The sequence below is a fragment of the Euleptes europaea genome, chromosome 12 (assembly GCF_029931775.1).
Source record: "Euleptes europaea isolate rEulEur1 chromosome 12, rEulEur1.hap1, whole genome shotgun sequence".
Taxonomy (NCBI): domain Eukaryota; kingdom Metazoa; phylum Chordata; class Lepidosauria; order Squamata; family Sphaerodactylidae; genus Euleptes; species Euleptes europaea.
The window spans coordinates 7795892-7929806 of record NC_079323.1 but is presented as its reverse complement, the minus strand read 5'-3'; the positions used below and the strand labels follow the sequence as shown (position 1 = coordinate 7929806).

Genomic DNA, 133915 nt, shown 5'->3' with positions numbered 1-133915 from the left:
TGAGCAAAAAGGCTGCGCAGGAAGCCCTGGTTTCCTATTGGTCGGATTCGTGGCTCCCCTGTTGCTATGGCAACGCGGGCCCCTTGGAGGCCGGCCTCAAAAATCGAGTTCCGCATTTTTTTTACTTTCCCAAATATAAGGAAGTAACAGCTGGAATCAGTCTTTTAAAAAGCTGGGGGTTGGCAGCAACTGGGGTCTGCTGAAGCTTTGCAGAGCAGCTCTTCAACATGCAAACAAGTGCAAGTTTGACATGTACAATATTAGCCAGTGACTAATATTTTGGCTTAAAAAAACAACACATAAGAACATGAGGACATAAACAGGGAGAATAAGCAATTCCAAACTGGTCTCAAGCAGAATGTCCATAAACTGTTAATTCGTTTTCATGACCCCCGCTGGGAATTTGGACTCTAGAAAAATAAGAAATCATCTCAGTATGCATCCTTAAATAGTTTACTTACTTTTCTATTATTACTATTAACAGTTTTCAAAACTGTTTAGACACTTCTGCGGAAGTCAGGTGAAGGGTCCCTTTTTAAGGTGGGTGGAGGGTCAAAAGGGTATTTTTGCTTTGTTGAATTTTATAACCTTGTATAATTATAATTGATACTTTTACAATTGATACTCTTTTGTATTTTCTTTTTATTTTTTGTTATTATTGTATTTGTTTATTTTGTTTTATATTATGAAAATAATTTTTTTTAAAAAAAATATGCATCCTTAAATGAGGTCCAACTTTGCAGTCCTCTCAGGTTCTTGTGACGTCCGTGCCTTTTGGTAATCCGACGCGCCCTGGGAAAATCCAAATAATGCTTATTTTCCCAGAAGGGGGAAAGAGTCCGCCTCTGTGGCCTGTCGTGGGTCGCTCCTCCGGGAACAGCGCTCACCAGATGCACCAACCTTTATTTGAAATCAAACCAAAACAAGCTCTAATGACCTTTCCGAGACACGCTGAGAAGCCACTGGGGAGCCATTTTGAAGTTGTAGACACAACCCTGGTTGTTTGCATGCTGGTGAAGGGTGGGTTTCTTCCACTCTTCCTATGTGTGTTTATTGGCTACTTACTGTTCTGGATCCAGGGTGGCCAGGAGCTCCGACCACATGAAAATGCAGCCTCGGCAAGTGGGGTGGGATTTGGGAACTGGCAGGACCGGCATCCACAGTCTCAATTCTCACTCCACTCACTGCTTGCTACAGAAGTGTAGTGTACACTTTTACCTTGCCTACTGAATTATACAACATGGTTCGGCAGGGTAATGGGGTTGGGTGGGGGGAAACCCTGAAAGTTGCAAACCCCACTTTCTTTTATGCCATGCTAGGTCTATATTTTACCTGCCCATCCAAATGTACATGAGCCAGCCCTCAGTGCTAACTGAAAGGGCCTTTGTTTACTAGAAACAACTATTATTTTCCTATTAAAAAGAAGGATTTCTCCCTTTTGGGAGTTCTCCTGGAATTAAAACTGATCTCTGGACTACAGAGGATCTGTTCCCCTGGAGAAAATGGCAGCTTCAGAGGGTAGACGCTATGGCATTGCATCCCGGCTGAAGTCTCTCCCTTCCCCAAACTCTGCCCTCCGCAGGCTATGCCCCAAATTTCCAGGAATTCCCAGCCCAGAGTTGGCAACCCTATGTTGGTTGCATCTTAGTGTTGCCCCAGCATAAGCCACGCAGGAGCGCCACCCCACCACCACCACTGGAATCCTGTACCTCTGATATATCAGATGGGAAAACAGCAACCAGTGTTCCCTCCCAATTCTGGAAAGCATATTTTCTACCATTGAAGTGTCTAATTGCCCGTAGAGTCCAATAAACAGACAATGAGGAGGAGGTTAGGATTAAAGCAGACAGTTCTTTATTTAGCTAAATAATAGAGCCGGGTGGGGAAACCGCTAATGCAGAAGCGGAGAGTCACCACGAGAGAACAAAGGAAGGGAAGGATCCTTTATGCCTTAGGATGGGGGCAGGTACATTGCCTTAGAAGGAAACAGTTTGAATAACAAAGAGACAAAAGCATCAATACACAAGTGAATACATAACAGCCATAGATAAGCATAGCCTATAATGTAGCCCTAAGGCGTTCCTAGATTGCATTTGTTCTTCCAAGTGGGAAACAGAAACTACATTCCTAACTACAGATAAGAGAATCCATTTGTCAGCCCAAGAACTGCTATAGTGAACATGCAAGGGGCCCTACCAGACAGGATATATGTTGTGGCTTATAGTCTTCTGATGCCAACTTCCCCAAACATCCATGGCGTATGTGTGTGCGTGCTGTATTAGCCCTTATGTATGGGCACAACACCGTTAAAGAGAATGTTAAAACTACCCATACATGTGAGTGTTAAGGCAAGTCGTCTCTGACATATGGCGACTCTATGAATTGAAGACCTCCCAAACGTCCTATTGTTAACAGACTTGTTCTGGGGAATTACGAGAGAATTACACAACTCTAAGGTAGGCCAGGAAAAAGTTGAAATTGTTCAAGACTGTCTGTTCCTTGGCTCCATCATCAACCAAAAGGAAGACTTCAACCAAGAAATCAGAAGGAGACTGAGACTGGGAAGGGCAGCCAAGTGTAAAAATGTGTCACTGGCGACCAAGATCAAGTTAATGCATGCCATAGTTACTATGTATGGGTATGAAAGCTGGACAATGAAGAAAGCTGACAGGAAGAAAGTTGTTTCCTTTGTAATGTGTTGGAGGAGAATTTTATGAATACCTTGGACCCACCAAAAAGACAAATCAGTGGGTTCTTGATCAAATCAAGCCTGAACTCTACTTAGAAGCTGAAATGACTAAACTGGTCCCATTATGAGAAGACAAGAACCACTGGAAAAGACAATCATTGCTCAGGTCTTGCAAATTGAGGGCCGTGGCTTCCTTGATTGAGTCAATCCATCTCTTGTTGGGTCTTCCTCTTTTCCTGCTGCCCTCAATTTTTCCTAGCATGATTGTCTTTTCCAGTGACTCTTGTCTTCTCATAATATGACCAAAATACGATAGCCTCAGTTTGGTCATTTTAGCTTCTAGGGTCAGTTCAGGCTTGATTTGATCTAGAACCCACTGGTTTTTGTTTTTTTGGCAGTCCATGGTATCCGTAACACTCTCCTCCAACACCACATTTCAAAGGAATCTACTTTCTTCCTATCAGCTTTCTTCATTGTCCAGCTTTCCCACCCATACATAGTAAGAGGGAATGCAATGGCATGAATTAACCTGATCTTGGTTGGCAGTGACACATCTAGTCCCCTGTAAAGATACTCGGGGAGGGGGGTTGTTATGGTAGCCTGAATGGGGAATAAAGGGGAGAAGGTAAAATATACTTTGCCTGTACGACAAGAAGCGAAAGGGTGTGTGTGTCAGTGGTCTAGGGTTACTTGAAGATTGTGGGGGGAAGATGGTCCTGGGGCGAGACCCTGCCAGGTTCCAAAATTAGTTGTAATTCCAGGAGATCTCCAGGCCCCAGCTGGAGGTTGGCAACTCTAACCCGCTCCCCTTCTTCCTGGCAAATGTCTCTGATATCAATATGACTTACTATCAGGGTCAAGCAGCACTTCCATTCCTTAACAGATCCTGGCCTGGGAACTCTTAGAAAGCACCGCATTAAATGCCGGGGGTTATGGAAAGATGTACACATCTCTTCAACATTAGACTTTTAAAAGTAACTCTTCACTGTTTGTTTCAAACGTTATTGAGATTGGCAATGCAGACGACACTTGGCTTTCGTGGATCAGCTGGCGATTCGTCTAACGACAGATGACAGGTCTTCGGCTCCGAACCAATCAGTCAGTGGTCTTCTGTCGTTAGTTCAAATCCATTTCCACAACACACCCGTAGCTATATATAGTGGCATCGTCTAGCAGTGTGAGGATCTTGTTCTTGGTGCCAGTATCTATCCCTTTAAACGCTTTTACAAGGCAGCCACGTGGCTACGACGCACAGTTTTCTTTGTCCGAGCTATGTATTGAGAGTCTTTTTCTGGCGCAATCACAGATCTTTTTGTGTGTGGGCTGGTGATGACCTCATTGCTTATTAAACCATCAACCAGTCAATCACACCAATTAATCAATTACAGTTGGAAGCCCTCAAATGGTCTAACATTGGAAACAACACAAATCACAATATATGCATATGGCACGGCGCTGTTCCATCTTCCAACAATCTCTTCAAGCCTTAATCTAATGCAACCTCTGAAAAAGGCTTTATACATTGGCTTCTGTGCTAGGGAACCACAAAGCGTCTGCCATGGACTTCCTGTATATTGCAGGAGATTCTGTGATCTCTGTGAACCAGGCTGGATACTCTGTCCAGCCTGGTTCTGAGGAACTAAGTGGCAGAGAATTAGGGATGCCTGAAAAAATGGGGGACGGAGCCTAGGGAGGGAGCTCAGCAGAGAATCTGCCCTCCAAAGTAGCCATTTTCTCCAGGGGAACTGAGATCTCTTGTCTTGCGATCAGCTGAAATTCTGGGAGATCTCTAGGTGCCACCTGGATGTTGGCAACCCTACCTGAGGGGGCAGAATTGATGGTACTTCAGACTGCAAGCGGAGGATCACATCTAGGCAATGCAAAATATCCCTGCTGAGCTCTCTCCCCATCTCCAAACTAGGCTTATTAACCTCCAGGTGGGGCCTGGATTTTTCCTGCCATTACAACTGATCTCCAAACTAGAGAGATAACAGAAAAGAATAGAATCATAGAATCATAGAGTTGGAAGAGGCCATACAGGCCAACCAGTCCAACCTCCTGCTTAATGTAGGATCAGCCTAGAGCATCCCTGGCAAGTGTTTGTCCAGCCTCTGGTTAAAGACTGCCAGTGTGGGGGAGCTCACCACCTCCCTAGGTAGCCGAGTCCACTGCTGAACTACTCTTACTGTAAAAAATAAATTCTAATAGCCAGACGGTACCTTTCCACCCTCAATTTAAACCCATTATTGCGAGTCCTATCCTCTGCTGCCAACAGGAACAGCTCCCTGCCCTCGTCTAAGTGACAGCCCTTCAGATACTTCAAGAGAGCAATCATGTCCCCCCTCAACCTCCTCTTCTCCAGATTAAACATCCCCAAGTCCCTCAGTTCTCCTGGAGGAAATGCCATCTTTGGACAATGGACTCTATGGTATTTCATGGAGTCTAAGAGAAACAGAATTCCTAGAGTGACATCACCTTCCTTCTGAGCTCCCTCCCATCCCCAAACTGCTTTCCCCAGGCACTGCTCCAAAATCTCCAGGAACTTCCCCAAGCCGGAATTGCCAACCTAACATCCTCACTAATTCTTCCTCATGCCTGTAGCTATTCCTCGCAGCTGTGTTTTAGCTCTGACTGGCTGGGTGACCTCTTTTGCTGGGCGAGGTTCTAGGGTGTTACAGAAACTGTCTCTATAAATCCAATCACTCAGGAGCTAACGACATCACTACGCTTTCAGCAGGGACCTGGCTATCAATAATTCACTCGTTCTCAGCCCCGTAATCTTCCAACAGAGGTTAAAATCCTAAAGGAAAACAAGGGTGATTAGATTAGCCACCATAAAAAGTGACATACCATGTTCTCAAGTCTAAGTTGCAAGAAAGGACAGTTTGGGGTTTAAAAACAAGTTTTAAGGCCAAGGATCCTTTAAAGCGTTCTTTTATTATATTATTTGCTTTTTTGCTGCATGTATACTTGTTCGTGCATCTGAAGTGAACAAATGCGTCTTTTTAAAAGTCTAATCCATCTGGAGTCCCTGCTAAAGATAGACAGACAGACAGACAGACAGACAATCGAAGGTGAGCTATTGGTCCACTTGTAAATTAGAACATTTTATAACTGGAATGCTCCCTTATGAACTTTGGGTATTTCTCCCCTGCATGGTTTCCCATCCAAATATTTGCCAGGGTTGAGGCCGAGCATGTGTGACTGGCCCAAGGACACCCAGCAAGTTTCCATGGCAGAGTAGGGATTCGAACCTGGGTTTCCCAGATCCTGGACCGACACCTTAACCATTACACCATGCTGACTTCCCTCCCTAGTACAGTTCTAATCCCTTTATAAAAATCCCATCCTGAACATTTCCATACTGGAGACTGCATCCTATATAGTCCGTTTACAGGGGAAATGAATTTTTGGAGTCCTTGTTTCAAGATTTGTTTGTTTTTAACATGGACTGGACTGCCACTTTGAGGTTTACAAAAAATAATCTATATAAACTATGGGGGGACCCTTCTCTTCCCTCCCCCCATAACCTAGATACTAGGGTTGCCAGATCCCGGGAGGTTTTTGGGGCAGAGCCTGAGGAGGGCAGGGTGAAGTGATCTCTATTGGCTGGAGATCAGTTGTAATAGCAGGAGATTGCCAGCTACTACCTGGAGGTTGGCAACCCTAGGAGTTGCAATGGGGGAAAATGCTTGAATTTTTATCAAATTTATCAAATATATATATATAAAAAAACAAGAGACCATGTATCTGTAAGATCTTAAATTCACGGGGGAAAGAAAGGTTCAGCTGTAGTTATGCCCCAAATTACCTTTATATGGAGAGTCTTAATTTTGAATAAATACAAGTTGAGCAACTGTGGGGAAGAACTACTGGGATTTTCCCTCCAGAATGCAATAATGCAAAACTTTTTAGTCTGAATAATTGCCCAACCAATGCAATTCAGGGCTATCAAGAGCTGCCACAGACAACTCCCCTGACAAAGACCGCCTCTGGACCCCCTAATGTAGGGTTGCCAACCTACAGGTGGTACCTGGAGATCTCCCACTATTACAATCGATCTCCAGATGACAGAGATCAGTTCACCTGGGGAAATGGCTGCTGTAGAGGGTGGACTGTATGGTATTACACCACGCTGAAGTCCCTCCTATCCCAAAACTCTGCCCTCCTCAGGCTCCACCCCCCAAATCTCCAGGTATTTCCCAACCCAGAGCTGGAAACCCTACTCTAATACCACCCAGACCCAAACTCCAAAGTAATGAAAGTCATATTGGGGAGGGGCCATACTTCAGCAGTAGATAGGGTTGCCAGCTCCAGGTTGGAAAATACCTGGAGATTTGGGGGGGAGATGGAATAGAGCTAGGGTTGCCAACCTCCAGGTACTAGCTGGAGATCTCCTGCTATTACAACTGATCCCCAGCCGATAGACATCAGTTCCCCTGGAGAAAACTGCTTTGGCAATTGGATTCTGTGGCATTGAAATCCCTCCCCTTTCCAAACCCCGACCTCCTCAGGCTCCACCCTCAAAATCTCCAGGCATTTCCTAACCTGGAGTTGGCAACCCTTGGTGTTCTCCAGAACTGCTTCCCTCCAGGCACTCAGTGACAGAATGCTTTGGTTCCTGTTAACGTTACAAATGACCTATGAATGCTCATGGGCCTGACCTGGCTCTTGTCTGCCCAGCTCCCTGATTTTAGCCTTCCCTGTCTGTACGGGCACCTTCAAATTATGGCACACCCCAGTGGCATCATCTGTTCTTCCATCTTGCCATGTCCCTGTGACTGTTTCCCTACCCTGCCTGGCAGTTTTGCAAGCTCTGCCCATTTCTGTTCTTTCCCCGCTCCAGTCTCATGCTATTTCAGCTTGTACTCATATCTCCGTGGGCTCCTGGCTGCCCCGCACCCTCGGCGCCGACAGCCAGAGATTGTCTGGCAGCTCTTCACCCACTCATTTAAAAAAAAAAAAAAACAGGTTCTGCTGGTTGGCCAAGACTGGAGATTCATTTCAGGTCTGACAGATCTTCCACATTGTTCAACATGTGGTCACCGTGCGCAGGTTTATACGCTGGCATAAGGACCTCTTCCCGGTTTCAAATACCGGCAATGGAATCTCTTATCAAATTTGCTTCGAGAGTTACACAAGGAGGAGAAACCAGGGAAGGGTGCTTCCCCGTTTCTCCCCCTTCAAATGTTCCCCATCGAAGCCATTTTCAGTCGAGCTTATCGCCCTGACCTAGATGGCCCAAGCTAGCCCAATCTCATCAGATCTCGGCTGCTAAACAGGGTTGGCCCGGGTTGGTACTTGGATGGGTAGGGTTGCCAACCTCCAGGTGGTGGCTGGAGATCTCCCATGATTACAACGGATCTCCAGGCGACAAAGATCAGTTCCCCTGGAGAAAATGGCTGCTTTGTAGGGTTAATCAAAATACAAACATAGGTGGCCAAAACTTGAATGCCATGTATGTATAATGTTTGGCTGCACATATAAAGAAGTCCATCAGAGTTATGTATAGAATACAAATTCTGATGAAGTCTGAAGAATGGTCACAAAGCAGTTTTGAAAGTCAAACAACACAGCGAAGTCAGTCTTCTAGAAGTAATCTGTTTTGTCCTCAGACTGTTTCAGTTCCGTCTGAATTCTGCCATGCACTCACTTAGTAATAACACATATCACAGTAGTATACAGCTTTCATATGAAGTTCCAGGTAGCGTGTAGCTTACAAGTAGCTTACAACATGTGTTCCAATATAGGATACCAGCATTTGCTCTGGGTGAACTGCTCGCTATCGGCTGGAGATCATTTGTAATAGCAGGAGATCTCCAGCTGGTAACTGGAGGTTGGCAAACCTAGCTATGCAGAGGCAGGCAATGGCAAAACCACCTCTGAACACCTCTTGCCTTGAAAACCCTACGGGGTCACCATAGGCCAGCAATGACTTGACGGCATTTTCCACCTCCGTATTTATTTTAATCATTCATAACATGTAGACCGTTCTCCCTTCCGCAATGAACACAACAGCTAAGGTGGAAAGCAATCGTAAAACGCATGCCAAATACATCATAATAAAACAACAAACAAGCAAACAACTTACATTTTTAAAACCCCTAAAAACAACATATGATTCAATTGGTGGGGGGAAGGTAAAGGTAGTCCCCTATGCAAGCACTGCCTCATTCCTGACCCATGGGGTGACATCACGTCCCGACGTTTACTAGGCAGACTTTGTTTTTATGGGGTGGTTTGCCATTGCCTTCCCCAGTTGTCTACACTTTACCCCCAGCAAGCTGGGCGCTCATTTTACTGACCTTGGAAGGATGGAAGGCTGAGTCAACCTTGAGCTGGCTACCTGAACCCGACTTCCGTTGGGATCGAACTCAGGTCGTGAGCAGAGCTTGGACTGCAGGACTGCAGCTTACCACTCTGCGCCCCGGGGCTCTTAATTGGGGTGTGTGTGATTTTCAAGTCCAGTGTGGGGGGGGAAACTATTAAATTCGCTGCAGGCGGGAGTAATGGGAACAAAGCTCAGTGGAAAAGCACATGCCGTGCGTGCGGAAGATATCAGGTTCAATCTCCGCCTAAAGGATCTCAGGCAGAAGGCGGCACCTGGGAAAAAAAACCCACAACTCCTCACTTTCTCTAGCAAATAGTCCGTAACCACAGCAAGCAGCAGAGCCTTGTGGCTCGGTACACCAACTCTGGATGCCGTTTTCAAATTACTGGAAAGTTTTTTACGTGCCTTAGAGCCTTGGACACGTCCATCAATCCATTTACGGCGACCTAGTAGACAATCCCCTTCCCCAGCCAGGATTCCACCTTGACCAAGAATTGTCTCACCCTGGAGGAGACAAATCTTACAGAGGAGGAGGAGGAGGAAGGGGAAGAAGAAGAGTTGGTTTTTATAGGCCGACTTTCTCTACCACTTAAGGAAGAATCAAACTGGCTTACAATCACCTTCCCTCCCCCTCCCCACAACAGACACCCTGTGAGGTAGGTGGGGCTGAGAGAGTGTGACTAGCCCAAAGTCACCCAGCTGGCTTCATGTGGCTGACCTTTGTGGGGAGTGGAAGGGAAGGTGATTGCAAGGTGGTTTGATTCTCCTTAAAACGTAGAGAAAATTAGCATATAAAAACCAACTCTTCTTCTTCCTCACTGGGGGTATAATGCCGTACAGGCCACTCTTCAAAAGCAGACATTTTCTGCAGGGGGGATTGATCTTGGTTTTCAGAAGATCAATTTCAGTCAGTCAGTCAAGTTTATTTACAGCAGGGGTGGGGAACCTTTTTTCTGCCAAGGGCCATTTAGATATTTACAATATCATTTGCGGGCCATACGAAATTATCAACTTAAAATTAGCCTGCTATATTCTTGGGCAGTCCTAGCAGCTCCATAGCTAACGACTCTTCTTCAAGGGGGAAAAAAGGTCCCTTTTTTTCGGCAAAACAAACTCACATCCGCCTTGAATAGAGGCTATTCCTGTCCGCGGGGGGGGGGGGGGCGCGGATCGCCAGTCTTAGATCCTTCCGAGCTAGAGATCTGCCAGGACCCACGAAGGGCCAGGCCAAATGATTTCGCGGGCCTTAAACGGCCCCCGGGCCTGACGTTCCCCATCCCTGATTTACAGTCAAAGACCAGCAGCAGTTGACACAGAAGACCAATTGTAATTCCGAAAGTTCTCCAGACCCCTCCTGGAGCTCGCCACCCTACCTTAAAAGAGAGGAGAAACAGATGTCCTAGGGTGATGTCAAGTCCCTGTTGAATCTCCCCCCTCCCGGGCAGGCATCACCCCCAATTCTACAGGTATTTCCGAAGCCAGCGTTGGCCACCCTAGCCAGATTTCACATCTGAAGTCCCATTTATGGAACTCAATGTCTTGTACAATCGGGGCCAAAGAGTCCTTCATGAAACATATTCCGTTTCTGTGATGATCCGGTGCATGATCCTCGCACAGCTATCCATATTAAACCTTTGCAATATTATTCATTTTATTATGTTTATTTTAAAATGATACTAGAGTTAATAGTAATACACAGTAATATAGATAGTAAGTCATAACTTAAACTATATCGTAAATATTTACTTGCAATTTTACATCGATAGGCATGTTTTAGGTTTACATAGATAGGCATGTTTAATTGTGTTATTATTGTCTCTTACAATCCAATTGGGGTTATAACTAAGTTTGTGCATCAAGAAAATAAGAAGTTAAGATGAGAAAGAAAGAAGGCAGGACAAGAAATGTTGAAAACATCTGATATTATTTTTAGTTGGTAGTTTTTAATGTATTAGTGAGTTTATCTCAACATATTCTGGGTGCCAAGGAAGAAAGGAGAAAAGAGTGTATTGAATGTAATTCTTTATTATCTTTTCCTGACTTTTCCCCTCCTCCCTTTCTATCTTTTTTAAAATAAATTAAAAAAAACCTTTGCGAGGAATCCAACGGTCCCCGAAGGAACTCAGAAATATTTACACGCGCATAATGTGCACGAAGGAACCCCGCCCACCAAGCAATCTGTCAAAAGATGTCCCCCTACGGCTGCATAAAGCGAATGCCCCCAAATCACCAGACGCCGATAGCCAGGCATGAAACGAGTTCTGAATCTTGTAGTCCATTAAAATTCTCATGGCTGGCGCAGAGAAAAGAAGCCCCAGGAACGTGACGCAAAGAGCATTGTCCTTCGGCCAACGGGAGGGTTAGATTCCAAGTGGTCGGCTCTGCCAAACAGACTCTTGAAGGATTTATCAAGGATATTCTGAGCTGCCAGACACTGGAGGAATTGTTCTGCTCCGCAGCTCTTTTCTTCATGGCTGCTGAAACAAAAGCGTTCTTGATTTCTTTGGAAATCCAGGAAAGCGAGCGACTGCATTTTGAGTTTTTGTTTTTTTCGTTTGCAGAGACATTCGTCAAAGATGCATTTAGCAGCATTTAGGGTCTCCTGCCCCCACACAAAAAAATTCTGCCTTTTGTTTGTTACTAGAGCAAATGTTTTAGGGGCAAAGTCTGCATTTCTTCCCAAGAAGCCCTCCAAAACAATGTGGACTTAAATCTGCAAACTGGCATTTAATCCCTAAACGACGACAACGAACAGACTTCTCAGCATTGTGTTTTGGCCTATTTTCAATAATGCCCTTGCTGGTTCTGTCAGGACCATTGCCAAAAGGGGTCAGAATTCTTGCCAATAAAAACACTCTGTGTTACAAACCAAGGATTCATCTCTCTTTTCTCATGGGCATGCACAAAATATCAAAACACAATGCATTGGATCCTATGGATCCTTTGCAACCAGGAGTACTAGTAACTTGCTTGTTTTTAAAAAGAAAATTGAGACGAGAATCTCAGGAGCGTCACGTTCTTGTAGCTTGCAGAATTGCAGCATGCACAGAGTCTATATGCTCATGCACTTTCCTTCCTGAAGATCATCTCACCACACCAAGACAATTCGGAAAACCAGGTTGACATCTGCCGAGGCAGTTATCTCAAGGAGAGATTTGCTCCTCTGTGTCAGGGCTGATTGCTTAAGGACCGGGAGACCCTAGAAGGGAGCTTCACACAGTTTCGGTGCGTATTTGTGAGTTCAGGTTGTATCTCTTCGACTGACTGCCGTTGTCTAGCCCTACTTGGTGTGAAACGGAGAGCCAACTCATTGACTGTGGCCCCTGTGAGCCTTCAGCTGCCATCCGAAGTATTTGTGGTGGACCAAGAGATACACAATGTAAACCATGTGACTATTTTTGTGCACTGTGAAGGTGCGGGGATGCAGCTTGGTGACGTGCAACCAATCTTTACAACTTTTACAATACGGCCTGAAGGCTGGCAACACTGTTCTAGTTCATCAGTTCTTGCAGGTTATCCGGGCTGTGTGACCGTGGTCTTGGTATTTTCTTTCCTGACGTTTTGCCAGCAGCTGTGGCAGGCATCTTCAGAGGAGTAACACTGAAGGACAGTGTCTCTCAGTGTCAAAGTGTGTAGGAAGAGTAATATATATAGTCGGAAGGGGGTTGGGTTTGAGCTGAGTCATTGTCCTGCAAAAGAATCAGAGGTAATGTGCTAATCATTGTCCTGTAAGTATCAAGGTAATGTGCTAATGAGGGTGTGGTATGTTAATGTGGAGCCATTGTATCCTGAATTGATCTGTTAACATGTGGAATCCAAAGCTAATCAGCATGGTTATTGTGGACTGTAGTCTTTGTTAGTCTGGAGTTTTTCAGGACAGGAAGCCAAGCCTTATTCATTCTTAAACTCTCTTCTTTTCTAGTTGCCAAGCAACGACCATTGATAGCATTAATTGCTTAAAGCTACAGGTGCTGCTTCTGTCATTTTGGAGGGTTTTAACCCTCAATGTATTTTTCTTAATTTCAAATTTTTCTGCTAACCTGACGCTTTTCTCGAGTTTGTAGAAAGAGCTGTCTTGTCTGTCCATGGCTCCAATCTCTAGATTTAGCTGTCCACAGATGGGACCATATTGAGAATTCAATATATTGATGATGAAACCCCGCTGGACTTATTTGCCTATTCTTTTTGTACAATGCCCTTAGGATTAATTTGCACGATCGGGAATTTATCACAATGCTGTATTTCAACTGTGGACTTGGCAGACATTTTGCTGGACAGACTGTACTCTGCTGGGTCGGCTGCTTGCTGAGTTTGTGGAAACTGGTAGCTTTGTCTTGGCAGCATCTTATATAGCGGGACCGTGGCTCAGTGGAGCACCATCTGCTCTGCATGCAGAAGAAGAAGAGTTGGTTTTTATATGCTGATTTTCTCTACCACTTAAGGAAGAATCAAACTGGCTTACAATCACCTCCCCTTCCTCTCCCCACAACAGACACCCTGTGAGGTAGGAGGGGCTGAGAGAGCTCCAAGAGAGCTGTGACTAGCCCAAGGTCACCTAACAGGCTTCATGTGTAGGAGTGGGGAAACCAACCTGGTTCTCCAGATTAGAGTCTGCCGCTCATGTGGAGGAATGGGGGAATCAAACCCGGTTCTCCAGATCAGAGTCCACCACTCCAAGTCCAAACCACCGCTCTTAACCACTACACCATGCTGTTCCCAAGTTCCATCCTTGGACTCTCCATTTAAAAGAATCAGGGAGCAGCAGATGTGAAAGAGCTCTGCCAAGATCAAAAGTCTGAATCAGTAGAAGGCAGCTTCATGAGTTCACATATGCAGGTGATGTACCTCTGATGACGTGGTGCTGTCACGTGGCACAAAGCATGAGTGGAAGTCACAGTCATCCACTTAGACAATCTGGGTTTTTTAAATGAGTGGTTTTGTGGGTGAGTTGTATGGCCCTTCCCAGTTCCTCCCTGGTGTTTGTGTGCGATTGACTCAGGAGCCAAAGTGACGGATGCCACCAGCAAAGCTGAAGTGCTGAGAGAGCCTCCATCCCTTCCTATTGGCTGATGGAACCCACGTGTCACAGAAGGTTTCATCACCTGAAAGCACGACTAAGCGAATAGAGTGAAGGCAGCTTCATGTGTTCATGTGATAAGGGTTGCCAACCTCCAGGTGGCACCTGGAGATCTCCCACTATTACAACAGATCCCCAGGCAACAGAGATTAGTTCCCCTGGAGAAAAGGGCCGCTTTGGCAATTGGATGCTATGGCATTGAAGTCCCTCCCCTCTTCAAATCCCGCCCTCCTCAGGCTCCATCCCCAAAATCTCCCAGTATTTCCCAACTCGGAGCTGGCATCCCAGTCAAGACTTGGGAAAACAAATGAGGGGTTCGGGAAAGACCCTTGTGGTGGCAGGGAGATGTGGACTGAGCCCCTAGACCGGAAGTAGAAAGAAGCAGTCGTGTTCTTCGGAGACACACCCGTCCCACAGGAATCTCTTCTTTTTATGCCCAGGCTGCCAAACTGGGGAAAAACACATCATAATGGTTAGCAGCATGCGAAGAAAGACCCATTCAAACATCTCTTCAGCCACAACCCTAAGGAGATGGCCCTAAGCAATTAAGGCTGCAATCCTGAAGGAGGGGAAAGCTCTTTAGGAGATGGTGTGACCCCCCCGCGTCGGTGTAAGTGCCCATTTAACCCAGGATAATGGGCATTTACGCTGTCCCAGGGGGCAAACATGCCGGTGCCGAAGACATGCGCTGGCCCCCGCTACCAATTCAGCCATGGCGGCAGGGAATTCTTGGAACTCCATGCTGGCATGGAGGAAGTCCCTGGGGGCACAGCCATCTTTAGCCAGCTTCCTAACCCCTTTCGCCCTGGGAAGGGCTCCTCATGCCGCTGCGTGGCTGCTCCTTTTTTAATGGCGTAGCCTCGCTTCGTTCTATGGAGGCATTTTCCTCTTTTAGAAGAAGAAGAGTTGGTTTTTATATGCCGACTTTCTCTACCACTTAAGGGAGACTCAAACCGGCTTACAATCACCTTCCCTTCCCCTCCCCACAACAGACACCCAGTGAGGTAGATGGGGCTGAGAGAGCTCTAAGAGAACTGTGACTAGCCCAAGGTAACCCAGCCCAAGGTAACCCAGCTGGCTTCGTGTGTAGGAGCGGGGAAACAAATGACAGTTCACCAGATTAGCCTCCGCCGCTCATGCGGAGGAGCAGGGAATCAAACCCGGTTCTCCAGATCAGAGTCCACCGCTCCAAACCACAGCTCTTAACCACTACACCACGCTGGCTTTACTTTCTAAAATGCCTTTATTTTCCTGTTTGCCGGCCTGGAAGCCTCTGTGGAGGCAGCGTGGGTGCACCACTCCCGGCTGCCACGCATCTATTTCCCCTTCCTTCAGGAATGGGCTGCCAGTCACCATCTCTTCCATGCGCAAAAGCATCTCAGCATATCTGTGGGACAGATCTTGCGTGTGCATATGTGTTGAGTGCCGTCAAGTCACTTCTGATGCATGGCGATCCTGTGAATCGATGACCTCCAAAATGTCCTATCACTGACAGCCTTGCTCAGGTCTTGCAAACTGGGGGCCGCGCCTTCCTTTATAGAGTTGATCTATCTCATGCTGGGCCTTCCTCTTTTCCTGCGGCCTTCAGTTTTTCCTAAAATTGTTGTCTTTCTCGGTGACCCTTGCCTTCTCATAATGTGACCAAAGTACAACAGCCTCAGTTTGGTCATTTTAGCTTCTAGGGACAGTTCAGATTTGAACTTATTTAGGGTACTTTATTTTTACTTATTTGTTGGTCTTTTATGCTGCCCATCCCTGGTCAGGCTTATAGAAACACTTCAAAGAGATATCCAATGCAGCACCTGTGGGTACCCGACACCTGTTCTGGCACTTGCCGAGTGCTTTTAGAAAGTGGGTGGGGCCAGTTGGGGCTTCTGCCCATCAGGGCTTCGCATTGGCTGTGCAGATTCCCCCAAAAACCCCGTTGCTTTGGCAGCAGCTGCCTCCCACATCACAAGGATCTTCACAGTGCGACTGATGATAACCTGTGTGTGCCTGCAAGAAAATATTTTAAAATAATATCATTTTTATAAGAGCTTCTACCCGAAATGTTGGAAGATTTCCTCATAATATGTCCCACCTTGGCCAATTGACTTGGTAGATTCCCCTTTTGTATGTGTGTTTTTAAAAATAAATTATGAGGGGGGGGGGAGAGATTGACTCATAACCTGACTCAGACATTCTGTGGTTGGCTCTGCCTCCTGCGTAGGGTTGCCAACCTCCAGGTACTAGCTGGAGATCTCCTATTACAACTGATCTCCAGCCGATAGAGATCAGCTCACCTGGAGAAAAGGGCTGCTTTGGCAATTGGACTCTATGGCATTGAAGTCCCTCCCTTCCCCAAACCCCGCCCTCCTCAGGCCCCGCCCCCAAAACCTCCTGCCCGTGGCAAAGAGGGACCTGGCAACCCTACTCCTGGTGCAGCCATTTTGTGGTCCCCCTCTCTGCCTGTCTGGGCTGGAATGCCAGAGGTGCCCAAAGGCTCAAAAAGGTTATGGAGCCTGGCATTATTATATGAACCAGTTGTCCTCAACCTTGTTGAGCCGGCAGGTGCTTCCGGAAGGTGGAGAAAGGCGTAAGAAGTGCCTCAAAATGGCGGCCAGGGCTACATCAATCAGTGGTAGATGGCAGGGCTGTCGCAAAATAGGTGCCGTTATTTGCAGGCTTGGGAGACGACACCGCCGGCTTGGCTTCCGTTTCTGAAGAAAGGGGAGAATTCGCTCCCTGCACAGCCACGATGAGAGGCTGCCAAGGTCAGAGATTAAAGTCTGTGCCTACGGCCATGCTGCCGGCACATGGCTGTGATGCTCTGCGCCTTACTACTGAGGACCGACCCATTGGTCCCTTTCTCCGTTTAATTCAGCCAGCATGGTGTAGTGGTTAAGAGCGGTGGACTCTAATCTGGAGAACTGGGTTTAGTTCCCCATTCCTCCACGTGAGCAGCAGAGGCGAATCTGGGGAACAGGATTTCTTTCCCCTCTCCTCCACATGAAGCCAGCTGGGTGACCTTGGGCTAGTCACAGCTCTCTTAGCCCCACCAACCTCACAGGGTGTCTGTTGTGGGGAGGGGAAGGTGATTGTAAGGCAGTTTGATTCTTCCTTGAGTGGTAGAGAAAGTCGGCATAGAAAAACCAACTCTTCCTCTTCGAGACCCTTTGGATTCACCCCCCTCTTCTGGCTCAAGAAGTGAACGGGTGGGCCTCATGGCATCCTTGGGTGATTGCCTACTTTGGGTTGAGAAGTTCCTGGAGATTTTTGGGTGGACTTCAGCCAGGACACGAAGGCACACATTTGACTCTCCAAAGTTGCCATTTTCTCCAGGGGGGACTCTGTTTCCTGGTGACCAGCTGCAATTCCAGAACTCCAGGTCCTGCAGGCAGGCAGCCCTATTTGCCGGTCTACAAGTGGCAGATTGAATCAGATTAAGCTACGAGCCTAAAACTTACATGGAAAGGCTTGGACTGTTTTCCCCCTTTTTGTGCTCACCTCATGTTACCATCTCAGCTAATTTGTTTTAACCTTTGCGGCACCAGAGGAAACCCAACCGTTGCGCCTTGCAAGGGACATCCACCTAACTGGGTTAGGTGCCAAAGGAGCTATAGAGTCCAATTCCTCACCTAGCAGATAAACCGAGGCTGCAACTGTGCTTTCCCCAACAACACCCAGTTCTCCCTGGCATTCCTTCCACAATGCCCACCCCCCAGTAGGGAAACCCACAGCGGATTGGGTCAGGAGGAAGAAAACTGGTTTGTAAAGATTGGCCCTAGCTCAAAGTCCACTTCCTGCCATCTGCCTATCAGCACCTTAACAGCTGAACTATGTTATCTTATAATCTTCATAGCACCCCTGTAAAGTAGGCCAGTTATTACTGGCCTAGTAAGAATGGGGAAAGGGTGTTGAGGCTGAGCACAGACATCCTTTCTGAGGCCATGGCCAGCTTTATGGGAAAGACAACAGTCAACCCACGGACTTCTTGGTTCGTGGCCCGGTCTCTTAACCGCAACACTGTGGCTCCCAGGCCTACAGGACAAAGGTACCATGAAAATAGAGAACTGGTCTGGCTCTAACGAAGATCAATTGGTAAATAAACACCAAAGGCTGCCATTTGACCTTGGGGCAGCCACACATTTTCAGCCTAGACTACCTCACAGGGTTGTTGTGATGACAAAATGGAAGAGAATGTGGTAAGCTGCTTCAGATCCCCCCCCCCCCGAGGAAAATGGCAGGGTAATGTCAGGTTCTTCACTGAACGCAAGATCCAGTCAGGCTCTTGACATAAGTTCAGGCCGAGTCTGGCCACAAGTCAAGTTCTTGGTTCCCAGGGTTGGAAGCTCCTGTGTATCCTTCATTTGTGCCAGCTCTCACAGCTGCAGCGTGTTTTGTCTACATTCACGGGAGCTGCTTATCTCGCTGTTGCCCAGCAATGTTTATCTTATTCTCCTGTCCTAATGTATTTAAGCAGGTAACCTGTACTGGGTCTCCATTGCTAACCTTTCCTGCCTGCATGCAGTCAGTTCTTTTATTTGCCTTTTAGTTCCTAATAAAGTATTACTGCTTCAGATCTACCTGTCTGGATGAGTCAAAAAGGGCAAGAGTCCAGTAGCACCTTAAAGACTAACAAAAATATTTTCTGGTAGGGTATGAGCTTTCTGTCTGGATGAGTTTGCTTGAGGGATGCTAGGGGCAGACGCCTGAAACTGCCAGGTATAAGTGAAGCAAATAAATATGCGGTTTCTGTGCTCCCCCAAAGGGGAGTTCATAGGCCGCACTGAAGACCCCCACTTATTATCTCCCTTTATGTTTGACATCTCTACTTTGCAGAAATCATCTCTTTTGCAGGACTCGTTAGCAACGCCGCCCTTTGCCTCCATGTGCAAAGGTCTCCATTCGCTGGTCGACCTCGTGAGCGCGTCCGCATCTGTTACTGCTGGAGTTGAGTTTCCTCGCAGGCCCCTACCGTGCAAGGGGGAATTGACTGGCATTGATGCTCCGTTCTCCCCCTGCAGGACAAAGCCGCTTATCCAACCACACATCGAATAAGCCCTCGCACTATTAAAGAATCTCGCGACTCAATTTCTGCAGTCTCTTGCGCTCTACAGCCCAGCGAATGGTTTTCCGGGCCATGGGATAAAACACTGGCAGCTCCGATCACCTTATGGAGGGTGTCTTGCTTCCCACTCTCGATATGCCCTTTGCATCACAAGGCAGTTTTCTGGGGCCTGGCGAAGGAACACATGATCCCAGGAGGCTGAAAAGACACATTAGCATTAGCTCAATCTGCAGAAAAACTGAAGCGACACAGAGCTTTCTCTTAAGGCTAATTTTCCCTCCCAACTGAATCACGGATTTCACATCCAATAGACAAGCTATTGTCTATTGGATCAAATCAAGCCTGCACTGACCCTAGCAGCTAAAATGACTAAACTGAGGCTATCGCATTTTGGTCACATTATGAGAAGGCAAGAGTCTCTGGAAAAGTCAATCATGCTAGGAAAAGTTGATGGCAGCAGGAAAAGAGGAAGACCCAACAAGAGATGGATTGACTCAATAAAGGAAGCCACAGCCCTCAGTTCACAAGATCTGAGAAAGGCTGTCAAAGATAGGACATTGATTCATAGGGTTGCCATGAGTCGGAAGCGACTTGACAGCACTTAACACACACAGTCAAGCTATTAATACCATAAATATGTTTGAACTGACTGTTCAGATTCAACATGTCAGCAAACACCTTACATTTGCTTTTGTGGCTGGCTCGTGCACCACCGATACAAACCTGTCAGACATCCCTGGTTTTCTTTGTCTATAAGGAAACATGCCCTCGAAAATTTCATGGCTGACAGAAACAAGCCCCTTTCCTCTACCACCCAAAAGTAGAATCATAGAGTTGGGACCAGGTCATCTAGTCCAACCCCCTGCACAATGCAGGAAATTCACAACTACCTCCCCCCCCCACACCCCCAGTGACCCCTACTCCATGCCCAGAAGATGGCCAAGGTCCCCTCCCTCTCATGATCTGCTTAAGGTCATAGAATCAGCATTGCTGACAGATGGCCATCCAACCTCTTCTTAAAAACCTCCAGGGAAGGAGAGCTCACCACCTCCTGAGGAAGCCTGTGCCACCGAGGAACCCCTTTGTTAGAGAATTCTTCCTAATGTCTAGACAGAAACTCTTAATTTCAAGAGAGTTTCCATCTGACATTAGGAAGTAGGGAGAGACCTGTAAAAACGTCTATGCTCATATCCTCTGCGGGACAGGACTCCCTTAAAATGCTAAATTCCTACCCTGCCCAAAGTTATTAGGGCATCTTTGGGATCCTCCCACACAATATAGGAGTCACTTAAAAACCTGCTTATGTGACTAAGCATCGTGCATCGAGTGCCAAACCTCCTCTAGCCAGATTCCTTCCCTCCTTGGGAATCAAACTACGCGATGATCCAACCTCCCCAAGTGTAATGGCAGGGGGCCAGAACAAGTTACACAGAAACACATGGTGAAAAGTTACACAGAAAATGGTGAAAAGTGTTTTTTTTTTAGCTGCCTTGTAAAGACCAGTTTGTTGTGGAGAGGGGTATCCGCAATAGTCACCCAGCTCTTCACAGTTTCCGCCCAAGGAAACACACTCAAAAGAGCGCAACATGCAGGCAAGAGAAAGGTTAACAGCACAGCTCAGGGCCATTCTCCCTACACACACCCCATGCACAGCAAAACCGCCAGATCATATGCAGACAATGTGCAATTACTTCCAAGTCCTCACCCACTCTTGAAATCTCCAACCAGGTTTTTTGTGTGTCTTGTGACTCAGACAGCTAGCTTGGCCTGCAGCCTTTCTATCAGGGTCAGGAAGGGGCCTTGGAGGCCATCTAGTCCAACCCCCTGCTCAATGCAGGATCAGCCTAGAGCATCCTTGAAAAGCTTGTCCAACCGCTGCTTGAAGACTGCCAGTGAAGAGGCGCTTACCCCCCCACAGCTGATTCCACTGCTGAACTACAGCATGGTGTAGTGGTTAAGAGCGGCGGTTTGGAGCAGCAGACTCTGATCTGGTGAACCGCGTTGGCTTTCGCACTCCTCCTCATGAAACCTGCTGGGCAACTTTGAGCTAGTCACAGTTATCCCTGAACTCTCTCAGCCCCACCTACCTCACAGGGTGTCTGTTGTGGGGAGAAGGCGATTGTAAGCCGGTTTGATTCTTCCTTAAGAGGTAGAAAAAGTTGGCATATAAAAAACCGACTTTTACTGTAAAAAATATTTCCCCCTAATATCCAGCTAGTAGCTTTCCGCCCCTAATTTAAACCCATTACTTCCCTATCCCTTTACATAGTGGACAAACCTGAGAATCTCAAGGTTCATGTGCTTCCTATGCCTCAACCTGTTCCTCCACCACATACTATGCATTGACAGCAGCATCCGGCTTGCTGGTGACAAAGGGCAGATTCTTAGAAGATGACCAAGTACAGTGTTGCCAACACTCTTGGAGGATGGCAGTACGGATTACCCAGGGCCTGGCACCTGCCTACATAGCTTAAGAGTGACATTGGAAACCATTAACCTTGTTACAAGGAAGGTTGTAATTAAAAGAAAGATGACTGTGGTAGTCATCCTTGTTTGCTCTGCATGGAAATCCGGTCCCATCCAGACAGCGCCGACTCCAGAACTCAGCTCATCAAGCTCCAAGAACACCAAATAACTGGATGCCCCAGATGCAGTGACCTGTCAGGGTAATTTCCTCCGTGCTTTCAGGTTACTCTTTCGAGTAAATAGGTAGGGAAGGAACGTTAAAGCAGCGAAACACACAGAAGCAACATTGCTGTTAAAATCTCCTTCCGGAAAGTATAAAGGCAGGGCTCTAAAGAAGAGGCATTATTAGGAACTTAGGCTTACTGCCTGTGCCAACAATGGCTGAATATACTTGTAAAGTAGATTCAATGGCAGAGAACCAGAGTTGCAAGGCGAAGGTCCTGGGGCAATCGTAGAAAATCCAGTCAGAAGACTCTCAGGTAGCAGGTGCTGAGCAAAGCCCTAGAGCAAGTGTCCCCAGTGTGGTGCCTGTGGCTGTTATGATGCCGGCCAACACCTTCAAGGTCTCCTGCCAAGTGTTTTTAGAAAGTGGGCAGGGCTTTTTTGGCCAACAAGGCTCGAGGATTGGAGATTTGATCAGCCCTGTGGATTTTTAAATATTTTGCCAGCACCTGCCACCACAGTATAAAGACCTGTGGTGGTCATTTTGTGGCTGCCCCCCCCCCCCCAACCACACTTGAATCAGAATCCCACAGGCGCCCGCTGGCTCAAAAGGACTGGGGACCCCAACCCTACAGTGCTGGGGCCAGGCAGAGTACCTGACTCAGTAAGGAAGCAAACATCACATTTCAGTGAACGGGTCTGCATATGCTACGAACAGACTTCTGGAAGACCATCTCAGCAACATCGATGCGCTTTACATTCAAGTAAGGATGTCGAAGACTGCATTCCCTATAACCTGATCCTCAAAATGCTTCCTTAAATGTCAGCACAGCTGAAATAACGCATCCAAATAAAGATTACTAGGATGAACCACACTGATTATAGGGTGTTAGATAATTAAAAGGCTATTGTTAGTTTATAGAGAATGCAACAAGAGGGATAGTATAAAGCAGATGTCTGTAAGCAGCAGTTTGGTTAATTTTAAATGGAGCTTAAACATTGATAAAACAACAATCAATAGTATATAGGCAGTAATGATAAAGGGCAGTAATGTCAATCTGATATTTGAAGCATTATGAATGGCTCTAAATATATGTTCCCTTTGGAAGATATATTTTGTGTTTCATTAACTTTAATTTAAAAAAATTGGGGGGGGGGAAATACTACTAGGATGATTGGAATAAAAGAATTCGGGGTGCATTTGAATACCTCAAAAAGCCACCACCACCCGCTCTGCCGTCACTCCGGAGTATTTGTTGGTGAGATCTTTGGAGCTACAGACTTGTGTAGATACGATGCTGTACTGGTTATTGCACTTTGACAGAAATGGGCTTGGAAACACACACTGCTCGCTGCGGGCTGTTTTCTGTCGGCAGCGTAATCAGACCCACGGAACAGCTTGTCCTAGTCAGACAGGACTAAGCAGCACGCGGCTGCATCAGCCGATCGCTCCTGCCACTGGAAAACCATCTCAGCTATTTAGGTCTTGGGCAATCGAGAACTTTTAGCTGCGTGTGTGTTTCAAGTGCTCCAACGAATGACACAGCTGCAGGACGGCCGCTTTGAGGAATGACCAGGACTGTGGCGTTGCTTCCAAGGTGGCAATTCTCAAGCGGCTGGGGTCCCCGACCTTTCCGAGCCTGCTGGCAGCTCTGCAATCTGGACACGGGGTGGAGGTGGGGTTGGTGTGCACAGGATGGCTGCCGCAGGGGGCAGTGCCAGCCACAAAATGGCTGCCCCGGCTCACCTTCAGTCATGGCAAAGACTTTTGGGCTGCGGCAGCAGCTGATGCCAAAGCAACATTGCTTTAAAAAATCTGCACTGCAAACCAGATTGCTGGTGCTGGGAAAAGCCTCCTTTGGCACTGCGCACCTTCTAAAAAAAGCACTTGATGGGCACCAGGGTGGCCAGAGGCACCACATCGGGAACCCCTGCTCTAGACCTTCTAACCAGTGTGGTATAGCGGTTAAGAGTACTGGACTAGGACCCAAGTTCAATCCCTACTCCGCCATGGAAGCTTGATAGGTGATACTGGGGTCAGTCACACGTTCTCAACTGAACCTACTTTGCTTGGTGAGGATGAAGTGGAGGAGGGGGAAGAACGTTGTAAGTCGTTTTGGGTTTCTGCTGGAATGAAGCAAATTTTTCCTTGTGTTCACTTACCTCTTGGCATTCCCCATCTTCTTATCCCTTCTGCCCAAAGCTGAAACTTAGAACTTCTCAGGGGAGGGATATAGTTTATGGTACTCTGATATGCTGTGTATGTCAATGGCATCGTATAGAGTAACAGTTGCCGCAGCCTTCAGTAGAGGAGCGAGATTTGAATCCAGTAGCATCTTAAGAGGCCAAAAAGATTTCTGGGGTATAAGCTCTCTAGACTCAAAGCTCCATTTGTCAGATACGTGACGAAGGAAGCGTTGACTCCAGAGCAGGGGTGTCAAACTCATTTGTTGCAAGGGCTGGATATGACAAAACGCCACTTGCTCGGACCGGGCCAAGTGTACCATAAAATTAAATGCCCAGACTGGGAGTGTAGGGGTGACTGCCTCGCGGGCCGGATTAGAGCTCTGAAGGGGCGGATCCAGCCCGTGGGCCATGTGTTTGACACCCCTGCTCTGGAGAGCTTATACTCCAAAATCTTGTTGGTCTCTAAAGGTGGCCCCAGACTCAAAACTCGCTTATCTACTGGAGATCAACATGGCAATCCTCTGAAAAATAGCTCTGGGGTGGATCACTCTTTGTGCCGAGAAGTGTAAAATCGCTGCTGACTCCAATTAATAGCTTTTTATGTTCATACGCAAAAAAAAAAAGGGATTTTATAATTCTCCTGCAACAATGCTTTTGTCAAGATGTGATTTCAGGAAGACCACAAAACATTCACTGCTTTGAAAACACTTACCTTTACAGTCTGAACTTTAGACGTAAGAGTCAGAGATCTGATTTTATTAGTGGAGGACCCGCCCAATCTTGCAGAGACCCCCCTTCCCCTCACTTTTCCCTTCTTGTTTGCAACCAATAGGCACCACCGGGGGTTGGTTGTAACAGGTTTTCATACAGGCTTCACTCTGAATGTTTTGGGAGACTTTTCACACTGCCATTTTCTCCTTTAAGCATATTGTTTTCTCCGGGAGTTCTTGTGTATTCGTAAAACTTCCGGTTATAAGCGTGACTGGCTCTGGCTGTGTGACCTTTAAACCATAATGGGGATGACCCTTAGCTATTACATTACAGGACCACAAGAGTCTTAAAACTACTAAAATTACCCTATTTGATTTTAACACATCAACAACCATTCCTCCCCAGCCCCCTGGATATCATGGAAGGAAAAGGGACGGCTTAAGAATAGCCTGGTTGGAGTGATGTGGATTCAGGAGACGATTTAAAGAAACCAACATCCTGGGTGATGAAAGATAAGCCGCACATTCACTCCCCGCCAAGCCCGTAGTTAGGGGGGGAAATGATTTCATAGAATCACATGAACACATGAAGCTACCTTATCCTGAATCAGACCCTTTGGTCCATCAAGTCAGTATTGTCTAATCAGACCGGCAGCGACTCTCCAGGGTCTCAGGCAGGGGTCTGTCACATCACCTACCTGCCTAGTCCCTTTAACTGGAGATGCCGGGGATTGAACCTGGGACCTTCTGCATGCCAAGAGATGCTCTACCACTGAGCCACAGCCCCTCAGTTGGAAGGGGCCATACAGGCCAACTAATCCAACCCCCTGCTCAATGCAGGATCAGCCTAGAGCATCCCTGACAAACGTTTGTCCAGCAGCTGCTTGAAGACTGCCACCGAAGGGGAGCTCACCCGCCCCCCGGCAACTGATTTCAGAAACGTCTAGCGTGATATCATCAGAGAGCTGGAGAAGCCATGTTTCCCATCCTCTTTTCTGGCAGTTCCTGAAAAAGAAAAGAACATTCAAATTTAAGCACTGGACCCCTGTGCCTCCCTCTGCACCGGCCATCTACCTGGAGAGAGGATTTTGTAAACCAGAAGAGCTGTGTTGAGCATTCACGGCCACAGTCGTGTCTAGACAGGACGGCTGAAACCTGAGTGGATTTATACGCAAGCATGCTTTTGGAACCACAGAAGGCCTCTTTCCTGTCTGGACCATAAGAAAAAAACAAACCCTTGCATGGCTAATCATCTGTTAACTTGATCAACATACGCACTCCATCATCTTATAGGCAGAGATGAGGTTTACTGATGGCTTCCTTCCCATACTCGCAAGCATACCTGGGGTTAAAATTGGATTACACTAATCCTAGTCTTATCATGTCACTTATTAGATGTCTTGAACATATGAAGCTGCCTTATACTGAATAAGACCCTTGGTCCATCAAGGTCAGTATAGTCTACTCAGACTGGCAGCGGCTCTCCAGGATCTCAATTAGGGCTTTCACGTCACCCACTAACGCATGGGTTCTCAACAAGGGGGGAATTCCCCCCAAGTGGGGGAACTGGGAACACTATTTAGCAAAGTGTGATGTCCTGTAGATTATGTACAATCTGTAAAATTGTAGTTTGTTTTTAATTTTGAGTTAGAATGGGAAGGGCGGAATTATACTCTGAACAATGGTGAAAGGGGGAATGGAGCAAAAAAGGTTGAGATGTACTGCACAGATCCTTCTTAACTGGAGATCTTGGGGATTGAATTTGGGACCTTCTGTATGAAAAACAAATGCTCTCCCACTGAGCCACCGCCCCTCCCAGTGAACACAAAACAGACCTTCTATCAGCTTAGCGAGAACTAAGCCTTGTAATATTGAAAGCATCCTTTTGTAAAATCTTTTGCGACTCATACAACATCCCTGTGAATAGGCCAATACTTTTGCATTACAGAGCAGGTGGAAGTTGAATTTTTTTTTTTTTTTGCTTGAATGTGTATGTTTGGGATAGGGGAGGAGATGCTACGGCTTCCCCATCTAAAACTGCATTGATTTATACTGTGTAATCTGCCACCAGATTCCTACCCACTCCCACAGGCTCTGATATTTGGGGTGCAGAGGACAAATGTCAAAGTGTGGAATCTGAAGCACTGTTTTCACCTTAATTTTACATAGGCTTGTAGCCTCAGGTTGTCTCTGGCTCCATTTCTAATCAACAGAGAACTGGTGCACTCCTGCAGCTCTAGGAACCAACAGGTCCCCAATTCAAATCTTGCTTCTTGCCATTAACTCTTTAGCTGCAGAACTGGCAGTTACCATATCCCAATATCAACACTACCCACCCACCCCTGCAATGCCCATTTTTACCCAGGCAATGGAATTCTTCCCACCTCACCCAAGCTAGGTATCCCAAGTAGCAGAGCATAAATGTAAAGCATTTGCAAGCCAATTTAGAACCCTCAATGGAAACCCGTCCCCTGACCCCCCCCCCGGATCAGCACCCAGGCAGGCAAGATGGGTGCGCTAAGCACCCCGCCACAAAGTACGAAATCAAGCCTGCAGCAGTTTTTCTAGGTGGGTTGCACAGATGGGGGGTAAAAAGTTCCCATGCTGCAACTGAAGAACACAGATGCAATCCAATGCAGAACACTGGATGAAAAAGATATTGAAGATTCAAGGATTTTGCCCATAATTTGCAATCCCATCACAATTGGAGCCACACCCATCACTAGGTCGGCTGAGATGAGCCCCCCCCCATCAATACCCATAATACTCACCCACTTGACAGTGTTATTGTGAGGATTACAAAGCAATGCAGGATGAGGAGCTTTGGAAGCGGTATATAAATGCTAAATGATTAAACCCTGCTTATGACTAAAAACAGTTTCTTTTTAGGGAGGTCATATTGTTGTGGACGGGGAAGTAGGGGGCTGAAAACAAACCATGAAAGGGGGGGAGGCGAATCTGAAAACTTCCCCCTCCCAATTAAAAACAAAAAACCAGCTCCCACCGAACTTTCAGATCTACATATCTTTACTGCATGCTTTTTTCCCAAAGGGTGCATGAATGTCTACAAAGCACTCCCCCTGCATTTTACTCTCAGAACAACCCAACAAGGTGCTAAAATTACCCTGCAAATCAATCCCCATGGCTGACCCAGGATTTGAACCCAGAAGCCCATTATACTGGCCACTGACCCAACATTTGAACCCAGAGGCAACTATACAGGCCACTGACCCAGGCCCCGCTATATGGGCCACTGTCCCAGGATCTGAACCAAGGCCACTGACCCAGGCTTTGAGCCCAGGGCCCACTACGCGGGCTACTAACCCAGGCTTTGAACCCAGAGCCCACTACTATGCGGGCCACTAACCCAGGATTTGGACCCAGAGTCCACTACACGGGCCACTGACCCATGATCTGAACCCAGAGCCCTCTATACAAGGCACTGAACCAGAATTTGAACCCAGAGCCCACTACTATGTGGGCCACTGACTCAGGATTTGAACCAGGGGCCCACTATATAGGCCATGACCTTTTCATGCCCCATGATCTGAACCCAGAGCCCACTATACAAGACACTGAACCAGAATTTGAACCCAGAGCCCACTATACAAGACACTGAACCAGAATTTGAACCCAGAGCCCACTATACAGGCCATGACCTTTTCATGCCCCATGATCCGAACCCAGAGCCCACTACTCTGCGGGCCACTGACCCAGGATTTGAACCCAGAGCCCACCACTATGCGGGCCACTGACCCAGGATTTGAACCCAGAGCCCACTACTATGCGGGCCACTGACCCAGGATTTGAACCCAGAGCCCACTATTCTGCGGGCCACTGACCCAGGATTTGAACCCAGAGCCCACTATACAGGCCATGACCTTTTCATGCCCCATCTACTTTCAACGTTCCTGCCTCCTTTGAGCAAGCTCAGGCTTCCTTTGGGGTTTTTTTTAAGGGGGGGGGGAATCTACCCTCCATGCCTGTCGGGCGAGTCCCCACGACTAAAAGCCGCACCCGGGAGTCGAACGCGGGGCCTCGGGTACACGCGCCGCGAGCGCCCTACCTCTCTAAGCCACCGCCCACCAACGCAACCCCCACTGGCCGAAAAGGTTCTAAGCGCCAGCGGTTTCTATAGCAACCCCACGGATCCCATCCCAGCTCGCGCCCATCCCCACAAATTACCAAACGCCATCGAGGAGTTTTGGCCCTTCTTTCCGCCACCCGCCGTCGCTAAACATCACCCCTCCCCCCCCCCAAAAAAAGGGGGAGGGAGAAGAAGCGGCCGTGGTTCTCAGGTCAAGCTCGCATCCTCCATTTCCCCCCCCTTTCCCCCCCCTTTCCCCCCCCTTTCCCCCCCCTTTCCCCCCCCTTTAATCCCGCTTCATTTTAGCCCAGCTCCCAAACCCGTTTCTTCTCCTCAAGGGTCCGGGACGGCGGCGGAGGAAGCCACGACCGACTCGAGCGTCGCCGTCAACATGGCCGCCCTCAGAAAGCGGCTTCTCCCTTAAAGCTGCAAGGCCCTCCCACCCCACCTTTACCGTCCCTCCGTTCGAGGCTGCGCCGCGCAGGGGTGCCTGGGCGACGTAGTTCTCGCGGCACCCTCTGGGCCTCGATGAACCTCCTGGAGGACTACAATTCCCAGAAGGCGCCAGGAGGAGCCGCGAAAGGCCCAATCAAGGGAGGGCCACGCCTCCCGCGTCCCCGCCCGCCTCCCGCCCCGCCCCCGAGTGGAGAAGGAGATGATGTCATTGCAAAGCGGGCGAAGGGCGGAGCGCTTTTCTTTGCTGCGCCGCAGTTCATTGTGCCAAATCCCGCTTGCTGCGCCGCCTCCTTCCAGCAACCAGGGTAGCGGTGCAGCGGTGACTGAATCCCGGGCAAAAGGGGGCGGGAGTGGGTGGGGAGGCGGGGAGGGGAAAGGAAGGGGGGGGAAGAAAAAAAGGAAAAGGGGGGGAAAAAGCCCAGTTTGCATCCCGGGGGGGGGGGGATCTGCAGCGAGCATTGCCCCATGACGGAGTGACTGGATTTCGCAACCTGGCCTCTCTCTGGGGTTGATGTTCTTTGTAACGGGGAGAGGGAGCGACCATCCCAAACCAGGTGAGTTCCGCCAGCGTGATTTTGCGCGGTGCATTTTTTGTCTGTTTGTTTCTCTTTAAAAAAAAAACCCCGTTGCTTGCTCCAAATCGGAAACGTGCTAAGGATGTGCGGGTCGGGTGGGTTGCGGGGAGCTTTGTCTCCCGTTTCTTCCGCTCTCCAGGTGGTGTGCGATCGCCCCCAACAAAATAATGCATTTATTTAAGATTGAGTCTTATTGAATGCATGTAGGATTTCTGCCTCTCTATTTCTAAATTCCTAAGTTGTGCAAACCCAGCTTTTTCTCCCCCCAATCTTTTCTTTTCGGGAAGGGAGGGAGGGATTCCATGTGCGCAATCCCTCCCAAGACGGACTTGCCTGCAGAATGCATAGCAGAGTCTCTTTCTCCCTTCCCACCCCTCCTCTTTCCCCTCTCTTCCCTTTCCAGATGTTGGGATGCCCGTCTGGGCGGATGAAGTAATTAATGCAACTATTGATTAAGCGTGGATGGGAATGGGAGGCTGTTTGATAGAATACCACCCGTCGTTTGGTTTTTCTGGGGGAAAGCAGCGTGACTTAACAGTGAGATTTGAACACTTGAGTCAGCACCCGGCCCTGTGCTCTGCCCTCATCCCTCTGTTTGGAAGATCATCTAGAGGGTATGCTTTCTAGATGTCAGGAATGAACACATGAAGCTGCCTTCTACTGAATCAGACCCGTGGTCCATCAAAGTCAGTATTGTCTACTCAGACCGGCAGCGGCTCTCCAGGGTCTCAGGCAGAGGTCTTTCTCATCACCTACTTGCCTAGTCCCTTTAACCGGGAGATGCGGGGATTGAACCTGGGACCTTCTGCATGCCAAGCAGACGTTCTACCACTGAGCCACAGTCCCTCCCCCTCATCCCTCTGTTTGGAAGATCATCTAGAGGGGATGCTTTCCAGATGTCAGGAATGTTTCCCCGTAGCTGGTGGCCTCCCTGCCTACTCCTCATCCATCTTTTCCCCAAAGATGACATAAGTAACCGTGCTGCCTCTTTGCAACTGGAGCGGCATTAAAGCATGCCACCCGAGTCAACCTCCGACGGCCCTGCATTGTAGGTATCCTTACTCCCAAGTAAGCCCTGCTGACTTTAACAAGGCCGAAGGATTCCTGGGCGCGCTTGCTTTGAAGGGAGCCCCATGGAGTAAAGATACCTCTGAACGTGCTTGTCTGGTAGCAATCCTAAACAGGCTTGCTAGGGAGCAAGTACTTCTGAGTAGTCCCTCCTAGGATCCTGTAGGAGCCTTTGTAATAAGAGTATCATTTGCATCCCTTTCCCTTTTTCCCCCCTGGTGGGTTGTTAATGCGCTTGAAATCTACACAAACTTTGGTCACGTGTCGGTGACAGATCCCAAATGCCACTTCGCAAGTCATATGTTGTCATGGGGTAGCTTTTCCTGGTATCTTTTTTTCTCTCCTTGATGAAAATACCCCCTAAATGCTGTCAAGGGGCTAAGGGCAATAGAGTTTTCCTGCGAACGTGACAAGAGATCCCTGATTGGCAAGGGAAAGGCAAACATTGACATAGCAAAGGCCTCACTGTCTCATTCTTTCTCTGGGGGTTGTGGGCCTCCTTCGCACAGAGCAGATGGTTTGCCTCAACCCTCTTCTGTCGCAGAATTGCCCTGAAGATGGACTTTGTAGCCTGAGCTGATGTGTGTTGACCTGGGAGCGTTCCATGGCATTCCCGCATGCACACACGTAGGATTGTAGCCTTTGTTTCTGGGTGCGTTTTGGATTCGCATGGGATAAATTGCAGTACTTTGAACAGTTGGCCGGTTGCGTAACCTCTGTGTTATTAGGGCTGCATTTTACCGGAGAAGAAGAGGAAGAGTTAGTTTTTATATGCCGACTCTCTACCACTTAAGGGAGACTCAAACCGGCTTACAATCACTTTCCCTTCCCCTCCCCACAACAGACACCCTGTGAGGTAGGTGGGGCTGAGAGAGTTCTAACAGAGCTGTAATTTGCCCAAGGTCACACAGCTGGCTTCATGCGGAGGACTGGGGAAACAAATCCAGTTCACCAGATTAGTCTCCGCCGCTCATGTGGAGGAGTGGGGAATCAAACCTGGTTCTCCAGATCAGAGTCCACTGTTCCAAACCACTGCTCTGAACCATTACACCATGCTGGCTCTCAGTGGTTATGAGCGGTGGTTATGAGCGATGGACACTAACCTGGAGAACCGGGTTTGATTCCCCACTCCTCCACATGAGCGGCCGACGCTAATCTGGTGAACTGGATTAGTTTCCCCACTCCTACACTTGAAGCTAGCTGGGTGACCTTGGGCTAGTCACAGCTCTCTCAGCCCCACCTACCTCACAGGGTGTCTGTTGTGGGGAAGGGAAGGTGATTGTAAGCCGGTTTGATTCTTCCTTAAGTGGTAGAGAAAGTCGGCATATAAAACCCAACTCTCCCGCTTCTTCTTAATAAAGGCTTTGCCATATCACGTGCATGGTGTCAGCAATGTCTCAACTGGCTCTCAGCCACCTGTGTTTCCCTCGACATCAATGGGGGTTGCTTTCAAATCGGCGTGCTTAAGGCCATTCACGGTCAGAGGCTGTGACAGGATTGGTGCCCTGATCGCACTGACCTGGAAATAGATCCCTTGGTCTCTATTGGAGGGACCGTAGCATCATGACAGAAGACACATTTTACATGTGTGAAGTCCCAGGTTCCATTCCTGGCTTCTCTGGGTTGAAGGATCTCTCGTAACAGGGCTAAGAGACAGACTTGGGACCTTGCAGAAGTTAGGAGTGAGCGGGTTGGATCAAGACACCATGGTATATAAAAGTGCAGTCCAATACCCATGCAAGCAAATCTTTAGGGCTGACTGCCAAGCAAATGCATTTATTTGGGGCAATCCTATATCCCAGGCTAGCCTGATCTTGGACGTTATGCAGGGTTGGCCCTGGTTAATACTTGGATGATGAAGAAAAGTTGGTTTTTACATGCCGACTTTCTCTACCTTTTAAGGTTTACAGTCTCCTTCCCCTCCCCACAACAGACACCATGTGAAGTAGGTGGGGCTGACAGAGCTCTAAGAGAACTGTGACTGGCCCAGTGTCACCCAGCAGGCTTCATGAGGAGGAGTGGGGAAACCAACCCAGTTCTCCAGATTAGAGTCTGCCGCTCCTGTGGCAGAGCGGGGAATCAAACCCGTTTCTCCAGATCAGAGTCTGCAGCAAGGAAGTCCAGGGTCACTGGCATAACTCAACTGCAACCTGATGGCCAAAATAAGAAAGAGAAAATATCGTGCAAGGTCACTTCAATCTAAACCCACGGATTTCAGTGAGTGCAGACTGGAACAACAGTGCCGTGGATTCCGCTGTCAGTTTTTTGCTCAGTCCTACGCATCTGATGAAGTGAGCTCTGGGTCACAAAAGCTTATGCTGGGATAAATGTTGTCAGTCTTCAACATGCCTCTGAACTCCTTTCTTGTTTTCCTAAGCCTTTAAAGCCCAATCTTGTGGTTATTTGTGCAGAATGAATGCCTGTAATGGTTCTCCACCCCCCTTTGATTTTCTCCACAGATTCCTGATCCTTATCGTCACTATTGTACCCAGATCTGTCCCGCCCTGCCTTTCTCTCCCTACCTCCCTTCATGCCCCAGGCTGTGGTCTTTCCTCCAGCTGTGCCAACCTCAGCCAATTCTTCTTCTTCTTTGCTTCATCGGCCCCAAACTTATCTTGCTCCCAGAGACTTGAGCCTGGATTTTTTTTAGGCTCTGAGCTGTTCTCCCAGTCTTTTCTCGGCTGCTGCACAGATGTGTTCCTGCGCTTGAGCGACCGACAAGGTATTGTCCTCTGGCAAACTTTCCTTGGAGTCCGCTTTGCTGAGGGGCTACGTGACATGAACAGTGATCCCCCCCCCCAGTCCTTTAGATGTGCACATTTGTAAACACTGACATGTTGCAATGTGTCCCATCTGATAGCCTTTTTATCTTGCCCATGCAGTCCTTGGAGGAATAAACATCCTTCATTTGGCTCAACCTCCTGGCCTTTATATTTTATCGGATCTCTCCTTTTTCCCCTCTCATTGTTGGTAAAGGCCAATAGCAGCCAAGTAACACCTAGGTCCTTTCTGTATTCCTTGCATTTAAAACAAGAAATCTTTTGTGCTTGTAACTGCATTTTTATACTCCCCCTTTCCCCTTACTCTTTTGATGGTTTGTGTGTGTGTGAGCATTGTAATAATGTTTCCTGTTGGCTGTAAAACTGGAGGTTTTTATAGGCTCAATTTTGTTGGCTCCGTCGCACAAGTGTTGGAACCACCGCCTGAGAAGTATGCACTGGGGGCTTCCTTGGCGGATTGGCGATATGTGAGTTATGAGAAAACTATGCAAGGACTTCAGGAAAACCGGGTGTGTTGTAGGGTCAGGGCCAAATATAGCGCTCCTGGCCACATATGTTCTCCATACACTTTTAGTAAGTTATTTTGCATTATTGCAGCCATGTTTGTTTTGCGTGAATATCTCTTGTTGTTGGGAATCTGGGGAGGGCTGCAGCAGTGTTTTTGGGAAAAAAGGAAAATTCATCGCTAGGGCTGCAGTGCTGTGCAGAGGTCTATAAAATTGTGCATGGTGTGGAGAGAGTGGTCAGGGAGAAGCTTTTCTCCCTCTCTTATACTGCTAGAATGCAGGGTCATCTGCTGAAGCTGGAGGGTGAGAGATTCAAAACAGACAAAAGAAATGATTTCTTCTCACAATGCATAGTTAAATTAGGGCACTCCCTGCCCCAGGATGTGGTGATGGCTGCCAACTTGGAAGGCTTTAAGAGGGGAGTGGACATGTTCATGGAAGAGAGGAGTATTCATGGCTACCAGTAAAAATGGATACTAGTCATGATGGATACCTATTCTCTCTATGATCAGAGGAACATGCCTATTATATGAGGTGCTTTGGAACACAGGCAGGATAATGCTGCTGCAGTCGTCTTGTTTGTGGGCTTCCTAGAGGCACCTGGTTGGCCACTGTGTGAACAGACTGCTGGACTTGATGGGCCTTGGTCTGGTCCAGCATGGCCTTTCTTATGTTTTTATGTGAAAGACCTCTGTCTAAGCTTCTGGAGAATTTGAGTAGCCCATACTGACCTTGATGGACCAAGGGTGTGATCCAATATAGGGCAGTTTCACGTGTGCTCAAGTGTAAGCTTCTCCATGTGTATTGAGATGCACATCTGCGCTCCCATTGAACTAGCCAGATGTGTTGGATGCAAGTGCGCATCCCTAGCTGGGCCCAGCTTTTGTAGCAATTCTACCAGCTCTGGATTAGAGCTGAACTGTGACTACTGGCAGTTTGCTTTCTGCTGGATGTTCTGAGTGATGGCATCTGGACAGACTTTGCCGTCCCCGAATGGGTCATTTCCAGCCTCATTCACGAGCCAGTTAAGCAGGGCCTCTGGGCTTGAAGCCAGGTTGCTCGACTGATTTCTGGAAGTCCAAGTGTGCTAGCAAAAAACAACAATGGCCAGTTCAGCCTATAAATAGCCGATATGTCAAAATTCCAGTTAGGGGCCTTCAAAATATTTGCTGAACATGCAAAAAAACAAACAAACAAAAAAACACAACAACGAACATTGAACCGGGAGGGCCCCATGTAACCCGGTGACCTTTTAAAAATAATTGAGTCTGTGTATAATAAATTCTTTAAAATGTGGTTGGTAGTTGCACACCAACCCTTCATTTCATAGGACTAGCACCTTGCCAAGGAATTTAAAACCCTTTCCCAGTCAATTCTAGTTCTTCCTGCCTGATAAAGTTGTAGGAGCTGTTAAGCTGTGTTTGTGAGTAGCAGCCCGATTAGCCCAGGTTTGATCTGAACTTGTCAGGCCTTGGGAGCTAAGTAGGATTGGCTATGGTCAGTACTTGGGTGGGAGACCACCAAGGAAGATTGGGGTTGCTACGTGGGGAAAGGCAATAACATACCGCCACTGCTCATCTTATGCCTGGAACGCCCCACGAAAGGGGTCGTCATGAGGCGGTTGCCACTTGACGGCATGTTCTTCTTCTGTTTGTGAAGGGGCCAGTTTGTTCTAGATTGGGCTGAGAAGAGTTGCACGGAGCTGACTCAGGTGCTCTTCATATGATGCCTACTTAATTGTTGGGAAATTTCTTACTTGGATTTCTGGGATGACCTTGGGAAGGGTGGACATCTTTCATACAGAGCCAGGAGGTCCAGAATGTAGCCCTTTGAGTTTCTGTATAAGACAAGAAGAAGAAGAAGAGTTGGTTTTTATATGCCTCTGCCCACTGCATGTATATAATTCCATCATATCTGAAGAAGAAAGAGAGTTGGTTTTTATATGCCAACTTTCTCTACCCCTTAAGGGAGAATCAAACCGGTTTACAATCACCTTCCCTTCCCCTCCCCACAACAGACACCCTGTGAGGTAGGTGAGGCTGAGAGAGCTGTGACTAGCCCAAGGTCACTCAGCTGGCTTCATGTGTAGGAGTGGGGAAACCAACCCAGTTCACCAGATTAGCCTCTGCCGCTCATGTGGAGGAATGGGGAATCAAACCTGGTTCTCCATATCATAGTCCCACCACTCCAAACCACCGCTCTTAACCACTACACCACGCTGGCTCCAAACAAGCATATCAGCTGGTCCTCTCCCGGTGAACAAACAAGTAACCTTCTGTTGTGCTCCCTCCTTTTAAAGTGACTGGTTCGCTGGTGGAATAATCCCTTTGCAGTAACTGTATGGGTTATTGCCTGTCCTATGTAATCTTAAACTCCAACAGGGTTATGATTTGTCTGTTTAGTTAAACAGCACAATGTCGAATTAAGCTATGTGTAATGTTTAATTTTGTCAGCGCTGGGTCATGGGCAGTGATTGCTAGAGCAGTTTTCCTGCTGATGTGTTTGCTGGTAAAGGTAGTCAGTCCCCTGGGCAAGCACCGGGTCATTATTGACCCATGGGGTGACATCACATCCCGACGTTTACTAGGCAGACTTTGTTTACGGGGTGGTTTGATTCCCAACTCCTCCACTTGAGTGGCAGACTCTAACCAGGGGAACCGGGTTCGTTTCCCCACTCATCCACACGAAGCCTGCTGGGTGACCTTGGGCTAGTCACAGTGCTTGCTGAACTGTCTCAGCCCCACTCACCTCACAAGGTGTCTGTTGTGGGGAGAGGAAGGGAAGGAGATTGTAACCTAGTTTGATTCTCCTTAAAAAGGTAGAGAAAGTCGGCATATAAAAACCAACTTTTCTTCTTCTGTTCCCTCCTCTCTGGCTTCCCATCTGGCTACCAGTGTAACGCCAGATCTAGCTCTTTATTTATTAAACATTTATATCCCTCCCTGAGGCAGGAGCTGGTCCTCTTAGTCTCATACATGAACACATGAAGCTGCCTTCTACTGAATCAGACCCTTGGTCCATCAGAGTCAGTATTGTCTACTTAGACTGGCAGCGGCTCTCCAGGGTCTCAGGCGGAGATCTTTCACATCACCTACTTGCCTAGTCCCTTGAACTGGCAATGCCGGGGATTGAACCTGGGACCTTCTGCATGCCAAGCAGATGTTCTGCCCCTCTCTTCCTTACGTGCCGCGTTCCACCCCGTTTGTTCCCAGACTTTTCCTCTCACTGCTCCCGCATTACGGAACGGATTACCAGCCGCCTGTGGCCTGTCACAAGACCTTTCCGTTTCAGCAGGCTGTCTCTTAAGGGGCAGAATTTCAGGAGGAATAATATTCACCCATTGGACGTAGCTTTCTTTGAAAGCAGTGCGGTTTTTATTGTATGGATTTAAACTATATATATGTAGTTTTTTTTAGCTTCTAGGGAGAATTCAGGTTCAATTTGATTTAGAGCCCACTTATTCAAACCGATTTTCTTCTGGACTCCTCTGGTATGCTCTGGTAACCAAAAAGCATAAAAACTACCAGCTGATAACGGTTACAATCTCTAGGAGTCCATAAAATAGCTCTGCTGTGGGCGTTGATTTCAGTGGACATAGACGGGACACTTAAAATTGAGAGTCAATCAGCATAGATTTGGTACATCAGCTGCAAAATGTAAGCAATGTTAATTTTTGTCACTAAATCAGATCTTGTGAATTAATAACTTAGACTCGGAGAGTTTATATGAAATGTTCTGGTGTACTATTAATATACCAATCAGGAGTATGACTATTTCCTTCTGATTGTAGAATAGTACGTACGTACAATCAGTAATTGGGTAGACTTTACAGTAGTTGTTACAGTAGTTTGACATAATCCAGGTATTAATTATGAAGCATGATATGGTCAATTTTGTATGAGGGGGGATATAATACTATCGAATGTAGTACTATTAGTTACAGGGACGTATTGTAGATCTTGCTTTAGATATTTTTTAGATGCGTAGCCACACATAAGAATACGGAGTGTATGTTGTAATGTTGTGTTTGTTGTTGTTATGTATGTTATGTTTGAAATAATACAAATTTAATTTTTAAAAAAGGAGTATGGCTATTTGGTGGATTTATTTAGGAAACCCTAACCATCCAGTAAGAAGAAACCATGAGCGTCTGTTTGTAGCTCCAAATCAAGATGGCATATTCATGGGAAGGGCCGTGGCTCAGTGGTAGAGCATCTGCTTGGCATGCAGAAGGTCCCAGGTTCAATCCCCTGCATCTCCAGTTAAAAGGACTAGGCAGGTAGGTGATGTGAAAGACCTCTGCCTGAGACCCTGGAGAGCTGCTGCCAGTCTGAGTAGGCAATACTGACTTTGATGGACCAAGGGTCTGATTCAGTATAAGGCAGCTTCATGTGTTCATGTGTTCATTTTAGATAGTAAATTCTGTAGTGGTAGAGACGTTATTTCATACTTCCACTTTCAATGTATTATTGTTGATGTTGTAATATTTTCATCATTGTTATTACTATTAAATATATATTTTTTAAAGAAGGGGGGAAAGCGGCATAGATATGATCGAACTGCCTTTCGAAAAGCTGCCAGGAAAGGTGTCAAAGAGCTGTCCCGGGAAAGAAATTCACGGTCTTGTGTTGTAACAACCTGCCCTTGTTAAGCATTTCAGCAAATTCCTCCTTTGCGAGCCAAGACACACTTAACAGAGCCTTTGGCAGAGCTCTCCATTCATTATGTTTTTTGGCTACCCGCTCCAAGATGCGGGTAAAGGGCGTTCAGACCCCTTCCTTCCCCTTGCCCACGCTGTGGAGAGCAACAAGGGTGGCTGTCCGAGGAGCAGAGTGGAGAACTAGTAGGCAAGTTGCTGGATGCTGGAAGGATGCTGGAACATTTGCAGAGGAGGGCAAGAAAGATGGTGAGGGGTCTAGAGATCAAGTCTTTTGTGGAAAGGTTGAAGGAGCTGGGTATGTTTACCCTGGAGAAAAGAAGATTGGGAGGTGATATGATAACCATCTTCAAGTACTTGAAGGGCTGTCATATAGAGCAAAGCTTCTTAAACTCACAGCCCTGTGAGGCTGGCTGAGCGTGTGTGTGAGAGAGAGACTCTTACCCAAACCCACCCAGTCGAGCAGGGATGTGAACTTATCACAGTCTATCCTCTCAGCGTTGGTTTTTTTTTTTTTAATATGCCGACTTTATCTACCACTCAAGGAAGACTCAAACCAGCTTACATTCACCTTCCCCTCCCCATAACAGACACCCTGTGAGGTTGGTGGGGCCGAGAGAGCTCTAAGAGAGCTATGACTAGCCCAAAGTCACCAAGCTGGCCTGAACACATGAAGCTGCCTTCTACTGAGTCAGACCCTTGGTCCATCAAAGTCAGTATTGTCTACTCAGACGGGCAGCGGCTCTCCAGGATCTCAAGCAGAGGTCTTTCACATCACCTACTCGCCTAGTCCCTTTAACTGGAGAAGCTGGGAATTGAACTGGGGCCTTCTGCATGCCAAGCAGATGCTCTACCACTGAGCCACAGCCCCTCATTTCTGGATGTATGCATAAAGGAAGCATTCTGTGAACATCCCTCTGGTGTGGAAAACTACACGAAATCTTCTGGATCGGCTAGTAGCAGCGAACTTATGACTGAGCGTGCCAGACACATCCCTTTCCCAGAAACTCAGAAATGGTAAAAACCAATACATTTATACTTAAACCTAGTCAAAAAGGGCAAGGGTCCAGTAGCACCTTAAAGACTAACAAAAATATTTTCTGGTAGGGAAAGCTCATACCCTACCAGAAAATATTTTTGTTAGTCTTTTTTTTTTAATAATTTTTTTATTAATTTTTATAATGAATCCAAAAAAGAAAAGAAAAAGAAAAATGTATACATAATAATAAAAGAAGAAAAATAAAAAATAATAATACATTTTGTTAGTCTTTAAGGTGCTACTGGACTCTTGCCCTTTTGGACTACTGCAAACAGACTAATACGGCTACCCACTGTGAATTATACTTAAACCTGTTATACTTAAACGCCAAGCCGAAAAAGCACGAAAAGCTTCAAGTGGAGGAGTGGGGAAACCAGCCTGGTTCACCAGATTAGAGTCCGCCACTCATTTGGAGGAGTGGGGAATCAAACTCAGTTTTCCAGATTAGAGTCCACTGCTCCAAACCACCACTCTTAACCACTACACCACGCTGGCTCTCTTTGTGAGAGTTAGCGTCCAAACTACTGCTCAGAAGGAAAAGACACCCCCCCCCCAAAAAAATGCAGCAATTTCTCAGTCCAGAGACCCATTTTTAATCTTGGCAGACGAGAAAGCAAAAAGCTGCAGTTTCTTGCAGAGAATGCCTCATAGGGGGTGATCGGCAGAAGAACAGCATGCCATACACCGACGTGAACAGAAGTTAAATAGCCCTCCGGGAACTCTGTGTCCTTCTGGAGAAACAGAGCTGGGGAACAGAGCTTTCTGTGGCATTGAAGCCCCTCCCCTCTCCAAACCCCGCCCTACTCAGGCTCCACCCCCCAAATCCCTGGGTATTTCCCAAGCCGGAGCTGGCAACCCTATTTTTAAAGCATTCAAAACTTTAGTCATGGCAGCAGGCAACAGTGGCCCTGAGCACGCTACAGCAGAGCAGGTCGGGGATGGAAGTTTGAATTTTTAAAATTTTTTATTGGAGAACAACAATAACAATATACAATTACAGCAACTAAAAGAAGCAGAAAAGAAAGACAATCTTCATGATTTAAAATACAACATATCTATATACACAATAAAATAACAACAGGATTCCTATGCTCCAGCTTATTTCTTTGACTTCATATTCATCATTCGGTCCTGACTGAGCACAACGCATTCCCCTTTCTCGCCCTTTATAAATAAAATAGAGAATTTTATAAATGTTTGTGACTATAACTCATCTAAACTTTTTGGGAAGGTTGCATTGTTCATCCACGGTTGCTCTCGCTTTGCGTTTTCTTCTTCATAGAAGGGGTGGTGGGTCACATTAAAATGGAGGGCTTGAATGCCACCGTGAAACTTTGATTGGTCTATCATATCTCCCCTTAACCTCCTTCTTTCCAAGCTAAACAGCCCAGAACGTTTTAACTGCTCCTCATAGGGCAGTTGCTCTAGCCCCCTGATCATTTTGGTTGCTCTTTTCTTTAGGGTTTGGTTACGCTGAAACAGGTCTGCGGTCATTCTCACAGGAGGGGATTTTAGCAAGAATTCACGAGACCCTCGCGTTGCTCCCTGACCCTGTCAAAGCTTCTGGGATAGCCTTGCCAACTGGTTCAAGCAGCTGTTTTTTGGGGGCAGTCTTGAACATGGGAAGCTGCCTTATACAGAATCAGACCCTCGGTCCATCAAAATCAATATTGTCTACTCAGACCGGCAGCGGCTCTCCAGGGTCTCAGGCAGAGGTCTTTCACACCACCTACTTGCCTAGTAAGAGCCCCGTGGCACAGAGTGGGAAGTTGCAGTACTGCAGTCCAAGCTCTGCTCATGACCTGAGTTCGATCCCGACAGAAGTCGGTTTCAGGTAGCCGGCTCAAGGTTGACTCGGCCTTCCATCCTTCTGAGGTCGGTAAAATGAATACCCAGCTTGCTGGGGGTAAAGGGAAGATGACTGGGGAAGGCACTGGCAAACCACCCCGCAAACAAAGTCTGCCTAGGAAACGTCACGATGTGACATCACCCCATGGGTCAGGAATGACTCCGTGCGTTCACAGGGGACTTTACCTTTTTTACTTGCCTAGTCCCTTTAACTGGAGCTGCCGGGGATTGAACCTGGGACCTTCTGCATGCCAAGCAGATGCTCTACCACTGAGCCACAGCCCCTCCCTAAGTCTTTGTCTGTAAGCAAAGCTTTTATCCATGATCCTGAGGGTGCCGGTTTGACCTGGAGCTAACTTTTTCCCTTTCAGACCTGAATTGCGGGATCTTATAGATGTCGTACATGTCGCCAGGAATGCCGTGTTGTATAATCTGCCGCACGATCACAGCCCTGCGGTAAATCACCCTCCCAGCTTCCAAAATCCATGATGTTAATTTTCCATGGAGACACCAGCCTGGCCAAGCAAGACTTGGAGGAACCGGGAACGATTATTGGTGGTGGAGAGGGAGGGAGTGGTAAAATCATTGGGATTCCAGATGCGTCCCACCCTTAAGCTGCACATTTCTTTGAGGGTTCCCTCCCCCTTTCAGGCATTCAGCACAAGTCTAAAGGCGGATGCATCCTGCCAGGGAAAGCTGAGAGATCTCTGTTTTGACCCAAAAGGCAGCCAGCCTCGAATTGCTGGAAGTGTGCGGGGCGGCATAGTCCTGGCAGCAACTCTCTGCTCAACACTACGATTTTTCTGCTCACGGGGGCTGCGGCCGAGCTGCTGCAGAACCGTCACATGGTCCAGCTCAGCAGGTCGGCCTCCCAGCTTCTGAGCGGTGTGGAGGGCTGAAGCGAGGCTGGGGAGCAGAAAAATTGCCGTTCAGGCCGGGCTGTTGTGAAAGTTTGGGGGAGAGGCTCGGGGTTCGACTAATGAAAGCACCTTTCTGAGGGTGTCCGAGTGGAGGCTGGATGGCCATCTGTCAGCAAGGCTGATTCTGTGAACTGAGGCAGATCATGAGAGGGAGGACAGGAAGGTTTGTGTCAGTGTTTGGCTCTTGTGGCCCTTTCTTACATGCCCAGGGTAATGCCGATTGCCACTTTGGGGTTAGGAAGCAATTTTCCTCCAGGCCAGATTGGCCAGGGATCTTGGAGGGTATTTTTTTTTTTTTGGGCCATCTTCTGGGGTCACTGGGGGTATAGGGAGGAGGTAGTTGTGAATTTCCTGCATTGTGCAGGGGGTTAGACTAGATGATCCTCATGGTCCCTTCCAACTCTGACTCTGTGTCCAGAAAAGCTACCCTTTCTCTAGATTCAAGACCAAGAAAAATACTTCTTCATTCAACTAATAATGACTTTATGGAACTCAGGGCCACAAGCTATTTTCCCCCAGGCCAGATTGGGCAGGGATCCCGGAGGATTTTTTGGGGAGGGCATCTTCTGGGCATGGAGTAGGGGGTCACTGGAGGGGTGTGAGTGTGGGGAAGGCAGTTGTGAACTTCCTGCATTGTGCACGGGGTTGGACTAGATGACCCTAGTGATCGTTTCCAACTCTTTGTATTGTATGTATGCCCCACTTCATGTACATTATTATTTTGCTAATCCTTACTTCAGGCCAAGCCAGGTTAGTATTGGTCATAGAGTTGGAAGGGTCAGCTTTGCGCCAGTGTGGTGTAGTGGTCAAGAGTGTCAGACTAGTGTCTGGGAGACACAGGTTCAAATCCCCCCTCTTGCCACAGAAGTTCGCTGGGTGACCTTGGGCCAGTTGCGCTCTCTCAGCCCAACCTACCTCACAGGGTTGTTACGAGGATAAAATGGAGGGGAGGAGAACGATGTAAGCCGCTTTGGGGAGGGGCCGTGTCTCAGTGGTAGAGCATCTGCTTGGCATGAGAACGTCCCAGATTCAATCCCCGGCATGTCCAGCTAAAAAGATTGGGCAATAGGCGATGTGAAAGACCTCAACCCGAGACCCCAGAGAGCCACTGCCAGTCTGAGTAGACAGTCCTGACCTTGATGGACCAAGGGTCTAATTTGGAATAAGGCAAGGGGAAGGGGCCATAGCACAGAGATAGAGCATCTGCTTGGCATGTGGAAGGTCCCAGGTTCAGTCCCCAACATCTCCAACTGAAAGGAGCAACTCCACATGAGCAGCAGAGGCTAATCTGGTGAACTGGATTTGTTTGCCCACTCCTCCACATATGAAGCCAGCTGGGTGACCTTGGGCTAGTCACACTCTCTCAGCCCCACCTACCTCACAGGGTGTCTGTTGTGGGGAAGGGAAGGTGATTGTAAGCTGGTTTGAGTCTCCCTTAAGTGGTAGAGAAAGTCGGCATATAAAAAGCCAGTTCTTCTTATTGAGCCGGCAACCTGAAACCAACTTCCGTCGGGATCGAACTTAGGTCATGAGAAGAGTTTTGACTGCAGTACTGCAGCTTACCAATCTGCGCCATGGGGCTCCTGACGTGGGTCACAACCTGTGAATCGTGCAGAGGGTTGGACTAGATGACCCTCAGAGCCCCCTTCCAGCTTTGTTTCTTCGGTACAAGGCTGTGCTTTCTTCTTCCCAAGAGCAGCCGCCACGAAGCGCAGAATGTTTCCTCTGTGCCAGAACACTGTCGCCTGAACACCTGCGTGTTAACAGAGCCTTGCAGAGGCATTTTCCCGAGGGGGCTGTCTTCCTCAAGGAGGTTTGCACTGGGCTGCGGCATCCAATAAGCCACATGAGGCTCCTAATTAAAGGGTCTGATTCTGTTCCCTTTGAAGCCGGTGACATAATCAGACCAAGGCCTTCCAGCAGGCAGGGCCCCCCACCTCATCCCTCCCCTAAGAGTGCAGTTCTCATCCTTAAAGTATTGGATGTTTTGGATATCTGGCTTTTTATTGTTACTTTTTCCTCTCTTTTTTGCTGTCAAGTTGCAGCCGACTCATGCCAAACCTGTAGGGTTTTCAAGGCGACAGATGTTCAGAGGCGGTTTGCCATTGTCTGCATCTGTGTAGCAACCCTCGACTTCCTTGGTGGCCTCCCATCCAAATGCTAATCAGAGCAGACCCATGAACATATGAAGCTGCCTTATACTGAATCAGACCCTTGGTCCATCGAAGTCAGCATTGTCTACTCAGACCATCGAAGTCAGTATTGTCTACTCAGACCGGCAGCGGCTCTCCAGGATCTCAGGCAGAGGTCTTTCATGTCACCTATTTGCCTGGTCCCTTTAACTGGAGAGGCAGGGGATTGAACCTGGGACCTTCTGCATGCCAAACAGATGCTCTGCCACTGAGCCACAGCCCCCATCCCCCAGACCCTGCTTAGCTTACGAGATAGGGGCTAGCCTGGGCTATCCAGGTCAGGGATTATTGTTACGCTTTACAGGAAATGGAATTATTGTATTTATTTCCTAGCTCTTACCCCCCCACCCCCACTTTTCACCTGTTTGTAATTTTTAGAACCGAAGCCTCTTGCGATTTTTATTTATTGCGATTTATTTTTACTTGCTTCATTTTACACCTTACCTTTCTTCCTAGTGGGGGCCCCAATCAGCTTTTACATCATTCTTCCCTTCTCCATCTTATCACAGCAACCCTGTGAAGTAGGTTAGGCTGAGAGCGGGTGACTGGCCCAAGGTCACCCAGCAAGCTTCCTTGGCAGTGTGGGGATTCAAACCCAGGTCTTCCAGATCCTAGAGCCACTATACATCACCTAGTTTTTAAATCACGATGGGTAGCCGTGTCTGTCTCTAGCAGTAGAAAAGAGCAAGAGTCCAGCAGCACCTTAAAGAGTAACAAAATTTCTGGCAGGATCTGAGCTTTCATGAGCCACAGCTCACTTCTTCAGTTTCAGCTTTAGTCTTTAAGATGCTACTGGACTATTGCTCTTGTCTAATTTTAAAAACTAGCAGTAGAAACCTAGCAGTTCAAGCAGTCAGGGTCTAGGCACGGTCTTGCTGTGCTTGTTTTCTTCTAGCAGGGAGATTTATTTAATGGTTGGGACAATTAACCCCCCCCACACACTCACTACACGTTTGTTGTCTGAATTGGTGCAGTTCAGAATTCAAATGCCTCATTCAGTGTATTGCAAATCAATAAATGCTCAGACCATTATGCAAATGCTAATTACTGATTGTTATTATTGGATAGAAAGGATGGGCATGGCGTTTATAAATTTATTTTCCTGTTTTGCTCGACATAGGCCAGATCAAACTGGGCTGGGTGTCTGTGGTGGGATTGCAGATGGCTGGTAGGCAGCCTCTGTTATGGCAAGCCATCAATCTTGCAGGACTTATTTAGCCCCCAAAGAGGTGAATTCTTGCAGCAGCAGCTTCAGCTCTGGGTTTTTCCAAAAAAGATTTGGGGTGGGAGGAGGAGGAGGAAGACCTATAGGTTCCAATGGCTTCCATGTTGCAAACTGGATTTGAAAGGCAGCAGTCCTTCCTGGAGGTAAACTCCACTGAAAACAACAGGAGTTACTTTGGAGTCAGCCTGATTGCAAGATTGCTTGCAAAGTGAGACTATCAGCGACCTGTCTCTGCATGCATTCCTCGTCTTTCAAAGCAGAACCTTAGGTTTTACATTGCAAGAAGCGGTAGAAAAGAGCAAGAGTCCAGCAGCACCTTAAAGATGAACAAAATATCTGGCAGGGTATGAGCTTTCGTGAGCCGCTGCTCACTTCTTCAGGTGTCGTAGCTGAAGAAATGAGCTGGGACTCACGAAAGAAGAAAGGTTGGTTTTTATATGCCGACTTTCTCTACCACTTAAGGGAGACTCAAACGGGCTTACAATCACCTTCCCTTCTCCTCCCCACAACAGATATCCTGTTAGGTAGGTGGGGCTGAGAAAGCTGTGACTAGCCCAAGGTCACCCAGCTGGCTTTGTGTGTAGGAATGGGGAAACAAATCCAGTTCACCAGATTAGCCTCCTCCACTCATGTGGAGGAGTGGGGAATCGAACTTGTTCTCCAGATCAGACTCCACCGCTCCAAACTACCGCTCTTAACCACTACACCACGCTGCCAGAATTTTTGCCAGAAATACCCTGCCAGAAATTTTGTTAATCTTTAAGGTGCTACTGGACACTTGCTCTTTCCTACTGCAACAGATAAACTAACGTGGCTACCCATTGTGATCTGTTGCGAGAATCTGTTGATCTCATTCCCGCAGAGTGCCAGAGACAGCCAAAGAGCATTTTGTATCTACGGAGGAGATACTGCCGCCGCCGAGGGAGTCTCCATCGGGATGTTTTAAGTTAATGGCTAGACCGTTTAATGGGGGATTCCAGACATCTCATCTCTGATGTCCTTGGCTAGGAGGAGAGATGTCTAGGCTGCATCTGTAAGCGCGGCCTTTTTCTTGCCCCGACGAGGCTCTCTCTTCCAGATAAAACAGTATCTGCATTTTGACAAGGTGAATGCATTGTCTGGGAACGGCGTATCTGGATCGTGAGAGTAAATCCGCTGAGTCTTTACTGGTCTGGGGCCGTACGGGAGACTGGCGGGCGGAGATCGGCAAATGCTGGACTGGTGGCTGGGTAGGGGGGACTCGGGCCAGGAAAGGAAATTAATTTCAGGGGAGGAGATAAGTAGGTTGTCAGAACAAAATTATGTATTTGAATTACTAATAATATTTTGATAACATTGTATTGAAAATGTGTTAAAAGAGGGGGGAAGCATTGAAATATATTTTGGAGAGATGGTAATAACAGATGGACTCAATTTTCAATATTTGGGAGGTACCTTTTAGAAATGTATAAATAGCGATGGCCACTGCAAGTTATTGTTTTATCTATTCTATTTCATTACAATTCATATTATAATAATGTCTAACATTATCCGGTTTATCAAGTATTGTATAGGGTATCGTATGATTTATGGAAAGATTATTATGATAATATATGTATAAAAGGTAAAGGTCCCCTGTGCAAGCACTGGGTCATTCCTGACCCATGGGGTGATGTCACATCCCGATGTTTTCAAGGCAGACTTTGTTTACGGGGTGGTTTTCTAGTGCCTTCCCCAGTCATTTTACCCACCTCGGAAGGATGGAAGGCTGAGTCAACCTTGAGCTGGCTACCTGAAACCAACTTCAGTTGGAATCGAACTCAGGTTGTGAGCAGAGCTTGGACTGCAATACTGCAGCTTACCACTCTGTGCCACGGGGCTCTTAATTTTATTTATTTATATATATATATACACACACACACACACACACATATTTACTATACTCATTATTATATCACTATTTACTGTTCATAATTGCTATTATCATTTATATTGTATCATTGTCTATTATATATATATATAAAAGAAAGAGTATATATATATATACTCTTTCTTTTCTTTGTCTTTTGATATAATTGTAATTATTGTTTTGATATGGTTTTAAATTTTTCTTTCTTTTGTTGATATCTATAAAAATCCACAAAGATCATTTATATTCCACTTCCCTCACTATTGGGGACCCAAAGTGGCTTACAGCATTCTCCTAGTCTCAGCTTTATCTTCACAACAACTCTGTGAGGTAGGCTAGGCCGAGAGTCTATGCGTGGCCCAAGGTCACCCAGCAAGTGGGGATTCAAACATGCGTCTCCCAAATCCTAGGACACTTTACACTGCACCATGATGGCTCTTGTAGACTCTCTCCATACCAGGAGCAGAGCTTTGATTTTGGCATTTGAAAGTGTTGCGAGTGCTTTGAATTAACAATATATATATAAACTTCAGTGCCCAGAAAAGCTCTATTCTTCTGTCTCTCTAAATTATGCAAATCAGGCAAAGCCTAATTTATTGCATTTTGCATAATTTATGCAGCAGTGTAAACTAGTTTGCATAATTTATGCCACATAATTTAGTCACGTGGAGAGGGAAAGGAGCTACCCTGGGGCAATGAAGCACCAGGCCCGACCCCTGAGCATCCTTATGGCTTCCAGATGTTCAGCCAGCATTGCTGTAGACTTTTAGAATCATAGAGTTGGAAGGGGACACCAGGGTCATCTAGTCCAACCCCCTGTATTTTTAGCTTCATAGTCTCTGGGTTCGGGGCACAATGAGTTTTAGCTTTCACCTGGCGCCCTCTCCCTCTCCCTCCCTCTTCCTCTCTCCCTCTCCCTCTCTGTACCAAGCCCGATTCCACTCCCCCCACCATTAAAAAGGATGTTTTCCCTGCGGTCTCATTCCCTTAGCGGAAATGGCTCTTGTGAGGCGACCGCGATCTGGCAAAAGTGAGAACGGCTGGCTGAAAAGGGGATGGGGAGGAGCAACATCTCTGCGAGGGGTTTGCAAAGACAGTCCGCCCAGGGAGAACCAGCGGCTCTTGCAACTGCATAGTGCAGAGAAGCCGGCTGGAGGAACGTAGAAAGAGGGACTGGGAGCAATTGCCTTAGCGGTTCTGGGTGCCTAGGGAGGAAAGAGCCAGCGTGGTGTAGTGATTAAAAGCAGTTGACTCTAATCTGGAGAACCGGGTTCGATTCCCCACTCCTCCACATGAGCGGTGGACTCAAATCTGGAGAACCGGGTTCGATTCCCCACTCGTCCGCATGAAGCCAGTAGTTGTGGCTTGGCTATGGGGAGTGGGGCTGTAGCCGATTGTGGGGATCCCTTGAATAGCACCGCCTGCTTTCAAAAATTGTTTTAATAGGGCATTGCTGGGCATAGCCGAGCTGGGGAAGATTGGCCCAGTGTCCCCGACAGCTGCAGCGTGTCTGTTTTGCATTTCTAGCAAAGTCGTGGCAGAACGACAGGAAAAAATACAGCTCTCAGATGAGGGGAATGTTATCCATCACCGGATAGAGCCGTGCGCCCAAGGGCGGCTGGCTTTCTTTCCCCGCACGATGGATTCCAATTTATGTTGAAGTTACAGACCTTTGGAAACTTTCCCCGTGTTTCCCTCCCCACCCCTCTCTTTCCCCTTGTCCTTTTAGGAAGGAGAAAATGGCCTTGGGGGGCCAAAACCCAGACCACGCTGGCGCTGCTCCACACAGCATGTTTTCACTGACCAGCTGGCGGGTTGCACGCTTAACTCGCCTTCCTTTGCTGGATGTTGCTGTGTGAATATCCTGGCAGGAGTGTAGCGTTGATTTATTTCCTGTACATGCCTAGGATGCAGAAAAGGAATCTGGTGCAGAAAAGAGCAACCACAGTGATCAGGAGACTAGAGCAACTGCCCTATGAGGAGCGGTGAAAACGCTTAGGGCTGTTTAGCTGGGAAAGAAGGTGGCTGAGGGGAGACATGATAGAGGTCTATAAAATGATGCATGGTTTGCAGAGAGTGGACAGGGAGAAGCTTTTCTCCCTCTCATAATACAAGAAACGCGGGGTCATCTGCTGAAGCTGGAGGGTGAGAGATTCAAAACTGATAAAAGGAAGTATTTCTTCACACAAGACATACCGTAGTTAAATTGTGGAACTCCCTGCCCCAGGTTATGGTGATGGCTGCCAACTTGGAAGGCTTTAAGAGGGGAGTGGACATGTTCATGGAGGAGAGGGCTATCCATGGCTACTAGTAAAAATGGATACTAGCCGTGATGCATACCTATTCTCTCCAGGATGAGAGGAGCAGGCCCATTATATTAGGCGCTGTGGAACACAGGCAGGATGGTACTGCTGCGGTCACCTTGTTTGTGGGCTTCCTAGAGGCACCTGGTTGGCCACTGGGTGAACAGACTGCTGGACTTGATGGACCTTGGTCTGATCCAGCTTGGCCTTTCTTATGTTCTTATGTTTCCTTGTCTACACGGGTCCTGAGGAAAGTTTCTGCCCAAATTACAGGCGAAGCGTATGTTTTTTATTATACCCAGAGACCCGAGAATTCAGGGGGAGGCTGGCATGGGAATGTCTAGTTCTGGTCCAGTTAATAACCTGTAGGGTTGCTGACCTCCATGTGGGGCCTGGAGATCTCCTGGAATTGCACATGAGCTCCAGACTACAGAAGTCATCCTCCCCTGGAGAAAACGGCTGCTTTGGAGGGTGGACTATGTGGCATTATACCCTCCCCAGGTTTCACCCCCAAATTTTCCTGGCATTTCCCAAACCACAGTTGGCAGCCCTAATAACCAGGCTTGCTAAATAGCGAGTTTTCCTGAGCGCAGCTTAGTGCCAGATTAGTTGGAAGTAATATTGGCAGAAAATAGTGAAGATTTGAAACGACTACTGCTGAAAGTTAAGAGAAAGTGCCAAAGCAGGACTACAGCTGAACATCAAGAAGACAAAAGTAATGACTACAGGAGAATTATACAACTTTAAGGCTGACAATGAGGAAATTGAAATTGTTCAAGAATTTCTATTCCTTGGCTCCATCAACCAAAAGGAAGGCTGCAGCCAAGAAATCAGGAGGAGGTTGAAACTGTCAAGGGCAGCCATGAAGGAGCTAGAAAAGATTCTGAAGTGTAAGGATGTGTCACTGGCCACCAAGGTCAGGTTAATTCATGCCATCGTATTCCCTATTACTATGCATGGGTGTGAAAGCTGGACAATGGAGAAAGCTGATCGGAAGAAAGATTCCTTGGAAATATGGTGTTGGAGGAGAGGGTTACGGATACCGTGGACGGCCAAAAAAACCCCAAATCAGTGGGTTCTAGATCAAATCAAGCCTGAACTGACACTATAAGCTAAAATGACTAAACTGAGGCTATCGTATTTTGGTCACATCATGAGACAACAAGAGTCACTGGAAAAGTCTAGGAAAAGTTGAGGGCAGCAGGAAAAGAGGAAGACCCAACAAGAGATGGATGGACTCAATAAAGGAAGTCACAGCCCTCAATTTGCAAGATCTGAACAAGGCTGTCAAAGATAGGACACTTCCATGAGTCGGAAGTGACTTGATGGCACAACACACACACAATAAGGCGAGTAATAGCAGAGGAATGAGACTAGGGTTGCCAGGCCCCTCTTTGCCAACAATCGCGGGAGGTTTTTGGGTGGAGCCTGAGGAGAGTGGGGTTACGGGAGGGGAGGGTCTCCAATGCCATGGAGTCCAGTTGCCAAAGCGGCCATTTTCTCCAGGGGAACTGATCTCTATCTGCTGGAGACCAGTTGTAATAGCAGGAGATCTCCAGCCACCACCTGGAGGCTGGCAACCCTAGTAATGACCATCCCAGGTATCATATAGATAAGGACAATGCACATTCTGCACTTCTGCATGCACAGACTTGGATATCTGATAAACTGTTTGTCTCTTGTCTTGAAAACCCTGTGGGGTTGCCATAAGTCGGCTGCAACCGCCTTTGGAAAGGTCCGCTCGGTCCTGGTTTAGGGGCGGTGAGCGTATCCGTGGCACGAAAAGGCCTAATGTAAGGTTCACATCGCATTAATGCCCCTGAAGTTGTGGAAGTTGCAGCCCTGAAGAGGCCAGGTGTGAGCCAAGAAGCCCCCTGTGGCGTTGCTGGCACCGCTGGGACTCGGCTCTGTCCAACAGCCTTCAAGGGCAGCGGTCTGCTGGGAACATTCCCGGGGAGTTAAAGGGCTGGTCGTCCCCCCACCCCGGTTTGTGCACCCTGCCCTAATTTTCTGAAGCGATACAGATGGTTGCGTTTATGTTACTTAACTCCGGCCGCGTTGTGCAGTGCGCCACGAACGCTGCGCCCAGTCAGAGGCCTTTGGTTTAGTTTTTGCTCTGGGTGGGCCCGATGGCTCTGGCCCACCCCGAACCCTCGAGCCGCCCTGCCGCCGCCGCCGCGTTCCAGAGGCGAGAAACGAATCTGCCACAACCGAAAGGATTCCAATAAACATTGAGGCTCCCCGGAGCATAATTCCTGTCTTAATCTCCCTCTCTGCTTCCTGACCCTTTCGCTTCCAGTACACAATGGAAGAGGTCGTTCTGCTCCCTGCTCCTCCCTTTCGTAGTATTGTTCCCCCCTCGCTGCAGCTTTCTCCTGTGTCTGCGGTGGACGGAAAACGGAGGGTCCTCCTTATCACCGGTTCCGGGCACATTGCGGCAGCCGAAGCTGTCGAGTCACGTATTGGGGCTGGGAGTGAGGGGACAAGAACCTGAAGGTGCTGGAGGGAGTGGCTGATGGCAGATTCTCACTTGGCAGGGGAGAGGAGTTTGCCATGACAGTCGTGATGCTTGCTGTGGGTGAACGGTGCACAATGCGAAGCATGCATGGGGTGGGGGGGACACACATGTGCCAGGGGCCTCAGAAAGCCAGCTACCCGGCACGTGCCCTAGTGTATTTATGCACACACAAACTATGAATTTAGGCAGAACATGAGAGGGAGAGCAGGAAGGGATGAGTCAGTGCTCGGCTCTTGTGGCCCTTTCATGCATGCCCATTGATCGCCACTTCGGGGTCAGGAAGGAATTTTCCTTCAGATTGGCCATGGATCTTGGAGGTTTTTTGCCTTCTTCTGGGCGTAGAGCAGGAGTCACTGGGGGAGTGGGCGAGGTAGTTGTGAATTTCTTGCATTGTGCAGGGGGTTGGACTCCCTGTGGAACTCACCTGCCCCAGGATGTGGTGATGGCTGCCAACACTTGGAAGGCTTTAAGAGCAGAGTGGACATGTTCATGGAAGAGAGGGCTATTCATGGCTACTAATCAAAATGGGTACCAGTCATGATGCATATCTATTATCTCCAGTATCAGAGGAGCATGCTTATTATATTAGGTGCCATAGAACACAGGCAGGATAATGAACACATGAAGCTGCCTTATACTGAATCAGACGGTTGGTCAATCAAAGTCAGTATTGTCTTGCAAGATGCAGTATTGTCTCACATCTTGGGACTGCCGCCATCCAAGTATCAGGTTCCCTTTATGCGTTTAGAAGGGGCAAACCAGAGGCTTTCTTCCAAACCATCCTGTGGCTTGGGTGCAATTCAGAATGAAACCTTGAACGAGATCCAGGAGCCGTCATCTACGGCTTTGTAAAGGTTTATACCCTGGCTGTGGTATGACTGGCGGAAGGGCAGCTTTATGTCTTTCCCTGTTTTCCGAATGCTGTTTCACATGCCCAAGGAGCATGTGCTGTTTCTGTGGCGACCTTTATCCTGAATATCTGGAAGAGCAAAGGGCATGGACTTTCTGGAATATCACCAGGTCTTCCGATTTGTCGGTTTCAACATACGCTTTCTGATCCTCGATCCCTGAGAGCAGAGCGGCAGGTTTTGGCACTCCTTTGACCGGCTGGCTGAAGTTCTGCTGCCCGCCACGCCTTGGCTTTGTTCATTTATTTTTTCCCCCTCTCTTTCCCTTGCAGCTGTGTAAATGAGTATGGAAGATTATGACTTTCTCTTCAAGATAGTTTTAATTGGGAACGCCGGCGTGGGGAAGACCTGCTTGGTGCGGCGGTTCACTCAGGTAAGGGGCGCCTTCGCGGCGAGGTGGGTGTTAGGTGGGTTCAGCAGAGAGCTGGCAGCTGGCTGAAGGGAAGCCAGCCATTTACCGTGGCAGAGTAGGGAATTCGAGCCCGATCCTGGGCCAACGCTCTAGCCGTAGATGTCGGACGGGAGGAGCTGTGGCTCAGTGGAAGGGCCTCTGCTTGGTCCCAGGTTCAATCCCCGGCATCTCCAATTAAAAGTAGCAGGGAGTAGGTTATGTGAAAGACCCCTCTGCCTGAGACCCCGGAGAGCCAGTCTCAGTAGACAAAACTGACCTTGATGGACCAAGGCTCTAATACAGTATAAGGCATGTCTTATATTGTATGTTCATGTCTCTTCACGATACCGTGCTGGCTGCTTCTATAGCGTGGCACAGTGGTTAGGAGCGGCAGACTGCAATCTGGGGAACCGGGTTTGATTCCCCACTCCGCCACATGAGCGACGGAAGCTAATCTGGGGAACCGGGTTGGTTTCCCCACTCCTACACATGAAGCCAGCTGGCCGACCTTGGGCCAGTCACAGTTCTTTCCAAACTCTTTAAGCCCCACCTACCTCACAAGGTGTCTGTGGTGGGGAGAGGAAGGGAAGGAGATCGTCAGCCGGTTTGATTCTCCTTAAAAGGCAGAGAAAACCAGGGCATAAAAACCAACTTCTTCTTCTTCTGGTGCTTGAGTCACTCTGGATAAGCATCAAGGATATTTACCACTTTGGGTCCCTTTTTGGAGCACAGGAGGAATTCTGGACAGAAGAGTTTTAAATATTCATCTTGATAGACGTGCTTTCAATGCCTCATGGTTAAAAATACAACAATTCTCAGCAACAGGGCTATAACACACACACACACACGCACCTTTTCCTGGCCATCCTGCTTCTGTGAAATCTACCCGGCACCATATGAATATTTTCCTTTGTTATCCCTGACCTGGATGGGCTGGGCTAGCCTGAGCTTGTCAGATCAGCCTTGGTTCGTATGTGGATGGGACACCACCAAGGAAGCCAGCTTGGTACAGTGGTTAAGAGCGGTGGACTCTAATCTGGAGAATCAGGTTTGATTCCCGGCTCCTCCACATAAGCAGCGGGCTCTAAATCTGGTGAACCAGGTTGGTTTCCCCATTCTTCCCCATGAAGCCGGCTGGGTGACCTTGGGCTAATCACAGCTCTCTCCGAACTCTCTCAGCCCCACCTACCTCACAAGGTGTCTGTTCTGGGGAGAGAATGGGAAGGAGATTGTAAGCCAGTTCGATTCTTCTTAAAAGGTAGAGAAAGTTGGCATATAGAAACCAACTCTTCTTCGTCCAGGGTCACTGTGAGACAGTTCAGGGGAACTGATCTCTGTTGCCTGGAGATCAGTTGTAATTCTGGGAGATCTCCAGGCCCTACCTGGAGGGTGGCAACCCCACTCTTGGATTCTGTCCCCAGGACTAGAGCCAGCCCTTTTCAACCCTTGGGAAATCTCTCAGGGCTTAGGAGGTGGTGAGGCCCACAGAGCCAAAACACAACCACAAGAAACAACCCTTCCTCCCTGAAAAAAAAACACACCACACTAGGCTTTTTTTTCCTAATGTGTTTTTTAAAAAAAGTAAAGAAAAGAAAGCAGTCCAGAGGGTAAAGGCAGCGTTGAATTGACTTCACGCCTGGCTTGGAAAGGAAGCTCGCCTTAAGAGATTGTGTAACACTCCTAGGGTTCCTTGGCAATTTGAAATTGTCAGCACTCTTTAACCCACAGGGAACTTAAAAAAAAATCAGCCTTTGGAAATGTTAAATCCTTCCCCCCCTTCCTCCTCCCCCCCCCATGCACTTTCCCTGGCTGCAGGCGCATAGCCACGGGCGCCTGAGTTGAGCAGACCCCTCCAGGGACCGCATAAAAATGCACAGCTAGTCATGTTGCGCTCCAGCTAACCCAGTGAGCGAGAGAAGGGGCTGCCGCTTACTCCGTTCGAACTGCGCCAGAGGAAGATCCCAGCGAGAAATCTCCGAGGCGGCCCCGTTCCCTCTGCCCGCCAGAAACCCCCCCTCCATTGACAGCTCCAGAAAACCCATTGCCTGTTACAAAGATCACCCAGAAAGACAAAGGTCCGTTTACGCCTGGGAGCAGGGCCAGATTTAGGTTTGATGAGGCCCTAAGCTATTGAAGGTAATGGGGCCCTTTATATGTCCCGCTGTCCTTTGTCAACAACAAATTGTCGCTGTTTTTTGTGTTGAATAGATGCTATATGGTAATTTATGGACCTAATAGGTATCTAAAGCCATTTCCACGTAACAAAATATGTATTTTATCAAAGTAATTGATGAACTGAAATGTACATCCAGTTTTTTTGGAAATGTACATCGTGTTTTTTTCCTTTAAATTTTTTTGGGGGGGCCCAAGAGAGTGGGGCCCTAAGCTATAGCTTGTTTAGCTTATATGTAAATCCGGCACTGCCTGGGAGTTTTACATGAGGTTCGTTGCTGGCTGGACCCATACTTTCCAGTTGGGAATCTCTGCACCAGCAGTCTCCAAGCTCAGATCAAGTCCGCGCCCTGTTAAATGAAGCCTTGTAATTGGCTTACTTTGTAGTGCTTACTGTGAGAGAAAAGCCTTCCCCCTCCCCAAAACCCAATGGCAACATTAAAAAAACATTTTAAGAACAACAACAAAAACTCAGAGCAATCTGAAAGGGGGGGGGGAATCCAAGCCTCAGTTTTAAAAGCCTTTCTTTTGCTCAGAAAGAGCTCCCAGGAAACAGGAAGCATTTGAACCCCCACCTCTTTACATGCTGTTTTGTAATTGACTGTGAGAGAAAGCAAACTTCCGTGTCCCACACTTTGCCGAATGCACGGGGATTTCACTGGGGCTGAGCTCAGGGGAGAGGGAAGCATCGGGTTAACAGAGGAAGGAGAAGTCCCAGGATTTGTGAGGGCTGTCAACGAGGTCATCTATAAAGGAGGGAAAACTCTTGCATAACTCCAAGGAACAACCAAGACAGACCAGGGGCGAACATGAGTGAAAGTACCCATGCATAAATGACCAAAGATTGGGGAAAAAATTACCCCTCTTTCCCCTTTTGTGGGAGGCAAAACACCAATTTAAAAGGCATTGGAAAGGTTTGGCCTTGTTCTGCTATGGTCAGCTTCCAGAGGCGATCTTTGCTGGTTCACTTGGACACATCCTTGGTGCCTGATACCCCACGCAGGCACGGAACAATTGGTTGTGGTTCTCATTGGGGAGGAGCCAGATTCGAGTCCAGAAGCATGTTAAAAGACCAAAAAAGATTTCCAGGGTATAATTATCACCTTCCCTTCCCCTCCCCGAAACAGACACCTTGTGTGGTAGGTGAGGCTGAGAGAGTTCTGAGAGAACTGTGACTAGCCTAAGGTAACCCAGCTGGCTTCATGTGGAGGAGTGGGGAAACCAGCCCAGTTCTCCAGATCAGTCTGCTGCTCATGTAGAGGAGTGGGGAATCAAACCCGGTTCTCCAGATCAGAGTCCGCTGCTCATGTGGAGGAGTGGGGAATCAAACTGGTTCACCAGATCAGAGTCCGCTGCTCATGTGGAGGAGTGGGGGATCAAACCTGGTCTGCCGCTCATGTGGGGCAGCGGGGAAACAAACCCGGTTCACTAGATTAGAATCTCTTAACCACGACACCACACTGAAACCCAAGCAAATTCATGGTCACGCTGGTATGTCTTGTGAATGTACGTCTTGCAGGGCTTCCACTCAGCTTAACGTGTCAGGCTCCCAGAGCTAGAGGATGGAGCGGTGACCCTAAGCCCGAAACATGCAAGCCGTCTTGCTAACGCTCTGTTCTTCCTTTGAAGGGGCTTTTCCCACCAGGCCAAGGAGCCACCATTGGGGTCGACTTTATGATTAAGACGGTGGAGATCAATGGTGAAAAAGTAAAGGTAAGCCCCAACTGGAATTTCCTGATTGTGTCTACCCCCACTCCCGCTGGTGTTCATTCTGTTGGAAAAGGCAATGTCTGGTGTACAAAGAAGAAAATAAGACCCAGCCAGGGGCAGCGACAGGAAGAAGAGTTGGTTTTTATACCCTGCTTTTCTCTACTTTTACGGAGTCTCAAAGCGGCTTGCAATCACATTCCTTGCCTCTCCCTACCACAGGCACCTTGTGAGGTAGGTGGGGCTGAGAGAGTTCGGAGAGAACTGTGACTGGCCCCAGGTTACCCAGCAGGCTTCATGTGGAGGAGTAGGGTATCGATGGCCATCTGTCAGCAATGCTGATTCTATGACCTTAGGCAGATCAGGAGAGGGAGGACATCTTGGCCTTCTTCTGGGCATGGAGTATGGGTCACTGGTGGTGTGGGGGGGAGGTAGTTGTGAATTTCCTGCATTGTGCAGGGGGTTGGGCTAGATGACCCTGGTGGTACCTTCCAACTCTATGATCCTATGAATTTGGTTCTCCAAATTAAGAGTCTGTCGCTCAGGTATAGGAGTGGGGAAATCAACCCGGTTCACCAGATTAGCCTCCGCCGCTCATGTGGAGGAGTGGGGAGTCAAACCCGGTTCTCCAGATTATAGCCCACCTCTCTTAACCACTATGCCACACTGTCGCAGTGTAATGGCCATTCTGCATCTTCTGTGTTTGGGGGAAGTACACATTACCGTGTCTTGTGATCTATGCCAGCAGTTTACCCTCCCCCAGGCGAGACACGAGAGGGACGATGCGCCTGGAAGAACATACGTGCTGCTTCTCCACTTTGAGATTTATTCTTGCATGGGCGGCTCACAGATCTGAGATGCACTACTGGTTAAGGATCATGTTCTAATGCAACCATTCCTTCTCTTTTTTTCCCCACCCCTCTCATTACACTGGGTAAAAAAAGTTGCAGATCTGGGACACAGCTGGCCAAGAGAGATTCCGGTCCATTACACAGAGTTACTACCGCAGTGCCAACGCTTTGATCCTGACCTATGACATAACCTGCGAAGAGTCGTTCCGATGCCTCCCGGAATGGCTGAGGGAGATCGAGCAATATGCCAGCAATAAGGTCATCACTGTCCTAGTGGGTAAGTAACGCCTGTCCTTTCTTGGCAAAGAGCAGCGAATCCAGGAGGAAAAAGTACCAAGGGAAGATGGAGGGAAGCATTTGTAGATGGGAGAGATGCCTGGTGTTTCTCCTTTAAAGTTACGCCTTTCTGTGGGCCAGAACTAAGGGCCAAGCAAACCAGTTTGGTTGGGGGAGATCCAGATGCATTTATACATGGCTCTACCTGTTCCTTTCTGAGCAAGGGGGGAATCTGTCACTTTAGCAGTGGCTTAAATTTGTAGAAATGGGCAGATGAAGCCTTTTCACAGCGGGGAGGTCAATAAAATAATCTGGTCAATAACATCCCATTAAGCCTCTATTAAAGGGACAGGATCTCCTGGCAACCATGAATATCACCCATAAATAGTGTGTTAACAAAACATAAGGAGAAGCCAGGGAACAGCAGATATTACAAGACACGTGGAATTTTGGGACTGTGATCCAAAACTGCGTAGACAGAGATCTGAGGAAATCCTATAATTCAGACAAAGAAACAGGGCCACTGACTAAAGGGGTGGGGGGAGACAGATGATGAAGAAGAAGAGTTGGTTTTTATATGCCAACTTTCTCTACCTCTTAAGGGAGAATCAAACCAGCTTACAGTCCCCTTCCCCTCTCCACAACAGACACCCTGGGAGGTAGGTGGGGCTGAGAGAGTGTGACTGGCTCAAGGTCACCCAGCTCGCTTCGTGTGGAGGAGTGGGGAAACCAACCCGGTTCTCCAGATTAGAGTCCACTGCTCCAAACCACCGCTTTTAACCACTACACGACGCTAGCTCCACAATATTGTAATAGAGAAGAATAAAATAATCTCTCAGGAATTCTCACCTTGTTTTCCTAAGAGAATATTTAATCATTGGATTCTGTTTGCCTTTCTGCTCAGATTTGCTTTGAAGTTGATGTGGAGGAGTACTAAAATCCCCCCCCCCCCCCCGCAATTTTTTAACTTCCTTGTCCCCATTTGTCCCCATTTGAAACATTGCTTCTCTGGCCATTGATCACTGTTCGGTCAAACCCCGCAGCAACAGGGCCCATTAACGTTTGGTGCTCTGGCTCTTGGCTGCATTTGCTTTGCGAATCCAATACCCCTGCCTTGCTTTCGTGGGCCTCCATCCAGAAACTCTGGAGGCGTTTTGAAGAAGCCATCTGGGGAAAAGGGTGAAGTGGCTGAACGGTCAGCTTCTGACTCTTTTCCTGGCTCCCCTAAGTGGTTCAATGCATGAATTGCAGGCTGGGGAAAAAAATCCTGCAGCCTCTTGTGTAGGTGGGCCAAACAACACATTCAAGTTTTTATTGAGCTCTAGGCCCAACTTGGGTTCCCTAAAGCCGTTTAGGGAATTTCTTCTTTTTATTTAAAGGAGAGCTGAAACAGGGTCAGAAGAGACGTTCAGAGGTGGTTTGCCATCGTCTGCTTCCTTTGGTCTGAGAGAGTTCGGAGAGAGCTGTGACTGGCCCAAAGTCACCCAGCAGGCTTCATGGGCTGTGATAGAGAGAATGGTGCGGAGTTGTTTTTTGTTGCCCCAGAAGGTTGGACCAGAACCAACAGGTTGAAATTAAAAGAGTTTCTGGCTAAACCTTAGGAAGGACTTCCTGACAGAGCGGTTCCTCAGTGGAACAGGCTTCCTCGGGAGGTGGGGGGCTCTCCTTCCCTGGAGGTTTTTAAGCAGAGGGTAGATTGGCCATCTGTCAGCAATGCTGATTCTATGACCTTAGGCAGTTTGTGAGAGGGAGGGCAGGAAGGGTTGCGTCAACATTTGGGTCTTGTGGCCCTTTCTTACATGCCCAGGGAAATGCCGATCGCCACTTTGGGGTCAGGAAGCAATTTTCCTTCAGGCTAGATTGTTCAGGGATCCTTGAGGATTTTTTTTTGGCCATCTTCTGAGCATGGAGTAGGGGTCACGGGGTGTAGGAGGGAAGGTAGTTGTAAATTTCCTGCATTGTGCAGGGGGTTGGACTAGATTACTTTGGTAGTCCCTTCCAGCTCTATGATTCATGGTGACCCTATGAATTAAAGTCCTCCAAAACATCATATCACTAACAGCCTTGCTCAAGTCTTGCGAACTGAGGGCCGTGGCTTCCTTTATAGAATCGATCCCACCAAGAAATCTCACCTAGTCTTTTTCTGAGACTTCCATCGAGAGAAATGTGATTTGCTTGTTACAGGAGTGCCTATTTATGGAAAAATACCAATCTTATGTTTCTCTCAATCTTTTCTCTCATAATCATGTGGTTATCTAGATAACTGATTGTCTCATATTTAGTTATGAATCATTCGACATAATTATCAGCATAGAGAGCCATAAGAGCGGTGGACTCTAATCTGGAGAACCGGGTCTGATTCTCCACTCCACATGAAACCTGCTGGGTGACCTTGGGCCAGGCACAGTCTCTCTGAACTCTCTCAGCCCCACCTACCTCACAAGATGCCTATTGTGGGGTAGAGGAAGGGGAGGCTATTGTAAGCCGCTTTGAGACTCCTTAAGGTAGAGAAAACGGGGTATGAAAACCAACGCTTCTTAAGTGCAAATAAGTCAATCATGTGCATATGAGTTACATCTAATGTAGCAAGATAAAGCCAATCTCAACTCTTAGGCTCTAATAAAAAGCAATTAATCTAACTTTTCTGTAACCGTTTCAATGAACTGTCCAAGATGAAAGTAACTCTAAGCAAACAAAGTTCATTGTAGTGGTTAAGAGTGGTGGACTCTAATCTGGAGAACCAGGTTTGATTCCCCACTCCTTCACATGAGCGGCAGACTCTAATCTGGGGAACCCAGTTGGTTTCCCCACTCCTCCACATGAAGCCTTCTGGGTGACCTTGGGCTAGTCACAGTTCTCTTCGAACTCTCAGCCCCACCTACCTCTCAAGGTGTCTGTTTGGGGGGGGGAGGGAAGGCAATTGTAAGCTGCTCTGAGACTCCTTAAAGGTAAAGAAAAGTGGGGTACAAAAACCAACTTCTCTTCTAAAACTTCAACTGGAGATGCCGGGGATTGAACCTGGGACCTTCTGGATGCCAAGTAGATGCTGTACCACTGAGCCCTCGCTCCAAGGAATTTAAGGGGTCACACACGCTTCTCCGTTCCTCTATTCTATTCATGCAAGCCCCCATGCATGAGTAGAAGCAACCCTGTACTCTCTAGAAACAAGCCAATAAATGCAATAATAATAATTTGACGACGCTATAGTAATTGGCATCGTATGTATCTCCTGAAAGGCGGGGGTGGGGGGAGTAGTGTTATGAAAATGCAACGGGAAAGCCCTCGTATGTTGTCTGTTGAGATGAAAAGCACGCATTATGGCTCAATTAAGGCAAAACGGCAGTTTATGGAGGCTATTACTATAATGAATGGTCTAGGAAATACATTGCGGAATCCGTAATGGGGGAGGGGGCTGTGGAGGAAAAGAAGATAAATGGGTGTATGGGTATACACACTGTTCTTATAACAGTCATATTTTAAGCTCCTACACTGCATGCAGTCTGGATCGGGGTTCAAAATATTTATTTATTTATTTAATTGCACTTTTACCCCGCCCTCCCCAGCCTGAAGGCCGGCCTCAGGGCGGCTCACAAACAGAATTACACTAAAAACAATAAAATATTAAAATACGATTCAAAATACTTCAAAACCATTTCAATTAGAGTCTGCTGCTATTATATTAGGTGCTGTGAAACACAGGCAGTATAATGCTGCTGCAGTCGTCTTGCTTGTGGGCTTCCTAGAGAGAGCCAGCATGGTGTAGTGGTTAAGAGCAGCGGACTCTAATCTGGAGAACCGGGTTGATTTCCCCACTCCTACACATGAAACCTGCTGGGTGATCTTGGGCTAGCCACAGTTCTCTCTGAACTCTCTCAGCCTCACCTACCTCACAAGGTGCTTGTTGGGAGGAAAGGAAGGTGATTGTAAGCCAGTTTGAGACTCCTTAAAGGTAGAGAAAATCGGGGTATACAACTCTTCTTCTAGAAGCACCTGGTTGGCCACTGTGTGAACAGACTGCTGGACTTGATGTGCCTTGGTCTGATCCAGCAGTGCTTTTCTTATGCCCTTAACCTTGTTCTCTGCTCTTGTTCACACAGGGAACAAGATAGACTTAGCAGACAAAAGAGAAGTCTCCCAACAAAGAGCAGAAGAATTTTCCGAAGCCCAAGACATGTACTATCTGGAGACCTCCGCTAAAGAATCGGATAATGTGGAAAAACTCTTTCTGGACTTAGCTTGCCGGCTGATCAGCGAAGCCAGGCAGAACACGCTTGTGAACAATGTGGAATCCCCCTTACCCGGCGAAGGCAAAAGCATCAGCTATTTGACTTGCTGTAATTTCAACTGATGGCCTGAAGCGCCACGTTTTCCTCCTTTTTGCCGAGGTCCGGCTCGACGGAGGGGATTCCGGACGTTGTCTCACCCCTTATCCGACCGGTGGACGTAGCTGAGCTCTCGACCTCGGAGCATGGCAGGCTGGCTGCTTTGCCTGCGGTGTCAGCGTGGCGGAATGCAACCCGAATATAAACTGGTCCTTCCCCCCCCCTCCAACTCCCCCTTCTTCCTGTAATGCGGAGTCGGTCAGGATTCAGAAATGGTGGGCATCCGATGGCAAACAGAAGCCGGGCAGTTTCTTCACTTCCTGGAAGTGACTAAGAAAGCTCCTCTTGGAAGGCGGTGATTGATGCAGGAAACCTCTCTTGCACAACACGTTTTGGATCTTTTTCAGTAAAGAAATGCACATTAACCATTTGGCAGCAGTCCTGGGCTGCCAGCTAAGCAAAATCCTGTATATAGGCCCCAAGTGTTGGATTTTTTTAAAAAAGACACAACTCAGTGAAGTCTGTGCGTGTGTGCGTTTCATTCCCCCCCCCCCCCCAAAAAAAGTGTTATCTTCCCGAGTTCAGGCACTTTTCATTGATGTGGAATTTTTTAAAAAATAAGAAAATGCCAGTACTTTTGGAACCAACGAGAATGGAAATTGGCGCCGTCTCGCTTTTTATTTTCCAGGCTAGATTTTAGATTGAGTCCAGTCCTGCCTGCCACTGTTATCTGTACAGAAGCTAGAAATTTTCTCACTAATACAGACTGATTAATTTTTCCTTTCTCTGATTTCAAACAAATGCTCCATATCCCTCTTCTGACAGGAGGCATTTTAGCTGGATAAATTGTGGCCATGGGAAGGAAGCGTTTGAGATGACCCAAGGCAGGGTTAGGAATCAGTAAACTGGGCCTGCTTCAAGGAAACAGTCTAAATTTGGCAGTTCGACTCAATATTTCTGCACTCTTCTGCCATATATAGCAGGGGTTCCATTCCTATCCTCTTTCTAGGAAGAGGCCTAATAAAGGTGTTTTTTAATACGATTAATTATTTCAGTAGCTAGCAAGAAATATCCCTGCACCCAGCTGTTCAGAATGCAGAGAACCTGGAAATGTAGACGGCAGCGGCCAGAGGAATATAACGTTGAAGGGGTATAAAATTTGGAGATTAGCCCAAGGTAGTCACACGTCTGCTTTAAGCACAGACTTCACATTGGGATGTGCAGCTAGAGACCCATTTAAGGTCCCTTGAGATTAAAGCTTTAGAGGATGATCTTACAGGAGTTTAAAACGAAAGGACAACGGGTTCAGATAAGAGCTGCCCAAAATAACCGCAGCGTCACCGAGCGGTGTTAAAAGGTTTGATACAGGGCATGCTTTTAAATAGCAGCTCGCCCAGCGTTTGAAGAGCCACCGGCCGCGGAAATATCGGGAAGTGAGCGCACAACTTCATAGGGTTTTTCTAAGCTTAGGAGCAACACGGCAGCGCATGTTCGGAATTTATTATGGCTCTTTATGCTGGCTGTGATGATCTCGCAAAAGTCAGAGCTTTTTGAGCTCTCTGAAGTTGCCTTTTTCGATAACTGCCTCTCCTGTAATTTAGTCGCTTGCAGGCTCCCGCAGTTGTACTCCCTCTGATTTCCCCGCTGCTCTCTCGGGCTCGCGTGTAAAATTGTTGGTTTGGGCAGTCCCTTTAATCTGAAAACCTCAGAGCTGCAAGCAGTGTGAGTTGCGTCCTGACCTGTCGTTTACACCTCAAGCACCATGCGCATACAAGACTTTGGGGTTTTTATGCTCTTGATGGCGAAAGGGGAATTGAAGAAGCAGAGAAGACCCGGTTCATTTTTTCAGACGCTGGTGTTGATTTGCTCATCCCAAGAGGAAGGGGGTTAACTTGTCCGATCACGGTGGAATTGCAACGGACTGTACTTTTAGTATTAATTTGCTGGTAATTCTGTATTTAGTATTAATTAGCTGGACATGTACAGGAGATGAGTGCAGGTCACTGGCAGATGAATGGGTGGGGGCGCTAGAGCGCATTGGAACTAGCTCCTACCTGAGGAGCGGGGGAATATGCAAAAGCATAGATGTGGGGCACCCCCCACAGAGAGGCTCTTGTGTACCTGCCTTTCATTTTTCATAGGGTTTGCACTGGGAAGGTGTCTGGCGGGTGATGCCCAGATTACTGGCACGCGGATCCCTTTTGCATTGGTGGGGTGGGGGGGAAGCTGCTAAAAGTTTTAGCCTTTTTGAAAATAAAGCTGATGTTTTAAAGAAAACTCATGTGAATGGGTCTTTTTCCCTCCCGCTAACAGTTTTCTGGATTTCAGATCTGCCCTACGCATCTATCAGGTGCCAAAAAAAACAAGAACAAATCAGTGGGTTATAGTTCAAATCAAGCCTGAACTGACCCTAGAAACTAAAATGCCTACAAGTGAGGCTATTGTATTTTGGTCACATTATGAGAAGACAAGAGTTACTTGAAAAGGCAATCATGCTGGGAAAAGTGGAAAGCAGCAGGAAAAGAGGAAGACCCAACAAAAGATGGATTGACTCTACCAAGGAAGCCATGGCCCTCAGTTTGCAAGACCTGAACAAGGCTGTTAAAGATAGGACGTTTTGGAGGACATTGATTCATAGGGTCGCCATGGGTGGGAAGCGACTTGACGGCACTTAACACACACATATCTATCAGGTGGGAGCCCGCGAGCATCCCTGAATCATGGCCACAGCATGGGAAAGAGTCCAGCTGGGTGTCCTTGGGCTAGTCACAGTTCTATTAAGAGCTCTCTCAGCCCCAGGATGTCTGTTGTGGGAGGGGAAGGTGGTTGTAAGACGGTTTGAGTCTCCCTTAAGTGGTAGAGAAAGTCGGCATATAAAAACCAACTCTTCTTCTGATTCTAGGACCTTAGGCAGTTCATGAGAGGGAGGGTACCTAGGCCATCTTCTGGGCATGGAGTATGGGTCACTGGGGGTGTGGGGGGGAGGTATTTTGGAATATCCTGCATTGTGCAGGGGGTTGGACTAGATAACCCTGGTGGTCCCTTCCAACTCTATTATTCTTCTGACGCTCCTGGTTCAGGTCATGTCTATCAAGCACCATTTGGGATTGCTAACCATCCTACCCCAAAATCAGTGGCCCTCCTCCAGTTTCTGTGCATATGCAGGCTTTACTTCGTTTTCAGACTTTGCATACTTTCAAACATGGGTTATTCAAGGTTTGCAGGAAGACATTCCCCAGTCCTGGGTGGCCCTCCCATTGTAGATTTTTTCATCCGCACAGTGCAGCCACTCACTGCTGTTACTACAATTCTTAGAATTTGAGGTCATCCGATGGAATGGATGAGCAGCAGAACTGGGACAGCTGAAAGTACTCTTTCCCACGACACACAGTTTATGGAATTTATTGCCACATAATGTGTCAACTGGGGGGGGGGGTTGAACGACAAGATGAATTAATGAAGGGTTATTTGGTTTAGGGTTGGACACAGTGGCTAAATGGAGCCTCCATATTTAGAGGCAGCGGACTTTTGAATGCTCCATTGCTGAAAGAAAGGGCAAGGACCAGATCGATGCCTTCATGCTTGCTTGCGGGTCTACTTGGGAGCACGTGGGATAGCCGCTGTGGAAAGCCGAACGCAGGACAAGGTGCCCTGGGACTCTTCTTCACGAATGCTGTAAGGTAGGCTGAATATACCACTTAGGGAATAGACTGGCGCTTAAAATCTTCCTCCTCTGTCATAAGAACACAAGAAAGGCCCTGCTGGATCAGACCAAGGCCCATCAAGTCCAGCAGTCTGTTCACCCAGTGGCCAACCAGATGCCTCTAGGAAGCCACAAACAAGACGACTGCAGCAGCACCATCCTGCCTGTGTTCCACCGCACCCAAAATAATAGGCATGCTCCTCTGATACTAGAGAGAATAGGTATGCAGCATGACTAGTATCCATTCTAATAGCCATGAATATGTCCACTCCCCTCTTAAAGCCCTCCAGGCTGGCAGCCATCACTACATCCTGGGGCAGGGAGTTCCACAATTTAACTATGCGTTGTGTGAAAAAATACTTCCTTTTCTCTGTTTTGAATCTCTCACCCTCTAGCTTGAGCAGATGACCCCATGTTCTAGTATTATGAGAGAGGGAGAAAAACGCCTCCCTGTCCACTCTCCCCAAACCATGCATAATTTTATAGACCTCTATCATGTCTCCCCTCAGCCGCCTTCTTTCCAAGCTAAACAGCCCTAAGCGTCCTAATCGTTCCCCATAGGACAGTTGCTCTAGTCCCCTAATCATTTTGGTTGCTCTTTTCTGCACCTTCTCAAGCTCTGTAATATCCTTTTTTAGGTGTGGTGACCAGAACTGTACACAGTATTCCAAGTGTGGTCTCACCATAGATTTGTATAAGGGAAGTATATCAGCAGTTTTATTCTCTATTCCTCATCTAATTATGGCCAGCATGGAATTTGCCTTTTTTACAGCAGCCGCACACTGGGTTGACATCTTCATTGAGCTATCCACTACCACCCCAAGATCCCTTTCTTGGTCTGTCGTTGCCAGCACAGATCCCATCAGTGTATATGTGAAGTTGGGATTTTTTGCCTCAATATGCATCACTTTACACTTACTCACATTGAATCTCATTTGCCATTTTAATGCCCATTCTTCCAGTATGCAGAGATCCTTCTGGAGGTCTTCACAGTCCGATTTTGTTTTAACCACCCTAAATAATTTGGTGTCATCTGCAAACTTGGCTACTTCACTGTTTAACCCCAACTCCAGGTCATTGATGAACAGGTTGAAAAGCACCGGTCCCAACACAGATCCCTGAGGCACCCCACTGCTCACATCCCGCCATTGTGAGTACTGACCATTGATTCCTACTCTCTGCAGCAATAAATGCAAAATGAATCATTCACGCCCTGCGCAAGTTGACTTTTTTTTTTTGCAAACAGTCTGTGTTTGTGGGAACACAAAAGACTGCTCAGCAAACATTTGGACAGCCAGAAGAGCCCCTTCAGGGGGCCGTGCTTCATGGTATAGGGAAAGGAAGGCCCTGCATTCTGTCAAAGTGCCCGTTTGTTACCCAGCTCATCAGTCGGCTCAATCAACAACGTATTGTTCCATGTCATGGATTCCCCCCCCTCGTAAGCAGAGCCGCGTTCCAGATGTTGCCTTTCATTTCCCACAGCTGCATGGCAAGACCCGAAACACCCTTCTTTGATAGAACCGAGCAACAAGGCAAACATTTTTGTAGGGAAGATCCTGATTTGCAATTCAAAATCACCGGGAAGATCTAGGAACCTGCATACCCTACGAGCGTTCTGCGGGGTGTGTTTCATCTCCAAGGGAGAGGTTTTTATGATAATATTTGTGTCTGTCCCCAGGCACGCCGAGTGCTGGGCCAGCAGCCGATTTCTGTGATCGTGCCTGTTTTTCTTAAACACAATGACTGCAGGAGGCGCTGCCAGCCATTGCTTGGATCTTTTGACAGCTCGAGTCACAAAGATATCTTACGGGGGCCGGGTGGGCTGGATCACACGGACAGAGAAATTGACCCCCTTGCGTGCATAAGCGGGGCCCTTGTCTTTTCTAGCCAATTAAGAACAGAAGCAAGGATGTCATTCCTCCGTTCACTGCAATACTGAGAACAGTGCTGGTTCTATGTGAGTACAAGATCGGTGCTTCACCTAGCCCCAATCGCACGTGTACCTGTAAACCAAGGGCCTACTCTCCCTCCACATTTGATTGCATGGGTGCTTTTGAGGGCAAAAGACAGCATGGAAGATCAAAAACAAGGTACCGCTGATCCTTTAGTTGGCTGCTACTCCTCATTGCCTGCCCCTAAAGAGATGAAGAGCGGCGGACTCTGATCTGGAGAACCGGGTCTGATTCCCCACTCCTCCACATGAGTGGCGGAGGCTAATGTGGCGAACTGGGTTCCTTTCCCCACTCCTACACAAAGCCATCTGGGTGACCTTGGGCTGATCACAGCTCTCTCAGCCCCACCTACCTAGAGAAAGTTGGTTTTTATATGCCGACTTTCTCTACCACTTAAGGAAGAATCAAACCGGCTTACAATCACCTTCCCTTCCCCAAAACAGACACCCTGTGAGGTAGGTGGGGCTGAGAGAGCTGTGACTAACCCAAGGTCACCCAGTTGGCTTCATATGGAGGAGTAGGGAAATCAACCCAGTTCACCAGATTAGCCTCCGCCGCTCATGTGGAGGAGTGGGGAATCAAACCCGGTTCTCCAGATCAGATGTGTACCCCCTGCGCGCCCCTCACACAAACGAGAGATACAAACCAGGCTTCATTAGGGTGGCAGCGGTAACCTTAGGCCCATGAACCAGCCTCGATCAGTTCAACAATTCCTCCTGTGGTGCCCTCTGCATTAGGGACACAGGGCTGTTGCTCACTTGAGAGTTTTCTCCATCATGGATTCCAACCTTTGCAAAGGGCTTCTTGGGAGGGTTTCATAAGGAAATATGAAAAGCCCTGCTAGATCAGACCAAGGCCCATCAAGTCCAGCAGTCTGTTCACACTGTGGCCAACCAGGTGCCTCTAGGAAGCCCACAAACAAGATGACTGCAGCAGCATTGTCCTGCCTGTGTTCCACAGCACCTAATAGAATAGGCATGCTCTTAAGAAAAGCCATGCTAGATCAGACCAAGGCCCATCGAGTCCAGCAGTCTGTTCACACAGTGGCAAACCAGGTGCCTCCAGGAAGCCCACAAACAAGATGACTGCAGCAACATAATCCTGCCTGTGTTCCACAGCACCTGATATAACAGCCATGCTTCTCTGATCCTGGAGAGAATAGGCATGCATCATGACTAATATCCATTTGGACTAGTAGCCATGGATAGCCCTCTCCTCCATAAGAACATAAGGAAAGCCCAGTTGGATCAGACCCAGGCCCATCATCCAGCAGTCTGTTCACACAGGGGTCAACCAGGTACCTCTAGGAAGCCCCAGCATTCTCCTGCCTGTGTTCCAGAGCACCTAATATAATAGTCATGATGCACACCTATTATCTCCTCTGATAATGGAGAGAATAGGTGTGCATCATGACTAGTATTCATTTTGACTAGAAGCCAAGCCCCTTTGAGTAGCTGCCAGGCCCCTTTGAGAGAACCTTCTGTCGGTGGCTTGGATTTTATTGCAGCTGTCAATGGTTTTTGTGGGGGGGGAAGCAAATGCTTACATTTTATATCCTTTGGTATGACTTTTCGGTGCAGGCCTGGTTTCCACTGCGTAGGCTGCAAACTGCTCTGAGCTATTTAGAAGAAAGGGAAGAGATCCTTCTAAATAATTTAAAAAAAAACACTCATATGTGGGCACACACCTTTCTGACAGGGCGGAGTCGCTTTTGGCAATGATATTACAGCAGCGTTACAGGATAACGGATCACTAAAACTTATGAGGGCTGAGGATGTGGCCCAGCTGTTAATAATGTCCACAAGAGGAAGAATTTCTTCTTTTATTTTCGTTTTTCTGGGAAAAACAATCATTTTAGTGCTCTGTGAAAATCAGGCATAGCTACATGCTGTTTAAACCTCACCCTTAGCAAGGCTTTAAAATCCAACATAATTTATCGCTTAAAAATTCCAGGAGGAACGTGAGAAATATAACAGGTGTGTAGCTTTTTTGGAAGGGGGGGGGGAAAGTATGGCTTTAAAAAAGTAGTCCTTTCCCGCATCCGTTTTCTCGGTCCTCTCGAAAATTGGTCAAAGGCTCCAACTGGGCCTGAAAAGGTCACATTTCGGAAGGAAATTTACGTTCTGGGTAAAGGGATTTCCTAAAGTGGCTTACGGGGTGAAGAGCCGGCTGTTGTCTCCAAACAGCTCAGGAGACCAGTTCACCGTGTCAGGTGTGGAACGAGGTGTGGAAGTCCGGTTTGACCTGCTGCCGTCTGAAAAAGTACAAGATCCAGGGGACACCACCATTACCCGCTGAGGATCAGCAACACCTTCATGAACGGTAGCCTCGGTCGGCCGCTGGCTGTTAGGAGTGAATTCTGTTCGTGCCAACCCGGTGGCACCTCTTGGAGCCTTCCATCCTGTTTGCTTTTCAGATAAAGGGCTCTTCTCCATGATATCCCCAAACCTCCTTCTCCTCAACCCAAACGTTTTTTGATTCTGGAAAGGAAGCGGCTGCTCCCGTTTTTTCTCAGACGGAGGAATCCATTCCTCGAGGTCGTTTTCAGACAGCTCCTGGGCCGGGCTACCATTGATAATCAAACCAGGAGTCGTCAAAGTATCCATGGTGGCAGAGCACACGTTGCTTAACCTTCTAGATTGCAGGAACTTGCCAACGAGCTGTTTTACTAATGGGCCTTTGAAGGCAGGCCTGGGTCGCTTCCATCTGGCATCGATCCAAGGCAATCTGTTCAGTGGCAATTCACTAAAAATGGATTCCTTCCCCCTAGGGAGCCTTGCCTGTTGACAGGGTCTCACGCGGGGAGTGGACTGGGAAGAAAGCACAAAGTCTTGGGTGCCCGACGGACTGCGTTCCGAATCAACTGCAGAACCAACGACCGGGGTGCTGGCTTTTGGGTTGGAAGCAGCAAACAAATCGAGAAAGGATAACCCACTCTGAGAAGTATTCCAGCTGGCCTCTGACTCACTCGGCTTGCGTCCAGAGGGAGCGGACTTTGAGGTCGACGCGCCTCCCTGTGCCGAGAAAGCTTGGGCCATGCTTAACATTCCTGCGACAACTTCTACCCCTGTGGCGCTAACGTCAAAGAGATCGGCTGAAGCATTGTAACCGCCCTGGGGGCAAATGGAAGAGTCCTGTAGCAAGCGGCTGATCTCGCCCCCTTTACAATTATTTTCGTGCATGTCTTGGAAAGGCTGTCTTTCACAAACTTTGTCTGGTTTTTCACAGGCTGCCGAGGTGAAGCCCTGTCCCTGGACATCTGTCGGGTCAGAAGTTTGTTTTAGCTCGCGGCAAGATCTGAATTTCTTTCTCCAACCACTTACATTGCCCTCCTGCATACAATTTAAGTGGGCAGGGCCTGTGTGGCAGTTACTGGCAGTCTTTAAAGAGGCGGGGATATGGTGATTCTCACAACCAGCGGCGTCTCGGCCACCTCCTTCCTTGGATGATGGGCAACTTCCTTTGGAGCCAGAAGGCTTAATTCCAACTGGAGAGAGCTGAGGCAAGAGAATCTGATGATGGCTGGACAGAAGTTCCCATTCATCTTTTCCTTGAGTAGATGAATAGCGAAAAGAGACCCCCTGTTGATATTCTTTGCCACTAAAGGATAGCCGGTTAGGCTGGTGACGAGACAGAACAGGTTCTTTGGACGCCTCCTCTTTCTCAGCTTCCTCCTGCAGCTTCTCATGCGCTTGGCCGGTTGCAGAAGCAGCATGTAGCTGGAGGGGCAGCTGGTCAACAGGTCCATGGATTTCACCAGCCCTTTCGCTTGGGATGCGTCCCCGAGCTCTAGCTTCCGTTGGCGACACTGCAGCTTCGCCGTTCTCAATTCTGGCAATGAATTCATTTAGGCTTTCAGAAGAGGGCAGTTCGTCCCAAAACCATGGGTCCCCTTGAGAGCTTCTAGAGCGGCTAGCGCACGATATGAGCGGAGAAAAAGAATAACCTCGCAAAGGGTTTGGTGATTTTTCCAGACCGCGACTACACCGGATGCTGATTTGGCCGGGAGAATCTTTCTTCCCTTTTTCTAATAGACTCTGCAATGATCCACTGTCATCTCTTTCTGAGGAATGGCTCTGTGCGTCCTTTGTTACAACACTGCTGTCATGCCAAGTAGAACACAAACGCAGTTTATCATCCTCCTGCACGTCCCTCTCGTTTACAGTCAGTTTATCGTTCTGGGAGTTGTCGATTGATTGGCAGTGGTGCAGCGGAGAAACGGGGCTGTCGTCCCATGTCTGCTCATCGCAGGCAGTTCTGCTTGAGCCTAAAGCTGTAGGATCCACGGCTGCTCCCCCAGAAACGGACAAGGAAGCCAGTCCAAATGACTGGGGCCAGAGGCTGGAAAGATGATTTGCGTGACCAGAGGGAACTGCGTCACAGTCCCCAGAGCTGGGCAAGCCACTAAGCTCGCCGCTCGGCTGATCGAGTGCTGTGAAGAGGCCACTGGGAGACCTTGCACCCTCATGGCTGATTTGGGAACGAGAAGAGCATTGCTGCTGATGGAGGTGACGGAGAACGGTGCAGCCCACGAGGCCAGGATTCGGCACAAACATCTGACAGGCTGTGAGAGCTTTTGGGCAGCGGCCAACTCGAGAGTCGTTCTGCAAGCGGCCAACGCCATCTTGCTTTTCAGAACCCTGCAAGAAAACAAATCGTATTCCCTCAGATGCCATTTAAACATCAGAAAAGCCATGCTGGATCAGACCAAGGCACATCAAGTCCAGCAGTCTGTTCACACAGGGGCCAACCAGGTGCCTCTAGGACAGGGGTGGGGAACCGTTTTTCCACCAAGGGCCATTTGGATATTTATAACATCATTTGCGGGCCATACAAAATTATCAGCTTAAAAATTAGACGACCAAGCCCCAAGCAGGCAGCTGCCCCAGATGACACCCCCCCCCCCCCGGCACAGGCAAGCAGGCAGGCATCCAACCAGTGGCGCACTCGCCCACCTGGTGGCACAGGATTGTAAGCCGGTTAGAAAAAATTGGCATATAAAAACCAACTCTTCTTCCCCTGAACAATAAAAATTCCATCCACATGAGAGTCTAGGGGGGTGAGGAGGGTCCCAGCCTCATTTCTTCCCAACATGGGGATTTTCTACCTTCCGGGGTTAGTTTCTTTATGCCCCCACCTTCTGTGATGCAGCTGGGTTTACTGCTTTAGCAAGAACTTAGCCCGAGTTCTCGCCTCCTTGAACACATGAAGCTGCCTTCTACTGAATCAGACCCTTGGTCCATCAAAGTCAGTACTGTCTACTCAGACCGGCAGCGGCTCTCCAGGATCTCAGGCTGAGGCCTTTCACATCACCTACTAGCCTAGTCCCTTTAACTGGAGATGCTGGGGATTGAACCTGGGACCTTCTGCATATGAAGCAGATGCTCTCCTAGAACTGAGGGCTGCAAAACAGGAATCCCAAGAAATGGAATAGTTTTATTTCCAGAGAGGAAGCTTCATTGTCATCAGTGGGACCAGCCCCCTGCTCATTAGAATTCCTCCCATGCAGGGTATTCTGGAGGCAGATGCTCAAACTCCCCAGATATCTTTAAGCGCTGGCGGCGCCGCACGGTGGGAGGATCTGTAATCTACTCACTTCCAATCGACACTGGGTTGAAAAGGGAAAATAAAAATCAACAGCTCAGAGAGGGGCGTTTATTGCAGCGATGTGATTTTTTGTGTGTGCCTCTCCCGGGAACTCTGGCTTTGCCTGGATGGGAAGGGAAAAACAGATAAACTGCCTAAAGGAAATGCAGGGGTGGCACAATTTGGCTTTTAGCAGCTGGAATCGGAGGTTGTGTAGCTGCTCTCCGGGGAATGTCAAAAGGTCAAAAACCTGTTGACATCCTGGACCTGGAGAAATTAAAACCGCATTCCCAGCTCCTAAAATGCACTTTACTAAGCACTAGAAGAGGAAGAAGAGTTGGTTTTTATATGCCGACTTTCTCTACCACTGAAGGAAGAATCAAACTGGCTTACAATCACCTTCCCTTCCCCTCCCCACAACAGACACCCTGTGAGGTAGGTGGGGCTGAGAGAACTGTGACTAACCCAAGGTCACCCAGCTGGCGTCATGTGGAGGAGTGGGGAAACCAATCTGGTTCACTGCCGCTCATGTGGAGGAGTGGGGAATCAAACCCGGTTCTCCAGATCAGAGTCCACCGCTCCAAACCACCACTGTTAACCACTACACCATGCTGGCTCTCTAGTAGTCTCCCACCAGCAATCATCTCACACCACCGCTCGATGGGGGGAGTGGGCGGGGCAAAACAGCATCCCGCCATGTTATTTCTGGCTGCCTAATGGCAAGTGACATCCCCACTTTGTGGGGTGCTCTAGGATTCTCTGGAAACTCGACGGTGTACCATAGAGTGTCAGGTGAACCCTAGAGAGTCCCGTGACACATTGACATCACTTCCGGTTACACCCCAACCTTGGTCCCAGCATTCCCTTTCCAGTTTTTAACTGTGGCCTGACAAGAGGACCTGGTGCAGACATAACATTTACTAGTAGCCATAGTTTGTAGCTTTAACCCTGATTAAGATCCCAAATATAAAGAGAAATGTTTTTAGCAACTTTAGCTTGTTGAACTATGCTCTGCTGATCCTCAACTCTGGAGGACTTGACTCATTACATCCTATTTTGCCCATTGTATGCAAGCCCCCAAACTAAATTTTTGGCAGGAATATTATCTAGTATTAAAACTCATTCGGATGCAGAGAAAATTATATTTGTTATCAGATATTGATGCATATGCATCATATAGTCTCTTTGTTTGCTCTTGCAGCAAAGAAAAGAAGGTCTAACGTGGTATCGTAATAAGCAGCTACTTTTCTTTTAATTGAAATGTTTCAGTATATCTCATTATTTAATATTTTACTGGTTAATCTATTGTATTTGTATTTTATTTGTTTTAGCAAATTGTGATGGCCAATGGCTACATAAAATAGAATTTTCATTTCATTTCACAACTATGCTCTGCCCTGCAGAACATAGGTCTTACCCCTATCCTGCCACTCCAGCGTGGTGTAGTGGTTAAGAGCGGTTTGATTCCCCACTCCTCCACATGAGTGGCAGAAGCTAATCTGGTGAACCGGGTTGGTTTCCCACTCCTCCACACGAAGGCAATTGGGAGGCCTTGGGCTAGTCACAGTTCTCTTCGAGCTCTCTCAGCCCCACCTACCTCACAGGGTGTCTGTTGTGGGGAGGGGGAGGGAAGGTGATTGTAAGCCAGTTTGAGTCTCCCTTAAGTGGTAGAGAAAGTAGGCATATAAAAACCAACTCTTTTTCTTCTTCCATTGAGCAAAGTTGGAAGTCTTCCTACAGCTTAAGGAGCTTTCCTCCAACTTAAGTGGTGTACTGGTTAAAGACATAGATTAGGATCTAGGAGATTCTGGTTCGAATCTCCGCTCAGTGACAGAAGCTTGCTGGGTGATTTTGGGCCAGTCGCACACACTCAGCCTAACCTACCTCACAGGGTTGTTAGGCGGATAATGTGGAGGAGCGGCGAATGATGTAAGCTGCCTTTGTTCACCTTTGGGGACAAGGGTGGGGTATAAATGAAGTAAACAAACAAATAAGCTGCCGGAGCAGTCAGATCCACCCCCACGTATCCAGAGACACCAGCAATGTCATCTTGCAAACAAACAGGCAGGAAACTGCCTTAACCATGGTTTGCTTGGTGGGGATGTAATTCTTCGCCTTGTTTTCAGCTAATCCTTAACCATGCAGGATTGTAAAGGAAGACAAACCGAAGTTTCATTGTAAAGGGAGACAAAATGTGGTTTCATTGTCAAGGGAGACAAACCATGGTTTCATTGTAAAGGGAGACAAACCACAGTTATGCTATGCCTCCAGAAGCTCCAGGTGTGGAGCAGTCAGCATTTATCTAAGAGAAATAGAGGTGCTAGGGCAGCTCGAGACACAACTTAGGCGCTATACGAGCTCCCACACAAAATGAGATCTTCTCACCAGACTGATATTGCATAATCTTTCCAGTCACACAGGACTCTTCCTCAAGCTGACCAGGCAACGAGGGAGTTCCGTGTAACCTGAAAACCTGCACAACCCACAAATAAAAGATGGGCCCGACTAAAGATTGTTATTTGGTCTCGTTTGAGCTCTGTGTGCACGTGCTGGGACCGATGCAACAAGAAGAAATAGTTACCTTCACTCCAAAGATAAATTTCTTCCCAACAAAGCAGCTCTCAACGGCCTGAATGACAACACTCGGAGATGCGTCTCCAGTTGCTCCTCCTGTTGCTTCTGGATTCAAGTCTTCGATGTACCTTTCAAACAACAAAAGCGAAACACAATGCTGAAAATCAGCCCATAAAGCAGGGGTGGGGAACCTTTTTTCCACCAAGGGCCATTTGGATATTTATAACATCATTCGTGGGCCATACAAAATTATCAACTTAAAAATTAGTTTCTTGGGCGGTCCTAGCAGCTCCATAGCAAACGACTCTTCTGCAAGGGTGGAAAATGTTTCTTTTCTCAGCAAAACAAACTCACATCTGCCTTGAATAGAGGCTATTCCTGTCCGCGGGAGGGGGTGGATCGCCAGTCTTAGATCCTTCTGAGCTAGAGATCTGCCAGGACCCATGAAGGGCCAGACCAAATGATTTTGCAGGCCTTAAACGGCCCCCAGGCCTGACGTTTGCCACCCCTGCCGTAAAGACACAGCTCTTAGCAGAGACTCATAATGAAGTTACGGCACAAATGCTTCACCCACGTTACTGTGCTTCATGTGCAGGAATAAGGAACATTAGCAAATGCACTTGAATTCCAACACCTGGAATGCTGTTTCCCACCCGAATGGATTTTATGGATAAAAGCACAGCTTGCAGTTGCCTGTTTCCTGATTCCAGAAAAGCAAAACATCCACTTCCCCACCCCCAGGCATCAGCCATGGAATCTGGGTCCTTTAGGAAAAGAAGAAGAGTTGGTTTTTATATTCCGACTTTCTCTACCACTTAAGGAAGACTCAAACCAGCTTACAATCACCTTCCCTTCCCCACAACAGACACCCTGTGAGGTAGGTGGGGCTGAGAGAGGTCTTAATAGAGCTGTGACTGGCCCAAGGTCACCTAGGAGGCTTCATGCGTAGGAGTGGGGAAACAAATCCAGTTCACCAGATTAGCCTCCGCTGCTCACGTGGAGGAGTGGGGACTCAAACCCGGTTCTCCAGATCAGACTTCACCGCTCCAAACCACCACTCTTAACCACTATACCATGCTGGCTTTACATCGCAAAGGATGCAAAAAAAAACAAACCTCCCTTGGATCACAAACTCTACATTTTTTAATGCACAGCACTTGTAAAGCTGCAACGAGATTTAAAGAAGTGCTACGGAGGCCATTGAAATCATGGCTGCAAGTCATCCAGGGCACCGGACGTCTAGAATTCTGCACAAAACACATAGCATTTGGAGGCTGTCTATATTGAGCTGTGCCGGCAGCAACACATTCCCTGATGTTCATTGGCTGAGCTGATGCAATGGCCCAGAACATTCTACCGACTCACGGAACAAAGCTGCGGACAACAAACGTTTGTAGTCCAGATTGTGCGAAAGAGGACAATAGTCATTCTGGCTGGGATTAAGCTCCACAAAATGCCCTCTACGGTCCAGGTTCTGTGAGTAGCTTTGTACGAGTAAGGTTCCCAGAGTCCACTGCTCCAAGCTACCACGCTTAACTACTACGCCACGTTGGCTCTAGGACACTGGTTCCCAACCAGGGGTCCGCGAGAACTAAATTAAGGTCCGCAAAACAAAGTTATAAACCCATAATAAATTAATATTTTCAATTAAGAGTTCTCTATTATAAAAATATATTCAAATATTATTCTAAGTTTAATGTTTAACTAACAGTTATGATTAAAGTTTATTTTCTAATTCTCTGAATTTTTATTTTGAACCTTTGGGTCCCTGCACCGAACAAAAAAGTCCTAGTGGTCCCTGGTCAAAAAAAGGTTGGGAACCACTGCTCTAGGAGAACCAACAGCCTGACTTGGTCCAAAGCTGGGGGAAAAGGCTTCGGGGCTGACCTGGGAAGCAAAGACTACTGGCTCGCAAGGGAGAGGGCGCCTGTGCCTTTGCGAATGACACGCAAAGAAAAATCCAACCGACTTCTGCCGTTATCACTGTAGCATCAGGATCTGTCTATCTGGGGGCAAAGAGGCAGTATAACAGACTCGCGAATTTCGCATACAACCGACTTCTGCCGTTATCACTGTAGCATCAGGATCTGTCTATCTGGGGGCAAAGAGGCAGTATAACAGACTCGCGAATTTCGCATACAACCAATAAATTCTTTGGCTGCCTCATATGCCCTCAAAATGGGGAGCTATGAGCAGGGGGTTGACTATTTCTCAAGGTCACCCACTGAATCAGAGAACCGAATCATACAGTAGGAAGGGGCCATCCAGTCCAACCCCCTTCTCAATTCAGGATCAGACGAGAGCATCCCCAACAAGTGTTTGTCCAGCCGCTGCTTGAAGCCCACCAGTGAGGGGGAGCTCACCACCCCCCTAGGCAGCTGAGTCCACTGGTGAACAACTCTTACTGTAAATTCCCCCTAGAATCATAGAATCATAGAGTTGGAAGGGACCACCAGGGTCATCAAGTTCAACCCCCTGCACAATGCAGGAAATTCACAACTACCTCCCCCCCACGCCCCCAGTGACCAGAAGATGGCCAAGATGCCCTCCCTCTCATCATCTGCCTAAGGTCACAGAATCAGCATTGCTGACAGATGGCCATCTAACCTCTTCTTAAAAACAATATGACAGCCCCTCAAGTACTTGAACATGGTTATCATATCCCCTCTCAGTCTTCTCCTCTTCAGGCTAAACATACCCAGCTCCTTCAACCTTTCCTCATAGGACTTGGTCTCCAGACCAATCACCATCTTTGTTGCCCTCCTCTGGACATGTTCCAGCTTGTCTACATGTTTTTTAAATTGTGGTGCCCAAAACTGAACACAGTCCTCTAGTTGAGGTCTAACCAGAGTGGAGTAAAGCGATACCATCACTTCGATACCCTCCCAATGTCCAACCCTTCCGCCTGTAATTTATACCCATTATTGCGAGTCCTATCCTCTGCTTCCAACAGGAACAGCTCTCTGTCCTTCTCTAAGTGGCAAACCCTTGAAATACTTCAAGGGAGCAATCAGTCAGCGTGGTGTAGTGGTTAAGAACAGTGGTTTGGAGAGGTGGACTCTAATCTGGAGAACCGGGTTTGATTCCCCACTCCTCCACGTGAGCGGCGGACACTAATCTGGTGAACCAGGTTGGTTTCCCCACTCCTACACATGAAGCCAGCTGGGTGACCTTGGGCTAGTCACACTCTCTCAGCCCCACCTACCTCACAGGGTGTTGTGGGGAGGGGAAGGTGATTGTAAGCTGGTTTGATTCTCCCTTAAGTGGTAGAGAGTCAGCATATAAAAAACAATTCTTCTTCTTCAGATACTTTAAGAAAGCAATCATGTCCCCCCTCAACCTCCTCTTCCCCAGATTGAACATTCCCAAGACCCTCAGCCTTTCCTTAAACGGCTTGGTCTCCACTCCAGGCCCCTGAAATCCAGAATTTGAACCTGGGTCTCCCATATCCAAGCCCAATGCTATTTCGTATTAGAATATACTGGCATAGCAACAGGTCCACATTTTTTTTATAGCTGCAGAAATTTAATTTGCCCTTATTAGCACATACCAGCTTGGTAACCAAGCAGCTAGCTGAACAACAAATGTTTTGGAGATATAATTAAATTGCACGCCGGCTGGGATGTGTTGGGGGGGGGAGCGGCAGGAGGAGGACAGAAGCGTTGCGTTCATTTACCTCTGCAGACTCTTTGCTGGGACTCCAAAGAAAGCTTCCAAACAGCTGCCAAATACCGTCACCAGAAACACCTCGTGAGAGTTGGCGACTTCGAGCGAGAGACGATACCTATAGCTCGCTTCTCTGGCGTCGCCCGAGCAGCCGCATTTCAGGCAGCTGTACCTGGTGGGAGATGATAAGACAGAACAGCTTATTGCTGGCGTGCCTCGCCAACACATATATTGATGAGGCAGCAAAACTCCTTCTTAAATCGTCTGTCGGCTTTATAGGAAGGTAAACCAAAAGCCAGAGTCAGAAAAGACAAAAACGATCTGCTTGTGTCGAATATGGCCATGGGAGAGCTGGGTTTGAATCTCGGTGCCACTTTGGATTCCTCGGGCCAAAGTAATGTGGTGTAGTGGTTAAGAGCGGCGGACTCTAATCTGGGGAACTGGGTTTTGATTCCCCACTCCTCCACATGAAGCTATCAGGGTGACCTTGGGTCAGTCACAGTTCTCTCCAAACTCTCTCAGCTCCACCTACCTCACAAGGTGTCTGTTATAGGGAGAGGAAGGGAAGGTGCTTGTGAGCTGGTTTGAGACTCCTTACAAGGTAGAGAAAGTCAGCATATAGAAACCAACTCTTCTTCTTCAGATACAACTCAGTAGATCCATGGACTGAATCAAGGGCAAATGTATGATTTGGATGAGGAAAATTTGGTTTGAGCTGCACTCCACTGATGCCCACAGGTTAACCTAGAACAGGATTCCCAGGTAGGCAAAAGGCTGTAGATCAAGTTTCTCTTGCTAGCTTTCGGTCTGCCTGACTGGGGAGGACAGCAACTGATATATTGGGGTGGGGGGATAACTGACAATACACTGACCTTGATGTCCCAGGCTAGCCTGATCGTGTCAGGTCTTGGAAGCTAAGTAGGGTCGGCCCAGGTTCATACTTGGATGGGAGACCACCAAGGAATACAAGGGTTGCTATGCATAATTCTTCTTTCTGGTTTTGTGTATGATAATTTTTCATATATTTCACAAATAATCTTTCCCCTAGATGGGGTGCATCAACAGAGGCATAACATCCAAATCGCAAGATGTCATAGTCCCACTGTACACTGCATTGGTCAGGCCACACCTGGAGTCTTGTGTGCAGTTCTGGAGGTCTTGCTTCAAAAAGGATGTGGACAGAATGGAGTGGAGAGCGACGAGGAAGATCAGGGGCCTGGAGACCAAGCCCTATGAGGAAAGGCTGAGGGAGTTGGGAATGTTTAGTCTGGAGAAGAGGAAGTTGAAGGGGGACGTGATTGCTCTCTTGAAGTATTTGAAGGGCTGTCACTTAGAGGAGGGCAGGGAGCTGTTCCTGTTGGCAGCAGAGGATAGAACTCGCAATAATGGGTTTAAATTGCAGGTGGAAAGGTAATGGCTGGATATTAGGATTTTTTTTTTTACAGTAACAGTTGTTCAACAGGAGAATCAGCTACCTAGGGAGGTGCTAAGCTCCCCCTCCCTGGCAGTCTTTAAGTGGCGACTGAACAAACACTTGTCAGGGATGCTCTAGGCTGATCCTGCATTAAGCAGGGGGTTGGACTAGATGGCCTGTATGGCCCCTTCCAACTCTATGATTCTACCTACTGTGCAACAGATCAAATTCTGATGCTGACCCCCTGCCTAGAGAACTGTTGGTGGTAGCCCATCACTTCTGGTCAGACTCACTGAAAACTTCTTGGGTCACTAACAATCATGCAGGCTGGACTTACCTCTCCAAATCTAGGTGCAGCCTGGAAAAGCAGTTTTGGCACGACGGATACACAAAGTTGGAGTTCTGGACAGAAATAACAGAGGCAGCGAGGAACCTTCTCCTGCCATACATGTGCTGCTGGAGTCAGCTATAAAGAGAAAACAGGCTACGTATCAGGCCATTGCCCGTTCTGCAAAGCACACAGACATTTCCAGGGCCATTTCGTGCAACAGTGGAAAAAAGATTTTTGCTGTGTGCCCACTGCATGTATATCATTTAATCACATCTGAAGGACAAACAAGAACATAGAACATAAGAACAGCCCTGCTGAATCAGACCAAGGCCCATCAAGTCCGGCAATCTGTTCACACAGTGGCCAACCAGGTACCTCTAGGAAGCCCCCAAACAAGATGACTGCAGCAGCACCATCCTGCCTGTGTTCCTCAGCACCTAATATAATGGGCATGCTCCTCTCATCCTGGAGAGAATAGGTACGTATCATAACTAGTATCCATTTTGACTAGAGCTCTATCCTCCACAAACATGTCCACTCCCCTCTTCAAGCCTTCCAAGCTGGCAGCCATCACCCCATCCTGGGGCAGGGAGTTCCACAATTTAACTATGCGTCGTGTGCAGAAATACTTCCTTTGATCTGTTTTGAATCTCTCGCCCTCCAGCTTCAGCAGATGAATACCATGTTCTGGTATTATGAGAGAGGGAGAAAAGCTTCTCCCTGTCCACTCTCTCCATCCCATGCATAATTTTAAAGACCTCCACACACCCAGTGACCCCTACTCCACATGCAGAAGATGGCCAAAACCCCCCAAAAAACCTCTAGGTTCCCTTGCTAATCTGGCCTGGCAGAAAATTGCTTACTGACCCCAAAGTGGCGATCAGCATTACCCTGGGCATGTTAAGAAAGGGCCCCGAGAGCCAAACGTTGATGCAAACCTTCCTGCCCTCCCTCTCATGATCTGCCTAAGATCATAGTATCAGCACTGCTGACAGATGGCTATCTAGCCTCTGCTAGGTTTGCCAGGTTCCTCTTCGCCACCAGCGGAAGGTTTTTGAGGTGGAGTCTGATGAGGGTGGGGTTTGGGGAGAGACTTCAATGCCATAGCGTCCAATTGCCAAAGCGGCCATTTTCTCCAGGGGAACTGATCTCTTTTGGCTGGAGATCAGTTGTAATAGCAGGAGATCTCCAGCTAGTACCTGGAGCTTGGCAAATCTAGCCACTGCATGTATAATTCCATCACATCTGAAGGAGAAGCTAGCACTCACAGGCTTTCTGTAAACACACCCTTGGCCAACTGTTTGCTGGATCACACGCTTACCAGTGCCCCCCCCCATTCAAATATTATAGTATCCACTGTGAGGCCATGCTGCAAATGCCTCCTATCTGTCTTGAGCAGGGCCCACCAACCTTTCTGTGCCTGCGGGCACATTTGGAATTCTGACATGGCACGGTGGGCGCGGCAACAAAATGGCTGATACAGGAGGCGGAGCCAGCTCAAAAGAAATGCCACTGCTTGACTTCAGTAACGCAGTGCAGATTCTTGTGCTGGGGTGGCAGCTGCTGCCCAAGGGAACATTTTAAGAAATCTGCACAGCCAATTAGAAGCCTTTTCTGGGCAAAAGCTCTACTTGGCCCCACCCACATCCTAATAACACTTGGAGGCTTCAGAAAGGATGTCGGTGGGCACCACAATACCCCTGGGCACCCCATGGGAGACCCCTGGTCTTGAGGAAAAGTCTGCTCTGTTTACCAAGAAGTAAAATACCAATACGTAGTTTGTACGCTGACAATGGTCTAAACCAGGAACCTGCAAACGACATATATCGCTGTAGTACTACTAATAAGGTGCCAATAAATAAAACATCCAAGGGTCCTGCAAGCTGAGACCATGCCCCCCCCGAGGAGCCTGCCTGCTGAATCTCTGCTTGATTTACTGCTCTGCAGTCAGTCTACAGCAAGTGGCCCGTCATTCCACCCCATTTCTGTAACAGCTATAAGTGGGTCATTCTAGCAAGCTAATGCAAGCACATGACCAAATTACTTCTACTGTGTGTGGTAAGCTGGCTACCCATGGCGTCTCTGCATAAGCCATTGCTCTGGGCTCATGTCTTTCTAATCAGGCAGTAACACAGGGTGTGTGGTCCATACAGACATACTCTAAAAGTGTAATCTGATCTGGAGAACTGGGTTTGATTCCCCACTCCTCCATATGAGCGGCGGATGCTAATCTGGTGAACTGCGTTTGACCTCGGGCAAGTCACAGCTCTCTTAGAGCTCTCTCAGCCCCACCAACCTCACAGGGTGTCTGTTGTGGGGAGGGGAAGGGAAGGTGATTGTAAGGTGGTTTGAGTCTCCCTTAAGTGGTAAAGAAAGTCAGCATATAAAAACCAACTCTTCTTCTTCCACTTTTTCAGGAGCGAGTGAAGCCTTACACATGTTAATTCAGGAATATAAAATGGAATTCAGCTATCAAAGGTTTGGGAAATACTGTATGTAAAAAAGGCCAACATGCATTGAAAGCATATTTATTCATCCATAGGATTTGCTGATGCCTCAGTGGCTCATTTGCAGCCGCTTGAGGCAAAATCAGTACCTGGTTTCCAGAAAATGTAATTTTGTTCAGGAGTCCCTGTGTAGTAATAAAACGAAGGCACAGATGTGAGCCTTAATATCTGCTCTCTGAAAAATTGAAGGGCTCTTTAGGGTAAACTCAATTTTTAACAGGAGTGACACATGGACTGTGCACACACAAACTGAAGAATGATGTCCACAATGCACCTATCCCATAAATCCTGTTTTCTCAGTGCTGCCCAGCCTGTCTTTGCATAGCTAAAAGGACCCAAGGAATCCTGCCCCCCCTCGTATTTTGCTTAGCTTCTCCTTCTCCCCCCTTGTTTGTGTTCATTTTATACTATTCACTCCTTTCTTCTGCCTGCACTGACTCCTCTTCTAGAAAGGCAGCCATGTTTCAGAAGCAAGAGAGCATCTTGTTAAGTGTGGTGTAGTGGTTAAGAGTGGTGGTTTGGAGCAGTGGACTCTGATCTGGAGAACCAGGTTTGATTCCCCACTCCTCCACATGAGCGGCGGAGGCTAATCTGGTGAACTGTGTTGGTTTCCCCACTCCTACACACGAAGCCAGCTGGGGGACCTGGGGCTAGTCACAGCTCTATTAAGAGCTCTCTCAGCCCCACCTACCCTACAAGGTGTCTGTTGTGGGGAGGGGAAGGGAAGGTGATTGTAAGCCGGTTTGATTCTGCCTTAAGTGGTAGAGAAAGTTGGCATATAAAAACCAACCCTTCTTCTTCTTAAGGGAGCACTGTTTGTTTATTTATTCTTTTGATGTCAAGTCATAGCTAACTTGTAGTGACCCTGTAAGGGTTTCAAGGCAAGAGACTTTCAGAGGTGGTTTGCCATTCCCTGCCTCTGCATGGGCTGAGAAAATTCTGAGAGAACTGTGACTGGCCCAATGTCACCCAGCAGGCTTCATGTGGAGCAGTGGGGAATTGAACCCAGTTCTCCAGATTAGATTCTACCACTCTTAACCGCTACACCACACTGTCACATGCCCATGGCAGAAAGGGGGTTCAAATCTGGGTCTCCCAGATCCTAGTCCGACATTCCAACCACCATGACTCATTGGGTCTCTTTTGACCACTCCCCCATCCTAGAATCATAGAATTGGAAGGGACCACCAGGGTCATGTAGTCCAACGTGCTGCACAATGCAGGAAATTCACAACTGCCGCCCCCCCCCCCCGCATCTCCAGTGATCCCTACTCCATGCCCAGAAAATGGCAACAAAACCCCTCCAGGATCCCAGCCAATCTGGCCTGGAGGAAAATTGCTTTCTGACCCCTAAGTGGCACCTCTCCAGTGGGGAGACCACTTCCGGTACAGAAGCCTTTCAAATGAAGTACAGGATTGGCATTAGCTGGACCAGTGCACGCATAACATGAAGCGGCCTTATCCTGAATCAGATCATTGGTCCACCAAGGTCAGTATAGACTGGCAGCACCTCTCCAGGGTCTCGGGCCGAAGTCTTTCACGTCACCTACTGCCTGGTCCTTTTTAACTGGGGACGCTGGGGACTGAACCTGGGGCCTTCTGTGTGAAAAGCAGAGGCTCTGCCACTGAGCCACAGCCCCTCTCCACCTAGCCATCACCCCTACCACACACACTTCAAAGCATCTCTGCTGAAGTCAAAGAGAATGGCAGTGGAACGTGCTGTCAAGTTGCAGCTGAATCATGGCAACCTAGTAGGGTTTTCAAGGCACGGGATGAGCAGAAGGGATTTGCCATAGCCTAAAGAGCAACCTATAGGAGCCCTGTGGCGCAGAGTGGTAAGCTGCAGTACTGCAGTCCAAGCTCTGCTCACGACCTGAGTTCGATCCCAACGGAAGTTGGTTTCAGGTAGCTGGCTCGAGGTTGACTCAGCCTTCCATCCTTCCGAGGTCAGTAAAATGAGTACCCAGCTTGCTGTGGGTAAAGGGAAGATGACTGGGGAAGGCACTGGCAAACCACCCCGCAAACAAAGTCTGCCTAGGAAACGTCAGGATGTGATGTCACCCCATGGATCAGGAATGACCCAGTGCTTGCACAGGGGACCTTTACCTTTTTAAAGAGCAACCTTGGCCTTCCTAAGTGGTCTCCCATCCAAGTTCTAACCAGGGCCAACCCTGCTCAGCTTCCAAGATCTGATGAGAATGGGCTAGCCTGGCTTGAAGACCTGAGAAGCGCATTCATCCATTTTGCTTTCCTGAAAAATGCTAAATGCTGTCAGACAGAGCTCTGTGGAGGACAGGGTCCCTGCTCTTCAGATCGTGTTTACCGCCCTCTAGTGGACTAGCCTTGATGCACAATCATTTACATGCAATGTTAGCCTTTAACTGATTCCCCCTAATACACACAAAGAAGACAGCACAGGCCAGCCTGTCTCATCCTGCACCGCACAGGGGCGGCGGTTGCCATGAGAGCAGCCGTGGTGTAGTGGTTAACAGCAGTGGTTTGGAGCAGTGGAGTCCAATCTGGAGAACCGGGTTGGATTCCCCACTCCTCCACGTGAGCAGCGGAGGCTAATCTGGTGAACTGGATTTGGTTCCCCACTCCTACACATGAACCCAGTTGGGTGACCTTGGGCTAGTCACACTCTCTCAGCCCCACCCACCTCACAGGGTGCCTGTTGTGGGGAGGGGAAGGTGATTGTAAGCCGGTTTGATTCTGTCTTAAGTGGTAGAGAAGTTCGGCATATAAAAACCAACTCTTCTTCAAATGACAAGAGAAACTCAAAACTCATTCTGTCGGTGGTAGAGGAAAGTGCTATTAAATCGCAGCCCACTTATGGCAACCTCGTAGGGTTTTCAAGACAAGAGACGAATGAAGGTGGTTTACCACTGACTACCTCTGTGTAGCGCCCCTGGACTTCCTTGGTGGTCTCCCTTCCAAGTACTAAGCAGGGCCAGCCCTGCTTAGCAGCCAAGATCTGATGAGATTGGGCTAGCCTGGGTCATCCAGGTCAGGACAAAACTCATTCTAAGACCAGATTAATCCTGGGTTCAAACAGCTGCTGGAGCTGCAATCCTATGTATGTTTACTTGGAAGCAAGCCCTATTGAATAAAGCAGGATTTACTTCTAAAGAGACATGCATAAGACTGTAGCATAAAGAGGGCTCTTTGCTAGTGCTGAAAAGTAGTATTTGCCCAAAAGATTCTGAAGGAATTCTACTGTACCTTAAGAACATGCAACTGCATAAGAGGAGGCGGTAATCGTTTTGGATCAATTAACCCAAAGTGCAAGTGAGAAATCAGCGGGATGAAAGCTATTATGAGCTATGAAAGGAGAGATAAGAAAAAAGCTCAATTAGGGAAGATTTTTTTTCCTTGTAGCAAATCTCGTATGTTTTTACAAGCTGCCTTGGTGCATTTTGGGGTTTGGTCTTTGGAGGGTTTTGTTTGAATAGGCACTTTTGGAGAAAGAACACATCATCCCAGCAACAGCCAATGAGGAGGCATCTAACTGTGAGATAGGACCGGGACTAAAGAAATCTAGTGCGTTTCTACCTAGTGCATATTTTCTCAAAGGAACACAGGGCAGTGTACGTGCCTTCTGTAGATTGTCCTCACATCAGCCCTGCGAAGGAGGCTAGGCAGAAGGTGACTAGCTCAAGGACTCCCAATCATAGTTCGCTGCCCCTCCGTTTTATCCTCACAACAGCCCCATGAGGTAGGTTTGGCAGAGACAGTTTCCGGCTCAGGGTCACCCAGCAATCTTCAAGATGTTGTCATAAGGAAGCTAGGAACTGCACATTAGAGAAGGGGGGGGGGAGAGTATAGAGAACATGTGGATTAATCTTAATAAATAAGAGAGATCCTACTGACCTCAGCAGAAATGCATCTTAATAGCATAAAAGAGGTAGCAGTGCGTTGTACGGAGGAAACTCAGAGGAGGCAGAGACAGGATATTAGTCTGGATCACTTTTACTTATGCAATCATAGTGGAGGTCCTTCATTAGGCAGAGCAATTCAGAGCACAATTTTTAAAGTGATACAAAATTAAGTTGTTTGCACCCAAATGGTACCACAGGTATCCAAGCCACACAGCAAATAGCACTGAGTTCTTCACAAGTTGTGTTTTAATTCAAACCCAGATCCTGGTCCAAAACACTCCAACCACTACACCACAGTGCCATACTATACAGAATTAATAAAGCTATGAAATAAAAGGGCAAAAGCCACACAGCAAATAGCACCAGCTAGCACCGAGTTCTTCACGAGTGGTAATTTGAACCCAGGTTCTGTTCCAATCGCCCTAACCACTACACCACAGTGCCTCACTATAGATAATAGATAAAACTATGGAATAAAAGGGCAAAAGCCACACAGCAAATAGCACCAGCTAGCACTGACTTCTTCACGAGTGGTAATTTGAACCCAGGTCCTTGTCCAATCGCCCTAACCACTACACCACAGTGCCTCGCTATACATAATAGATAAAAACTATGGAATAAAAGGGCAAAAGCCACAGAGCAAATAGAACCAGCTGAACTGAGCTCTTCACAAGTCGAGTGGTAATTTGAACCCAGCCCCTCATCCAGTTGCCCTAACCACTACACCACAGTGCCTCGCTACACATAATAGATAAAACTATGGAATAAAAGGGCAAAAAAAAAAAAAAATCAAGGTTGCAATAGTGCTGTAAAACTTCCAGGTGGGGCCTGGAGATCCCCCACTATTACAAGTGATCTACAGAGGCCAGTTCCCCTGGAGAAAATGGCTGTTTTGGAGGGTGGACTCTGTGGCCTGATCTATCACTCCTCACACCTCGACCACCATAGGCGCCACCCCCAGATCTCCAGGTATTTCCCAACTCCAGTTAGCATATACTCACTGAATCCTCCCCCCCACCATCCACAGAGGGAGGTAAAGCCTCACCTGTTGGGTTTCTACCTGGTGGGTCGTTTTTAAAGAGACAGTGCCCCCCAGGTGAGAAAATGCTTGGGAGTCAGGCAAGGAAGAAAGGAGAGCAGCTGACTTTCCCCCCCCCAGACATCCTCAAGGCAGCCCCTCCTCTCCCCTATGCGGAAGTGACGACACCAGCTTCGCTTTCGCGCGCGCGCCAATCGCCGACGAGTCTCCTGACAGTCTTGAAGAGGTGGGGGGCAAAGAAGCGCACCGACGGAGACGTCTTTCCCGCCTCAAGTGGACTAGCCAATCGCCGCTCGAGTCCCACCTTCTTCCCCCTCTCCCGGGACCCAATCGGAACGCTCGGCCGCTTTCCCAACCCGCCTCCTTAGTCCAACGTCTCTCACCCCCCTCGACCAACGCTCCGGTGTGTCAATCACAAATTGGAGACAACCAATCTGTTGAGAGCATAGCCCGAGCTCCTCCTCCGTGTCCCCTGTAGAGACTCCTGTGGCGGCTGTGGGCGGAGTCAGGTGCAGCTCCGCCCCTTCGGAAAAGGGGGTATAAAAAGGGTGAGGAGGCCGCTTTCCCAACCGCCCTCCCCCCCCCCGAGTCCAACGTCTCTCGCCCCCTCCCAACGCTCCGGTCTGCCAATCACAAATTGGAGACAACCAATCTGTTGAGAGCATAGCCCGAGCTCCTCCGTGTCCCCTGTAGCGGCTGTGGGCGGAGTCAGGTTTAGCTCCGCCCCTTCGGAAAAGGGGGTATAAAATGGGTGAGGAGGCCGCTTTCCCAACCGCCCCCTCCCAACGCTCCGGTCTGCCAATCACAAATTGGAGACAACCAATCCGCTGAGAGCGGTGCCCGAGCTCCTCCGCGTCCCCTTTAGAGACGCCTGCGGCCCCGTGGGCGGAGTCAGGTTCCGCCCCGCCCCTTCGGACAGGGGGAGTATAAAAGGGTGAGGCGATGCTCCGCCTGAGGCACTCGAGGAGAGTCGGGGCGTCATGGCGTGGTGGCACAGCATTGGGGGGCTTCTGTTGGTCGCCGTGGCGGCAGCCCCCGCGCCGGGCCTGGGCGCCTTCCCTCGCCTCCGCTCGGCCTCCCTCCCGGATCCCGTCTCGGCTTCCTTCAGCCGCTCTTACCGCACCTGCTACTTCGACCAGAAGGTGAGGGGATGCGGAGGAGGGTTCGCCTCAGCCCAGGACAGCCTCCTAGTGAGAGCGATGTCCTCTGTTTCCATTTGACTGACTTTAAAAACACAAACCTTAAAGTTCTCCGAGCGAGCCTCTGGAACTCATGGCCACTGGCAGTCAAGTATTGTTATAAAATCATCAGAGTTGGAAGGGGGACCCTGGGGTCATCTAGTCGACCCCCTGCACAGTGCAGGAAATTCACAATTTAAAAAAAAATAGTATTTACTCAAAGTTTGCTTTTTATTCCAGGTATGCTGTTTTTTTTTAGTTTTAATTGGGATTTTATTGTTTTAAAATTAGACTGTATGGTTAATTTTACTATTGACTTTATTGACATATTTTAAATAATGATGCCTGTTCTTGAGGCCGGGGAGGGTGGACTATAAATCACAAAAATAGATTAAAAAGGGGTGTGTGTCTTATATTGGCATGCAAATAACCGTTATGTCCAATAATCAGCAGTCTAAAACTTTTTTAGAGGGGATTGCCTTAGTTTGATTGATTTTTGCGATTTGTAGCCTGTCTCTGGCCCAAGCCAGGCTCAGGCGGGTTGTCTTCAGTTTCTTCCCTGCTTTTCTCCCTCAAAGCAGCTTACCACATTGTTCTTGCAACAGCAGCCCTACTAGGTAGGCTAAGCTGAGGGAGAATGATTGGTCTGAATTGTACAGCTGGAAGGGACCATCAGGGCCATCTAGTTCAAGCCTCCTGCACAATGTAGGAAATTCACATTTTTGACAATATTTACTCAAATTGGTTTTTCCCCAGGTATGCCATAAAAAAGGGGTATGTGTCTTACATTGGCATACAAATAACAGTTCTATCTAATAATCAAAAGTCTGTAACATTTTTAGAGGGGATTGCCTTCTATTCAGGGTTGTCTTCCTTGTGTGTAAATATAGTATGTGTCTCTTCCTTGCTTTTTGCCCCCAAAGCACACATTGTTCTTGCAACAGCAGCCCTGCAAGGTAGGCTAAGCTGAGGGAGAATGATCAGTCTGAATCATGGAGTTGGAAGGGACCATCAGGGTCATCTAGTCCCCCACCAAAGACTGTGAAGCAAACTTCATAGTCACGGATAAGAGGACAAGTCTTCTTATGAATTGAGAGCTGGCTGAAAAATAGGAAGCAGAGAGTAGGAATCAATGGTCAGTTCTCACAATGGCAGGATGTGAGCAGTGGGGTTCCTCAGGGATCTGTGTTGGGACCGGTGCTTTTCAACCTGTTCATCAATGACCTGGAGTTGGGGTTGAACAGTAAAGTAGCCAAGTTTGCAGATGACACCAAATTATTTAGGGTGGTTAAAACAAAATTGGACTGTGAGGAGCTCCAGAAGGATCTCTACATACTGGAAGAATGGGCATTAAAATGGCAAATGAGATTCAATGTGAGTAAGTGTAAAGCGATGCATATTGAGGCAAAAAATCCTAACTTCACATACACACTGATGGGATCTGTGCTGGCAGCGACAGACCAAGAAAGGGATCTTGGGGTGGTAGTGGATAGCTCAATGAAGAGGTCAACCCAGTGTGCGGCTGCTGTAAAAAAGGCAAATCCCATGCTGGCCATACTTAGACGAGGAATAGAGAATAAAACTGCTGATATCATACTACCCTTGTACAAATCTATGGTGAGACCACACTTGGAATACTGTGTACAGTTCTGGTCACCACACCTAAAAAAGGATATTACAGAGCTTGAAAAGGTGCAGAAAAGAGCAACCAAAATGATTAGGGGACTAGAGCAACTGTCCTATGGGGAACGATTAGGACGCTTAGGGCTGTTTAGCTTGGAAAGAAGGCGGCTGAGGGGAGACATGATAGAGGTCTATAAAATTATGCATGGTTTGGGGAAAGTGGACAGGGAGGGGTTTTTCTCCCTCTCTCATAATACTAGAACATGGGGTCATCTGCTCAAGCTAGAGGGTGAGAGATTCAAAACAGAGAAAAGGAAGTATTTTTTCACACAACGCATAGTTAAATTGTGGAACTCCCTGCCCCAGGATGTGGTGATGGCTGCCAGCTTGGAGGGCTTTAAGAGGGGAGTGGACATGTTAATGGAGGAAAGCTTAAGCTCAAGACCTTTGGTCAAAGGAGCTAATAAATAAATGGAAATGGTTAATGGAGGAAAGGGGTATTCATGGCTATTAGTTAGAATGGATACTAGTCATGCTGCATACCTATTCTCTCCAGGATCAGAGGAACAGGCCTATTATTTTGGGTGCGGTGGAACACAGGCAGGATGGTGCTGCTGCAGTCTTGTTTGTGGCTTCCTAGAGGCACCTGGTTGGCCACTGTGTGAACAGACTGCTGGACTTGATGGGCCTTGGTCTGATCCAACAGGGCCTTTATTATGGTCTTATGACCCCCTGCATAATGCAGGAGAGTCACAATTTTTTTTACAGTATTTATTCAAAATTTGCTTCCCCCCCTCCCCGGTATGCCATAAAAAGGAAGTGTGTATCTTATATTGGCATGCAAATAAGTTATGTCCAATAATCAGGCATCTATAACATATTTAGTGGGTATTGCCTTACATTTATTTATTTTTGCGATTTGTAGGCAGCCCTTCCTGGCCAAAGCCAGGCTCAGGGCGGGTTGTCTTTCTTGTGCACAAGTATAGTATGTGTTTCTTCCCGGCTTTTCTCCGCCAAAGCAGCTTATCACATTGTTCTTGCAACAGCAGCCCTGCGTGGTAGGCTAAGCTGAGGGTGAATGATTGGTCAATCATAGAGTTGGAAGGGACCACCGGGGTCATCTAGTCCAACCCCCTGCACAATGCAGGAAATTCACTTTTTTTTTTACAGTATTTACTTAAATTGGCTTTTCCCCCAGGTATGCCATAAAAAAGGGTGTTTGTCCAATAATCAAAAGTCTATAACATTTTTTAGAGGGGGTTGCCTTCTATTCAGGGGTGTCTTCCTTGTGCATAAATATAGTATGTGTCTCTTTCCTGCTTTTCTCCCCCAAAGCAGCTTACCACATTGTTCATGCGTTCTTCATATTTATACCAAACTGCTTCATAGTAAGTGTAGCTTCTTTCTTTTTTGGAAAGGCTGTTAATGTTTACCATGTTGGTCTGCTTATTTGTTTCCCTAAAGGTTTCAAAGGTCAGACCAGAACCAATGGGTTGAAATTAAATCAGAAGAGTTTTTGGCTAAATGTTAGGAAGAACTTCCTGACAGCTAGAGTTCTTCCTCAGTGGAACAGGCTTCCTCGGGTGGTGGTGGGTTCTCCTTTTTTTGAGGTTTTTAAGCAGAGGCTAGATGACTGTCATCAATGCTGAATCTATTACCTTAGGCAGATGAGAGGGAGGGCATCTTGGCCATCTTCTGGGCATGGAGAAGGGGTCACTGGGTACTTGAAGGGTTGTCATATAGAGGATGGTGCTGAGTTGTTTTCTGTTGTAGTTCCTCAGGGGAACAGGCTTCCTCGGGAGTTTTTTAAGCAGAGGCTAGATGACCGTCTGTCAGCAATGCTGATTCTATGACCTTAGGCAGATCATGAGAGGGAGGGCATCTTGGCCATCTTCTGGGCATGGAGAAGGGGTCGCTGGGTGTGTATGTGGGGGAGGTAGTTGTGAATTTCCTTACTGTGCAGGGGATTGGACTAGATGACCATGGTTGTACCTCCCAACTCTATGATTGGCTCTACAGCCCTAATCCAATTGAATTGTTTATTGAATACTCGACCCTGTTGATTGTATTGACTCACTCTGCAATCTGCTTTGAGTCCAAGTGAGGAAGTCAGAATAGAAATAATGTGAATAAAAATGGCCTTTCTGTAACGTCTAAAGGCCCGCACCCATGTGGGCAGTGTTAATTACTTTTCCCAGTGCTAGAAACCACATGGTTTCAGACATCCTTATGATAAGGGAGTGCTGAAGTGACAACCCAGAAGATAATTGCTTCTGATACTACATGGGTTACGTTTAAAGGGCGCTGGAGTCTTCTAATTATGGGTTTCAAGCCTCCTCCACTCTCATGATAATTTCAATATTCCGGTGTGCTGATACCAAAACAGCCATGCATAGTTTGGGCTGCAGCAAGGACAAAGGGATCTTGAGGTATGTCGAAGGCTGGCAAATTTATTGAAGCATAAGCTTTTATGAGCCGGTGCCCTGCGCTTCATCAAAATGCATGTAACAAAGCTTTAGTCAGTGAAATACATACAGCAGAGAGAAAGGTGGACAGTAGGGTTCCATGAAGTGTGGGAGGTGTAGTTTTAACATGGGTTGCATACTTCAGCTGTTCGTTGATAAGTGCAGAGACCTTTCTACGCCAGCATGGTGTAGTGGTTAAGAGTGGTGGTTTTGAGCTGTGTACTCTGATCTGGAGGACCAGGTTTGATTCCCTACTCCTCCACATGAGCGGCGGAGGCTAATCTGGTGAACTGGATTTGTTTCCCCATTCTTACACACAAAGCCAGCTGAGTGACCTTGGGCTAGTCACAGCTCTCTCAGCCTCACCTGCCTCACAGGGTGTCTGTTGTAGGGAAGGTGATTGTAAGCCGGTTTGAGTCTCCCTCAAGTGGTAGAGAAAGTCGGCATATAAAAACCAACTCTTCTTCTTAAATCTTCCTTTGGATTTCCTTTGAATGGAGTCTTCTAAAGCAGTTGATGACCAAGGGTCCTGATAGATAGAAACTTGTGGCAGAATGTTGCCAGTTCTGATGTCGAACTTGTGCCCACTTATTCTTCCTCAGACTGTCCTTCTTGCCTTCTGTAAACAGCAGAAGAGCATGGTGGACAGGTGACTAGATATACCATTTTTATTTATTTAAAGTCTGCCTCTCTTAAGAAGAAGAGTTGGTTTTTATATGCTGGCATTCTCTACTACTTAAGGAAGAATCAAACCGGCTTACAATCACCTTCCCTTCCCCACAACAGACCCCCTGTGAGGTAGGTGGGGCTGAGTTCAGAGAGCACTGTGACTCGCCCAAGGTCACCCACCTGGCTTCATATGTAGGTGTGGGGAAACCAACCCGGTTCTCCAGATTAGCTTCTGCCGCTCATGTGGAGGAGTGGGGAATCAAACCCGGTTCTCCAGATCAGAGTCCACCGCTCCAAACCACCGCTCTTAACCACTATACGACACTGGCTCTCTGAGACTACAGGGTGGATTACACGGTGTAAATGAGGGTTCCCTGACTTTTTTGGAGCCTGCAAGCACGTTTGGATTTTGACACAGCATGGTGGGTGCTGCTCCAAAATGGCTGCCGTAGGAGGCAGAGCCAGCCACAAAATAATTGCCCCAGTGTAGGTCCTTGTGCTGCAGTGGCAGCTGGTGCTGCCAAAGCAACATTTAAAAGATCTGCACAGCAAATCAAATCTCCAACAGTTAGCCAGAAGCCTTGCTGGGGAACCCCCCCTAGCCCCCCCACCTCCTAAAAACACTTGGCGGGTGCCAGAAAAGGCAGAACGTCGGACACCCCTGTGCTATACCATACTGGAGTTGAATTGATTGGAACAGATGCCAAGCATGCTTCATAGCAATCTTCTGACATGTGGAAAGCTTGTTGATCTTCTTGAATTGGCTCCTAAGTGCTGCCCTGACAGTATGCGAGGACCTCCCTTTTGCCTCCACCCAAGGCATTTCAGAACTCCACATTTGGTATTTAAATTTTTAATATGTTCCAATCACTGCATATAAATACCAGGGTAGTGACACCTCCCACAGCTGATAATTAAGAGGTGTCTCGGTTATTGTGGAAACGTACAGCATTAACTTGATTTGGTGTCAAGAACAGTCTGATTAGAGGGGTGTGAACCAGTTCTCTGTTTGGGTAGTATTAATGATGTAGCTATCTTTCTGTTTCACTTTGAATGTTGAAGTGTGACTGGCTAGATGAGGAGCTACACTCTCAAACGGGCTTTATGGGAGGGAAGATGATCCTTCAGGAAGAGACTGGGGAGGAAAAAAACTAGGTCACCTGACTTACATACAGGTTCATTTAATGGGGGTGTGGATAGCACGCACAGTTTATAGCACAAACCAGAACTCACATGGTATGAACATACATTGGGAAGCCCTGCCCATTTTGAGACTTTCTGTCTTCTGACAGAAGCACACCAGCTTTACAAATAAGCATTGAACATGTTGGTCTCTTCATCGATCCAGCTGTGTGGATTGCCATGGGGGAAATGCATATGCAAAAGCCCCAATTGTGCTATGGCAGCTGCCTGTCTTGCTCCAAGAGTAATGTGGACAGGTATTTTTTTAAAAATTTATTGCATTTTTACCCCGCCCTCCCCAACCCGAAGGCTCAGAGCGACTTACATAATCCAGAATACAATAAAACATTTTAAAATACAATTTAAAATAGCCCAAATCATTCTAATAAATAGGACAATAATGCCCCCCATGGTGCTAAAATCCCAAAAATAGCCATCTGCAGCTGGTAGATGAATCTGACCACTCCCAAGATGGTATCCAGGGGTACCAGGGGTGGCGCTCTGCAGCGAGGAAGTATTAGGGAGGCCATTATTTATAATGAGAACTGTTGCTGGCCTCAACCATAAGCCCAGCAGAATAGCTCTGTCTTACAGGCCCCGCAGAATTCCTGAAGATCCCACAGAGCTGGAGAGCCAGCATGGTGTAGTGGTTAAGAGAGTTTGACTCTGATCTGGAGAACCGGGTTTGATTCCCCACTCCTCCACATGATGCCAGCTAGGTGACCTTGGGCTAGTCACACTCTTTTAGCCCCACCTACCTCACATGGTGTCTGCTGTGGGGAAGGGAAGGGGATTGTAAGCCGGTTTGATTCTTAAGTGGTGGAGAAAGTCGGCATATAAAACCCAACTCTTCTTCTGATCTCATTAGGGTGACTATTCCACAAGGCAGGGGCCAGGGCCGAAAAAGCCCTGGTCGAGGCCAGCCAGATACTCCTTGGGCCAAGGATCACCAGTAAGTTGGTATTACATGAACGTAAATTTCTCCGGGGAACATGCCAGGAGATGCGGCCCCGTAGCTATGATGGTCCCAGACCGTGTAAGGCTTTAAAGGTAGACAGAAAGGCACTTACTGCTCATCTGGTCTTCTCAGGACAGTTTTTCCACTGTTCATCTGAAACAAGCGGTATCCTGGCAGCCTAAAATGCAAGATCAAACAAGCCAAACCAAATTCTTCCAGAGCCAATGCCAGTGAGAACATCAGTGTTTGATCAGTTGATTCCAAGAGTCATGTTCCACTTCAGTAGCATTGCCACTATTCTCTTGCTGGTATAAGAACAGAAGAGGGAGAGATTGGGCACAAAAAGGTCCTGTACATGTGAACAAATATGCTGATCAGGAAGAGTTAACTAATGTGGCTTTTCTCACCACGTTAGACAAGTAAAGTTTCAAGAAATTTTGAAACAGCAGAAAAAAGACTTTTTTGGGGGGTGGAGGGGGAAAATGGGAATTTGGGGGTAAATTAAAATATATGCAGTACTTTCTGTCCTATCAAACATACTACTTTTACCGCTTTAACAACATAAAATGCATCATTTGTAACTTGTCAAATCTTGCAATTGTATATGCTATTTGTGGAATTTAAAAGTTATAAATGTCTTAGTTTTCTACAAGCAAAATTGCAAATACTCCCAATACTTGAGAGAAAACTACATGTGTACTATCTGATTAGAGAGAACTCATTTCTAAGTGAAACTTCAGAGTTCTCTTCTGAGGCGTTGGTGGAGTTTCTGCCCCACCTTCTCTCTGGCAATTTAGGGCAATAAGCTACTTCTTACCCCATGCGTCTCAGTGGTTTGAGGGAGAGGCAAAAAGGTTACCCACATCAGGTCAAAAGGACAACAGAAGGCATGCAACAGTTGAGAAGCAATGAAAGCCCTGTATGCTCCCCATATGAATATTAAGTATCCTAGGTGCAGAAACGCATCTTGGATTTGAGAGCTGTGTATGTCTACAGTATGCCCACCTTCTCTTTAAAAGCATTTCACTCATTTGAAATATTTCATAAGTTTGTTCAGTACTCCCCACATTTTCTTTGGAGGGAAAAAAGACCGGTGGGGGTTGGGGGAGAGAACTTTTCTGAATGGTTTTTTTCCCCTCGGCCTTCACATCTTTAGTTGAATTTAGCAAAAACATCTTCTACTCTCATTGGTGGAGTGGGAGCCATGTTCCCCTTTCCATCTCTCCATTCTAGAGAAACATGGATTCCTCTAGCATAAAAAATAAGGAGACCTTGGTGTTGTGCACTAGGATTATAATGGGCTCCTGGGTCTTAAAAGGTTGAAGACAATAGAGCTAGCAGAAGCATTTGAAGCTAATGGGTGAATCTCTCTATTCTTTGCATAAGGAACTTGTTAGAGCAAAAGCGTTTGTGGGATCCTCAATCACTCCAGCTTATTTTAGCAATTTAATAGTCCCTTGATACCATAGATCATTCATGCTTGCTCGCTTGAACGCCGCCCCTTTGGCGGTGTCAAATGGAAAATATGGCAACTGTCCTTGTTCAGATAGTCCATGGGATGTGAAGAGAGTGGATTCATTATCCCATATGATGTTGGAATGGCCCCAATATAATTATCACAGTCAATGGATTATTCCTATCCTAATCAGACTTCCTGCCACTGTAACAAAAGATAAAACAGCCCCCTTTTTGCTAGTGGACAGTGACCCAAGGGCAACTTTAGCGGTAGCCAAGTATCTATCCACCATATTTTCCTTAAAGAAGTAAAGGCTTCCCTTTTACTGCTCAAGACCTTTGGGCCAAGGGAGCTTGAAGGAAGGAAAGGATCCTCAATCTGTGCATTTCTCTTACTGTAGTAATGCCTGTTCTTGGGCGATTCAGTGAAAGTAACTGGAGGGCGGAAGGTAAGATTTTGCCAGTCAGGTTGCTTGCCAGCTAATGGATGCCTCCTCTTAAACAGGGAGGAAGATCATGCATGCTATCAATGTGTGTCGAAAGACTTGTAATTAGCACGTTCCTAGTTTCATACACAGCTTATGTGGTGGCCCAAACCCAATTTTCCATTCAGAGTTGCTAGAACCTTAGACACAAACAGGCGTTGCAGTGCCATATAACTGGGTTTATTGTGGTGGCCATTGAACAGCATTCAACAGAACTTTGAGGATCCTTAGGATGCCCTCCAAAATGGCTGACTGCCTTCACGGACAGCATTACCCAACTACATTCTTCTATAGGGAAAAGCTCATCCAGTGTTATGGGGCGGAAAAAGTGGCCCCTGTCTGTAGAACTGCCTGCCTGTGGAGGTCAAGCCCCCCCCCCACGCCTGTCATTCCATGAACTATGTAAATCGGAGTTGTTCCTATAAACATAATAACAAAATGGTTTCGGAACGCACTTTATAAAGGGACTGTGGACTATACCACCGTTGGCAGGCAATGGCAAACTGCCTCCAAATGTCTCTTGCCTTAAAAACCTACGGGGTCGCTATAAGTCAGCTGTGACTTGATGGCATAAAAAAGGACATATTATCTGTTAGCTGCAGCTATTATGTTTCTGCATTGCTTTTTACTAATGTAGTACAATTGTTTCTGCCTTATATCTGCACTCTGTATCATATCTAATATGCTACGCTTGTTCAGATTTCTGGAACCCTAATCTAGTTGACTGTGTATTGGAGGTCTCATCTTATTTATTGTATTGACTTACATCGGTGTAATCCATTTGAGGCTCACTAAGAAAGGTGAACTGTAAATAAACGAGTAAACCAAAAGTGGCATTGTGGTGAGGGAAAGTGCTGTCAAGTCACAGCTGACTTGTGGCGACCCCGTAGGGTTTTCAAGGCAAGAGACGTTCGGAGGTGGTTTTGCCATTGCCTCCCTCCGCGTGGGCTGAGAGAGTTCGGAGAGTTTTTGGAGCTGAACCTGAGGAAGGCGGGGTTTGGGGAGGGGGGGACTTCAACGCCTTAGAGTCCAATTGCCAAAGTGGCCATTTTCTCCAGGGGAACTGATTTCTATTGGCTAGAGATCAGTGGTAATAGTGGGAGATATCCAGCTAGTACTTGGAGGTGGGAGCTGCCTGTGTGGGCTCTTGCAGTAGAGCGGAATTTATATGCCATCTCTGATTATTTTAAGGCTTGATTTTATTGACAGTTTTATTGCTATTATATGTTTGTAAAGTTTTTAAAATGATATCCACCCTGAGCCGGCTTGCTGGGGAGGGCAGACTACAAATATGAAAAATAAATAAAACATAGCTTTTATTGGTGTTGTGTTTGCGCCAGTGTTTTCATTGCATTTGTATATTCAGACTGAAGTGTCTGTCCCCTTTGCTTACAGTCACACGTCTCATGCATGGAATCATCCACAGTGTAAACTTTACAAGTTTCCTCCGTTGCGTGTGACAGTCTGGGTTACTCACTTGAGTTGCGTTTGGCAGATGCTTTTGTGGTGTCCTGGTTCGAGTTAAGGATGCGGCGAGACAAAAGGAGCGGGAAGTCGAAACAATAGCCACTGGGAAAGCATGGAAGTACTTGTTTGCATTTTCTCAGTGAAACTTTATTTTTATGCACTGGTCTGGAGGTCACCTTGCAGGCCCGACTCTTAAGGATGTGTGGAAATGAAAAGTTTCCTGCTTCATTGGCAGCTTTTCCCTCAGATGTAGCTTAATTATCTTTCTTCCTCCCCTGGTTGAAGAGGGGGTAGCTGCATCCCCTTTACTACTTTTCCTGGTGGCACTGAAACACTGACTTTAGTTGTGGACTGTGCGTTGAACACATGGAGCTGCCTTCTATGGAATCAGACCCTTGGTCCATCAAAGTCAGTATCGTCTACTCAGACCAGCAGCGGCTCTCCAGGGTCTCAGGCAGAAGTCTTTCCCATCACCTACTTGCCCAGCGCGTTGTGTAGCGAACCAGAGGCTGGACGAGGGGGAAAATCCTTCTCTTTGTGTCTGATTGCCCCTTCTCCCAATTAGGCTTAGGGGGTGGGGCCCTTACCTGGATGGCCCAGGCCAGCCCAATCCCGTCAGATCTTGAAAACTGAGCAGCCCTAGTCAGTACTTGGATGGGAGACCAGACCCTTGAGGAAGTCCAGGGATGTTACGCCAAGAGAGGACATGGAAACCACCTCTGTTCGTTTCTTGCCTTGAAGACCCTACCTATGGGGTTGCCGTAAGTCAGCTGTGAATTGACAGCACTTTCCATCTCCAAGGTGATGGGAGGAAATTGGTCCAAATGGATAGCTTGGTTTATTTCATTATCTTTTTTTTTTCTTTTGTACCCCATGAGAAGTAGATGAGTTGGTTTTTATATGCCGACTTTGTCTACCACATAAGGAAGAATCAAACCGGCTTACAATCACCTTCCCTTCCCCACAACAGACACCTTGTGAGGTAGGTGGGGCTGAGAGAGTTCAAAGAGAACTGTGACTAGCCCAAGGCCACCCAGCTGGCTTCAGGTGTAGGAGTGGGAAAACCAACTGGTTCACCAGATTTGCGTCTGCGGCTCATATGGAGGAGTGGGAAATCAAACCCAGTTCTCCAGGTCAGAATCCACCGCTTCAAAGAGAGAGAATACACACATAGTTGTTTACAAAATGAGTGATTTTTCCAGGACTTCACTGTCCTGTATCAAAACTGTAGCTTACAGGAAGCTTAAGTAGTCACGAGCGTGCTGCATGGGCAGGCATTTTTTGCTCCAAAAAGTCCCTACTGCAAACTTCTCTCTAAGAAAATCTTTGTCTGCAAGGAACTCGTGACCAGGAAGAGCTTACCCAGCACAGCTACTTAACAGACAGCCAGGTTTGTCCTTCAGTCAGCAGTGGCTGAAACCTTTACAGTTCAAAGTTCAGGATACCAGGCGTTTAGTTCAAGGGCCAGAGATGCATGCTGCTTCTGGCCTCTCAAGCTACGGGAGGAGGAAGCGAGAAGCCACAATTTTCCCAGAAATGCATACAGTCCGTAGACACAGTTTGGAGGCAGCTCCTAATGCAGTGGAGTAAATGGCTCTGTTTCTATTTGTCTGATTACACAGATAGTCAGCAGGAAGACCTTGGGCTAGTCACAGTTCTCTCCAAACTCTCTCAGACCAGCCTACCTCTCAAGGTGTCTGTTGTGGGGTTGAGGGGAGGGAAGGCCATTGTAAGCTGCTTTGAGACTCCTTAAAGCTAGAGAAAAGCGGGTTACAAAAACCATCTTTTCTTCTCAAACCTTGGGCCAATCACAGTTCTCTCAGAACTCTCTCAGGCAGCTGAGCTCTTTATCTACAAGCAGCTGCAATAGCCAGTGTGGTGTAGCGGCTAAGAGTGGTGGTTTGGAGTGGTGGAGTCTGATCTGGAGAACCGGGTTTGATTCCTCACTCTTCCACATGAGTGGCGGAGGCTAATCTGGTGAACGGGATTTGTTTCTCCACTCCTCCACATGAAGCCAGCTGGGTGACCTTGGGTTAGTCACAGCCCTCTCAGCCCCACCTACCTCACAGGGTGTCTGTTGTGGGGAGGGGAAGGTGATTGTGAGCCAGTTTGAGTCTCCCTTAAGTGGTAGAGAAAGTCGGCATATAAAAACCAACTCTTCTTCAGCTGGGGTCAGTGTGTGACACGGCTGATCGCACATGGGGGCCCAGCATAAGAACATAAGAAAAGCCGTGCTGGATCAGACCAAGGCCCATCAAGTCCAGCAGTCTGTTCTCACAGTGGCCAACCAGGTGCCTCTAGGAGACCCACAAACAAGACAACTGCAGCAGCACCATCCTGCCTGTGTTCCACAGCACCTAATATATTCGGCATGCTCCTCTGATCTTGGAGAGAATAGGCATGCATCATGACTAGTATCCATTTTAACTAGTAGCCATGAGTAGCCCTCTCATCCATGAACATATCCACTCCCCTCTTAAAGCTTTCCAAGTTGGCAGCCATCATCACATCTTGAGGCAGGAAGTTCCACAATTCCTACTGAATGGCTGCCCCAACCCCAGTAGGTTGCAGATGCTGTGGTTGGAAACAGGCAGGCAGTTCTTGCCCATCTAACTGAGTAACTTGAAGCCTTTCTTTAAGGATCTGTGCAAGATCCCCTTGCAGTGGCATGGTTTCCATCAATCTTTTGGATTCACCGCAAAACTCTTCAGATTATGAATTCCTTCCAGAGTAGAGCCTGGGCCACATAGGTCAACCTAAATCTGAGCTGCCCTGGGATTCTGATGCCGATGGAGCTACAAGTATCTCATGAATGACTAAACCATCTGTGGTCAGTCATAAGGGGACATCTGTGGTCTGTGTTTGTAATTAAAACCCCAGCGGAATTCCAAACAAAAGGAAACCCATCCAGAGCGGCCACTGAAAAAGCATCCTTCCCTAATCAAAAACTTGGAATGGAAAGAGCTGGTACATCATAATGCCTGTTAAAAATATCCCTGCGTTGTGGACAAGCTATCACTGACCGAGCCTTTCGGCTGGATTTTTCATCCTGAAAGGACAATAGAAGATCTTTTGGGGAGCCTTTTGAAGGTGCCACCCTACAAACAAGCTGCCCACACCTGGGCATTCTTTCCCTCACCTGGTGCAGGTTGGGAGGGTTCCCCTATTAACGTCCATTCTGTAAAATGTGTAAAATATAGAATAAAATAATAAAATGTGCCACACAGCTCTTTAGGAGTGCATGTAATGAGCTGCTTAATGATTGTTGGAAGTTTAATGGTTTTTGTTATATTTTAATGAAAGGCAGACTAGAAGTGAAGGCATAAATAAACTCAAAGCCGGTGAAAAGACATGAGCTCTGCATGATCTCATCAAAGCAACGGGCCTTTCTTGTACTGGCAAAATGTTACCTCAAAATAGCCATTCTTTAACAGGCAAAATGAAGAAGAGTTGGTTTTGATACCCCAATTTTCTCTACCTTTAAGCAGTCTCAAACCGGCTTACAATTGCCTTACCTTCCTCTCCCCACAACAAGCACCTTGTTAGGTAGGTGGGGATGAGAGAGTTCGGAGAGAACTATGACTAGCCCAAGGCCACCCGGCTGGCTTCATTTGTAGAAGTGGGGAAACAAGCCCAGTTCTCCAGATTGGAGTCCACCGCTCTTAACCACTACACCACGCTGGCTCTCTAATTCCATCACTGTGGAAATCTTGAGTTTTAGATCAGGGTGTCTCACACTATCTCAGACTAGTTATGTATGGGAGAAAGCGTCACCAAGTTAAGCTTGTGGCGTGCAGTTGAAAGGAAGTTACGGGAGGAAGTGAAAGAGAGCCAAAATACAGGCAACATAATTTCCATTTTAAAAATAAAATTGTAAAATCAGTAGAGGTTTCTGTTTTCAAACAGCTGAATCAAACGTATAGAGGATGGTGCCGAGTTGTTTTCTGTTGCCCCAGAAGGTCGGACCAGAACCAATGGGTTGAAATTAAATCAAAAGAGTTTCTGTCTAGACATTAGAAAGAATTTTCTAACAGCGGGGTTCCTCAGTAGAACAGGCTTCCTCGGGAGGTGGTGAGCTCTTCCCCCCGGAGGTTTTTAAGCAGAGGCTAGATGGCCATCTGTCAGCAATACTGAGTCTATGACCTTAGGCAGATCATGAGACGGAGGGCACCTTGGCCATAGAGTAGGGGTCACAGGTAGTGGGGGGGGGAGGTAGCAATGAATTTCCTGCATTGTGCTGGGGGTTGGACTAGATGAACCTGGTGGTCCCTTACAACTCTATGATACTGTGATTCTATGAGTTTCATTAGTACTCAGAAAAAAATCCCTAGAGAATAAGATTCCCAAATGTGGAGAAGGTGGCACTGAAATATGTTTCTTAGTCCCACATCACACAGATTGAGGCCATGGCCCCATGCAGATCTAATGCTTGCTCTGCACAAACACTGGCTTGTATATCTGGAGTTAGCCCGCCAACTCGCCTCGCTTTACCCCATCCTCGGGCCTTACGTTATTGTGCAAGTATATAGATGTACATTATAATTCCCTTGAGGGAACTTGAAATAATAGTTTCAAGTGGGTTTGCAACCATGTTTACAAAGGGCATCTGGTTTATTAATGTCTTTTTTGGATTGGCGTCCACGTTTCTGCTAATCGTGGCCGAGGTTGGGAAGGAAGAAAGGAAAAACCACGTGGAATAAAGGAAAGGGTACGCATTGCCAAGGCTGGTTTCCCATTAGCAGGGAGTCAGAATTGGATCTTCACTGGGTACTAGAAACTTGATCTGCATAGTACAGTCATGTGGTTATACCTCCCTTATAGCCAAGTTAGAGAGCCAGTGTGGTGTAGTGGTTAAGGTGTCGGAGTAGGACCTGGGAAACCCAGGTTCAAACCCCTACTTGCGCCATGGAAGCTTGCTGTGGGACCTTGGGCCAGTCACGCACACTCAGCCCTAACCCTGACTAGTATTTGGATGGGAGATATCCAAGTAATGCCAGGGTTGTGACATGGAGGGAGGCAATGGCAAACCACCTCCCAAAGTCTCACCTTGAAAACCCTACAGGGTCACCCTAAGTCCACTGTGATTTGACGGCAGAAAAACCCAAACAAACCCTGATAGCCCAAGCGAGCCTGATCTCATCAGATCTCAGAAGCTAAACAGGGTTGGCCCTGGCTAGTATTTGGATGCGAGGTCTCCAAGGAATACCAGGGTCGTGACGCAGAGGCAGGCAATGGCAAACCACTCCCAAACGTCTCTTGCCTTGCAAACCCCACCAGGGGTCGCCATAAGTCAGATGTGACTTGATGGCGAAGAAGAAGAGTCGGTTTTTATATGCCGACTTTCTGTACCAGTTAAGGAAAAATCAAACTGGCTTACAACCATCTTCCCTTCCCCACAACAGACAGCCTGTGAGCTTGGCGGGGCTAAGAGAGCTGTGACTAGCCCAAGGTCACCCAGCTGGCTTCATGTGGCGAAGTGAGGAAACCAACGAGGTTCATCAGATTAGTGTCCTCCATGCATGTGGAGGAGTGGGGAATCAAACCCGGTTCTCCAGATTAGAGTCCACCACTGCAAACCACCATTCTTAACCACTGCACCGTGCAGCCAAGTTGGTGTAAATAGAACAGTGTTCTCAATGGGGAGCATATACACCCCCCCCCCCCGGGAATGATGTATAAATCACAGGGGAGGGGGTGCATTTGGAGTTACTGGGGTTTTAAGCTGCCCCTTTTCGCTACGTGCCAGTGGCTTATGACATCCTGTGGAAGAAAGCTCTTGTATCTGATTCACACTGCCCTAAGTACGAAATCCCAGATAATACATTTCATCTCTGGGCCCTTAAAAACAAGGCACACGATAAATGGGAACCAAACCTAATATTAAGGAGTTGGCTGACGGCCATTTGCCCACGAGTGTAACTCTTAACACATGCCTGAAAACATGTGTGTTCTATACTTATCACGAATACACCTATATAACACCTATGCTGCCTTGTTTACAATGCTGTTTTTATGACCTGATGATGATGTGGGTTTTTTGTTTTTTGTTTTGCTTCAGGCACTTGATGATGATATTGTGCTTTTGGGAGACAATAGTGGATTAGAAGTTAAGAAGCACAGGTGCCGCGCACATGTTAACCACCTCTGTATATTACAATATGGGTGGGGTTATGTATAAGCAGCCTCCTCATTGTTTCCAAAGACATGCGTGCAGACGAAGAAGAAGAGTTGGTTTTTATATTCTGTCTTTACCACTTAAGGGAGAATCAAACCGGCCTACAATCACCTCCCTCCCCCCCACAAAAGATACCATGTGAGGTAGGTGAGGCTGAGAGAGTTCAGAGAGAACTGTGACCAGCCCAAGCTCACCCAGCTGGCTTCATGTGGAGGAGTGGGGAATCAAACCCGGTTCACCAGTGTAGCCTCCTCCACTCATGTGGAGGAGTGCGGAATCAAACCCGGTTCTCCAGATCAGAGTCCACCGCTCCAAACCACTGCTCTTAACCACTACACCACGCTGGCAGTGTGTTAATGTGTCAATTGGCAGCTACTTCCAAGTGCCCTGCTGGGTCTGAAACTAGATAACTCATCAGGATGGAAACCCAGAAGCAACCTGTATTTTCCCCTGAGGGCTGTGGCAAATAAAATACTGCAGCCCTTAAACTGTACAGGTTGAGTATCCCTTATCCAGACTTCTCTGGAACAGAAGTGGTCCGTATTTTGGATCTTTCCCTATATTGGAATATTTTGGAATTTTTGGATATGCATAACGAGATATCTTGGGGATGGGACCCAAATTCATTTATGTTTTATATGCACTTTATACACGTAGCCTGAAGGTCATTTTAAACAGTATTTTTAATAATTTTGTGTACATTGAACCATCAGAAAGCAAAGGTGTAACTCTCTCACCAGAATACCTGTATCAGCAGTTAAACAAGAGCGATAACACACAAATGAACAACGGCAGACTTTCAGTCTCCACCTACGATGCAGTGTGCACTGCATGTTACATATCTAAAAGGAAATCCTATGCCAGTGATGGCGAACCTTTTAGAGACCGAGTGCCCAAACTGCAACCCAAAACCCACTTATTTATCGCAAAGTGCCAACACGGCAATTTAACCTGAATACTGGCCTGAGTGCTCTGCTCCCCTCCAGCTATGCCACGCTGTGAGCTATGCTGCCCTCCAACCTAGCTCCTCTCCAACCCCACCACGGGAATCACCTTCGCCACAGACTCAACAGGCTGCCATCTGCGCCGCACCCTCATGCCGCATGTGAGCCGCCCTGCCGCATGTGACGGGAGGGAGGAAGCGCTCCCATTGGGCTGCTGGGCAGAGGGGCGGATGATGTGAGAAATGCCCTCAGGCGCGTGTGGAGAGGGGGAGGGGAGCAGCCCGGCCCCACGTCCCTCTGGCTTTCTAGTATCGAACTCAGGCGAACTCTGTTCTGGGGTGACGGCGCGCGTGCCCACAGAGGGGGCTCTGAGTGCCCCCTCTGGCACGCATGCCATAGGTTCGCCACCACTGTCCTATGCCATGGATTTTGGGGAAAGAAGAGGCCTTTCCTAATATTGAAAACAAGGCATGGTGGAATGGTGCGGCAGTGTTTAGAATGCTGTATATGGTTACAATGACCCTTTTTTGCAGTATGGCATTATAGTGCTAGAAAAGATGCCGAAAGGAAAGCAAAATCAGTCAAGGGCATCGAAGCACCTTCCTTCCTTACTAATGCTAAAATGTTTGGGGCATCTGGCTGGTAAAGAATCGGTCTCCCCTGTTGCTGTCATCTCAATTCTTTTTAAATAGAATCATAGAGTTGGACGGGACCATCAGGGTCATCTACACAATGCAGGAAATGCATCTACACAACCCCCACACAATGCAGGAAATTCACAACTACCTCCTCCCACACACACCCAGTGACCCCTACTCCATGCCTAGAAGATGGCCAAGATGCCCTCCCTCTCATCATCTGCCGAAGGTCATAGAATCAGCACTGCTGACAGATGGCTATCTAACTTCTTAAAAACCTCCAGGGAAGGAGAGCACACCACCTCCCAAGAAAAATCTTGATTTCTTGTTAAGGAGTTATTCTCCTTAAAAAAGAAAAAGATAAGAAAATTCATGGCTTGTTGGTGTGGACTTCAAAACTGCAGGAGGATATCCTGTGCCTTCCCTGAACTTTTTGCAAGCAAGAGAATAATGCAGGCAGAATGTGCCCTTTTGCCCTTGGGGTCATGTACCAGTAGCAGGAATCTCGGGGGCCTTTCCCATAACTCGGGAAACTGAGCCCCAGCCATGATCTGTCCTTAATACAGTATTCCCATAAGCTTGGATCCTGCAGCAGAATGGTATGGTTAGGGGGTGGGGTATCCTCCTGTTTTGCCCCCTCTTTAATCACAGCTTGATGAATTCTCCAGCACTGCCATCGTGAAATAGGAGAATGCAACCACGAAGGAAAGGAAATAGATTCACAAAAGGATGATGGAGAATACTGGGGAGGGGCATAGCTTCCCCCCATCTTCCTAAAGCAGCCAATGGTTTCAGGAATTCACCCCTCCAGCGTGAGGAAGTGGTTAGGAGCGGCAGACTCTAATCTGGACAACCGGGTTAGATTCCCCATTCCTCCACATGACGCCTACTGGGTGACCTTGGGCCAGTCACAGTTATTGCTGAACTCTCTCAGCCCCACCTACCTCACAAGGTGTCTGTTGTGGGGAGGGGAAGTGATTGTAAGCTGCTTTGAGACTTCTTAAAAGTAGAGAAAAAGCGGGGTATAACTACAAACTCTTCATCTTCTTCCACTGTGCTTGCTTGCAGCGCAGCTGAGAATCCCATCCCCAAGGAGCATGGTTATTAAACATTAATTGTAGTATGTGTAGGTTTTTGATCCCCATGTTCCATTTTGATGGGAAATAGAAGTAAAATATAGTTTAAAAAATTGCAGCTTGCAGCGCTCTTTAATATTGTTCAAGAGATGCCTGTTCTAGAGATGTTGAAACTAGCAGGGTAGAAACTCTGGATGTCTTGGCGCAGTTGCCATTACGTCATTTGTGCTGTCTGTGCATATTGTTAAGGTGCTGTCCGCTGTCTGAAGCCTTCCCTAGAGCAACTGGCAGTGTCAGCCTTTGTTCATGTGAACATAGGGTTCGATCTCTGTTAACGCAGGCAGGGTGCGTAAGCAGTCGGGGTTCTGCTTCAGCACAGCTGCTGTTTGCAACTCTTCCAAAAATGAGCGTTGGAAGTGGACTCAAGCTTCCAGATAGAAACATCCAGAGGCTGTAGAAAAGAGCAAGAATCCAGCAGCAATCTGCTGAAGCTGGAGGGGGAGAGATTCAAAACTGATAAAGTATTTCTTCACACAATGCATAGTTAAATTGTGGAACTCCCTGCCCCAGGATGTGGTGATGGCCGCCAACTTGGAAGGCTTTAAGAGGGGCGTGGACATGCTCATGGAGGAGAGGGCTATCCATGGCTACTAGTCAAAATGGATGCTAGTCATGATGCATACCTATTCTCTCCAGGATCAGAGGAGCATGCCTACTCTATTAGGTGCTGTGGAACACATTCAGGACAATGCTGCTGCAGTCGTCTTGTTTGTGGGCTTCCTAGAGGCACCTGATTGGGCCACTATGTGAACAGACTTGATGGGCCTGGGTCTGATCCAGCATGGCTTTTCTTCTGTTCTTCTGTCCCTGCAGATAGACCACTTTGGCTTTGCTGAAGACGGCACGTTCAAGCAGCGCTTCCTCGTAGCAGACCAGCACTGGAGGCCAGATGAGGGGACCATCCTTTTCTATACTGGCAACGAAGGCGACATTACCTGGTTTGCGAACAACACGGTGCGCATCACTCTGGCTTCTTCCTCTTCCTCAACATTCGGGTTCTGTTGCATTTAAGAATGGTACCCCCCTGCAGGTCTAAAATCCCTTTTCTTCTCTGCCAGGGTCTTATGTGGAACATAGCTGAAGAGCTTGGCGCCATCTTGATTTTTGCTGAGCACCGATACTATGGGGTGTCTCTGCCCTTCGGAAACAAATCGTTCGATGTAAGTACCTTCCCCCAGCAGAATTAGCTTCCAGTTCTGCAGAAAAATTAAAGCTCTTAACGTCTAGAGCAGGAATCCCCAACCTTTTTGAGCCTGTGGGCTCTTTGAAATTCTGATGTAGTGGTGGGCACAGCCTTAGAGGCTGCAGGGGGTTAAACTAGATGACCTTGGTTGGCCCTTCCAACTCTGTGATTCTAAGAGGCCGAGCCAGCCACAATATAGCTGCCACAGGAGGCAGAGCCAACCAAAAATGTGACGGAATGACGTAGGGTTGTCAGGTCCCTCTTCGCCACCTGCGGGAGGTTTTTGGGGTGGATCCTGAGGAAGGGGGGGTTTGGGGAGGAGCTTCAATGCCCTAGAGTCCAATTGCCAAAGTGGCCATTTTCTCCAGGGGAACTGATCTCTATATGGTAAAGCATCCTGTTAAATATAGCCTCTTCCCTCGAGCCGTGTGAGGAGTGGTGCGACAGAGCCAATCCCTGGGGAGGGAGGGGCTTCAGACTCTCTTCTGTTAACGCAGCCGTCCTCCCCTCTTATTTCAGGATGCCAGGTACCTGAACTACCTGACGTCGGAGCAAGCGCTGGCGGACTTCGCGGTCCTCGTTCAGCATCTGAAGAAGACTATCCCAGGAGCCCAGGACACCCCTGCCATTGCCATAGGGGGGTCATACGGAGGGATGCTTGCGGCTTGGTTTCGAATGAAATATCCCCACGTAGTTGCTGGGTGAGTGCCGGGAATAAAGCTCTAATAAAGACAAGGAGATTTCTTGGGAAAAAACTGGTAATTCGTTGTACAGTATGGAAATGTTCAAGAGAGGCGATATGAGAACCGTCTTCAAGTACTCGAAGGGCTGTCATATAGAGGAGGGTGCAGAATTGTTTTCTGTTGCCCCAGCAGGTTGGACTAGAACCAACAGGTTGAAATTCCAGGAAAACCTGAAGGCCAGAGGAAAAGAGGAAGGCCCAAAGCAAGATGGATTGACTCGATAGAGGAAACCTCGGCCTTCAGTTCGGAAGACCCCTGAGCAAAGCTGTCAATGACAGGACATTTTGGAGGTCATTTAATTCATAGAGTCGCTATAAGTCAGAAGCTGCTTGACGGCACTTCACACTCAGACACCACAGCCAAAAAGGTCCCTTGTCTGGTGCTCACCTTCTTCACATTCAATAACTATTGTGGGTCTCTCCAGTGAGGGGGCTGTGCAGGCGACCCACCCACATATTGACTCACTGTGTGTGGGGGGGGAGGGGGGAGCGGGCACGAGCGTGCTGGCACTGCTGCCCGCCTCTGGGACCGCAGAACCATCTGCACTGAGCGAACGCGTGGAGGAAGTCCCCACACTTACATCCGTTCCCCTTGATCAGCAAAGCTGCTTTCCAAATGCTGTTGATGACTGATAGGGGGCACACAGACCTTTCCTCCACAGATTCACCCCATGCAGATGACTCGGCAGGTGGGGTTGAGGGTCCAGGCCCGTGTTCTCGCTCTCCCTCCCCTTATAGAACCATAGGGTTGGAAGGGACCACAAGGGTCATCTAGTCCAACCCCCTGCACAATGCAGGAAATTCACAACTACCTCCCCCCCCCCGAGCCCCAGTGACCCCTACTCCATGCCCAGAAGATGGCAGCAAAACCTCTTCAGGATCCCTGGCCAATCTGGCCTGGAGGAAAATTGCTTCCTGATTCTGAAGTGACGATCGGCATTACCCTCAGCATGCAAGAAAGACCCACGAGAGCCAAACACTGACTCATCCCTTCCTGCCCTCCCTCTCATGATCTGCCTAATTTCACAGAATCAGCATTGCTGACCAGATGGCCATCTAGCCTCGGCTTAAAAACTTCCAAGGAAGGAGAACTCACTACCTCCTGAGGAAGCCTGTTCCACTGAGGAACCACTCTGTCAGAAAGTTCTTCCTAATGCTTAGCCAGAAACTCTTTGGATTCAATTTCAACCTTTTGGGTCTGGGCCGACCTTTTGGGGCAACAGAAAACAACTCGGCACCCTCCTCTATATGACAGCTCTTTAAGTACTTGAAGATGGTTATCATATCACCTCTCAGTCATCTCCTCTCCAGGCTAAACACATAGTGAGTGAATGTGTGGATTGACCATCTACCAGGGTTAAAGAGCTGAAGTGGCCATGGAGGGAGCCGCCCTCCACTCAAGGTTGACATGGAGTTTGAATCCGAGTCAAGCGCTTAAACACATGCAGGGTATCTGATGAAGGGAGCGGTGACTTTCGAAAGCTCATGCTGTGGGAGCCAGCGTGGTATAGTGGTTAAGAGTGGTGGTTTGGAGCGGTGGACTCTAATCTGGAGAACCGGGTTTGATTCCCCACTCCTCCACATGAGTGGTGGAGGCTAATCTGGTGAACTGGATTTGTTTCCCCACTCGTCCACATGAAGCCAGCTGGGTGACCTTGGGCTAGTTACAGCTCTCTTAGAGTTCTCTCAGCCCCACCTACCTCACTGGGTGTCTTGTGGGGAAGGGAAGGTGATTGTAAGTCGGTTTGATTCTGCCTTAAGTGGTAGAGAAAGTCAGCATATAAAAATCTCTCCTCCTCCTCCTCCTTTCTTGTTGGTCTTTAAAATACTACCAGACTTGAATTTGGCTCTTCCACTACAGACCAAAACGGCTGCCCACTTGAAACATGCAGGGTGTGTTTTCTCCCCAGGCGCTTGATGAGATCTGCTTAGTAACTGGATTCTGTCTGTCTCGCCTCTATTCCCAGAGCTCTTGCGGCTTCGGCTCCCATCTGGCAATTTGAGGACTTGGTTTCTTGCGGCACCTTTTATAACATAGTGACTCAGGACTTCCAAAAGAGCGGGAACTACTGTTCGGAAAACATCCGGAATTCCTGGGCCGCCATTGACCGCCTGGCTTCCACAGGTAGGCAGTGAGCGAGAAGGGGGATGCTCTGCCGGAATGCATGTCTTTTATTTAAAGTATTCATGCCTGGCTGTCGTACTTTGGTCCCATTATGAGAAGACCGGAGTCACTAGAAAAGACAATCATGCTAGAAAAAGTTGAAGGCATCAGGAAAAGGGGAAGACCCAACAAGAGATGGATCGTGACTCTATAAAGGAAGCCCCAGCCCTCAGTTTGCAAAACCGGAGCAAGGCTGTTAAGCATAGGACTTTTTGGAGGACATTGATTCATAGGGTCACCGTGAATCGGAAGCAACTTGGTTGCCGCAAACAGGGATCTCCCGCCTCTCCCTTTGCAGACCCTGCACAGATTTTCATGCCCTCCCACCTGTAAACTCAGCAGGGTTCTCTTGGGGCAGTGTCAGGAAGTTCACGACCCCGCTGATTTCAAACTGCTTTAATAGGGCATTACTGGGGAAGGACCGCAGCTTTGTTTGCATGTTGAATGTCCTGGATTCTCTCACTTGGCCTGTGCCCTTGGAGAGCCACTGCTGGCTGGAGTGGGTAACACAGGGCTAGACTAGCCTACGCTCTGACCCTGCGGAAGGCAATGTCACGTGCTCCTGGGTGCAAAGGGCCCCAAGCGTCCCAGGTGCGGCCTGTATGTAGTTCAGGCGAATTGGTTTGGCATTCACCTCCGTTCTCTCTTCTTCAGCGGCAGGCACCCGGTGGCTGACTTGTGCATTTCGACTGTGCAGTCCGCTGACCACCGCGCAGGATGTGGCCAACTTCAAAGGCTGGCTGACAGAGACGTGGGTGAATTTGGCGATGGTGGATTACCCCTACAAGGCCAACTTCTTGCAGCCACTCCCTGCCTGGCCTATTCAGGTAACTGAACAATGGGTGAGGTGGGTTCTGTGTCAGGTTTCCCACCCCCTTCTGCTAGATGAAGAAGAGTTGGTTTTTATATGCCAGTTTTCTTTCCCGCTTAAGGAGGAATCAAACCGGCTTACAATCACCTTCCCTTCCTCTCCCCACAGCAGACACCCTGTGAGGTAGGCTGGGGTGAGAGAGTCCGGAGAGAAGTGTGACTAGCCCAAGGCCACCCAGCTGGCTGCATGTGGAGGAGTGGGGAATCGAACCCAGTTCACCAGCTTAGTGTCCGCCACTCATGTAGAGGAGTGGGGAATCGAACCCTGTTGTCCAGATCAGGGTCCACTGCTCCAAACCACTGCTCTTAACCACTACACCATGCTGGCTCCCTGCCGCTTTATCTTAGGAACTGTACATGGCAGCCACAGATTCAATAATGGGAAATGTTAAGCCCCTTCTGGTTGACCTGGACAGCTTCCACACTAGGTGTTGAACTGATATCTGTTCATTCATGACTCTGGATAATGTGTTTTTTACTCGAACCTGATTTGTGGAGACTTAAAAAATTAAATTAAAAATGCAACTGCGGCAGTAACTGGTAATACTAAATTGAGGCTTCCATTCGATCCTTCATCATTTTAACTTTCCTCAATGCCCCCCTTTTATAAAGGGGACTTCTACTTCCTGTTAACTCCTTGTTAACATTTTTCTTTTGTACCATCACAGTCCTGAATCATTAAACTGCAGTCGTGAAAAAGAAAGCAATTAGTACATCTTTAACTGTAAAATGAATGAATGTGTGCACACATGCCCCACCCTTACTAGTAAACAGGTTAAGACAGGGGTGTCAGACATAAGGCCCGTGGGCCTGATCCAGCCCCTTGAGAGCTCTTATCCGGACCGCAAGCCATCTGCAGCAGCCACACACACACCCCACACACACACACACACATATGCACACTTCATCTGGGCTGGCAAGGCATGGCCCGACCAAGTGACATTTGTGTCATATCCGGCCTTTATAACAATTGAGTTTGACACCCCTGGGTTAAGACTATATTCAGGGCCACACAAATTAATAGGGAACAACTCATTCGAGTCTTGTGAGGAAGCGGGATCTTTATTGCAAGGGGTAGAGAGGATTTAAAAGAAAAAATAGAGGCAAACAATTCTCCATAGTTTTATGCTGAAATCCAGTTGATGGCTGGATTAGAGGAGACCCCCTCCCCTCCCCAAATACCTAGATCCAGACCGGTTGGGTATCTGTATTCAGAGGAATGTCTCCTTTTGATCATCAGTGTTCGGATTCGCTTGAGAAACATCTTAGGAGGAAGTTTGGGTGTTGACAAGTGGAATAAAAATGGCCCGGGATAGAGAGAAGTAAGCTTCTCTGAACAGGACTTCCTTTTGAATGCATACTTAGTAGGATCTTGCTGGGGGTGCATGGGTAATCACTGTTGGATTTTTCTGGGGGATGTTGAGCGCCGTGAATTGTACTGGTTTAATTCCATTTCCTGCCTTGGCAGCATTAGCAGGTACTGGCATGGGAGCAGCTTTGGCACTCCTACTTGGCTGTGATCATTTTTTTAAGCCAGAAATGCTGTCTTCCTTTATTTTAAGGAGGTCTCTTCACCCCCCTCCCCTTTTCTTCCACCCATCCACCACTTGCTTTTTAAGGCCTGCAGAAGTCCCAAACGGGCATGTCTTGCTGAAGACCTTTGCAATCCCCCCCCCAGCCTTCCTCGAGATGCTTAGGTTCAGCGGTGCGCGAACCTGAGACGGTTTTCCTTCTCTGCTTTCAATCTCTGCTTTTGAATGTGTGCAATCTCTCTGGGTGGCATCAGCCGTTGCATTAGCTGACTCTTTCCCCCCTCCCCTTTTGAAACTGAGCCGGCTTCAGTAACAAAAGTAATGTGATTATCCAAACTGTGGAGGGAGAGGTGTATAGAGAGCTTAGGGGCAAGGGATCTGTTCAAACAGCTGAATGTAGCTGGCTAATCCGCTCAAATGTGAGTGGAGGGTCACCTCCGGCAAGCGGGGGCTTTTCTCTGTTTCCCACCCCTTTCCTAGCTGCTGGCTGCGGAAGGCAGCATGGCCTTAAACACAACTCCCTTTAACTTCCACGCTGCATATCTATGCCAGCAAAGACACTCTTGGGCATCCTTGGCCTTCCAGTCGAGAAGCTGTTTGTTGGGCTGGGTAGGCCTGGAATATATCTAAATGTAGTTCATTTTATTTTATGAGATTTATATCCCACCCTTTCCTACGAACATAAGAAAAGCCCTGCTGGATCACACCAAGGCCCATCAAGTCCAGCAGTCTGTTCACACAGTGGCCAACCAGGTGCCTCTAGGAAGCCCACAAGACGACTGCAGCAGCATTATCCTACCTGTGTTCCATAGCACCTAATGTAATAGGCCTGCTCCTCTGATCCTGAGAGAATAGGTATGCATCATGACTAGCGTCCATTTTGACTAGTAGCCATGGATAGCCCTCTCCTCCATGAACCTGTCCACTCTCCTCTTCAAGTCTTCCGAGTTGGCAGCCATCAACACGTCCTCTTTCAGATCTTTGATTCCAGTTTTTGGCACCCCTGTTTAATACGAACATAAGAAAAGCCCTGCTGGATCAGACCAAGGCCCATCAAGTCCAGCAGTCTGTTCACACAGTGGCCAACCAGGTGCCTCTAGGAAGTCCACAAACAAGACGACTGCAGCAGCATTATCCTACCTGTGTTCCATAGCACCTAATGTAATAGGCCTGCTCATCTGATCTTGGAGAGAATAGGTATGCATCATGACTAGCATCCATTTTGACTAGTAGCCATGGATAGCCCTCTCCTCCATGAACATATCCACTCTCCTCTTCAAGCCTTCCAAGGTGGCAGCCATCACCACATCCTGGGGCAGGGAGTTCCACAATTTAACTATGCGTTGTGTGAAGAAATACTTCCTTTTGTCTGTTTTGAATCCCTCACCTTCCAGCTTCAGCAGATGACCCCACCTTCTAGTATGATGAGAGAGGGAGAAAAGCTTCTCCCTGTCCTCTCTCCATACCAAGCCTGACTACAGTCAGGCTTAGGGCGGCTACCAACAGAGAGAAACAATCAATAAAAAAACACATTATGAAATGTAAAACTTGTACAGGTTGGGTATCCCTTATCCGAAATGCTTAGGACCTGAGGTGTTCCATATTTTGGATCTTTCTGTATTTTGGAATATTTGCATCTACATAATGAGATATCTTGGGGATGGGACCGAAGTCTAAATACAAAATTCATTTATGTTTTATATACACCTTATACACATAGCTGGAAGGTAATTTTAAACAATATTTTAAATAATTTTGTGCATGTGGGGCATCGTGGGGAACCTGCCGTTAGGCTATCCAGGCAAGTGACATTCAGAGGTGGTTTGCCATTGCTTGCCTCTGTGTAATAACCCTGGACATTAATGGTGGTCTCCCATCCAAGTACTAACCAGGGACAACCCTTCTTAGCTTCCGAGATCTGCTGAGATCAGGCTACCCTGGGCTATCCAGGCAAGAGACGTTCAGAGGTGGTTTGCCATTGCCTGCCTCTGCATAGCAACCCTGGGCTTCCTTGGTGATCTCCCATCCAAGTCCTAACCAGGGCTGACCCTACTTAGCTTCCAAAATCTGACGAGATCAGGGTAGCTTGGGCTATCCAGGCAAGAGACATTCAGAGGTGGTTTGCCATTGCCTGCCTCTTTGTAACAACCCTGGACCTTAATGGTGGTCTCCCATCCAACTACTAACTAGGGCTGACCCTGCTTAGCTTCCTAGCTCAGATGAGATGCGGGCCAGCCTAGGCCGTCCAGGTCAGGGTGGAACAACTGTATGTGCTATCAAGTCACAACCAACTTATGGCAACCTCAGCAAGGGGCTTTCAAGGCAAGTGAGAAGCAGAGGTGGTTTGCCAGTTCTTTCCTTTGCAGAGTCTTCCTTGGTGGTCTCCCATCCCAAGTACTGACCCTGCTTAGCTTCCCAGATCTGACGAGATCAGGCTCACCTGGGCCATCCTCATCAGGGCCGTGGGAGTCCCGTGGCACTTTTCAGGTTTGACAGCATTGTATCCAGCCTAAGCGTTTGTGAGTCAGAGTTTGCTTCATCAACAAACATTGAAATGGATCCAGCATGTCTATTTGAATACAGAACAGAAAAGTGGGTGGGTAAGGGGAGTTTTCCGGCTGGTGCAAAACAAGATCCCGTCCGAAAAGTCATTGGTTCATTCCAGGTAGTTTCGAAATACTCCCAGCGGTTACTTAGGCAAAACATAAACCCTTGAGCAAGTCGAGATATTCAGAATAAGACAGGAGGTTACAGTCCTATAGCTGAAGTAATTGAGACCTATAAAGGGTTTGGAATGTAAGATGTAAATGCCTATAGCGAGTTAGGAATCCCAGGTCCCTATTAAACTGCCTTGGGAAGGGGCATTTTCTAAAATTGCTAATGAATTTCAAAACCACCAATTTCTTGTTGGATTCTCCCCTTGTAAGAACTTTTAGATCAGCAGCTCTGGAAGATAAAAACATTGCCTTCTGAATATCACAACTCTTAATGCTTTTTTAAAATATATATATCCATATATTCTTTTGTACTGGGACTGAGCTGCTTGCCAGTGCATCTAATGGAGTGAGCTCTTGAGTCATGAAATCTTACGTTAGAATAAAGTTTGTTCACCTTTAAGAATACACTGGCCTCCGGTTTTATTCACCGTGGCTCAATGGTAGAGCATCTGCTTGGCATGCAGAAGGTCCCAGGTTCAATCCTCGGCATCTCAAGTTAAAGGGACTGGGCAAGTAGGTGATGTGAAAGACTCCTGCCTGAGACCCTGGAGAGCCGCTGCTGGTCTGAGTAGACAATACAGAGTTTGATGGACCAATCCCGACTCCTCTTTTGAATGGATACTTTCTCCCCTCCCCTTTTTCTACCTGTAGGTGGTTTGCAAATACTTGCAGCAACCCAAACTTTCTGACAAAGCCCTGCTGAAAAACATCTTCCAGGCTGTCAACGTCTATTACAACTACTCCGGCAATACGTCGTGCTTCAGCTTATCTCAGACAGCTACGCAGAGCCTCGGGATGCAGGGCTGGTATTACCAGGTATGCACGTCCCTCCCTCTGCAGTTCCTTGGCAGTGGGAACTAAAGGTAAAAGTCCCCTGTGCAAGCACCGAGTCATTCCTGACCCATGGGGTGACGTCACATCCCAACGTTTCCTAGGCAGACTTTGTTTGCGGGGTGGTTTGCCAGTGCCTTCCCCAGTCATCTTCCCTTGACCCCCAGCAAGCTGGGTACTCATTTTACTGATCTCGGAAGGATGGAAGGCTGAGTCAACCTTGAGCCGGCTACCTGAAACCAACTTCCGTTGGGATTGAACTCAGGTCGTGAGCAGAGCTTGGACTGCAGTACTGCAGCTTACCACTCTGTGCCATGGGGCTCTTTTGTGTGGGAACTAGGCCTTGCAATATTCAAAGCATCCTTTAAAAAAAAATCTTTTGTGACTCGTACAGCAGCCCTGCAAGTATTCCGGTATTTCCACCATTCAGAAAGTGGGTGGAAGAAGACGAGTTTTATACCCCATTTTTCTCTACCTTTGAGAAGTCTCAAAATGGCTTACAATCGCCTTCTCTCCCCACCCCCAAACAGGCACCTTGTGAGGTAGGTAGGGTCGAGAGAGTTCCGAGAGAACTGTGACTAGCCCAAGGTCACGCTGCAAGCTTCATGTGGAGGAGTGGGGAATCGAACCTGGTTGTCCAAATTAGAGTCTGCCACTCTTAACCACTGGACTACACAGACCTAAGTTTCCTGGTACAGACCTGAGACCCTGACCCTGCTTTCGCTTCCCTGATACAATAAGATTGTCTTTTGTTGACATATCTGTTGTAAGTGCAGCCCAGGGTGTGCAACTTCCGTCAAAGTTCATCCACTTCATAAGAACAGCCCTGCTGGATCAGACCAGTAGGTCCGTGTAGTCCGACATCCCATCTCGCACCGTGGCCAACCAGTTCCTCTGGAGGTCCAGCAACAGGGCATAGAGGCCTTCCCCAATGTTGCCTCCTAGCATTGGGATTCAGAGGTTTTTACTTCCTCTGGATATGGAGTCTTTCTGTAGTCACCATGGCTAGTAGCTACTGATAGACCCCATCATAAATCTGTCTAATCCCCCTTTAAAGCAGTCTGTTTGTGGCTATCACTATGGCAGTGAATCCCACATTTTGATCGCCTTGGTGATCTGCCGTACGCCCAGCCATGACGCAATCACTGTTCTACTTCCTTGTTTGGCAGTGGTGGCGCGTAAAGTTCGAATTGCTGTGGAATGCCCCTGCTGCAGGCATGGGTATATTTAAAGCCCTGCATCAATACCTGGCAAAGATGCGCGCGTGAAACTAATGTGCTGCCTCCCCTCCCATGTCCTTTTCTGCACAGGCATGTACGGAAATGGTGATGCCCATGTGCTCTGACGGCGTCAACGACATGTTCGAGCCTCAGAAGTGGAACTTCCAGGCCTACTCGGATGAGTGCTTCAAGGCGTGGGGCGTGAGACCTCGTCCTTCATGGATCCCCACTTCCTTTGGGGGGAAAAACATCAGCTCGCACAGCAACATTCTCTTCAGGTGAGGCGCCCATGTTTCATGCCTTGTGCAACTGAGTTTGAAACCCTTTTACCCACCTGTGGCTTGAGACTCCTTTGAATGAATAGATCCCCTCCCTGCCAACAGTACCATCCCCAGTAAGAGGTTGCTTTTCTGTGCTCTTTACATGAGTCCCTGAAGCTGTATTATACTGAACGAAACCCTTGGTCCAGCAAGGTCAGTATTGCCTACTCAGACTGGCAACGGTTCTCCATGGGGCAGCTTCAGCCAGCGTGGTGTAGTGCTTAAGAGCGGTGGTTTGGAGCGGTTGACTCTGATCTGGAGAACCGGGCTTGATTCCCCACCCCTCCACGTGAGCGGTGGAGGCTAATCTGGTGAACTGGATTGGTTTCCCCACTCCTACACATAAAGCCAGCTGGGTGACCTTGGGCTGGTCACAGCTCTCTTAGAGCTCTCTCAGCCCCACCTACCTCACAGGGTGTTCATTGTGGGGAGGAGAAGGGAAGTTGATTGTAAGCCGCTTTGATTCTTCCTTAAGTGGTAGAGAAAGTCGGCATATAAAAACCAGCTCTTCTCATTCTGGGCTCTTCAGGCATCTTGCAGACTGTGGGTTTTACCATCACGTGCCCAGGGAGGCAGGACTAAAGCTTCACTTCCTGTCCTCCTGGGCGGGAAAACCTCCCAATCCCAGTTTCCGTCCTTCCTTTGTAAAGGGAGGCAGCTTTGCCAGTCGGCTCCGTTAAAGGACGACCTATTGGGAAATTTCCTTCTTCTTTACTATCCTTTCCATCTATTTTCTCCTATTTCTTCCTAAGACCGCTCTGAACCTTTTAAAAAAAAAAATTCCCTCCTGTTTCTCCTCCCCCCCCACTTTGCTCTGGTGAGTAAGTTGGCGGGCGAACGTGGCGATTCTGAAGAGGAGCTCCTTTCCGAGGGAGACAACGACCGAGCCCTCGTTGCCTCAACAGGGCAGAGTCGGAAGGAAAGTTCCAACGACCGCCTTTGCGGTTCTGCGGAACTCGGCGCGGACAGCCCCAGCGCACCAAAAAAGGTGCACGCCTCCGGCCCGCCTGGAAATGGCTCCAAAAGGGCCGCTCGTCACAGCGAGAGGGCCGATACCAGACAGGGAGCGGAAAGATCATCTACCCAGAGTCCAGCCTCAGATTCTGGGAGTAATGTAAGCATAACCGATCCGGAGTCCCCCTTATCCCGCAGGGAAGCCTTTGATTTATTTAATGGGGTATTAGAAAGGCAGTCGCATATGCTTCAAGCCTTTAGTGACTCCATTTCACCTTTTCTTAAGAATTTGGGATTTAGCTCACGGAGTAATCCTCTCTCCCAGAACCAGCCTGATCAGCAGAATCAGGGTAATGAGGAACCCCTTAGGGGCTTGTGGCCAACCAAAGCAGCCAGAAAGGCTACTCACCAGAGTCAACCCAGAATTACTCAGGAGGATGATTCCTCCAATATTGCTGACTCTGAAGGGGAAAGTAGAGAGGACGGAGAGTATGAATCTGAGGACGATACTCCAGTTATTTTGGAGGAGCAACAGCCACGCCTCTCTGGGGTTGAGGACTTCCAGAATCTTTTAAGTAAGGCCTTGGTAGCCTTAGATTTAGATGAGGATCCTGAGCCTGCAGTAGAGACAAAAATGTCCAGGAAAAAGGGAGCCAAAGAATTTTTTCCCAGATCTCCCTCTCATGTCCATACCATTCCCTTTCCAGAATTCTTTGAAAATTAGGTCAGAGCTGAGTTAGATAAACCCTTAGCCAACAGACAATTCCCAGCCAACATCAAAAAGATGTATGCCATGGCCCCACAAGCCATGGAACTCTTTAAAAACCCCATAATAGACGCCTCAGTTGTGGCAGTCCATTCTCCTGACCTCCCTGCCGAGGATGGCATGGGAAATATAAGAGATCCTATGGATAGGAAAGCTGAGATTTTAACCAAGAAGGTCCATGAATCTTCTGCCTTAGCCATTCAAGCCTCAGCAGCCACCTCCATTATGGCCAGAGCCTCCATAGTCTGGATCAGAAAAATAGCCCAGCTATATTCTGGGGACAACCGCAGGATCACTGACGGGCTAAACAGACTAAGGCGGCGGCTTTTATGGCAGATGGTTCCCTAGACTCGATGACCTTCGCAGCTCGAGGCTTATCTTCCAACATAGCGGTCAGAAGGGCCCTATGGCTGAGACCATAGTAAAATAAATTCAAGACCAAATCCCTCACCCTTTCTTACCCATTTCAGGGGGGTAAGTTGTTTGGGGAAAGACTGGAAAAGATACTTGTCGAAGACAAGGACAAAAAGAAAGTCCTACCAAGATCGTACAGGAAAGATGGAAGACAATCTTCCTCGTATCCCAGCTTTAGATCCTTTCACACCCTTAACCGCTTCAAACCAGAGCAGAGAAGGGGTAGCTGGAACAATAACAGAGGCTCCTTTCGGAGGGGAGGGGGCAGATTTTTTCGTCCCCAACAGGGACAGCAGCAACAATACAGTGCCAAAGGAGACAAGTTCTCCAAGAGCACAAAACAATGACGCCAACTCAATAGCAGTGGGGGGAAGGCTACTAAATTTCAGTCACAAGTGGATTCCACCCCACACCGACACATGGGTAGCCCAAGTGGTGTGCTCAGGTTACCTAATAGAATTTGTAAACACACCAAAGGACAGGTTTCTAAAATCCCTGAGGGCTTTGAAACAAGAAAAACATTTAAGAACCCTGGCAGCCATAGATCACCTGGTTTCCATTCAGGCCATAGAGCCGGTCCCTCATCTAGAGTCTGGAAAAGGGACCTACTCAATCTTTTTTACCGTCCCCAAGCGAAACGGGTACTGGAGGGCCATCTTAGACCTAAAACAACTGAACAGGTCAGTGAAATACAGGAAATTCAGGATGGAAACGGTGAAGTCCAATTGTAGATGCCCTTCAACTGGGGGATTTCATGACATCCTTAGATCTAAAAGAAGTCTACCTTCACGTCCCAATTCACCCTCTCCACAGGAAATTCCTGAGATTTTTCTATGCCGGGAAACATTTCCAGTTCAGGGCTCTCCCATTCGGCTTGGGATCAGCTCCTCGTGTCTTTACAAAGATTCTAGTAACACTAGTGGCCAACCTCAGACAGGAAGGAATCAGAGTTTTTCCCTGTCTGGTCGACATTCTAATATGTTCCAGATCCAGAGAGGAGTCCTTAACTCACACACACAGTGTAATCCAGATTCTGACAGAACATGGCCTCTTGATAAATTTAGAAAAGAGCCACCTTATTCCGACACAAAGACTACAACACCTAGGAGTCATTCTAGACACCAAACAGAATCTAGTCCTCCTACCTCCAGACAGAATTTCCAAGATAAAATCCATAGCTCAGTCTCTAATCAGAGTCAACAAGGGAAAAATTACGTTCCTTGTCAAACTCATGGGATTAATGGTGTCTTATCTAAGTTGTGTTCCCTGGGCCAGGTTTCATTCGAGACCGCTGCAAAGGCTTCTTCAACCTCATCAGCACCTGATTGCCAGAAAGATAGACAAGACCATAGCCTGGAATCAAGACTTCCGGAACAGTCTCCCGTGGTGGTGCAATCACAAGAATCTCGACAAGGGCCTTCCCTTCCTAGTAGGGGAGCAGGTCCAACTATTCACAGACGCCAGTCTGGAGGGATGGGGAGCGACATGCAAATCCAACATCGCTCAAGGTATCTGGTCAGGGTCAGAGAAGAAACTTCACATAAACGTCCTTGAGCTCAGAGCCATTCGCCTGGCCCTGATTCACTTTCAGGACTTACTCATTCGCTGCCACGTTCTTGTTCGCACGGACAATGTGTCTGCCAAGGCACACCTAAACAAACGGGGGTTCCAGATCATCGAGGCTTCACATGGAAGCTATCCTGATATTGTCCTGGGCGGAAAAGAATGTAGTTTCCATCGCGGCGGAACACATCAGGGTGTCCTCAATCTCCAGGCCGATTGGCTAAGCCGTCAGACCGTAGACGAAGGAGAATGGTCTCTCAACAGATCCATCTTCCTTCAGATAGGAGAGAGATTCGGCCAGCTTGCAGTGGACCTGTTTGCCTCCGAGCAAAACCATCTCCTCCCTCGCTTTTTCACCAGGTACCACCACCCAAAAGCAGAGGGGATGGACGCACTGATGTCTCCGTGGCCCAAGGGCCTTCTTCTTTTTGCCTTTCCTCCCCTATACTCCCGAAGGTGATAAGGAAAATAAGACAGGAGAGAGCCATGATCATCTTAGTTGCTCCCTACTGGACAAAGAGACCATGGTTTCCCAGCCTCAAGGAAATGCCAGTCCAACAACCGTGGGAGCTTCCACCAATCCTGGACCTATTGATCCAGGGACCGTATCACCCAGACCCTCAATGGCTTTGCTTAGCTGCCTGGAAATTGAGCCGAGCAACCTTATAGGTCAAGGATACAACATCGGGATTGTTAATACCATGATCGAGGCCAGAAAACCTTCAACCAGAAGAATATATGACTTCTCGTGGAAAGCCTTTGTCCTCTGGTGCAGACATAAGAATGCTGATCCCCTGACTTCTGACGTCTCTAGGATCTTGGAGTTCCTACATGATGGCACAGAGCAAGGCCTCAGGGCAGCCACCTTACGTCGACAGGTGGCGGCCATTTCCACGGTTATCACATCGGTGGACGGTATTGTACCCTCTAGACATCCGCACATTCAAACCTTTCTGAAGGGTGTTATTCAAACTAGACCACCACCCATTCACCGTTTTCCCACCTGGTGGCTTAACGTGGTGTTAACAGCATTAACTCATCCTCCCTTTGAGCCCACTAGGGAGATTTCTTTAAAAATGCTGAGGATGAAGACGATTTTCTTTACAGCCGTTACCTCTGCTAGGAGGGTTTCCGAACTGGGTGCTCTTTCCGTACGAAAAGGTTTTTGTGTCTTTCATAAGGACAAAGTCGTACTTCTCCCTGACCCCACATTAATTCCTAAAGTGAACTCCATATTTCACCGCAAGCAGGAAATTCAGCTTCCGTCCTTTTGTCCCAACCCCAGCCACCCAAAAGAGAAGGTGTGGCACAAACTAGATCTTCATAGGACCCTCAGAGTGTACATTAAGCGTACTTCACCCCTTAGGCGTTCAGAATCACTTTTTATTTCCCTGAATAACCCAAACCGCGGCTGTAAGATGTCTCGGTCGGCCATTAGTTACGCCATTAGACAGTGTATTGCCGAGTCGTACAAATCTAGCAAGCTTCAGGTGCCAGCTGGCATTACTGCCCCCTCTGTAAGGAGTGCCTTCGATAGACAAGCATCAGTTGAGGAAATTTGCCGGGCAGCCACCTGGGCCTCGGTTTCCACCTTTGCCAGACACTGTAAAATTGACTCCATGGCGTCTGCCAATGCAGCCTTCGGCAGAAGGGTCCTGCAGCCCGTCGTGGAGGAGAAATAGACCCACCCAGACTAATTAGCTCTTGGAGATCCCACAGTCTGCAAGATACCTGAAGAGCCCACAACGAGAACGGAGCCTTGTTTACTTACATGAGGGCTCCTTCTGTTCTGGGATCAAAGGCATCTTGCTCGCCCAAGAGTTCGTTAACCTCCAGACGTTAGCTGTACTCATCAGTTCATTAACTCTGATCAAATCAATTCCAGTTAAGCTTATGGCTCCTTCGACCGCCATCTTGCGCATGGGAAGGAATATTCTTCAATGTTTAAACGGTTTTAATGTTTCCTTTCACTAGTTCTTATTCATTACACCTGTTTTTTCTATAGTGTTGTTTTTCCTTGCATTTACCTGTCTCCTTTAGCTCAGCGAGTCCGAAAACTGGGATTGGGAGGTTTTCCCGCCCAGGAGGACAGGAAGTGAAGCTTTAGTCCTGCCTCCCTGGGCATGTGATGGTAAAACCCACAGTCTGCAAGATGCCTTCGATCCCAGAACAGAAGGAGCCCTCACGTAAGTAAACAAGGCTCCGTTCTTCATCCTCTTATTTTCTTCTTCTCTTCTCCTCCTCCTCTTCTTCTCCTTGTTCTCGTTCTTCTTCACCTCCTTCTTGTTCTCCTTCTTCTTCTCCTCCTCCTCCTGTTCTTCTTCTCCTTCTCCTTGTTCTCCTTCTCCTCCTCCTTGTTCTCGTTCTTCTCCTCCTTCTCGTTCTTCTTCTTCTCCTTGTTCTCGTTGTTCTCCTTTTTCTCCTTGTTCTCGTTCTTCTCCTTGTCCTCCTCCTCCTCCTTGTTCTCGTTCTTCTCCTCCTCCCTTCCTTCTTCCTGCATTCTTGTGAGTTGCTCACAATGGTTGCCTTGAGTGACCCTCTCCACGGCACCGTCAAGGGGCCAATGATTTCTGGGGCGTTCCTCGCTTGCAAGCGCGGTGCTTGTGCTCCCAGGTGTGACTTATGTCATTCTTCCTTCTCCTCCTAGCAATGGCGGGCTTGACCCCTGGTCTGGGGGCGGAGTGACGCAGAACATCACGGACACCCTGGTTGCCGTCGTGATCCCGGAAGGGGCCCACCACCTTGACCTGCGCTCCAACAGCCCTTTTGACCCCAACTCTGTTCTGCAAGCCCGGATGCTGGAGGTTCACTTCATGAAGCTGTGGGTGAAGAAGATCGATCAGGAAAAACGCAGGAAATGACCTGGACCTTTTCGCCTCTTGTGGGCGGGACTTCCCCTTGACTTCATCCGGGAACTCAAGAGAGCTTGACCCGTTGAGCTGTCCAGGCTGAGAGGCAGCTCTCAGAAATATTGAGTGAGGACTGTGGATCTAAATCGGCAAAAATTGGTGGCGGTTTTTACTGGGCAACCCCAGTCTGTTCCTGTTGCCCTTTTTGCCCTTTTGCGGCCTGCCAAATAGCACAGTCAGCATTTAGGCAGCTCCCCCCTAACCCCCCCCTAAGGAAAATGCTGCCACTACTGCGGCATCGGTTCCAGAAAAATACAAGCACCAGCGTGTGTGCCATTTCATCCATTCTGGGATGCTTTCTGGAAAAAAGTAGGTCCAATTCGCACTCACCCCCAATCACCCATGTTCTTAGGAATGAGAACCTTGATGTTATGTAACTTGCCCCCAGCTCCACTGGCAGCCAGTGGTGTTTTGATGGCTTTAAAAGAAGATGAGACAGATTCGCAGAGGGTAATTCTGCGAACTGTGTGGGCTAGGTGGAACCTCCGTGTTCAGTCTGTCATATATCCGGTGCTGGAGGGACTAACACCACCGCTAACAGATGCTGGGCTAGGTAAAAGCCTTTTGTCTGAGCCGGTGGGTCTCTCCAGATGCTGAGCTGGCCGGACGATGCAGCATGTCATGGGGGCGCAGTAGGACTGAAGGGCCCTCTCCTCTGCATGGCTGTGTCCGGGAGACCGAAAGCGCCAAAATAATTCTTGCTGGGATCAGTTAGCCCTTTTAGTTGGCATGGAGCATTTGTTTGATGTTCAGGGATTATTGTCTAGCAGCGCTGAAGAGCGTGGTGAATTCACAAGTGACCTCGGCTTAATACGGACGTGGAGAGGAAAGGACGATTGCAAGGAAAAAACGCTTGAACTTTTCGCCTGCTGGCTGCTTTCTTCCCTCACAATCCTTCCTTAAAAAAAAAAATTATTTTAGAATTTAAGGATACAGAAAAAAGAAAGGGAAGGTAGGAAGAAAAGTAGAATATAACAAACTACATCCTCTGAGCCTTAACAAAGACTGTATTAAAAAGGAAAAACAGAAATTTATCAAAAGTTCAATCGTTATTCTAAATCCTAAACCATCTTAAAACAAGTGCCTTTCAAATACCTAAACAAACCATACTCTTAATGCATCTATAAAAACTCTCAATACCAGTACTTTCTCATAGTAATCGTAAAGATCATTGCCATTTCAGCTCAGATTCTTCTGTTGGTTTCTGGTTCATCAGTTGTGTTAGCTTGGCCATCAAAGTGAAATCAAAAAGTTTATTAGTCTACTCTGAGATGTCTGGGATTGTATTGTATTAGTCTACTCTGAGATGTCTGGGATTGTATTTCCAACATTTGGCATATATCATTCTAGTGGCTGAGGTTGCACATTGGTGGTGATCTTTGTACGGAGGGTTTAGTTGTGGAGGGAACATTCCTAGTAACATATATTTAGGATCCCTCCTTTTAAGCTGTTTCGCCCTCCCTCCAGGCCTTGGTTCTCCGTGCCTGACCAGGGATGGCAGCGGACAGAGAACAGCCGGCAAATGGCGTAGACGTTGCCACGGGCGTAGGGGTGGGTGCAGAATACCTCATCTGTGCTCGATTTGCAGCGTCTGATGCAAGAGTGTGTGAGCCTGTTGGCTGTGCGCACCATTAGAATAATTGTCGGGGGTTTTGAGTCCAACCTGCATCAAATTTTCCGCTGATATTAGAGAACAAACGTCTGAAGGTGGACGAAGTAACCTGAGGTCTGTCTTCACGTGGCTGTACGCCGAACTTGTGCTGCTGATGTGCCTCTCTGGACTTTCTCCTTCAGGCCTCCTTGCCATGAAATACAGTCGGGTTTCAGGCAAACCTCGTTTCCCACCATAGGGGTCAGAGAAACTGCTCTAATGCTGCCGAAAGCCGGCATGGCATAGTGGATACAGTTGTACTGAGACCCCGGGAGACCTGGGTCCGAATCCCCACTTCCGCCACGGAAGCTGCGTGACCGTGGGCCCGTCACGTGCTTTTGGCCTGACCTATCTCGCAGGGTTGTTGTGGGGAAACGAAGGAGAGGACGATGTCCTAAGCCTCTCTGGGTCCCAGCTGGGGAGAAAAGCGGGGTATAAATTTTAAAAATGCCATGCTTCTCTTGAGCACTCTGCATTTTATCCAGGTCATCAAATGTGGACAGGCCAAGCTCTTGATAATGGAATGGGCAGAGAGGGAGAGACCCACAATTTGGGAAGTAGCCTTTTTTTGAGCACCCCACGTTATGTAAACATGGTTAAGCGAAAGGCAAGAGGCAATCAGGTGCAAAGCAAACACAAGCCAGTATTGCTCGCATTCAGCCTGATGAGGTGTTAACTGATGTGCAAAGTCGCTCTACCACGCTGGACTGTGTCGTGTGAGGACAGCAGGTTTGGGTGATTCAGGTGAAGTAAATGAGCTTTTGGAAAACTCAATCCGTTCTGTTCATACAGTGGTAGTGTGAAGGATTATCACATTAGTGTGGGCGTTATCCTACCTCTGAGGGCTGGCAGTTCTTTCCATATTACAGCCGGCTCGCTTTTTGGCATGTTAGCATCTTCATAGTGGCTTGTATCCTACCACTCTGCTAAGCAGAGTTGGAATTCTTCCTCCCACTGCAGTGGTTTCCTCCGGTGAAAGAGCCGCATAAGTCGGAGAAAAGATATTCCACCAGAGTCGGTTGCAACGTGATGGCACTTAATTATTGTATTAAAGTAGGGTACCACCCAGTCAGTTGTAATGCTTAGTTGGTTCAAATCGCCTCGCAGCAAGTTACTCGCTTTTTAGAAATTAGTTCTGATTTTGATTGTGTGCCAACTCTGTCTTTTAAAAGGCTCTCCTCATCAATGTTGCGCTGACCTTTGTCTTGTTTCTGTGGAATTTAACTGCTTGCCAGAGACTGGAGTAATTCTAAACCTGTAATGCTCCTTGAGGTTTGAATTCACTGTTGGCGATACTCCCGCTGCCGGTGGCTGGTGTGGCAGAAAATGGTCGGTGATGGTGGCAGGGTGACAGAAAATGGATGCAGATGGTGGCAAGCGTGGCAGTAAACGGTAGCTTAAGCCAGCCTTAAATGTCTTGCCTTTATGCTGTCTCTGCTACACAGACTGCTCATCCGTTTATGGTGGGTGATCTCCTTTGTGTGCCAAAGTGGAGAAGAAAGCATGGGGGGGGGGAACCCAAATGATTTCTGCCGTGGCATCAGAGGGGTCCTCCTCCTAAAAGGAAAAGTCTTTCATGACCCTAAGATTGGAATATATGTTGAAGACTTAAAAGCACTGCGTAACTTAGCAGCGTCTGGACTCCTGCTTGGTCAAACCAGGGAACAGGCCACCCAGAAGAGTCAAGAGTCTTTTATGCAGGGACATTTCCCCATGGTCACCCCCGCAGACTGCTTTGGGGCTTCCTTTTGATTATGCATGCCCTGAGCGTTTTCCCTGCATTTTTCAGATTCTGGCTAAAACAGCATCCGGAAAACACGGGCAAAACATGCAGGGAGAGCGAGTGGAAAAGGCATGCATAATCAAAAGTGAGCCCTGAAGGATTTGGTGGGGGTGACCGCAGGGGAACATCCCTGCCTAAAAGGCCAAGGAATTGTTAGAAGAAAGCATCCTTGATGGCCATGGCTGATCTCTCTCCTGCAGGTCACCACTGTAAAAAGCTCCTGCAGGTTCAGGTCCCGACATCGTGTTTTACACCCCTGGAGCATAAGTGAGTGGGGGCTGTTGCCTCATGTCAGAGCAGCGTTTCACATGATGATTCCCCACCGCCACCACGGACCACTTCTGTTCTTCTGGTTGCGCCCTGCCCCACAGAAGCGGGAGGCTTAGACGCTGAGGTCTCCTTTCCCAAATTTTATTTTAAAGCTTATATCTTGCCACATCACTTATAGTAAACACTCAGGGCTGCATTCGTTGAAATTTGTTGGATCTGTGTATTCTTTTAACTTAGCCTTTGTCATATGTTTGTATAAACAAAATGTCTCAAAAGAGAGCATTCCCTATGACCAGTGGAAGGGAAGGGTGTTCTCTCCTTGGTTTGCAATGCACTTTTCTGTTGGATTTATTTATATTAAAGGTCATTTACAATCTAGACCAGTGGCTTTCAGACTATTTTTCTGGGGAATCTTGGGGGCTTTTCTGACTCATACACAACATAAAGTAGTCAGACCAAGGGCCTCCCTAGTATCCAGTTTCCAGCAGGGGACAGTGAGATGCCACAAACAAATGCCCTCTTCCTCATAACACATAAAGCTGCCTTGTACTGAATCAGACCCTTGGTCCATCAAAGTCAGTATTGTCTACTCAGACTGGCAGCAGCTCTCCAGGGTCTCAGGCGGAGGCCTTTCACATCACTTTCTGCCTGGTCTTTTCAACTGGAGATGCCGGGGATTGAACCCAGGACCTTCTGCACACCAAGCAGATGCTCTTCCACTAAGCCACACCCCCTTCCCATGCCTCTCCAGGGTCTCTGGTTGAGGTCTTTCACATCACCTACTGCCTGGCCCTTTTTAACTGGAGATGCCAGGGATTGAACCCACAACCTTCTGCATGCCAAGTAGATGTTCTACCACTGAGCCATGGCCCCCGCCTGCTGACTGCTTCCCAGCCTCTGTGAAGTAGAGGCATCCTGCCACTTAAGTCAGAGGTGCTGCCTGGATGTCCATGGCTAGTAGGTCTATCATTGGCTTTCCCCCATCAGCTGCTTTGTGAAGGGGGGGCAGGATATAAATTAAAATGAATAAATAAATATATCCTGTGGTAATGAGTTCCACAAGACATCTACCTATATTGTGTGAAATAGTACTTCCTGTAGTCTGGATTTAGTCTGTCAATTTCATGGGGGGGGGGGCTGAGCTCTATCATTATGTGAGAGGGAGAAAAGTTTTATCTCAGACCGCTGATGAGATTGGGCTAGCCTAGGCCATCCATCTCAGACCTGTTGGTATGATTTAATTTTTGATGAATGCTCACTCAGCAATTTCCCACTGGATTCTCCTTTGTGAAGTTCTTACAGATGTTGATTGGTTGAGCCATTCCTCTGTGACTTCCTATTGTATCCACTGATGTGATTAATCCGGCAATAGATTCTATTAAGCATAGTAGGATTATCTAAAAACTGTTGAGTGGCATACCCAACCTGTTACCTGGTTACTACTGGAATGGATCTTGTTTTTAAACTGATCTCTCAAAGCGACATCTCCCCTTCTCCTTTCTGTTGTGAATTTAAATGTCTTTGCCTAGTGGTTGTATACTACATTTTTAGTTCTTAAGGAAGGAAGGAAGCGGCCATTACAAGTGTGGGAAAACTCAATTTTGCATAATTAACAGCAACCTTGCAATCAACCATGAGGG

At 47.8% G+C, this 133915-nt stretch overlaps 3 protein-coding genes and 2 non-coding genes across 5 annotated transcripts; 2 read left to right on the top strand and 3 right to left on the bottom strand.

Annotated features, from left to right (window-relative positions):
• Nucleotides 1-29721: 29721 nt before the first annotated feature.
• Nucleotides 29722-63395, top strand: RAB30 (RAB30, member RAS oncogene family). The gene is made up of 5 exons (XM_056858276.1): nt 29722-29769; nt 53915-54015; nt 57835-57918; nt 58857-59040; nt 63137-63395. The coding sequence occupies exons 2-5, from the start codon at nt 53923-53925 to the stop codon at nt 63385-63387; spliced, it is 612 nt and encodes a 203-aa protein (XP_056714254.1). The 5' UTR covers nt 29722-29769; nt 53915-53922; the 3' UTR covers nt 63388-63395.
• On the bottom strand, nt 41902-41973 carry TRNAA-GGC (transfer RNA alanine (anticodon GGC)). The gene has a single exon. It is a non-coding gene; the product is annotated as a tRNA-Ala (tRNA).
• A 7771-nt stretch (nt 63396-71166) lies between the features above and the next one.
• DDIAS (DNA damage induced apoptosis suppressor) lies at nt 71167-82706 on the bottom strand. Its single transcript, XM_056858839.1, has 4 exons — nt 82594-82706; nt 80853-81014; nt 77184-77304; nt 71167-73656 (listed from the first exon to the last, which is right to left on the bottom strand). The coding sequence occupies exons 1-4, from the start codon at nt 82704-82706 to the stop codon at nt 71167-71169; spliced, it is 2886 nt and encodes a 961-aa protein (XP_056714817.1).
• Nucleotides 82707-91062: 8356 nt separating this feature from the next.
• On the top strand, nt 91063-128523 carry PRCP (prolylcarboxypeptidase). Its single transcript, XM_056858528.1, has 9 exons — nt 91063-91153; nt 111200-111340; nt 111445-111546; nt 112089-112270; nt 114279-114436; nt 115130-115302; nt 120246-120410; nt 121736-121923; nt 128310-128523. Exons 3-9 carry the CDS (start codon nt 111451-111453, stop codon nt 128521-128523), a joined length of 1176 nt encoding a protein of 391 aa, XP_056714506.1. The 5' UTR covers nt 91063-91153; nt 111200-111340; nt 111445-111450.
• A 4414-nt stretch (nt 128524-132937) lies between these two features.
• Nucleotides 132938-133009, bottom strand: TRNAT-GGU (transfer RNA threonine (anticodon GGU)). The gene has a single exon. It is a non-coding gene; the product is annotated as a tRNA-Thr (tRNA).
• Nucleotides 133010-133915: the final 906 nt, after the last annotated feature.

Coding starts and splice junctions, on each gene's coding strand:
- PRCP (XM_056858528.1), top strand. CDS start 111,451: ATGTGGAACATAGCTGAAGAGCTTGGCGCCATCTTGATTTTTGCTGAG. Junction 115,303..120,245: donor TCCCTGCCTGGCCTATTCAG/GTAACTGAACAA, acceptor TTCTACCTGTAG/GTGGTTTGCAAATACTTGCA. Junction 121,924..128,309: donor CACAGCAACATTCTCTTCAG/GTGAGGCGCCCA, acceptor TTCTCCTCCTAG/CAATGGCGGGCTTGACCCCT.
- RAB30 (XM_056858276.1), top strand. CDS start 53,923: ATGAGTATGGAAGATTATGACTTTCTCTTCAAGATAGTTTTAATTGGG. Junction 57,919..58,856: donor TCAATGGTGAAAAAGTAAAG/GTAAGCCCCAAC, acceptor GGGTAAAAAAAG/TTGCAGATCTGGGACACAGC. Junction 59,041..63,136: donor GGTCATCACTGTCCTAGTGG/GTAAGTAACGCC, acceptor TTGTTCACACAG/GGAACAAGATAGACTTAGCA.
- DDIAS (XM_056858839.1), bottom strand. CDS start 82,706: ATGTATGGCAGGAGAAGGTTCCTCGCTGCCTCTGTTATTTCTGTCCAG. Junction 77,305..80,852: donor CCAGCAAAGAGTCTGCAGAG/GTAAATGAACGC, acceptor GTTGTTTGAAAG/GTACATCGAAGACTTGAATC. Junction 73,657..77,183: donor AATTTATCTTTGGAGTGAAG/GTAACTATTTCT, acceptor GTTTTCTTGCAG/GGTTCTGAAAAGCAAGATGG.